Source organism: Mobula birostris, chromosome 11, assembly GCF_030028105.1.
Source record: "Mobula birostris isolate sMobBir1 chromosome 11, sMobBir1.hap1, whole genome shotgun sequence".
Taxonomy (NCBI): Eukaryota; Metazoa; Chordata; class Chondrichthyes; order Myliobatiformes; family Myliobatidae; genus Mobula; species Mobula birostris.
This window is the reverse complement of record NC_092380.1, coordinates 2,280,903-2,412,864: the sequence shown is the minus strand read 5'-3', so window position 1 is coordinate 2,412,864 and position 131,962 is coordinate 2,280,903. Positions and strand designations below refer to the sequence as shown.

Sequence of the window (131,962 nt, the reverse complement as noted above, 5' to 3'; positions counted from 1 at the left end):
GAAACGGATGGGAGTTACATGGGCCAGCAGAATGCAAGGGACAAGCTGATCCATGGAAGAATTACAGGATTCAATATGAGAAAAATTAAAGTTTTAACTTTACTTTCAATATAACTGGAACATAAAGTAAAGACTTACAAGTAAAAACTTTATACAGTGCTGGACAGCCCACATTTGGAATATTGTGCACAATCCAAAGAAGGATGTGCTGACTCAGAGACTGTCACTAATTACATCCCTAACACCCCTAACACTGTCACTGACCGTATCCCCACTGACGTTAATCTAGCTCTCACACACTGTTCCTCAGTGTCTCCTCAACCCCAGCACCATGTCACTGACTGTATCCCCAACACCCCTAACACCGTCACTGACTGTATCCCCACTGATGTTAATCCAGCTCCCTCACACCGTCCCTCAGTGACCCCTCTCCCCCAGCGTCCTGCGTCACTGACCGTATCCCCACTGACGTTAATCCAGCTCTCACACACTATTCCTCAGTGTCTCCTCACCCCCAGCACCGTGTCACTGACTGTATCCCAAACACCCCTAACACTGTCACTGACTGTATCCCCAACACCCCTAACACTGTCACTGACTGTATCCCCACTGACATTAATCCAGTTCCTTTACAACACCTCTAGGTGACCCCTCTCCTCCTGCGCCCTGTCACTGACTGTATCTCCACTGACGTTAATCCAGCTCCCTCTCACCGTCCCTAGGTGACCCCACTCCCCAGAACCCTGTCACTGACTGTATCCCCACTGACGATAATCCAGCTCCCTCTCACCGTCCCTAAGTGACCCCTCTCCCCCAGCACCGTATCACTGACTGTATCCCCACTGACGTTAATCCAGCTCCCCCACACCCATCCCTGTGACCCCTCTCTCCCAGCACCGTCACTGACTGTATCCCCACTGATGTTAATCCAGCTCCCCCACACCATCCCTCAGTGACCCCTCTCCCCCAGCACCGTCACTGACTGTATCCCCCACTGACGTTAACCCAGCTCCCCCACACCATCCCTGTGACCCCTCTCCCCCCAGCACCGTCACTGACTGTATCCCCACTGACGTTAATCCAGCTCCCCCACACCATCCCTGTGACCCCTCTCCCCCAGCACCGTCACTGACTGTATCCCCACTGACGTTAATCCAGCTCCCCCACACCATCCCTCAGTGACCCCTCTCCCCCAGCACACTGTCACTGACTGTATCCCCACTGACGTTAATCCAGCTCCCCCACACCATCCCTCAGTGACCCCTCTCCCCCAGCACCGTCACTGACTGTATCCCCACTGACGTTAATCCAGCTCCCCCACACCATCCCTCAGTGACCCCCTCTCCCCCAGCACCATCACTGACTGTATCCCCACTGACATTAATCCAGCTCCCCCACACCGTCCCTCAGTGACCCCTCTCCCCCAGCACCGTCACTGACTGTATCCCCACTGACGTTAATCCAGCTCCCCCCACACCATCACTCAGTGACCCCTCTCCCCCAGCACACTGTCACTGACTGTATCCCCCACTGACGTTAATCCAGCTCCCCCACACCATCCCTCAGTGACCCCTCTCCCCCCAGCACAGTCACTGAGTGTATCCCCACTGACGTTAATCCAGCTCTCACACACCCATCCCTCAGTGACCCCTCTCCCCCAGCACCGTCACTGACTATATCCCCACTGACGTTAATCCAGCTCCCCCACACCATCCCTGTGACCCCTCTCCCCCAGCACACTGTCACTAACTGTATCCCCACTGACGTTAATCCTGCTCCCCCCACACCATCCCTCAGTGACCCCTCTCCCCCCAGCACCGTCACTGACTGTATCCCCACTGACGTTAATCCAGCTCCCCCACACCATACCTCAGTGACCCCCTCTCCCCCCAGCACCCTGTCACTGACTGTATCCCCACTGACGTTAATCCAGCTCCCCCACACCATCCCTCAGTGACCCCTCTCCCCCAGCACACTGTCACTGACTGTATCCCCACTGACGTTAATCCAGCTCCCCCACAACCAGCCCTCAGTGACCCCTCTCCCCCAGCACCCTGTCACTGACTGTATCCCCACTGACGTTAATCCAGCTCCCCACACCATCCCTCAGTGACCCCTCTCCCCCAGCACACTGTCACTGACTGTATCCCCACTGACGTTAATCCAGCTCCCCCACACCAGCCCTCAGTGACCCCCTCTCCCCACCTAGCCCTGTCACTGACTGTATCCCCACTGACATTAATCCAGCTCCCTTTTCACTATCCGTCAGTGACCCCTCTCCCCCAGCACCGTCACTGACTGTATCCCCACTGACGTTAATCCAGCTCCCTCACACCGTCCCTCAGTGACCCCTCTCCCCCAGCACACTGTCACTGACTGTATCCCCACTGACGTTAATCCAGCTCCCCACACTGTTCCTCAGTGACCCGTCTCCCCCAGCACCGTCACTGACTGTATCCCCACTGACGTTAATCCAGCTCCCCCACACCATCCCTCAGTGACCCCTCTCCCCCCAGCGCCGTCACTGACTGTATCCCCACTGACGTTAATCCAGCTCCCTCTCACACCGTCCCTCAGTGACCCCTCCCTCCCCAGCACCCTGTCACTGACTGTATCCCCACTGACATTAATCCAGCTCCCCCACACCATCCCTGTGACCCCTCTCCCCCAGCACCGTCACTGACTGTATCCCCACTGACGTTAATCCAGCTCCCCCACACCATCCCTGTGACCCCTCTCCCCCAGCACCGTCACTGACTGTATCCCCACTGACGTTAATCCAGCTCCCCCACACCATCCCTCAGTGACCCCTCTCCCCAGCACACTGTCACTGACTGTATCCCCACTGACGTTAATCCAGCTCCCTCTCACTATCCGTCAGTGACCCCCTCTCCCCAAATGCCCCATGTCACCATCTGTATCGCCACTGACAGTAATGCCCCTCCCTCACACCATCTGTCTGTAACTCTTCGCCCCCCCCCCGCCCGTGTTACTGAGCAGCTAGCAGAGTCCCACACGCTCACTCACGTACAGTGGAGGAGATCCCTCCCCAGGCGAATGGGCTCAATCAGGGTGGTGGTGGGTTTCTCCTCCGTGTTTGTCTTCTTCTCTGGGGGGTCCGGAACCCGCATCGGACGCGGCTCGTTTACTCCCCGCGGCGGACATCACTCTGGGTGGGTGGGGGGAGAACAGCAGCTCAGTCTAACCCTGTGTCAGAAAATGGAGTGAGGGAGAAGGTGGATGCAAAGGAGGGATGTATAGGGGGAGAAACAGTAGAAAAGGGGACAGGGAGGAGAGGGAGATGTGGGGGTAAAGTGATGTGAGAATGGTGGGGGGGAGGAAGGAGTATGCGCGAATGGGATAGGGTGAGAAAGGGAACGAGGGAATGTGGGAGAAAAGGGGTTTGAGGAGGGGTGTAGGAGGGAGTTATAGGGAGGGGGAAGTGGAGTGGGTTAGAGGGGAAGGGGATGGTTGGTAAAAGGGGGAGAAGAGGTGGGAAAGAATATATCAATGGTGTTGACATGTTTTCTACTCCAGTTCCCTCCTTTCCCCATCCACCCCCCTCCAAATGTACTCAGCAAACCCTGTATCTGCCTCCATCCCAACTGCCATCCCTTCATTCCCCTTCATCCATTGTCTTTCTTCTCATTTCCCCCCCAATCCTCTACTACATCCAGCATCCCTCAAACCTTGCCTCTCACCCTCCTTCTTTTGCCATTTTCTCCCTCTCTTTCACTAATCCCCGCCCTCATTCTGTCCCCCTCCATCGCTCATCATTCAGTTCTTGCTTGCCATTCCCTCACTCCCTCTCCCCCTCATTCTCTCACCCTTGTTCCTTACCCCCATTGCTCACCACTCATTTCCTCCCTGTCCCCTCACTCCCCCCTTCTCCATTCCCTCCTGGTCTCCTCTCTTCCTCAATCTCTCCGGCAAATTTGTGAATGACATCAAGATTGGGGGCATAGCGGAGAGTGAAGGCGACCATCAAAGCAGGATGTGAAGCAGCTGGAAATTAAAGGAGACAAGTGTGAGGTGCTTCACTTTGGGAGGACAAACCAGCGTAGGACTTACAAAAGGTTTAAATAAGAGCACGAGTGAATGAATATACGGATGGCGGTTGACTGAGGGGGCAAGGGGAATAGGGAATGAGGGGCACTGAGAAAGGGACCTGGGAAAACAGATCCATAAACTAGAGTTGCATGGAGGTGGGAACCAGAGTGGAGTGGTTGTGGAGAAAGATGTTAAGCCTACATACAAAGTCAGGAATTGAAAGGTTGAGCGTGGTGGGACTAATGTTCAGAGCTGTGTATATTTCAATGCAGAGCATTGTAGGAAAGGCAAATGAGCTTTAGGCATGGATCAGCATGTGAAATTATGGCATTGTCGCCTTAGTTACAGGAGGGGCAGGACAGGCAGCTCATTGTTCCAGGGTTCTGTTGCTTTAGCCACGAGAAAGCAGGAGGGGTGGTGTTACTAGTCAGGGAAAATGTCGCGGCAGTACTCAGACAGGACAGGATGGAGAACACGTCCAATGAGAAATGAGGAATAAGAAATGTACGACCATGTTATTGGGCTTATATCAGAGACCACCCCACAGTCAGCGGGGTTTAGTGGAGCAAATTTGTCAGGAGATTGCACACTGCTGTAAGAAACATAGGGCTGCGATAGTACATGGTTTTAAATGTGTTCAGGAAAATTTCTTAATCAGTACCTAGAAATCGCAACCAGTGAGAGTGCCATACTCAATCTATTAGGGAATGAGACAGGGCAGGTGATAAAATTTGTATAGGAGAACACTTTGCATCTAGTGATCATAATGCCATTAGATCAAGGTAGATATGGAAAAGGATAGGCCTGGTCCTTGGGTTAAGATTATAAATTGGAGAAAGGATAATTTTGATGTTATCAGAAAGGATCTGGCAAGTGTGAATTGGGGCAGGTTGTTTTCTGGCAAAGGTGTACTTGGTAAGTGGGAGACCTTCAAAAGTGAAATTTTGAGAGAACAGAGTTTGTACATTCCTGTCAGAAAAAAAGGCAAGAATAACAGGTTGAGAGAACCTTGATTTTTGACAGATACTGAGCCCCTAGTTAAGAAAGAGGAGGAAGTACATAGCAGGTATAAGCATGTTGGAATAAATGAGGTACTTGAGGAGTGTGAGAAATGCAAGAGAACACTTAAGGAAATCAGGAGGACCAAGACAACTTGCTAGAGGTTGCTCTAGCAAACTATGTAAAGGAGAATCCGAAGGGCTTCCACAGAAATATTAAGAGCAAGAGGACAAAATTGGTCCTCTGGAAGATCAGAGTGGTAACCTATGCATGGACCCAAAAGAGATGGGGAGATCACAAAAGGATTTTTTCTGCATCTGTGTTTACTCGGGAGATATGAGGCAATGCAGCAGCGAGAACATGGATCCTATAGTTTACAGAGGTGATGTTTATTGTCTTGAGGTAAACCAGGGTGGATAAATCCCCAGAGCACGACAACGGGTTCCCTTGGACCCTGGGGAAGGCTAGTGCAGAAATTGCAGGGGCCTTAGTAGTGATATTTAAAACATTTTTAGCTGCTGATGGGATGCCGATGAATTGTAGGATAGCTGGTATGGTTCCATTATTTAAGAAAGGCTCTGAGAATGAGCCCGACATCAGTAGTAGGAAAGTTATTGTAAAGTATTCTAAGGAACTGGATTTGTAAGTACTTGGATAGACATGGACTGATTAGGGATAGTCAACCTGACTTGGTGCGTAGTAAGTCGTGTCTAACAAATCTTGTGGGGTTTTTCAAGAAAGTTACCAGGAAAATTGATGAAGGGAAGGCAGCTGACTACATAGACAGTAGCAATGCCTTTGACATGGGAGGTTGGTCAGAAAGGCAATCGCTTGGCATTCAAGATGAGATAGTAAAATGAGTTAAAGATTGGCTTCGCGGAAGAAGTCAGAGGGTGGTCGTAGATGGTTGCCTCTCCAACTGGATGCCTGTGATTAGTAGAGTGCTGCAGGGATCAGTGCTGGGTTCATCATTGTTTGTCATGAGGAAGACTATCAAAGCTTGCAGTGGGACCTGGACCAGCTGGTGAAACGGGCTGAAAAATGGAAGATGGAATTTAATGCAGGCAAGTGTGAGGTGTTGCACTTTGGGAGGACCAGCCAGGGTCGGTGAGCAGTACAGCACTGAGAAGTGTGGTAGAACAAAGGGATCTCGGAATATGGATTGATAATTCCTTGAAAGTGGAGCACAGGTAGAAGAGCTCATGAAGCAAGCTTTTGGCACACTGGCCTTCTAAATCAAAGTACTGAGTACAGGAGATGGCATCTAATGTTGAACTTGTATAAGATATTGGTGAAGCCTAACTTGAAGTCTGCAGTTCTGGTCACCTACATACAGGAAAGACATCAATAAGATTGAAAGAGTGAGAAAATTTACAACCATAGGGTAAATGAAAGCAGACTTGTTCCACCGATGTTGGATGAAGCAAGGTGCCACACAAGGCTGCAGAAAAGATACTAGCATCGATAGAGCATTGGCTGATTGGCAGGAGGAAAACAGTGGCAATAAAGGGAGACTTTTCTGATTGGCTGCCTGTAACAAGTGTTGTTCTGTAGAGGTCGGTGTTGGGACAGCTTCTTTTTACGTTGTCATGCCAATAATTTGGATGATGGAATTGATGGCTTTCTACTAAAGTTTGCGGATTATATGAAGATAGGTGAAGGAGCAGGTAGTTTTGAGGAAGCAGGGAGGCTGCAGGGCTTAGACAGATTAGGAGAATAAGCAAAGAAGTGGCAGATGGAATACAGTGTCAGGAATTGTACCGTCGTGTACTTTGGTAGAAGAGATAAAACTTAAAACTGTTTTCTAAAAGGGAAGAAAATTCAACAATCTTTGGTGCAAAGGGACATGGAAGTCCTCATACAGGATTCCCTAAAGCATAATTTGCAGGTTGAGTCACTGGTGAGAAAGGCAATGCAATTTTAGCATTCATTTCAAGAGGACTAGAATATAAAAGCAAGAATGTAATGCTGAGGCTTTATAAGACACTGGTGAGACCTCACATGAGAGTACTGTGAGCAATTTTAGCCCCCTCATTTAAAAAGGGATGTACTAACATTGTACCCCCATCCCTCCTGACCAATCTCCCTCCTGGCACTTATCCTTGTAAGCGAAACAAGTGCTACACATGCCCTTACGCTTCCTCCCTTACCACCATTCAGGGCCCCAGACAGTCCTTCCAGGTGAGGCGACACTTCACCTGTGAGTTGGCTGGGGTGATATACTGCATCCGGTGCTCCCGATGTGGCCTTCTATATATTGGCGAGACCCGACGCAGACTGGGAGATTGTTTTGCTGAACACCTATGCTCTGTCCGCCAGAGAAAGCAGGATCTCCCAGTGGCCACACATTTTAATTCCACGTCCCATTCCCATTCTGATATATCTATCCACGGCCTCCTCTACTGTAAAGATGAAGCTACACTCAGGTTGGAGGAACACCACCTTATATTCTGTCTGGGTAGCCTCCAACCTGATGGCATGAACATTGACTTCTCTAACTTCTGCTAATGCCCCACCTCCCCCTCGTACCCCATCTGTTATTTATTTTTATATACACTTTCTTTCTCTCACTCTCCTTTTTCTCCCTCTGACTATACCCCTTGCCCATCCTCTGGGTTTTCCCCCCCTCCCCCTTTCCTTCTCCCCGGACCTCCTGTCCCATGATCCTCTCGTATCCCCTTTTGCCAATCACCTGTCCAGCTCTTGGCTCCATCCCTCCCCCTCCTGTCTTCTCCTATCATTTTGGATCTCCCCCTCCCCCTCCCACTCCCACTTTCAAATCTCTTACTAGCTCTTCCTTCAGTTAGTCCTGACGAAGGGTCTGGGCCCGAAACGTCGACTGTACCTCTTCCTAGAGATGCTGCCTTGGCTGCTGCGTTCACCAGCAACTTTGATGTGTGTTGCTTGAATTTCTAGCATCTGCAGATTTCCTTGTGTTTGCGTTATAGGAAAGTTGAGAAGGTTAGAACTTCAGTCCCTGGAGCGAGGGAGAATGAGGGGAGATTTGATGGAGGTACACAAAATTATTACTGGTATAGATAGGGTAAATGCAAGAAGGCTTTTTCCATTTGAGTACGACCAAAACTACAGGTTCTGGTAAGAGTGAAAGGTGAAATAGTTAATGGGAACCTGAGGGGAACTTTTTCACTCAGGTGGCGACATGTACTATTGCAACGTTAAGAGAGGAGTACAGAGGTTTATGGTCCAGGTGCGGGTCGATGGGACAAGGCAGACTAACAGATTGGCGTGGCAGCCTCTGTTTCTATGCTGGAGTGTTCTACCACTCACTAATTCTCGACCCCTCCCTCATTCAATGTCCCCATCCCAAGGCCTCTCTCCCCTTATCCTCATTTAACGTCCCCATTCCATACCCTCCCTTCCTCAATACCCCCTCCCCTCATTTAACATCACCATCCCATGCCCGCCCTCCCTCCCTCAATACCCTCTCCCAGTCCACTCATTCAATATCATAGCTTCACCAGAACTTCCCCCTACCTCATTCCCCCGGTATCTCATCCTCTTCCACATTAAATGTCCCAAGACCATCTTCCCTCCCTCATTCCCCCACCCTCCCTGTCCCCTCATTCAATGTTCCCATCCTGTCCTCCTCCCTCATTTCCTTCACCCTCCCTGTCCCCTCATTTCCCCTACCCTTACTGTCCCCTCATTTCCCATACCCTTACTGTCCCCTCATTCCCTCCCCCTCTCATTCATCTCCCTGTGCCCTCCCGGCCTTATTTAAAACCGCTCCCTCCCTCACTCACCTCTCTGCCCACTCACCGCTCCCTCAGTGCCAACTGCGCTCCCTCCGCCGCTCCCTCCTCCTCCTCCCGCCCGCCGCCATGTCGCAAGCAGCAGCGGGCGGACAGCGGCGACAGGCACCCGGATGCTGAACCCTGACCCCCCACCGCCCACGGCAACTGCCCGGTATCCCTGGTAACCGCCTTGTCCCTACGCCCCCCCCCGACAAACTGCAGCTCACGCTTTCCGGTCCTCTGTTTGTTCGCATTATTTCTGACTTTAATTGCGAAGTAAAATAATTTTGTTAGCATCAATTCTGAAGCAGGAGAGGACGACCGGAAGTGACCTGCCGCCTCGCCCTTTTATCACTTAATGTTCTCCCGCAAGCACGTCCTCTAAAATCCCGCTGCGGTGTTTATGCCTCAGCATTCAGGTCTGTGAATTATATTCTGTTATGTTAAGTATATATATATTTAAAAAATAAAGGTAACGTCAATCCACCTCCTGATCTGATTGGTCCAGTAGCCCAAGAGCCGGAAATGGATCCAGCGTGGTCTCTCCCGTTGTCATGGTGATGGAAGAGTCAGACTCCGGCCCTTCCGAGCAAATATCCGATCAGTTTTCATATACACGGTTATCAACAAGCAGCGCCGGCGTGCAGATGGATTACAAGCGGCTGGAGAAGGTAAGGGCAGCGATGTTCGGTACGAGGATACTACATATAAAGGTGGGAGGTGGAATACCACTCCAGTGTTGATAAACTCTCCACTGTGAGTGTGTCAGTGTAAGGAGTAGATACACCCTGCACTGTGAGTGTGTCAGTGTAAGTAGATACACCCTGCACTGTGAGTGTGTCAGTGTAAGTAGATACACCCTGCACTGTGAGTGTGTCAGCGTAAGTAGATACACCCTGCACTGTGAGTGTGTCGGTGTAAGGAGTAGATACACTCTGCACTGTGAGTGTGTCTGTGTAAGTAGATACACCCTGCACCGTGAGTGTGTCAGTGTAAGGAGTAGATACACCCTGCACTGTGAGTGTGTCAGTGTAAGGAGTAGATACACCCTGCACTGTGAGTGTGTCAGCGTAAGTAGATACACCCTGCACTGTGAGTGTGTCAGTGTAAGTAGATACACCCTGCACTGTGAGTGTGTCAGTGTAAGTAGATACACCCTGCACTGTGAGTGTGTCAGTGTAAGTAGATACACCCTGCACTGTGAGTGTGTCAGCGTAAGTAGATACACCCTGCACTGTGAGTGTGTCAGTGTAAGGAGTAGATACACCCTGCACTGTGGGTGTGTCAGCGTAAGTAGATACACCCTGCACTGTGAGTGTGTCAGTGTAAGGAGTAGATACACCCTGCACTGTGAGTGTGTCAGTGTAAGTAGATACACCCTGCACTGTGAGTGTGTCAGTGTAAGTAGATACACCCTGCACTGTGAGTGTGTCAGTGTACGTAGATACACCCTGCACTGTGAGTGTGTCAGCGTAAGTAGATACACCCTGCACTGTGAGTGTGTCAGTGTAAGTAGATACACCCTGCACTGTGAGTGTGTCAGCGTAAGTAGATACACCCTGCACTGTGAGTGTGTCAGTGTAAGTAGATACACCCTGCACTGTGAGTGTGTCAGCGTAAGTAGATACACCCTGCACTGTGAGTGTGTCAGTGTAAGGAGTAGATACACCCTGCACTGTGGGTGTGTCAGCGTAAGTAGATACACCCTGCACTGTGAGTGTGTCAGTGTAAGGAGTAGATACACCCTGCACTGTGAGTGTGTCAGTGTAAGTAGATACACCCTGCACTGTGAGTGTGTCAGTGTAAGGAGTAGATACACCCTGCACTGTGAGTGTGTCAGTGTAAGGAGTAGACACACCCTGCACTGTGAGTGTGTCAGTGTAAAGAGTAGACACACCCTGCACTGTGAGTGTGTCAGTGTAAGGAGTAGATACACCCTGCACTGTGAGTGTGTCAGTGTAAGGAGTAGACACACCCTGCACTGTGAGTGTGTCAGTGCAAGGAGTAGATACACCCTGCACTGTGAGTGTGTCAGTGCAAAGAGTAGACACACCCTGCACTGTGAGTGTGTCAGTGTAAGGAGTAGATACACCCTGCACTGTGAGTGTGTCAGTGCAAGGAGTAGATACACCCTGCACTGTGAGTGTGTCAGTGCAAGGAGTAGATACACCCTGCACTGTGAGTGTGTCAGTGCAAGGAGTAGATACACCCTGCACTGTGAGTGTGTCAGTGTAAGGAGTAGATACACCCTGCACTGTGAGTGTGTCAGTGTAAGGAGTAGATACACCCTGCACTGTGAGTGTGTCAGTGTAAGGAGTAGATACACCCTGCACTGTGAGTGTGTCAGCGTAAGTAGATACACCCTGCACTGTGAGTGTGTCAGTGTAAGGAGTAGATACACCCTGCACTGTGAGTGTGTCCCAGTGTAAGGAGTAGATACACCCTGCACTGTGAGTGTGTCAGTGTAAGGAGTAGATACACCCTGCACTGTGAGTGTGTCAGTGTAAGGAGTAGATACACCCTGCACTGTGAGTGTGTCAGTGTAAGTAGATACACCCTGCACTGTGAGTGTGTCAGTGTAAGGAGTAGATACACCCTGCACTGTGAGTGTGTCAGTGTAAGGAGTAGATACACCCTGCACTGTGAGTGTGTCAGTGTAAGGAGTAGATACACCCTGCACTGTGAGTGTGTCAGTGTAAGGAGTAGATACACCCTGCACTGTGAGTGTGTCAGTGTAAGGAGTAGATACACCCTGCACTGTGAGTGTGTCAGTGTAAGTAGATACACCCTGCACTGTGAGTGTGTCAGTGTAAGGAGCAGATACACCCTGCAATGTGAGTGTGTCAGTGTAAGGAGTAGATACACCCTGCACTGTGAGTGTGTCAGTGTAAGTAGATACACCCTGCACTGTGAGTGTGTCAGTGTAAGGAGTAGATACACCCTGCACTGTGAGTGTGTCAGTGTAAGTAGATACACCCTGCACTGTGAGTGTGTCAGTGTAAGTAGATACACCCTGCACTGTGAGTGTGTCAGTGTAAGGAGTAGGTACACCCTGCACTGTGAGTGTGTCATTGTAAGTAGATACACCCTGCACTGTGAGTGTGTCAGCATAAGTAGATACACCCTGCACTGTGAGTGTGTCAGTGTAAGGAGTAGATACACCCTGCACTGTGAGTGTGTCAGTGTAAGGAGTAGATACACCCTGCACTGTGAGTGTGTCAGTGTAAGGAGTAGATACACCCTGCACTGTGAGTGTGTCAGTGTAAGGAGTAGATATACCCTGCACTGTGAGTGTGTCAGTGTAAGTAGATACACCCTGCACCGTGAGTGTGTCAGTGTAAGGAGTAGATACACCCTGCACTGTGAGTGTGTCAGTGTAAGGAGTAGATACACCCTGCACTGTGAGTGTGTCAGTGTAAGTAGATACACCCTGCACTGTGAGTGTGTCAGTGTAAGGAGTAGATACACCCTACACTGTGAGTGTGTCAGTGTAAGGAGTAGATACACCCTGCACTGTGAGTGTGTCAGTGTAAGGAGTAGATACACCCTGCACTGTGAGTGTGTCAGTGTAAGGAGTAGATACACCCTGCACTGTGAGTGTGTCAGTGTAAGGAGAAGATACACCCTGCACTGTGAGTGTGTCAGTGTAAGTAGATACACCCTGCACTGTGAGTGTGTCAGTGTAAGGAGTAGATACACCCTGCACTGTGAGTGTGTCAGTGTAAGGAGTAGATACACCCTGCACCGTGAGTGTGTCAGTGTAAGGAGTAGATACACCCTGCACCATGAGTGTGTCAGTGTAAGGAGTAGATACACCCTGCACTGTGAGTGTGTCAGTGTAAGGAGTAGTTACACCCTGCACTGTGAGTGTGTCAGTGTAAGGAGTAGATACACCCTGCACTGTGAGTGTGTCAGTGTAAGTAGATACACCCTGCACTGTGAGTGTGTCAGTGTAAGGAGTAGATACACCCTGCACTGTGAGTGTGTCAGTGTAAGTAGATACACCCTGCACTGTGAGTGTGTCAGTGTAAGGAGTAGGTACACCCTGCACTGTGAGTGTGTCAGTGTAAGTAGATACACCCTACACTGTGAGTGTGTCAGTGTAAATAGATACACCCTGCACTGTGAGTGTGTCAGTGTAAGGAGTAGATACACCCTACACTGTGAGTGTGTCAGTGTAAGTAGATACACCCTGCACTGTGAGTGTGTCAGTGTAAGGAGTAGATACACCCTGCACTGTGAGTGTGTCAGTGTAAGTAAATACACCCTGCACTGTGAGTGTGTCGGTGTAAGGAGTAGATACACCCTGCACTGTGAGTGTGTCAGTGTAAGGAGTAGATACACCCTGCACTGTGAGTGTGTCGGTGTAAGGAGTAGATACACCCTGCACTGTGAGTGTGTCAGTGTAAGGAGTAGATACACCCTGCACTGTGAGTGTGTCAGTGTAAGGAGTAGATACACCCTGCACTGTGAGTGTGTCAGTGTAAGGAGTAGATACACCCTGCACTGTGAGTGTGTCAGTGTAAGTAGATACACCCTGCACTGTGAGTGTGTCAGTGTAAGTAGATACACCCTCAGCGTAAGGAGTAGATTCTTACTCCTACATTGTGTGTGTGCAAATACACTCCAGTGTATTACCATCCTGAGTGTAGCACTGTGCAGTTATTACTGTTGAATCGGGTAGTTTGTCGGGAGACAGCGAATCATGGACTGCAGCCATAATCTAGTGTCCCATAATGAGCAATGTTACATTTTATATATGGAGGATGATATACAGAGCAATGATATACATGGAGCATGATGTTATAAATATTGTGGCTAATATTACACGTTTCCAACATTATACATGGAGAATAACATAAAAAGTGGCCGATACAGTGCAGTGCATCTGAGGCAAATCCCTCCCCACTATTGAGCGCATTTACACAGAGCGCTGCCGCAAGGAAGCAGCAAAAATCAAACACTGTTCCCTCCCCTTCCACCACTATTGAGGCCATGCTCTCTTCTCATTACTGCCAGCGGCAAGAAATATAGAATCATTAGGTCCCACACTACCAGGTTCAGGAACAGTTGTTACCCTACAGCCATCGGACTCCCATGGAAAACTTAATTCACCACTCCTCTCAACTGGTTCTATCACCTACAGCTTCATTTTCAATTACTGCTCATGTTCTCGGTCATAATTGTTCTATTGGCACAATTTGTCTTCGTTTGCACCATGGTTGTTTATTAATCTTTGTTTATGTAGTTTTTAAAAATAAATTCTATTGTATTTCCTTTCCTATAAATGCCTGCAAGAAAATGAATCTCAAGGTAAATTCAGTATAGATAGATATACTTTATTAATCCCGAGGGAAATTTGGTTTCGTTACAGTCGCACCAACCAAGAATAGAGCATAAATATAGCAATACAAAAACCACAAACAATCAAACAACAAAATGCAAACTATGCCAGATGGAAAGTAAGTCCAGGACCAGTACTTGGATAAGAAATTTGCTTTGAACTTTATTACACGGGGAATGTAGAGAGTGTAATCAAAGTTTAAAAAGTACATTTGTTAGCAAAGTATGTATACATTATACAACCTTCAGATTCGTCTCCTTATAGGCAGCCGCAAAACAAAGAAACCCAGAAGAACCCAACGTGCAGAGGAGGTAAAATAATCATGCAGACACTAAAAGTAAACAAAAAGCATTCAGAACAAAAGTCAGAGCTCAGGCATGAAGTCCGGAGCAGGCCACAGCCTAGTGTATAGCGGTGTAAACGTCGCAGAACCCACAGATGCTAAGCCCAAAGCCGGAGCCTATGTCTGGAGCATACTGCTATACATAAAGAACTAATATTATGCAAATACAATCAGAATCAGGTTTATTATCACTGACATGTACCATGAAATATGTTGTTTTGTGGCAGCAGTACAGTGCAAGACATAAAAAATCATTGTAAGTTACAATAATAAATAATACCGCAAAAGTGGAAGAGTGCCGTTGTGTTCAGAGGTTCATGGATCGTTCAGACATCTGATGGCAGAGGAGAAAGTTGAAAGTAAATTTTATTATCAGAGTACATAATGTCACCATATACAACCCAGAGATTCATTTTCCTGCACAGTCAACAAATCTATAGAATAGTAACTGTAACAGGATCATTGACAAATCAACCAAAGTGCAGAAGACAACAAATTGTGCAAATGTAAATAATTAGCAATAAATAACAGAACTTGAGATAAAGAGTCCTTAAAGTGAGATCACTGGTTGTGGCAATATCTCAGTAGGTGAGTATCATTATCCTCTTTTGTTCAAGAGCCTTATGGTTTAGGGGTAGCTACTGATCTTGAACCTGGTGGTGCGAGTACTGAGGCTCTTGTATCTTTTACCTGATGGTAGCAACGAGAAGAGAGCATGGCCTGGGTGGTGATGGATGCTGCTTTCCCACAACAATGTTTCATGTGGATGTGCTCAATGGTTGGGAGGGCTTTACCCATGATGTACTCGGCCAAATCCACTACCTTTTGCAGGATTTTCCATTCAAAGGCTTTGATGTTCCCATACTGGCCGTGATGAAGTATTGCACAATTTGTTGTCTTCTGCACTTTGGTTGATCTGTCAATGATCCTGTTACAGCTACTATTCTATAGATTTGCTGACTGTGCAGGAAAATGAATCTCTGGGTTGTATGTAGTGACATATATGTACTCTGGTAATAAAATTTACTTTCCACCACACATCTATAGAAGTTTTTCATGCCAAATCTCTGCAGCTCCTAAAGAAGTGGAGGAGGTAGGAAGAAGCTGTTCCTAGAACATTTTGTACTGATATTATATATGAAATTTATTATAATGGATTTAATTTGGCTTTCTTTTTTGCACTGATCAACAGAAAATACTCTTACATGTCAAAGAGAAAACAAATTTCTACAAATTGGTGTAAGTTTACTACAACTATTAAACACAAAATAATTGATTGCATAAGTATTCACCCCCTTCAAGTCAGTATTTAGTAGATGCACCTTTGGCAGCAATTACAGCCTTGAGTCTGGTTGATAGGTCTCTATGAGCTTTGCACATCTGGACTGCAATTTTCCCCCTATTCTTCTTTACAAAACTGCTCAAGCTCTGTCAGATTGCATGGGGATCATGAGTGAACAGCCCTTTTCAAGTTCAGTCACAAATTCTCAATTGAAATGAGGTCTGGACTCTGACTTGGCCACTCCAGGATATTAACTTTGTTGTTTTTAAGTTTTGGCTTTATGCTTGGGGTTATTATCTTGCTGGAAAATGAATCTTCTCCAAAGTTGCAGTTCTCCTGCAGACTGCATCAATCAGACTGCTCCAGGATCTCCCTGCATTTTGCTACAGTCATTTTACCCTCTACCTTCACAAACTTTCCAGGGCCTGCCGCAGTGAAGCATCCCCACAGCATTATGCAGCCACCACCATGCTTCACAGTAGGGATGGTGTGTTTTTGATGATGTGAGGTGTTTGGCTTAAGCTAAACATAGCGTTTAGTCTGATGGCCAAAAGGCACAATTTTGGTTTCATCAGACCATAGAACTTTCTTCCAGCTGACTTCAGAGTCTCCCATATGCCTTCTGGCAAACTCTAGCTGAGATTTCATGTGAGCTTTTCTCAACAGCTGCTTTCTCTTTGCCACTCTCCCATAAAGCTGTGACTGGTGAAGCACCCGGGCAACTGTTGTTGTGTGTGCAGTCTCTCCCATCTCAGCCACTGAAGCTTGTAACTCCTCCAGAGTTGTCACAAGTCTCTCGGTGACCTCCCTCACTAGTCCCTTTCTTGCATGGTCACCCAGTTTTTGAGGACGGCCTGTTCTAGGCAGATTTACAGCTGTGCCATATTCTTTCCAGTTCTTGATGATTGACTTAACTGTACTCCAGGGGATATTCAGTGACCTGGAAATGTTCTTGTATCCGTCTCCTGACTTGTGCCTTTCAATAACCTTTTCTCAAAGTTGCTTGTAGTATTCTTTTGTCTAATGGTGTAGTTTTTGCCAGGATACTGACTCACCAGTAGTTGGACCTTCTAGGCACAGGTGTATTTTTACTACAATCCATTGGATCGACTTGACTGCACACAGATCTCCAAAAACAGTCTTCATTTAACTAATTATGTGACTTCTAAAACCAATTGGCTGCACCAGTGATGATTTGGTGTGTCATATTAAAAGGGGGTGAATAGTTATGCAATCAATTATTTTGTGCTTTTATATTTGTAATTAATTTAGATCACTTTGTGGAGATCTGTTTTCACTTTGACAGGGAAGAGTCTTTTTCTGTTGATATGTGTCAAAAAAGTCAAATTAAATAACCATATAACAATTACAGCATGGAAACAGGCCATCTCGGCCCTTCTAGTCCTTGCGGAACACTTCCTCTCACCTCGTCCCACCGACCTGCACTCAGCCCATAGCCCTCCATTCCTTTCCTGTCCATATACCTATCCAATTTTTCTTTAAATGAGAATATCGAACCTGCCTCTACCACTTCTACTGGAAGCTCGTTCCACACAGCCACCACTCTCTGAGCGAAGAAGTTCCCCCTCATTTTACCCATGGGATCGTAGCTGTTAGTGCCATTGTTTTATGGAACCAGTGATCACCAATTAGGATTCAATTCCCACCATTGCCTAAAGGATTTTGTACATTCGCCCCATTACCACATTGGTTTCTTCCAGGTGTTCCAGTTTCCTCCCATATTCAAAAAATACGCAGGATAGTAAGTTGTGGGCATGCTATGATGGTGCCAGAAGTGTGGCAACCATTGTGGGCTGCCCACCATAATCCTCACTGATTTGATCTGATGCAAACAACACATTTCACTCTATGTTTTGTTAATATATGTGACAAATAATGCTAATCTTAAAATCTCTTTATCGTTATAACAGTGGCTAGAATCCACTGTGATTTAAGGTTGTAGAACAATAAAACATGAAAACTTCCAAGGAGAGGGTGAATATTTTGTATAGGCACTGTAGTAGATTATATTGCTCGCAATTCACATTGTATGCATCACTTAATGTACCAATGTAATGCATTCTATGCAATACATACATCCCGTAATAAATGGATATGGAGGAACATAAGGTAATACACATTTCTGACCAGGTAAATCTGCTTTCTGTGCTTTGCTGTTGAAAAATGGACACTGCCCTAGAGGTCAAGGGGAGGGTTGGAAGAGAGTTGAAAGTCTCTTGTTCCTGTCCCACCAATGCAACAGGGATTTCCTATGTAAACGTCACACTGCAGGGCTGCTGTGTGGCCAGTGGGTGGCACATTGGTGTAGAAATTCACAGGAGAGCACAGCAACATCATAACAGATTAAATTAAATCTCTTCTTCCTGCACACAGTCCTTATCTGTTTGTGTATAACAGCCTTTTATACATCTTTATCTTATCTGCCTTCTCCACCATTACCCCTGGCAGCTCATTCCAGGCACCCATTGTTCTGTGTTTTTTAAAACAAAACAATTTACCACACGTAACTCCTTTATACTTTACCCCCCTCACCTGAAATATGTCCCCTCTGGTATTAAACATTTCTACCCATGAGAAGTGATTCTGACTGTCTGTCTCAGCTTGTTAACCTTCTAAACCTCTATCAGGTCACCCCTTGGCCTCTGCCACGCCACATAAAACAACCCAAGTTTGTCAAACCTCTCCATATACCTCAGTTCTGTAATAGAGACAGCTTCGTGGTGAACCCATTCTGCACCCTCTCCAAAGCCCCCACATCCTTCTTCCAATGGGGGCAACCAGGATTGCACACAACATCCAAGTGTGGCCTGACCAGATTTTCTCCCGGGCTTTCCTGGCCCCCTCCCGTGTCCCAATGACGTGCGAGGGTAATTAGCCCCACAGTGTGTGTAGGTGAGGACGTATAGAATCTGAGAGTTGTTGGGATTGCGGCTGGGGAGGAGGTTAGTTATATTGCAATGAAAATTTTCAAATTATTTGTTCTTTGCCTTCCAGCCCCCACTACCAGAAGCCAGGATCTGTATATGGTGAGCTCCTTCCTCACTAGCCTCTGCCCGCCACCCATCTCAGTCCCTGATATTTCAAGTAAACTTGACCCTATCCATCCCCATTTCCTCTCCCTTTCCTTCCACGTCAGTTTCCCTTCTCCTCTGAGACCACTCTGGCTTTGTCTGACCTGCTTCCTTCTCCCCTTCGTCCTGTCTGTCCACTGTGAGACAGTCCTGGCCTCCTCTGTCCCTACTTTCCCCTCCCCAAAAGGATCTCCCCTCCGCCAATCACCTCTGATGATGATCTTCACCTCACCCCAGGGAGGACCTGACCTACAGTGGGATGGACGTCATCGAACAGGCAGCCAGCATGGAGGAACTGAAGCTGTGAGTGGAGAAGGGAGGGGTGAAGGCGAGTGGGAGGCAGAGGCAGGAAAGAGGAGAGTGCAAAAATAAAGGGAGGAGGAGTGCAAAGGAGAGGGGGAGGAGTGGAAAAGAGGTGTGAGGGGGCAAAGGCATGGAGAGGAAGGGAGGGTTGGAGGGGAAGAGAAGGTGGAAAGTCAGATGGAAAGAGGGAGGCAGTGGAAAAGAGGGGTGGAGGAGGAGAGGGAGGTGCAGGTGATGGGGAAGAGTGGGTTCAAGGGGGTGGATAGGTAAAGAAGGAGCCGGTGGAAAAGAGAGAGGTGAAGGAGGAGGAAGGGCAAGGCAGTGAGCTGTGCGAAGGTAGGACCCAATGATTATTTATTTCTGGGAGGTAGTTGTGGGGAGGTCAGAGGTTGCTCTCAAACTTGTCTTCCTCTCTCTCTCTCTCTCTCTCACCCTGTTTGTCCCTCCCTCTGTTTTCTGCCCCGTTTCTCTCCCTCGACCCCCATCACAGAGCCCTGGCTCAGCTGCTGTGTGAGCCCCTGCAGACCTGTGATCCTCGGGGTTCCATTCTGCTCGACCTGTACGCCTATGCTGTGCAGTTCAGCCGGACTCACAGCTTCAGCAAGGAACAGACTTCGGCCTTCTTCTCCATTGTCCGCAGGCTGCACAGGGCGGCTACAGGCAAGAACAGGGTGTGCGGGCCAGCTACAGGCAAGAGGGACGTACAGGGCCAGCTATGGGCAAGGGCTGGGCTATGCATGGGGCAAGCCACAAATGGGGAGAATGTAGGAGACGAGCTACACCATGGTAGGGTGTATTAGGTAGCTCCCATAGGCATCCACGTCCCTCTTACCCAGTGCCTTCTCCTCTCTCTCTCCCCCTGCCAGGAACTCCTCTGGGGAACGTGAACGAGTGCTGCCAGTACTTCAAGGAGCTGCTTCTCTGCCACGCTGTGCAGGTGAGGGCAACGTACTCCTTAATCTTGGAAGAAGCATGGGTAGAGAGAGTGTAGACGAGGGGGAGGTGGGACTTTGGAGGAGGAAGGGTAGGGGTGGTCAAAGGAGGAAGTGGACGACAGAGGTAAGGGGTGTGTGGGGTGAGGTGGGGTTAGAAAGAGGGGGGATTGGTGGGTCTAACATTGGGAGAGAATGTCCCAAATCATTTACTTTTCCATGTTGCACATTATTGTGAATATTCCTAAAATCCCCGCAGCAGAACGGGGCCCTGGCGGGCTGAAAGGGAGTGGCAATTGAAAGGGAACCATTAGGACCCTGTTTCCCAGCCTCACTTTTTGCAAATGGAAAGAAGACCATCATGTTCCCTTTTACCCTCGACTGCCCCCTTACACTGACCCCATTTTATTCCCCCTCATCAGACATTGACCTGCTGACCCCACACATTGCTGGGACATGGGTGGGAACTGGGGTAAGCCCATGGGGGTTACAGGAGGCAGCAGATTTTTCCATCTGGGATTGATCCCTGAAAGGCGGAGAGCAAAGTGTCCTCAGAAGTTCGATGTTCATCCCAGATCACAGCTCATCTTCTCTTTCTCAACCTCTCCAACAGCGACCTCCGTTCAGCATCGATCTATTCAGTGCCGAGCAGGTGAAGCTTATCACAGAGTACGTCATCGACACCTACTTCAGACACTTCAAACTCTACAAGTACGTCTTCACCCCTCAGGTGAGTTACAGGCACGGACTAACCAAATGGTGATGCTGAGATCATCGGCTATGGGAAGTCTGCTTTGCCTCTATCCCCTGATCAGATAGAGAGGACGGGAGGTGGGGGGAGAGAAGTATATTAGAGAAGGTGATGGCCGGGGAGGGAGTATGGAGAGACCGCAATAGGCCCAGTGTCTGACCTCTTCATTTCCCTATCAGATTCGGATGGACCTCAGCGTTACATACTTGGGAATGCCCGAAACACCTCCAGGTGAGTAGCCGTGATCAAGAAATGGAGACCAGGGGAAAGGATGGAATTCACACCTACACTTGGCCAAGAGTGTGTGACAGGCCTGTATGGAGTGGACTTCATCCTGTGTCTGACCACAAGAATATGTGACAGGACGGTGTGGGGGGAGCTTCACCCTGTGTCTGACAGGACGATGTGAAGGGAGTTCCACTCTGTGCCCAACCTCAGGAGTGTGTGATGGAACTATAAAGAGTGAATTTCACTCTGTGTCTGACCCCAGGAGTGTGTGATGGGATGATGTGCGGGGAGCATCACCCTGTGTTTGACCCCTGGATGTGATGAGATGGTGTAGAGGGAACTTTGCTCTGAGACTGAACCCAAGAGTGTGTGATGGGACGGTGTGGGGGGAACCTCACTGTGTCTGACGCCAGGAATGTGTGATGGGTCATCCCACTTTCTAACATAGTTTGTGCTTCCTGTCACGGGCCGCAGCTGCTGAAGAGGAGGAACTGGTGCTGGAGGAGCAGCAGGAGAAGGATCGGGAGGAGCTGGAAGTCCATGCCCAAGAGGAAGACCCACAGGGTGAGGATCTAGGCTGCACGTGGGAACCACTGGGGTTGGGGGAAGAAACCCTCATGATACAAGCGCCGGGGCTGGGCACTGGCTTCCTGCAGGAACAGAGAGGGGCTGGGCCATGTGCTCCACCGATCCTGTCTACCCCTCCTCTCCGCCCGCCCCCCATTCAGCAGTCCCCGGATGTGTCCATACACACATTCCTGAGCTCGTTCTGTTCCTAGGCCCCCTCTCCCCACCCCCACCGTGACCCGTGACCTGTGACCTCAGCATGCTGACCTACAATCTCTCTCCCCTCCAACCCCGTCTCCCTACCCGACAGCGACTGGGATCCGTGGAGACGACTTGCGGGAGTACATCGAGGCGCGAGTAGCAGAGCGGGTGTCCGAGCTGAGGGTCTCGCTGGAGGGGCAGCTGAAGGCAAGCGAGCGGCAGCTTGGAGCACAACTCTCAGCTTTGGAGAGGCCAGGCTTTAGGGAGGGGCAGAAAGCCTCCCGGGGCAAGAGGTAGGATGTGCCCCCTGCTTCCCACACATTCCTGGGACAAGGGAAATCACAGACACCGAATGCTTCCAGAATAAAGTTTATTTGTGAAATATTATGCGAGTTGGTGAAGTGGGGGCGGGACTGGAAACTTGTGTGGGTGTGGAGAAAATAAAGAGGGACACCATCGGGGTCACAAGGAGAGGGGTGAGAGATGGGGAGCGATGGGGGGAGATGGGATTGAGCAGAGGGTGAGGAAGAGTTGGAAGGAGAGGAAAGGGTGAGGAAGGAATTGAGGGAGAGGGAGTGTAATGAGGGGAGGAGTTGTGGGAGGGGGTGAGGTGATGGGAAGTTGGATGTGCACATTCACCCAGGTTCATGCTCCCATCCCCTGGACCCAGCAACCATTGCCAGGCGCAGACCCCTGACTGAGGGACAATCCCTCCATCCGGCCACAGTATCAGCCCAGCCATCCAGCCACCCTGCCACATCCCCGCCCCACCCGACATCTGACATGCGGGTCTGTGACTGGAGATTCTCAGGGCAGAACACGTCCGAACGAGGCCCAGCACCTGGAGCAGTCAATCGTGGTCAGTGATCTGTAGGGGAGAGAGATGATGGGGAGAGAGGGAGTTCACATACTCCTGGTCAGAAACAGAGTGAACCTTCCCATAACCCCCCCCCCCAACCACCACCACCATCCCTTCACACTCCTGAGTCAGACACAGAGTGAAGCTCCCTCCACACCGTCCCATCACACACTCCCGGGGTCAGACACAGAGTGAATCTCCCTCCATACCATCCCATCACACACTCCCGGGGTCAGACACAGAGTGAATCTCCCTCTGCACCGTCCTATCACACACTCCCAGGGTCAGACACAGAGTGAATCTCCCTCCACACCATCCCATCACACACTCCCGGGGTCAGACACAGAGTGAATCTCCCTCTGCACCGTCCTATCACACACTCCCAGGGTCAGACACAGAGTGAAGCCATCTCATCACACACTCCTGGGGTCAGACACCGTTTGAACTTCCCTCGGGGGTGCAGGGATCTGACTCACCCTGGGGTCAGTGCAGGGAAGAGTCGTGATTGAGGTGGACCTCCTCAGCCAGGGCGCGAGGAGTGTTCTGGAAGAGAGCGGCCCGGTTCTGAACCAGGCCTCGCTTCACCCAGTGACTGTAGAGGCGGAAGGCGTGGCCGTCGATGAGGCGGCGGCCCAGTCTCATCCGGTAGGCGTCCTGTATGAGGTCGTTCTGGCTCACAGGCCGGCGGTGTCGCTGGTTCGCCCACAGCCGGGCACAGAGCACGATCACCCACACCACCACCTGGGGGTTTGGGGGGCAAGGGGAGAGGTGGGTGGAGTGCAGAGGCAGGAGATGGGTGGGGCGAAGGGGGTTTGGGGCAATAGATGTATGGGAGGGGGAAAGGATGTGGGATGCAGGAAGGAAAAGGTGGGAGGGGAGAGGGGAGTGAAGGATGGAAGAGGAGCGGTGGATGGGGAGAGAGAGGAGAGGGAGAGAAGTGAGTGAAGAAACAGCTGATGTTCTGGGCGTGGAAGGGAAGTTGGCAACATCGCCTCGTCTCTGAGGCCCCTGACCCAGATCAGAGACCACAGTGAATACAGGCTCTCTCTGCCAGGTTCGAAGGTGAGGATGGGACCCTGCGTTGTGGGGTTTGACAACGGCCCTTTCTCATTACCCTCTGTCCATTCTTCTCCCCTCTGCCCCCCCGTCCCTCCCAAGTAACCATCCTTCCTCACTCCTTCCCCATCTCCACCATTCATCATCCCTGAACCAACCCTAATGTTGACCTCAGGACCCCAGACCCTGACCCCAAATACCCAGGTAGACCACTTGCCCCAGTTCTTCACCTACCCGGAACTTCTGCAGGGAGGTGAAAGGCTGTTCTTCTAGTTTGTGGCTGTAGAAGAAGGGATGGGATAGGGCTTGTTCTGCTGTGATCCGCAGGCTGGGATCCACTGTCAGCATCCGGAAGATCTGTCCAGGACAGTGAGCAGAAAATGAGGCTCCCTCCACACCGTTCAATCACACACACCCGGGGTCAGACACAGAGTGAATCTCCCTCCACACCGTCCCAACACACACTGCCGGGGTCAGACACAGAGTGAAACTCCCTCCACACCGTCCCATCACACACTCCCGGGGTCAGACACAGAGTGAATCTCCCTCCACACCGTCCCATCACACACTCCCGGGGTCAGACACAGAGTGAAACTCCCTCCACACCGTCCCATCACACACTCCCGGGGTCAGACACAGAGTGAAGCTCCCTCCACACCGTCCCATCAAACACTCCCGGGGTCAGACACAGAGTGAATCTCCCTCCACACCGTCCCATCACACACTCCCGGGGTCAGACACAGAGTGAAGCTCCCTCCACACCGTCCCATCACACACTCCCGGGGTCAGACACAGAGTGAAACTCCCTCCACACCGTCCCATCACACACTCCCGGGGTCAGACACAGAGTGAATCTCCCTCCACACCGTCCCATCACACACTCCCGGGGTCAGACACAGAGTGAATCTCCCTCCACACCGTCCCAACACACACTCCCGGGGTCAGACACAGAGTGAATCTCCCTCCACACTGTCCCATCACACACTCCCGGGGTCAGACACAGAGTGAATCTCCCTCCACACCGTCCCATCACACACTCCCGGGGTCAGGCATGATGAAGCACCCACTGCACTGTGCTATCAGACACTAGCTGACACATACCAGATCCTTGATGGTGTGGGACCGGTCTTGCCACTCGCTGGAGTTCATCTGGTACTTGCCCTCCATGATGTTGTGCATCATGGTGAGCTGTTTCCGGTGCCAGAACGGGGGGAAGCCGGAGACAACGGTGTACATCACGACTCCACATGCCCACCTGCAGTGGGGAGAGAGGGGCTGGCAGGGTCAGCAGATTCAGTTTAAGGGAGAGCCACAGGAGGAGGGAGAGGGAGGGGACGTGGCTGTGGAAAGGTATTGAAGGAGAGAGAGGAGACGAGGAAGGTGGGGGTGGATATCAGTGAGGGAAAGGACAGCGAGGATGGCGGGGCCATGCCAGGAGGGGATGGGGAACAGTGAGCGAGGGAGGGGTAAGAGGGGTAAGGGGCGGGATTGGCAGAGCCAGGCAGTCAGAGGGAGAGGAGCTCTACATGGAGGAGAGGGAGCAGCTGAGGCGGCGAAGGATAACTGTGCATCACTGTACAGGAGGAGAGGGAGGTTGCTCAATACATGAGGTGCAGGACACTCCAGGCAGTACTCACATGTCAACCTCCATGCCGTACCCTGGATGTGTTTCATCCATCGAACATTTCAGCAGCTCTGGTGCCAAGTAGCTCGGGGTCCCACAGAGCTCTGGCGTGGGGAGTAGGGGGAGGAGAATGAGAAGGATGAGAAGGCCAGCCACATTTGTGTCTCCTACCACCAATCCCCCCATGAGTCTCTCTGCTGTACCAACCTCCAGTCTGGGATCCATGTGCCAAGATACAGAGCCTGCCATCCAGACAGATATAACGACAGCAAAGTCGTAGTACAGATGGAGACAGTGCAGGATAGATCATAGAACATGACATTACAGGACCTTCAGCAGCCCATGATGCTGTGCTGACCTATATAAACCCTCTCCACCATCAATCCCCACCAAATTCCAAACAATATACATCCCAGCATATGTCGGTGATAATAAGCCTGATTCTGACCTCCTGGGAAACACTCCTTTTGTTTGTCCGTGGGCCAGTCTAAGAGTCTATTATTGTACCTGCCTGTATCACCACCCGAGGCAGTGAGTACCCAGGCACCCACTACTCTGTGTATAATTTTAAAAAAATCTACCCCTGGCCCACAGCCTAAAGGAATGTCTTCTGGTATTGGTCAATGCCACCCTGGTAAAAAAAAAAGTCTCTGTCCACTCTATCCATTCCTCTTATCATCGTGTACACCTCTGTCGAGTTACCTCTTCTCCTCCTTCACTCCAAAGAGAAAAGCCCGAGCTTGCTCAACCTTTCCTCATCAGACATACCCGCTAGTCCAAGCAGCATCCTGGTAAATCTCTGCATCCTCTCGGAAGCTTCCACATCCTTCCTATAATGAGGTGATCAGAACTGAAGTGTGGTCTAACTAAGGTTTTATGGAGCTGCAACATTACCTCACAGCTCCAGAATTCAATCCCCCCGACTAATGATGGCCAACTCGCTGTACACCTTCTTAACCACCCTATCAACTTGTGCGGCAACTTTGAGTGGACCCAAAGATCTGTCTGTCCCTCCACACTGACAATGATCCTGCCACTACGGATGTTTTGGAGTCATCAGAATCAGGTTTATTATTACTGACGTATGTATGTTGTGAAATTTGTTGTTTTGTGCCCAGAATGCTGCAGGGTACAGTAATATAAACATAAATGATATGAAAAGAGCACAAGATAGTGAGGCAGTGTTCATAGGTGTAACCAGACGGGGATGGAGTGCTGGGATGTTGTGGTAGACACCCTCCCCTCTCACCTCTCAGTCGCTGGCCGGGACGCAGGAGGCAGGAGAATCCAAAGTCAGAGAGACGGATGTGAAGCCCATCATCCAGCAGGATGTTTTCTGCCTTCACGTCGCGGTGAACCACGTGTCGGCTGTGCAGGTACTCCACCGCCTGGAGCAGCTCCTGCATCATCACCCTGGTGGGGGAAAGTGGTCAGTCCCTTACAAACCGCCCGATCTCCTCCCTTCACTTTCCCTTGTGTTCCTACACTGCCTCCACCACTGGCGACTGATGCCAAAGATATTCCCAAGGACAAACGTTATCTGTCCTGATCCTCTCTGACTCGAACTCCTCTTCCAATCCTATAAAATCCCTCTGGGATTGAGCCCCCCTCCTAACTCTCTAGAATCCCTCCTGCCCTCCTCCCATGTTCCCCAGCCCTCCCTGACTCCTCTGGGATCAGGGCCATCTAAAATCCCTTGTTTGGAGCCTCTGTCCTGCCTCTCTTTATTGTCCTGATTCCTCTGGGATCCCTTTCCCCTCTGAGCCCCTCTCCCACCTTTAAGAACATTTAAGAAATAGGAACAGGAGTCAGCCATCTTGCCTGTTGAGCCTGTTCCACCATTCAGTAAGATTATGGCTGATCTGGCCTTTTCCCATAACCTTTAATTCCCCTGCTATGCGAAAATCCATCTAACAGTGCCTTAGCCACATTTGATGAGGTACCCTTGACTGCTTCCCGGGGTTGAGAATTCAACAGATTCACACATCCCTGCAAAAGGCAGTTGCTCCTCACTTCTGTCCTAAATCTGCTTCTTTGAATCTTGAGGCTATGTGCCCTAGTTGTAGTCCTACTTATCAGTGGAATATACTTTCCTGCCACTATCCTATCTATCTCTTTCGTAATTTTATGTTTCTATAAGATCCACTCTCATTGTTCTAAATTTCATTATCTGTCATCATCGGTTAACAGCCTCAGCTCCGGAATCAACCTGGTGAACCTCCTCCGCTCAACTCACAAAGCCAGTGTAGCCTTCCTCAAGTAAGGAGACCAGAACTGCATGCAGTACTCCAGGTGCGGCCTCACCAATACTCTGTACAGTTACAGCAAAACTTCCTTGCTCTTAAATTCAATCCCTCTAGCAATGAAGGCCAACCTTCCATTCACCTTCTTGATAATCTGTTGAATCTGCAAACGAACTTTTTGTGATTCATGCACAAGCACTCCCAAGTCTCTCTGCACAACAGCATGTTGCCTTTCCTGGTTCTCCAGAATCCTATTGGGATTAAGTCCCTTATCCCAATTGAGGTTTTCCAGATCGCTAGAATCCCTCCTGGATGAGCTCCACTCCAAGTCTTCTGGAATCCCACCAGGATTGAGCCCTTTTCCTGCTTTAACCAACCCTCTCCCACCTTTTGCAATTCTTCAGGATCAAGCCCCTCTCCTGATCATCCAGAATCCCACCAGAATCAATCCCATCTTCCACCTTTCCCATTTTCAGTCCCTCTCTTTAAGGGGGAGATCTGTACACTGACCGGTGCCTCTCAGTCCCTCTCTCTCAGGGGGAGATCTGTACACTGCCCGGTGTCTCTCAGTCCCTCTCCCTCGGGGAGATCTGTACACTGACCGGTGTCTCTCAGTCCCTCTGTCTCAGGGGGAGATCTGTACATTGACCGGTGTCTCTCAGTCCCTCTCCCTCAGGGGGAGATCTGTACACTGACCGGTGTTTTTCAGTCCCTCTCTCTCAGGGGGAGATCTGTACCCTGACCGGTGTTTCTCAGTCCCTCTCTCTCAGGGAGAGATCTGTACACCGACCGGTGTCTCTCAGTCCCTCTCTCTCAGGGGGAGATCTGTACACTGACCGGTGTCTCTCAGTCCCTCTCTCTCAGGGGGAGATCTGTACACTGCCCGGTGTCTCTCAGTCCCTCTCTCTCAGGGGAGATCTGTACACTGACCGGTGTTTCTCAGTCCCTCTCCCTCGGAGAGATCTGTACACTGACCGGTGTCTCTCAGTCCCTCTGTCTCAGGGGGAGATCTGTACATTGACCGGTGTCTCTCAGTCCCTCTCCCTCAGGGGGAGATCTGTACACTGACCGGTGTTTTTCAGTCCCTCTCTCTCAGGGGGAGATCTGTACCCTGACCGGTGTTTCTCAGTCCCTCTCTCTCAGGGGGAGATCTGTTCCCTGACCGGTGTCTCTCAGTCCCTCTTCCTCAGGGGGAGATCTGTACGCTGACCAGTGTCTCTCAGTCCCTCTCCCTCAGGGGGAGATCTGTACACTGACCGGTGTCTCTCAGTCCCTCTCCCTCAGGGGGAGATCTGTACGCTGACTGCTGTTTCTTGGGATTGTGCTTTCTCACCTGGTCTCCCTCTCCTTTAGAGTAACTTTCTTGGTGAGGTAGTCAAACAGCTCCCCTTGTTTCATCCTATTGGGAGCAAGAGGCAGGTTTAAAGTCAATGTCCCCTTTCCCTATATTGTACCCCCCTTCCCAAACTCCATCCCCTCCAGCACTTGAAAGAATTCCCCAGGCCACAGACGCAGTGGCCAAGGCTGCACGCTGCTTAAACTCTCCTCTGGCTGATACAGCTTGGAACCCGGCCCTTTGGCCCACTGTCCCTGCCATCCCAGTTCTGCTTCTGAGAATGTCCCATTTGCCTGTGTCTGACCCATATCCCTCCACCTTTCCTGTCCGTGTGATTGTCTCAGTGTTGTTAATGTTTCATTTCTGTCTTCTGGGACTGCAACACCCCATGCTTGACCATGTTGATTCCCACCTTGGCCCATGTTCCTGCTGACCTTTCTACTGCCCTGAGGGAGGCAAGGGAGAGGAGCAGCCGTTAGTGAAGAGCGGGTACTCACAGGTCAAACACCAGGAAGGCGACGGTGGCCGAGCTGAAGAAGTCGATGAGTGTGACTGAAGTGGGGGGGGGGGGAGAGACAGAGATGGGAGTCAGTACACAGTGGAAAGCTGCAGGAAGTTCAGATACCTGGGGGAGTAGATCCACTGCACAGGCTGCAGCACCAACAGCCTGTCCTGGTCCAACCACGTAAACATCACAGCCAAGAAATCTTAACTGCATGTCTGCTTCCTCAGGAGTCTTAAGAAACTCAGCATGACTCCATCGACCTTTGGCAATTTTTATCAGTGCATCCTATCCACATACATCACAGCTTGCTACAGCGACTGATCACAGACCACAAGAAACCAGAGAATTAGGGACACAGCTCAGCACATTACAGGAAACAACCTCCCCTCCATGGACTGTCTACATTTCTGGTTGCCTTAGTAAAGCAGCTGCAATAATCGAAGATTCCCACATACCCAGCCAATCTCTCTTCTGTCCTCTCCCATCGGGTAGAAGATTTAAAACAAAAAGTCTGAAAGCACGTCCCACCAGTTCAGGGAAAGCTTTTACCCTGCTCTTATAAGACGTGACCATTCCCCTAGTTCAATAAGATGGACTCCTGACCTCATAATCTACCTTGTTGTGACCCTTGCTCCTTATTCTCTGCTTGCACTACACTTTATCTGTAACTAGCACTTCATCCTGCATGCTGTTACTGTTTTACCTCGTGCTTCCTCAATCTACTGATGTGGTGGGATCTGTGAAGGGGAATAAACTGTTGATATTTTGAGTTGAAACCTTTCATCAGGACACATAGCCGATGTTTTTTCCTTTCCACAGCTCCTTCCTTATACAAATAAGGTCCTGTCTTATACAAATGAAGTCAGCCTTTCCCCAAATTATTGTAATTAGTTTATAATTATCATACATACTGAGGTGCAGTGATAAACTTGTCCTGCATACTGTTCATATGAATCAGATCGTTACACCCCTGTGCTTGGGTAGAACATGTTAAAAAACTCAATAACAATGCAGGATGAAGTGTTACAACTGAGGAGAAAGTGTAGGTAAACAGCTAACAAGGGCGACTGAGCTCAAAAGTTCATCTTATTGTATGAGGACAGACATACCCGAGCAGAGTTTAGACATGTGAGATGGAGTTTAATCCAAGTACGTGTGAGGTGTTGTACTTTGGCAGATCTAATATATCAGGTAAGTACAGCTCTTTCTGCAGCCCCCTTCTGCTCTCTCTAGAGATGCAGCATGACCCTGTTGACCCCTACCAATTTTTATTGATGCACCACCCAATGTATCACAGCGTGGTAGGTAGTGCAATTGCTGTCCATGACCACAGTAAACCACAGAGCTGTGGACACAGCTCAGCACATCTCAGAAACCAGCCTCCCCTCTGTGGCTTTCGTACATATTTCTGAGTGCTTCCGTTAAGCAGCCAACATAATTCCCATCCCAGACATTCGCTCTTCTCCCCCCTCCCATCAGGCGAAAGATACAGAAGCCTGAATGCAAAGACGGTTTCTACCATGCTGTCATAAGGCCGCTAAGTAGTTGCCCAGTGAGATAGATTGGACCCTCGACCTCACAATCGAACTCATTATGATCTTGTACTTTGTTGTTTGCCTGCACTGCATTTTATCTGTAGTTGTTACACTTTATCCTGCATTCTGTTACTGTTTAACTCTGCACTCAGTAATGATTTGATCTGGATGAACAGTGTGCAAGACAGGTTTTTTACTGTATTTCAGTACATGTGACAAAAATAAACCAATTCCAATTGACAGGATAGACTGTGTGGACAGTCAGAATTTTCCCCAGACCCAAATACATTTGACCATAAGATATAGGTGCAGAATTAGATCATTTGGCCCATTGAGTCTGCTCTGCCATTTCATCATGGCTGATCCAATTTTCCTCTCGGCTCCAATCTCCTGCCTTCTCCCCATATCCCTTCGTGCCCTGAACAATCAAGTATCTATCAACCTCTGCCTTAAATGTACATAAAGACTTGGCCTCAACAGCTGCCTGTGGCAATGAATTCCAAAGATTCACTACTCTCTGGCTAAGGAAATTCCTGCTCATCTCCATTCCAAAAGGACACCCCTCTATTCTGAGTCTGGGTCTGCTGGTCTTAGGCTCTGCTATCATAGGAAACATCCTCTCCACATCCACTCGGTGAAGGCCTTTCACCATTCAATAGGTTTCAATGAGGTCCCCTTCATTGTTCTGAATTCCAGAGCCCTCACATGCTCTTCAAATGACAACCCTTTGAACCCTCTTGAGTTTCAGTACACCCTTTCTTAGATAAGGAGCCCAGACCTGCTCACAATACTCCAAGTGAGGCCTCACCAGTGCCTTATAAAGTTTCAACATTACATCAACACACATCAAAGTTGCTGGTGAACGCAGCAGGCCAGGCAGCATCTCTAGGAAGAGGTACAGTCGACGTTTCAGGCCGAGACCCTTCGTCAGGACTAACTCTCGTTGTTGTTTGTTCAACATTACATCCTCGCTTTTATATTTTAGTCCTCTTGAAATGAATGCTAACATTGCATTTGCCTTCCTCACCACAAACTCAACCTGCAAATTAACCTTTAGGGAATCCTGCACAAGGACTCCCAAATCCCTTTGTGCCTCAGTTTTTTTTTGTATTTTCCCTCCATTTAGAAAATAGTCAACCCTTTCATTTCTCCTACCAAAGTGCATGATCATACACTTCCCAATGCTGTATTGCATCTGCCATTTCTTTGCCCATTCTCCTAACCTGTCAAGGTCTCTCTGGAGCCCCTCGACTTCCTCAAAACTACCTGCCCCCTACCTATCTTCATATCGTCTGCAAACTTTGCAACAACGCCATCAATTTCATCATCCAAATCATTGACATATAAAATAAAAAGCTTCAGTTCCAACACAGACCCTGTGGAACACCACTAGTCACAGGCAGCCAGTCAGAAAAGGCTCCCTTTATTCCCACTCTGCCTCCTGCCTATCAGCCGCTGCTTTATCCATGCTAGAATCTTTCCTGTAGTACCACGGGCTTGTAGCTTGTTCAGCAGCCTTAAATGTGGTACTTTGTCAAAAGCCTTCTGAAAATCTAAGTACACAACATCAACCAATTCTCCTTTGTCTGCCCTGTTGGTTATTTCTCCAAAAAATTCCAACAGATTTGTCAGGTAAGATTGTCCAGAAGAGGACAGAGGTTTAGGCAAATAATCTGGATGAACAGTGTGGAAGACAAGCTGTTCACTATATCTTGGTGACAACGATAGACCAATCCCAATACAGTACTGCCAAAGGATTCCTCCTTGGACATTTCCACCTCTTACCCATCCTCATTCCCCAAAGTTGAGTCCCAATTCCTTCCCCCTTAGAACTCTCTCTGGGCTGCTTTATGCATCTTTCTCGGACGGTTACCGAGTGCCTTACTGTCAGCAGGGCCCTGACCCCCTTTTTATACATACCTTTTTTTCAAATAACATGGTCTATGATACTACAACTGGTGACTAGACGAACTAAGTTAAACTACAATATTCCCATCTCTATCAATGATGGTGGTGCCCATCTGTCCTGGACAACATGTGTTCCCCCTCAATGGCTACCTCCTGAAACTTTGCCAGGCAGTCTGCCAGGGCAGACTCCTCCGCCACCGCTTCCAGGGCCCACGGATAGCTGTTTTAGCCAAGCAAATTAATGAGGTGATCCTCATCCCTCCATGCCCCCTCCTTACTGGATGACCAAATATAAATAGGGTGGGGCTGAACGGCAACCAGAAGGGGAGGAGCAGCTCTCACCGATATGCGAAAAGGGGCAGCAGCCTCGCACACTCCATGTACACGTGGTAGACGGTCTCCTCCAACCCGCAGAGATGATCTGCGCTGGGAGATCCGTGTACTTGTTGCAGAGCAACGCTCCATGCAGCGGCCTTCCCAAGGTGCATGGGAAGAACTCCCTCGTAAAAAGGACTTCCATTGGGGTCTCCCGTCTCTCCCAAGTGGAAGACAGCCCGCCATGGCGTGTCGGGTTAGTGGACAAGGGCTAGGAAGTGGAGGGTGTGGCGCAGCAGCCCAAACAGGTACCTCCTACCTGCATCCCTGAATGACATTGCGGTCTTTAATGAAAGACGGCTCAAGTTGTGTGGGGCCGGCTCCCGGATAAGATTCCGGGTGAGGCCAGCCAAGTCACTTCACACAAAGTAGCCGCACCGACATCCGTTCAGGAAGGGCAGGGGTACCCGCCCTTAGCTAGCGGAGAAGATCCCCGGCCTGAAGCAACCATGTTCCAGACTTAGCAGGTCCTGACAGAAGCCGGGCAGCCTCCGCAGAGCAGGAGCCCCACACCCCGGGAGTAGATAGGCGAGGGAAGCTGCCCACTCACTGATGCTCCGGTGGCCCGACACCGTCTGCAGGATCTCGACCTCGTTCAGGGTGGACCGGCGAACCTCGTCGAGTTGAGCGTCAGTCATACTGTCGTCCGCCAGCTCGATCACCTTCACCGCGTACTCCTTGCCCGTCGTCCGGTGAATGCAGCGTTGCACCACGCTGCTCAGTCCTCTGGGAGGAAAGGGAGAGGCCATTAGCGAGCGCGCATGACAAACAGATTTCTACTGCAAGGAGCAGTCACCCCATATCACCCACTCTCTCACACATTGGGGAAGATGGGACGTACATCTGCCACATGCGGACACACCAGCGACATGGGAGACATGCTTCAGTCAACGAGAACGCGCCTTACGGTGTCCACAAATGAGCAAACGCAGGAACACCAGCAGCGAGGGCACGCGTGAAACAAGATTAGGCATAGATAGAGTGGACAGGGAGTATCTGTTTCCCAGGGTTAAAATGTCTCATACCAGAGGGCATGCATTAAAGGTGAGGGGGGTAGATTCAAGGGGGATGTGAGGGGTAAGTTTTTTACTCAGACTGGAGTGTGCTGCCTGGCATGGTGGTAGAGGCAAATATATTAGAGGTTTTTAAGAGACGTTTGGATGGATACATAAGGAAGACGGAGCGATATGGACATGATGTTGGTAGGAGGGATTAGTGTTTGGGTGCTTTTGATTTGCTTTTTAACTGGTTTGGCACTACATTGTGGGCCGAACGGCCTGTCCCTGTGCTGTACTGTGATCGAACTGCGGCACACTCTGTGTTTATGGGGAGGGTTTTGTGGGTTTGGGTGGGGGGAGGGGGGAGTCCAAGCTCACCTTCCAATCACCTCCTTGGTTTTGTACTTTTCGTGAAATCCCCCCGAGGCGGTCAACAGCTCCTGGCGGAAGTTCCGAGTCATGGCTGGTGCGGTCGGTGTCGAGGGAGTCTCTGAGAGAGAGAGAGGGGGGCAGTGTTCAAATCCTGTGCACCACCCTGCTTGGGATTAGGGAGGGCTGTTAGGTTTGAACAGAGGTTTGTTCGGGAGAGGAGGGTGGGATGGAGCGTGAGTGATGGGTCAAAGACACGGGGCAACATTTCCAACACCCAACACGTTGGTGCAGTCACAAAAAAGGCACACCGGCCGCCATACTTCGCTCGGAGCAGATTTGGTCGCATCCCCGGCTCCAGTGCGCAGGATCACAAGAGGCTGCGGAGGGTTGTAGGTTCAGCCCGCTCCTTCAGCGCGCAATCCTCCCCGACACCGAGGGCATTTCCAACAGGCACTGCCCCAAGAAGGCGGCAGCAATCACCAAGGTCCCTCACCATACCCTCTTCTCATTACTACCTGAAATCCTACGGTCAACTATACCCAGTTTCTTCCCCTGCTGAACGGTCCATGAACATTGTCTCATCAAACCTCTTTTTGCATTGGGTATTTATTTTATACCTTATAAGGATTTTTATGCCTTGCACTATACCGCTACCGCAAAAAAAGATTTCACATCATATATCAGTAATAGAAAACTTGCTTCTGTTGTGGGCAAACGATGCCTCACATTAAATGTGTACTCAATAGCCAGAGCGTTGATGTACTGATGGATCTTGGGGTGCAGGTCCGAGGCTCCCTGGAACTGGCTACTCAAGTAGACAGGGCGGCACAGAAGGCGTGCGTTCATCAGTCGGAGCGTTAAGTATAAGGGTGGATGAAGTACACAAAATTATGAGGGATATCGATAGGGTAAATGCAAGCAGGCCTTTTCCACTGTTGGGTGATCGATTAAGGGTGAAAGGTGAAAAGTTTAAGGGGAATATGAGGGAAACTTCTTCACTCGGAGGTTCATGAGAGTGTGGAATGAGCTGCCAGCACAAGTGGTGGACGCGAGTTCGATTTCAATGTTTAAGAGAGGTTTGGATAGGTACACGGATGGTAGGGGTGTGGAGGGCGATGGTCCCGGTGCAGGTCGATGGGGGTAGGCAGTTTAAATGGTTCAGCACGGACCAGATGGGTCAAATAGCCTGTTTCTGTGCTGTACTTCGAAGTCACATTGCAGCTGTATAATACTGGTCAGGCGACACTTGGAGTATTGTGTGAAGTTCTGGTCGCCCATGACAGGAAGGCTGTCGCGCTTTGAAGAGGGTGCAGAAAAGGATCTTGTGGTTTCCAGGCGTAAATGTCGAATAAAGTCTTCTCGGACTTCCTGTACCTCATTTTCACACAGAGACCGGCGGGTGCCAGTGAGGGTGGGGGTAGATATGGCTGAGGCATTTAGAAAACTGGCTAAACCTGTGCAGCGACCTGGTGTCGCCTGGATTAGAGGACATGAACTGGCCGGATTTAGCCTATTTTCTCTGGAGAGTCGGAGGCTGAGGTTTATAAAGTTAGGGGAGGCATAGACAGCATGAACAGAATCGACTATATCTTCCCCCGGTTTGAAATTTCTGATGCCAGAGGAAATCTATAGAAGGGGAGGGGGGTAAGTTTAATGGAGAGTGCAGAGCAAGCTTTTTTTAAACACAGAGACTGGCGCTGCCAGTGGTGATGGGGGTAGATACGTCTAAGACTGGGATACGGATTACGTGCAAGCAGAATGGATTTAGATTGATCTGGCATCATGCTCAGCACAGACAATGGGTCGAAGGGCCTGATCCTGTGCCGAACCGTTCTGCCTCATTCACAAATATCAATCAGCTTTGACATGCAACGCTCCTACAGCACGAATCCCCCACCCGTCAACTCTCCCTCCATGCATTCACTGCCCTTTCCCTCCTCCCTGCCCCTCCTCAGGTGCTGCCTCCCTCATACCAGTATCCATAGCCCGTGTGCGGTGGAGCGGAGCAGGAGAGGCAGCTGCCGGAGCGCGGTCACTGTGCCTGCGAGGGGGTTTTGGACAATGGACACACAATGCCTGGCACATGGATTGGGGTCGGAGAGTGAAGATAAAGCCGGTCCAATGGCAGCCTGGGAACACTGATCACATTAACACTCACGATGGTGCAGGGGAAGGAGGGAGGGATAGAGGAGGGGGAGGGAGAGAGCGAGAAGGAAGGAGGGAGCCAGGGAGAGTGTGGGTGTGGGGGAAGGGAGAGAACAGTGAGGAAGGAGTTTGGAGGCAGAGGGAGCTTGGAAAGAGGACTAATTCGAGGAGAGGGAGAATGGGAACAGCGGGGTGTTGAGGGGAGGGGTGCGAGGGTGGGAAGAAGAAGTCAAGGGTTAGGGTTAGCGGGAAAGGGGAGGGGTGCGACGAGAAGAAGGCGGGGCACTTTTGGTAGGAAACTGGCGTATCCATAATTGTGGTCCAAGGGAGAATGTGCATACTCCACACAGACAGAGCCAGCGCCCGAGATGGGAATCGAACTGGGGCCTTGGGGAATGAGGCAGCGGTCTTGCCGCTGTGCTCACCCCGACATGGACACTCCTCACGTTGACCACGATACATCTCCCTCTGCTACGTCACCCCCACTATGTCACACCTCTCTCCAATTCCCTCTGCCCTCCTCCACTCCCTCTGTCACTGTCCAGCCCACTACCCCTCCAAACGCTCTGCATTCCCTCCCCCGATGCGTCCCTCTTTCATCTCCAACCCTGCTTTCCATCGGACCACCCACCCTCCCCCCCAATCCCTCCCTCTCCAACCTTGCTCTTTATGCCCACCTTCCCTCTGCCCCTCCCACCCCCCCTTCTCTGGATCCATCCCTTCTCCCTCCTCCCTTCTGGCCCTCCCACTCCTTCCTCTTCCTCTCTCACTGTCCCCTACTTCCCTCCTCTGTCATGTTCCCTGTCCCCTCTTCCTTTCCCCCCAGGCCCTGTCCTTCTCTCTACCCTCTCCGTGTGCCCCATCCCCCCTCTTTGCCTTTCTCTCCCTTCCTCTAACTCCTCTCTCCCTCCCTCCTTTCTCCTGCTCCCTCCTCATCTCCATCCACACGAGGTCACATTTCTCTCTCTGTCCCTTCCTTTCTCCCTGCTCATCGTCTCCCTCACCATAGCCCTCCCTCCCCCGACTCTCTCTGCCTCCTTTGCCCTTCTCTCTTCCCCTACCCATGTTTTGTCCTCACCCCCTCCCTCCCCACCTCCACCCCTATCTCCCCACTGCACCCAGTGGACCCTCCCCTTCTCCACGGTCAATCTAGCCTCTCTCGCTCAAGCTCCTTAGCAGGGAAACAGGAGTAGAATGGGTCTCCATAGCTGGAGACATTACCCTGGTCCTCTGCTGATGTGTGTGTACCTCCTGCAGCGAGGAAGCTCGGACGAGGTGAGCCAACTGGTGTGACTCTGGGTCTGTTAGGATTGGGAGTGGGTCCCAGTTGGCAGAGAATATAACCCTGTCCCCCCCCACCCCCATTGACCTTAGGAAAGACAGTGCACACTGTTGGTCCAAAGATCCTGGTGTCCTTGCTTTGACATGGGCAGTAGGCTATTGGAGCCTGGGATGGCTGCCATAGCCTCCTGGTTCATCACCAGTCCAGTCTGATTGGGATGGAGAGGGATCATGGCTGATTCCAGTATGGCTTGGACTTAGGATCTAATGAATGGATGTTCATGTGGGTTCAAACCCCACTCCTGGTAATTCATTATCGATTTCACTTTGAACTTTTAGGCACAAATGCTCAGCTGGTCTTTGTCGAGTGTACATTTTGAAAGAGTGGATATTGGACTACTGGAAAATAATGCTGGACAGGTAATAGTGGGGGACAAAGAAATGGTAGAGAAATTCAAAAAATCTCTTGCATAAGTCTTCACTGTGGAGGACAGCAGCAATATGCAGAAATTTGAGTGTTAAGGAGCAAAAGTGAGTATATTTGCTATTACCAAGGAGAAACACAGCATCTTGTCAGCAAATTTGCAATCATCGGAGAACAAAATTGAGGACCTGAGGTAAGATTACTGTATCAAGAGGGAAATGAGAGATTGTTGTGTTCTATGTCTGAGTGAGACATGGCTTTCTCCCAGCACATCAGATACAGTGATCAGACCAGAAGGCTTCTCAGTTCACAGAAGGGATTGAACTGCTGATTCAGAAAAGACAAAAGATGGCGGTGGGTGTTTCATGACAAACTTTTGGTGGTGCTCTGATGTGGCAGTTTTGTTGAACTCACATTCCTCTCACCTTGAACACCTAACAGTCAAATGCCATCCATTCTATTTACCTAAGAAGTTCTCCTCCATAATCCTGACCGCAGTTTTCATACCACCAGTGGCCAACGATAATCAAGTACTTGAGATATGGCATGATGCCATCTCCAAACAAGAAGCAGTTCAACCCAACACATTTCAACTCATAGTCAGGGACTTCAACCAGGCGTACCTGAAGAAAACCCTGCCCAATTACCATTAGCACCAGAGGTCCCAACACATAGTTATACTAAGATAAGGAATGTCTACCATTCCACGACTGGACCGCATTTCGGTAAATCGGATTACTTGGCTATTGTTCTCCTACCTGCATACAGGCAACGGCTAAAGAGCAAAACTCCAGAGATGAGAACAACAAAGAGATGTTGTGGGAGGCAGGGGAGTGGCTTTGGAATTGGTTCAAGTCAGTAGACTGGACCGTGTTCAAGGGCTTATCTGTGGGTTTGGATGAATGCACCATGGTGATTCATCTGTAGATTTAATCCTTACTTTCATAAGTTATTGTGTGTTATGTTTACTACTGTGCTTTACACCCTGGTTCGGAGAAATGTTGTCTTGTTTCTATATACATTATATACATAGCTTAGAGATGTGCCCCAAGTCGAGGCACAAAATCCAATTACAGTACATGTACGGCTTATACATATACCCTGAAGGTAGTTTTATATAATATTAAAATAATTTTGTGCATGAAACAATACTGTGTAGATTAAACCATCAGAAAGGTAAGCTATCACTCCCTTGGACTCCCAGGTGGAGAGACAATGGCTGCTTGGCATCGCCATCATCCCTGACTCAGAATTTATGTGCTACTGGTCTTACACTTGTCCATCACGCATTATTACATATCATAAATATAATGTGCGCAGGGTGAATGAAACATTGGGAGAACACCCAAATCAGCTGTTGAACAACAAACAACAGCAGGTTTTCAGTCTTCACCTGCGATGACGTGTTTTGATTAAAAGGTTACCGTACACTGTGTTTGTATTTTACTTATCTTTAGCTCTTCACGTGAGGTATAAAAAGATTGGATTTAATTACAGGTAAATGTAATGAAAATGGTGAAAAACCACGATGTTTTATTTTTACATAATAATGACGCTGGTCATGTTGCACTCAAACAACAATCTCTCAGTGAATGTCAGCAAGGCCAAGGAGCTGATTGTACACTTCAGGAGAGGGAATCAGAGAGGGCCTGTGTAAGAAAGCACGGCAGCACTTCTACTTCCTCAGGAGTTTGTGAAGATTCTGCGTGACACCCAAAACATCGGAAAACTCCGATAGATTGACACTTCAGTAGTGGAGAGCGTAATGACTTGCTGCATCACAGCCTGGTATGGGAACACCAATACCTTTGGATGGAAAATCCCACAAAAGTGCATCACAGGCAAAGACCTTCCAACCACTGAGTACATCTACATGAAATGCTGTCATAGGAAAGCAGCATCCATCATCAGAGATCCTCACCACCCAGGCCATCCTCTCTTCTCGCTGCTGCCATCAGGTAGACGGTACAGGAGCCTCAGGACCCGCACCAGCAGGTTCAAGAACAGTTACTACCCCTCAACCATCAAGCTCTTGGAACAAAGGGAGTAACTACTCACAACATGCTGGAGGAACTCAGCAGGTCAGGCAGCATCCGTGGAAACGATGAGTTGACGTTTCAGGCTGGAACCCTTCATCAGGACTGAAGAGGGAAGGGGCAGAGGCCCTATAAAGAAGGTGGGGGAGGGTGTGAAGGAGAAGGCTGGTAGGTCCAGTTGAAAAACCAGCAATTTGAAGTGGAGTAACTATACTGATTTGCTCATCCATTGAGATGTTCCCACAACCTATAAGCTCACTTTAAGGACTCTTTATTCCATGTTCTTGTTATTTATTGCTATATATATTTGAACTTGCACATTGTGTTGTCTTGTGCACTCTGGTTGATCTTTCATTGATCCTGTTATATTTACTATACAATCGATTTGCTGAGTATGCCCACAGGAAAACGAATCTCAGGGTTGTATTTGGTGACATGTAAGTACTCTGATAATAAATTTTACTTTACTTTGACCTTTGGGATTTTAAGTGGAGATGAAATTCAAATTTCATGCAAAAATAATATTTTGTAATTACCAAAAAATGTGATGGTCTTTGCTCACAAAAGAAGATAAATGCAGCATCAAACACTACAACTGCATCAGGTTTCAGAAACTTGAGGATGAGTGTAGATCAACATTGACATTAGCACATCCCACCAGTTATTCTGCCCGAGGCATCCTTAATTCCAGTAGGAGCTTTCTCATCAGCTGTCATCAGTGTCTTCCTGGAACAATAACACAAGAACGATGATGTGACATCGACACTATAGACTTATTCTGGAGTTAGATTCTCATCAGTGCATTTCTCCGCTGCTTCGTGATTAGCAGACGCTTTATCACGCGAACCTTCAAATATTTATTGCCATGTCTTTTCTTAAAATTTCTGTAACCAGCCTGCTGAATGTTCACAATTGAAGTTTTAGTTCATCGTGATAGATCTCTGCTTGTTTCACGATCAGCATACTGTTAAGTGGCAAATGTTCACTCCGATGCTGATGAATCCACTCTTTCAATACACAATCCAGATCTTCATTTTTTGCTTCATGCAGCGTTTTTCTATTTCCATTCAACTTCTGTTCATTACTTTCAGCATAGAACAATAACAGTTTGCCCTTCTGTTTCTTCAAGTCATAGTTGGTGGACGTTCCAACACCATACTCTGTCAGATGCCTTGCAATTACACCTGCTGTCAAGTTTTTCCGACAACTTGACTTTCTGTGTTATAGATAAACAAATGCTTCTTTTCCTTTCGACTATTACCTATAGAGGGTAACTGAAGGCCTTTTTAACGTTTTCAGCAATATCATTACAGCACAGAGCAGGGAAGAAGCACAAAACACATGGTAATCACTGTGAGTAATGCACAAAGATCTGCTGGAAACCAACTGGCTCCAACGGGTCCCACTCAGAGGATCACCTGGGAATTTTCTATTTGTGGTGTCATGTCAGTGCTCAGATTTCAGAGGTTTTCAGACAAGGGGTGCTCAAACTGTACCTGTGTCAGTCTGCTGTTTATTGATTTCAACTCAGCGTTCAACCCCATCATACCCTCAGTACTAATCAGCAAACTCCAAAACCTGGGCCTCTGTACCTACCTCTGCAACTGGATCCTTGAAATAAAATCTCCTCCTCATTGACACTCAATACTGGTGCACCTCGAGGAAGCTTACTTAGCCCACTGCTCTACTCTCCCTATATCCATGACTGTGTGGCTGGGCACTGCTCAAATGCCATCTGTAAATTTTCCGATGGCACAAGTACTGCAGGCAGAATCTCAGATGGTGTCGAGCAGTGAGATCGATCAGCTAGATGAGTGGTGTTGCAACAACAATCTTGGTGTCAGTCAGACCAAGGAATTGATTGTGGACTCCTTGAAGGATAAGTCGAGGGAGCACACACCAGTCCTCATTGAGGGATCAGCAGTAGAAAGGGTGAGCAGTCTCAAATTACTGGGTGTCAACATCTCTGAAGATCTATCCTGGGCCCAACACATTAATGCGATTATAAAGAAGGGACAACAGCAGCTATATTTCATTAGGAATTTGACAAGATTTAGTATGCCACCAAAGACTCCAGTAAATTTTTACAGATAAACCTTGGAGAGCATTCGAACTGGTTGGATCACTGTCTGGTATGGAGGCACAGGATCAGAAAGAGCTGCAGAGAGTTGTAAACTCAGCCAGCTCCATCATGGGCACTGGACTCCCTAGCGAGGAGATCTTCAAAAAGCAATGCCTCAAAAAGGCGGCCCCTATCATTAGGACCCCCATCAGCTAGGAAAAATTCTCTTCTCATTACTACTATCAGGGAAGAGGTACAAGAGTCTGATGACAGACACTCAACATTTTAACAACAGCCTTTTCCCCTCTGGCATTAGATTTCTGAACAGACAATGAGCCCATGTACACTACCACATTCTTTATACACTACTTATTCCAGTAGTGCATAAAGAGTGGATTCATTGTGTGTATTGATTGTAATTTATAGTATTTTAAATAAGTATTGCACTGAACTGCTACCACAAAACAACAAATTTCAGGACATGTGCCAGTGGTATGCCTGATTTGAGTACTGTGAGCAGTTTTGGGCCCCATACCACAGAAAGGATGTGCTGGTGTTGGAGAGGGCCCGGAGCAGGTTCACGGGAATGATACTGGGAATAAAAGCATTGATGTATGAAGAGCATATGATGGCTCTGGGCCTGTACTCGCTGGAGATTAGAAGAACTGAAAGCTATCAAATATTGAAAAGCTTAGATAGAGTGGACATGAGGGGAGGGCAGAAGGCATAGCCTCAGAATAGAAGGACTGACCTTTCGAACAGAGACGAGGGGGAATTTCTTTAGCCAGAGGATGGTGAATCTATGGAATGCATTGCCACAGATGGCTGTGGAGGCCAAGTCATTCAGTTTATTGAAAGCAGAAGTTAATATGTTCTTAATTGGTAAGGGCGTCAAAAGTTATGGCAAGGAGGAGAATGGGGTTGATGGAGCAAACTCGATGGGCCAAACTCTGCACAATAAATTCCAGTCCTAGCTTGGCCAACCTTTGGCTATAATTTAGGGACTCGACATTAAATTCCATCTGCCATTTTTCAGCCCATTTTCTCAGCTGATCTGGATCACAATCTTTGATAGTCTTCCTCACTGTCCACTACATACCCAATTTTGGTGTCATCCGCAAACCTTCTGATCCAGTGTACCACATTCTCATCCAGATTGTAGATATAGATGACATATATCAATGGCACCAGCATCAATCCCTGGGGCACACCACTAGTCACAGACCTCTGGTCAGAAAGGCTACCATTCACTGTAAAGCCAATGTCTAATCTACTCCTGAATGCCAAGTGACTAAACCTACTTGACCAACGTCCCAACAGGGACCTTGTCAAAGGCCTTGTTGTCCATGTGGACAACATCCACAGCATTTCCCTCATCAACTTTCCTAGTTACCTCTGGAAACACAGGACAGTTTCCTCACACACACACTGTAGGCATTCACCCACCGATCATCGAGTGACTGCGCCTCCACGCCTGAGTGAATGGGCACCCTACCTGCTGGGAGGGCACCCCTGGAGCGCTTAACCCTCAGACCATGGAACAAGGGAAATGGCGCTGTGGCCGAATTTGACCTCGCTCCGGGTCACAACGGCCAGCGGACTGGGATCGGAGGACCGAACGGGGGGGGGGGGGGCCAGCAGACGGATCGGAGGACCGAACGGGGGGGGCGGGGCCAGCACACAGGGATCGGAGAACCGAACGGGGGGGCGGGGCCAGCAGACGGATCGGAGGTCCGAACGGGGGGGGGCGGGGCCAGCACACAGGGATCGGAGAACCGAACGGGGGGGCGGGGCCAGCAGACGGATCGGAGGACCGAATGGGGGCAGGGACAGAGGGCCGAGAGGGGCGGGGCCAGCGGACCGGGATCGGAGGACCAGACGGGAGGCGGGGCCAGCGGATCGGGATCGGAGGACCGAACGGGGGGCGGGGCCAGCAGACGGATCGGAGGTCCGAACGGGGGGGGCAGGGCCAGCACACAGGGATCGGAGAACCGAACGGGGGGGGCGGGGCCAGCAGACGGATCGGAGGACCGAATGGGGGCAGGGACAGAGGGCCGAGAGGGGCGGGGCCAGCGGACCGGGATCGGAGGAACAGACGGGAGGCGGGGCCAGCGGATCGGGATCGGCGGACCAGACCGAGGGGGGGCAGGGCCAGCCGACGGGGATTGGAGGACCGAACGGGGGCGCGGGGCCGGGAACAGAGGACCGAGATCGCAGGTGTAGGGCTCGAAGAATGTGCGGTGTGTGTGTGTGTGTGTGTGTGTATGGATCGCGCAAGAGCGATGGGCGGGCGGGATCAGACGACCGAGTTGGGCAGCAGGGCTCATGGTGCCGATGGGTCTGGAGGACCAAGGGTAGAGGACGGGAAGGAGCGTCCAGTGTGGGACGTCAGTTTAAAGCCATCGATGACAGACGCGAACTCGGGCCAATCACCATTGTGACGTCGATGTTTCAGGTAGGCGGGATTAAGCCTTGTGACGTCACATAACACTCGTCAATTAAAGCAGAGGGATAGATCGTGACTATTGCAGCTCAATTTAAATATCCTCCCTTCACCACCCTAACGTCATCACGCCCGTAGCTCCACCTCCACGCCTTCTCGTTAACGTCCAAAGCCAGTTTGCCAGTCACCTTCTCCTCTCGAACGTCATCACGCCCAAAGGCACCGGAAGCTCTCGCCCCCGTTCAGACGTCATCCAGCCCAGAGCCACCAGTAGCCACACCTTCCCCCTCTTGAACGTCATCACGCCCCGAGCCAACCCACCAATCACCTATTCAGCCCTTTCTTGTGTCATGACGCCGGGAGCCAGTCGGCCAATCACTACTTCCCATGACGTCATTGCGCCGGGCCCGCTGCCCTCCAGAAGAGGCGGGAGGAGGGAAGGAACTGGTCTCCAGTGAAGAAAGGAAAAGGCGGAGCGAGATCGGGACGTGGGGAGAGGAAGTCGGAGCCGAGCGCGGCGACAGGGAAGCGGCAGCTGGCCCCCGTGACACCGGTTGGTCGGCCTTTCTCCCCGTCGGGGGCACCGTGTGGGACGAAGGCGGAGAAGGAGGGCGGCGGGCGCGAGCGGAGCCGCCATCTCGGTGATGGCACCAGAGGCGGCGGGCGGGCCCGCTGGCCTGACGGAGAGCGGCCGGGCGGAGACGGGGACGGCGGCCACCACCAGCGGCAACACCACACGGAAGGCCGAGGACCGGGGCCAGCGAGCCGGTGAATGAAGCGGAGCGGCCTCTATTAAAGGCGCCGGCGCCACCAAACACACACACACACTTTTCTGTCGGCGGACACTTATTTATTTCCCAGCGAGATCCTTCCTCCCCCCACCCCAGGACTTTTTTTTCTTCTTCGCCTCTTCCCAGAAGTTTCCGGACGTTTAATTCTGCCCATGGCAGTAGGAGGGGCGAAGGAGCGAGAGTGTGTGTGAAGGATTTGAACTGAGTTTTCTCCCTCCCAACAGCATTTTTTAGTTTGTTTTATTTTTTATTGAGGGGGAAGAAGTTTCCTGGTATCCTAACGTGACATACTTACCGGTCAGGCAAGGAAGAGGAAGGGGGGCTTAGATATCTGCAACTTCGCTGTTGGCCAGGAAGAGGAGGAGGAATAGAGAGATTTCAACTCATTTTCTATCGTACACGGGGAAAAAGAGGAATAAAAAAAGACTGAACTCATTACCTCCCTTCCCATTCAACGTGACAGAAGTGATAGAGGAGAAGGGAGAGCATAAAACATTTAACTCATCGCTGCCTTCCCCATCAAAAGTAACTGGGTGAGGAGGAGGAAATAGCTTTCATTTGCTGCTTCTGCATCCAAAGTAACAGTGGAAGCAACGGCGAAGTAGGATCAAAAAGGAATTAACGCATTTTCTTCCCACTTCCCCACCCATTGAACGTGACAGAGGGGGACAGAATAAGGCATCAACTCATTCCTTCCTGCCCTATCCTCGTTCATCTTTAGAGGGGAGAGTAAACGAAAGACAGACTTTAACTCAACCTCACCCCTTGGTCTTCAAAGTGGCAAAGGTTGGCAAGAGAAGTGTGTGACTTTGGATCATTTCCATCCTTCCCTATTCAGAGTTAGAAAAGGAGGAGGACTAAAGGCTTCACTTCATTTCTCCCCCCTCCCCTGGGAAAGGCAAGGAGCATCCCAGCCTTCTGGTATCTTGCTCAAGACGTCTCTGGGGTGTTTGTATCATTCGAAGTTGGCGGAGGTGTAACCTCACTTGTCACACTAATCATCTGCATTGTAAGGATACTCAAATTCTCATCTGCCGAGCCTGGAGGAGACTGACTGCAACAGAGAGTGTGGGTGTGTGCATGTGATTTGTGTTCTCAGTTTTGAGGAGGTCTCATCGTAAGTCCTGGAGGATACAATTTCCTGGAACGGGGAATCGTACATTTTCTTTTTTGAAGAGGTCTTGTCTTCCCTGCCTTCTATTTAAATTAATTCCTTCACAGGAACTTTTATTCCAGGTCCTGTTATTTCGCAACTTGATTTCTTTATCGCAATAAGTCTTAAAGCTGGATTGCACTCTCTGCTAAGACTTTGGCCTAAGTTAATAGACAGGTGGGGGGGATAGTAATACAGCCCCCACCTCTATTTTTTTGAATATTTATATCAGGAGCAGTATTTTAGAGGAACTTTTTTTTTAAAAGAAGAAATTCTTTTGTTACCAAATAAAACTATCCGTAACCATGGACGGGGCACAAAGATTGGGTAGAAACCGGCGCAGCAGGCGGTCAAGGTCACAGAGGGACCGGGAGAGGAAGCTGGCCGGCGTTGCCGGCAGGGACCCCAGGCCCTACACCCCATCCTCTGGCTCAGACCAGGAGCGAGCCGAGGGCCCCTGCTCGTCCCGGCCCCGGCCCCCCAGGCGTAGGAGGAGGGAGTCGACTTCCTGCGAGGAGGACATCATCGACGGGTTTGCCATTGCCAGCTTTGTCTCGCTGGAGACCTTAGAGGTGAGAGGGTGCCGGAGTTGGTTTGGGGGGCAAGGAGGGAGAGGGACATCTATCATGCTCAGGCCATTGTCGTTCACCATCCATCAAGATTTGCAGGTGAGAAGGAAAGGCTTACAGGGTCCCAAGGGGAACTTTTCCACACTGAGTGGTCCGTATGTGGAATAAGCTGCCAGAGGAAGATCTTTATTTCTCTCCCATGGATTGGAGAGTACAGTGGGATGCCTTGTTTTGCATCAGTGACCAACACGGTCGGAGAATCTGCTGGCGGCAGCCCACGAGTATCGCCGTGCTTCCGGCGCAGACGTACAGTGGCCACAATTTACCCACCCGTACGTGTCTGGAATTTGGGATGAAACTGAATGTTGTGGTCGTGGGGAGAAGGTACAGTGGTGGGAATTGGAGCCTGATTTTCGGTGCTAATCGTTGCGCTAGTGTAAAGTGGTTATCACAAGTCCAAGTGCCTTTTAAAATGTTATTCTTATACAGGTTCATGAATAGGAATGGTTTAGGTCAGAGGTTCCCATGGACCTCTTGCTTAATGATGTTGGTCCGTGGCATAAACAAGGTGGGGAGCCCCTGGTTTATTTTACCGTGGCGGTGAGTGTACGGTACGCCCTGTCAGGGGTGGTGGTACAAACAGGTACACTGGGGACAATTAAGAGACCCTTGGGCGCGTAGATGAAAGAAGAATGGAGGGTTATGTGGGAGGGAAGGGTTAGATTGATAATGGAGCTGAAAGGGCAGTGTAGCATCGTGGGACGAGGGGTCTGCACTGTTCGGAGATATGTGGGGCAGGCTCTTTTTGTACGTTAAACAGATGGGCTGTCAGCGGTGGTGGTGGAGGCAGATGCGTTGGAGATGTTCAAAGGGCCCTTGGGCGCGTGAGCGGGCAGGCAGTGGGGGGTTAGGGACTGTGTGTGCAGGGAGACGGGATTAGATCAGTACCATGGTCGGCACACACTCTGAAGGGTCACTCTACTGGTTTTGAAGGCAGTGCAGAGGAGGCTCACCAGACTGATTCCAGAGATGAGGGTGTTATCCTACAAAGTGACATTGTTGCCTGAGACTATACTGTTCAGAATTCAGAAGAATGAAAGGGGATTTTATAGAAACTTAAAATTATAGAACATAGAACAGTTCAACACAGGAACCGGCCATTCAGCCTACAGTGTTGTGCTGAACCAGCTAAAAAGCCAATCAAAAACACTCAAGCACTAATCCCTCCTTATGAAAGGGACAGATAAATAGTGACAGGAACTTTCTTTCAACAGGTGAGATTAGAACCAGGGCATGCAGCCTCAAGCTTCAGGGGAATGGATATATTTTTTTGTTTAGAGATACAGCACGGTACCAGATTCTTCTGCCCTAACGAATCCTCTCCACCCAGTTACGCCCACATGACCAATTACCCTACTAACCTGCAGGTCTTTGCAACGTGGGAGGAAACCAGGGCATTTCAGATGCGGATGAGGAGAAACTGCTTTTCCCAGAGAATGGTGAATCTGTGGAATTCTCTGCCCAGGGGAGTAGCAGGTTACCGAATTAAATATGACAATTACAGCATGGAAACAGGTCATCTTGGCCCTTCTAGTCCATGCCGAACGGTTACTCTCACCTAGTCCCACCGACCTGCACTCAGCCCATAACCCTCCATTCCTTTCCTGTCCATATATCTATCCAATTTAACTTTAAATGACAACATCGAACCTGCCTCAACCACTTCTGCTGGAAGCTCGTTCCACACAGCTACCCCTCTCTGAGTAAAGAAGTTCCCCCTCATGTTACCCCTAAACTTTTGCCCTTTAACTCTCAACTCAGGTCCTCTTGTTTGAATCTCCCTCACTCTCAATGGAAAAAGCCTGTCCACGTCAACTCTATCTATCACCCTCATAATTTTAAATATCTCTGTCAACTCTCCCCTCAACCTTCTACGCTCCAAAGAATAAGACCAGGACTGAGATAGATTTTTGCTCAGTAGGGGAATTCGAGTATTATATGGAAAAGGCAGGTAGGTTGAGTGGAATCCATGGCTGATCTTATTGAATGCTGAAGGAGATTCAACAGGCCAGATGGCTGACTTGTGTTCCAAGTTATTACGTTTGCTGCTCCCAGAGTATTCTTCCCCATCTTTTTGTCCTGGGACAGAGTTGCACTATCAGACCAACTGGTTTGTGCTAAACCAGATCTCCTTGTAAGTCAGTTCCATTTGCCCATGTTTGGCTCGTATCCCTCGAAACCTGGGGTCCGCATATCCCTCAGTTAATGGTAAGGGTCCGTTGGGAAACCCCTGCTGTAAACCTTTCCTACAGAATGTAAAACAGCACAGGAACAGTCCCTTCAACTCACAACGCTGTATAAGGTAATTCAATTAGTAACTAATGCCCAAATGCATTTGCTCCCGGTGGTAGATATGCAGAAGATGTACAGTCCAGCTGACCTCTTAACCTACTGCACAATCAAATCTAATTGTCTTTCCTACACAGCCCACAACCCTCCATTTTTCTTTCAACTTTGGGTGTCCCTAAAGTATCTGTCCACCACCCCTGGCATTGCATTCTATGCACTCATCAAGCAAAAACCTACCTCTGACCTTCCTCCTAAACAGACCTTCACTCACCTTAAGGATATGATCCCTCATCGACCACTGGTGTGCTGGGAAAAAGGTGTTGGTTGTCCACTCTGTTTATGCTGCTTACGTTATACACCTCTCTCAAATCGTGTCTCGTTCTCCTTCACTGCAAGAGAAAAGCTGTAGCTTGCCCTACCTTTCTTCTTAAAACATGCTCTCTAATCCGCGCAGTATCCTGGTAGACCTCCTCTGTACCCTCTCTGAAGCTTCTGCATCCTCTTTACAATGAGGTAACCGGAGCTGAATAGACAATAGGTGCAGGAGTATGCCATTTGGCCCTTCGAGCCAGCACCGCCATTCACTGTGATCATGGCTGATCATCCACAATCAGTATCCAGTTCCTGCCCATCCCCATAACCCTTGATTCCGCTATCTTTAAGAGCTCTATCCATCTCTTTTTTGAATGCATCCAGAGACTTGGCCTCCACAGCCTTCTGGGGCAGAGCATTCCACAAATCCACCACTCTCTGGGTAAAGAAGTTTGTTCTAAATGGCCTACCCCTAATTCTTAAACTGTGGCCTCTGGTTCTGGACTCACCCATCAGCCGGAACATGCTTCCTGCCTCCAGCGTGTCCAATCCCTTAATAATCTTATATGTTTCAATAAGATCCCCTCTCAGCCTTCTAAATTCCAGAGTATACAAGCTCATGTCTCCCCCATCACGTCTTCCCTTGAATGTATACTCCCCATTCTTCTGGTATGAGTCAACTGCTCCTCACTGATCAAGATCCCTCATCTGAACCAGTCTGACTTGTCCTTGTTTGACCCGTATCCCTCTAACCAGTTTTATATCACCTCATGGCTCCTGGACTCTCTCTGTCCCCTGACTAATGAAGGCCAGCGCACTGTAGGCCTTCTTAACCACCCTGTCAGATCGCACGGCAATTTTGAGGCATCTGTGAATGTGAACCCTGGATCCCTCTGCTCCTGCACACTGACTAGAATCCTGTCATTTGTTTTGTACACTGCCTTCAGACTTCTCTGTAAGTTTCCCCACCCCAGCTTAAATGCATGCTCTTGTGACATTAGGCACTTGTACCCTGAGCAGTAAGATTGAGGAGAAATTACCTCATAATCGTTTCAACCTCCCCCTCAGCATTGCTTTTGTGCCCCAACTCGTTTGTCATGCTGCAGCTTCACTGCTGTGTGGAGCACAGCACAGGAACAGAGGCCCTTCAGCCATTGTGCTGGTCTCATTAAACATCCAACTCATCCCTTCTGCCTACACACAGTTCTGATCCCTCTGCACACTCACGTCCCCGTCCTAGGGTAGTGCTCCTGTGTGAAATTCAGTAGCATCTGATATTTGACATTTTTACTCTTTGAGGATTCAGACCCCGGCTGTCTACCCTATCTGTGCTTCTGTCAATTTTGTAAACCTTTTACACACACAGAAGTGGATTTTGGGATTCATAGTAGATCTGGTATTTCCATTCTGAAGAATCAGATTGCACATCCTGTCTGTGCCCCTCATAATTATGTATATGTATATCGGGTCTTCCCTTAGTCTTAGTTGTTCCAAAGAAATCAACCTGAGTTTGTCCGACTGTCTCCTTAAAGCTCATGCTCTCCAATCAAGGCAGCGTCCTGGTGAAGCTCTTCTGTACCCTTTTCAAAGCCTCCACGTCCTCCCTGTAAGGGGATGACTAGAATTCCAACTGCACCTGATGAAATATCTTTACAGCCGCAGTGTGACTTCCTAACTCTCGTCTTCACTCACCACGCTGCCAACTGATGGAGACCAGCATGCCGCACGTCTTTACTGCCCTGTTGTGCAGCCTCTTTCAGGGAGCTGGCACCAGGACCCCAAGGTCCCTCTGCACCTCAGCAGGTAAAGAGGCAGTTGATGTTCAGGTTGGAGCATAGAACATGGTGTCCTTCGGCACACCACGTTGTGCTGACTTTTTGTCCTACTGCACGATCAGTCTACATTTCCCTCCCACATAGCCCTGTTTTTCTTTCTTTCACACACTTATCTAGGAGTTTCTTAATGGTCCCTAACATATCTTCCTCACTATCACCCCGGCAATAAGTTCCATTTCACTTAGCGCTCTGTAAAAGGAAAATTACCCATACTTAACTCCGAGCACCTTAAAACAGTCCATGTTCCAGTGCCTTCCTGTGATGAGGCGACCAGAATGTCTCCAGACGTCCTGTTTGTTCATAGTCATACTTTATTGATCCCGGGGGAAATTGGTTTTTGTTACAGTTGCACCATAAATAAATAATAATAAACCCATAAATAGTTAAATAGTAATATGTAAATTATACCAGGAAATAATCCCAGGACCAGCCTATTGGCTCAGGGTGTCTGACCCTCCAAGGGAGGAGCTGTAAAGTTTGAATGGCCACAGGCAGGAATGACTTCCTATGACACTCTGTGCTGCATCTCGGAGGAATGAGTCTCTGGCTGAATGTACTCCTGTGCCCACCCAGTACATTATGTAGTGGATGGGAGACATTGTCCAAGATGACATGCAACTTGGACAGCATCCTCTTTTCAGACACCACCGTCAGAGTCCAGTTCCATCCCCACAACATCACTGGTCTTACGAATGAGTTTGTTGATTCTGTTGGTGTCTGCTACCCTCAGCCTGCTGCCCCAGCACACAACAGCAAACATGATAGCACTGGCCACCACAGACTCATAGAACATCCTCAGCATCGTCCGGCAGTTGTTAAAGGACCTCAGTCTCCTCAGGAAATAGAGTCGGCTCTGACCCTTCTTGTAGACTGCCTCAGTGTTCTGTTTTTTTCTGCTTTGAACTTGCCCCCTCACCTGAAATGTATACCCTTTAGCATTGAGACATTTCCACCCTGGGGGGGGGGGGGTGGGAGATAGCAGATGTTTGCTCTAACTATGCCTCCCAATGTTGTAAACCTTTATCAGGTCTGTCGTCAGCTTCTGAAAGCAACCCCAGTCTGTCTAGCTCATGCTCTCAAGTCCAGGCAGCATCCTGCTGATCCTCTTCTGCGTCCTTTCCAAAGTCATTGGAGTTGCTGAGTCCACAGCGCCAGGATGTGTTCATGGTGGGGAGATCACCGTAGAGTGGACAACCACTGAGCAGGAAGAGGCACAGGTTGGGTTTGGAACCAAGGCACCACTACAACGTATCCAATAAGGAGAGGAGAGGCCACAGACATAGCAGAGTGTGGAACAACGCACTAACTGCTGGAGGAGCTCGGTGTGTCAGACAGCTCGGTGGGGCAGTGGGGGCAGAAAATGGGCTTGTCTCTGGAGCAAAGCAGGTTGTTGATGTAACTTGATAGACATGTATAAAGTGATAAGAGGCATAGATAGTGTGGTTAGCCAGAGACTTTTCTCCCAGGGTTGTAATGGCTAATATGGGAGGACTTGATTTTAAAGTGATTGAAGGCAAGTACAGGGAGGATGTCCGAGTTAACTTTATTGGGATGATGGGTGTCTGGGGTGTGCTGCCAAGGGTGGTGGAGACAGATACCTCAGAAACATTTAAGAGATTCTTAGGCACACGTGAGCTGGATTTCAACATTTAAGAGAAGTTTGCATAGGTACATGGGTGGCAGAGCTAAGGTCTAGGTGCTGATCGATGGGGATAGGCAGTTGAAATCGTTTGGCATGGACTAGATGGGCTGAAGTACCTAATTCTGTGCTGTATTCCATTAAGAATTTGCAGACATGGATGAAAGAAAAATGGAAGCATTAGGTTCTGGAGTTTGCATATTCACCCTGTGACTGAATGGGCTTCTCCCTCAGTGATACTGTTCCTTCTCAATGACATGGAGGATTGGTGGGGTAATTGGCTGCTGTGAATGGAGGCACTCACCACCACCCCCCCATACGGGTGAGGGGCGTAATCTCAGGATCGGGTGGAAGTGTGCTGAGTGAAGTGAGGATCAGTGTAAACAGATGTTTGATGCTCAGGGAGGTGCAGTGAAAATCGACCAGGTCTCCTTCCCCCAGGGTAGGGAACTCTAACGCTAGGTGAGGGGGAGAAATTTAAAGGGGGTGTGAGGGGTAAGGCCGGTGGAACTATTCAGGAGGTGCCAGAGGAACGGTCTGAGGCAGGTGAAGTAACAACAGTTGGAAGAGCCGGTTCAGAAGTATATGGACAAAATGCAGGCAGTTGGGGCAGCTCAGATGGGAATCTGGGGAGGCACTGGTGAGTTGGGCCAATAGGCGCATGGATGTAAAAAAAAATGGAAGCGTTAGATTGATCACGGAGAACCAGCTGGAGGTGGATCTGCCTTCAGCAATGCAAATTGCCCTGCAGCAGAGCAGTCCTGCCCTCTGCAGCGAAACCTGGATCACACCCCTTCGGGTTATGTCATGTCACTGATGCTCTCCCAGGTTTAGGAAGTTGGGCACGGGTCAGCCGAGCCCCTGCAACTCAGCCAAGTTTTAATGTGTTCCTGGATGATAGAATCCTGTGGCCCATATTGTCTATTCTGACCCTGGAGGCATTTTATGCTGACCCCAACTGCCCGCTTTGTTCTGTACCACTCTCTGCATTTTCTGTCAGTGGTACCTGTCCCGGTGCCCTTCAAACTAACCCTTCCTGCCTCTTCTGATTGTACATGCCCTCTTGATCTGAATTCCTCAGCCATTCTCCCCCCCCCCACTAATTCTCACCTTCCCAGCCTCTATTGCTGCTCCCACTCTCCCGTTCTGCCTGTGAACCTACCTTACCTGGTCCCTCCACCCTTTCCCTCACCTTTTCATAGAATCAGTCTTTTTTTGTAAACGTCTTACATCGTGAATTTTGTTTTGTGACAGTAGAGCAGTACGAAGACGTGAAATTATTGTGTGTTAGAAAATAGAGCAAATGAAAAGAATGAAGAAAATGGTTCATTTAGGAATCTGCTGGCAGAGGGGAAGAAGCTGTTCCAGAATCTGTTGATGCCCAGGAACTTGTAGTTGCTCATTCTTTCCACTGCTGGCACCCCAGCAAGCACTGGTGTGTGTTCTCTCAACTTCCCTTTCCTCACGTCTGCAGTCATTTCCCTGGTCTTGCTGACGGAAAGTGCAAGAAGTAGAAGGTTGCTAGACCACTCAACTGGGGAAGAGAGCAGGTTGAGGTTCTGTGAGGAGGGTGGTCCTAATCCCATTTTATTTCTGAGTGGATTAGAAACACTATCTCATTACAGGGTACTGCAATTTTTTTCGAAGTGTTCCTTGCTTAGAATCTTTTTGTTTATGATACTGTTTGAAGCTGAACACAAGTAATTTCAGACTAGTTGTATCATGTAGGGATTCAGATCCTGCTTCGCAGGATATCCCAGTGGCAACCCATTTTAATTCCACTTCCCACCCCCATTTTGATATGTCCATCCATGGCCTCCTCCACTGCTGGAACAAGGCCACATTCAGGTTTGAGGAACAACACCTTATGTTCCTCACCTTTGTCCCCCTTCGCCCACACCTCAGCGAGTTCCGCGTACGCCATGACGCGGAACTCTTCTTCCGCCGACTCTGTCTCCGAGCCTACTTCTTCGGCAAGGACTCTTCCACCCCCACCGATGACCCCTTCTCCCGTCTTCAACCCTCCTCCTCTTCATGGACACCCCACTCTGGTCTTCTGCCTGCTCTGGATCTCTTTATTGCTAACTGCCGACGGGACATCAACCGTCTCGACTTCACCGCACCTTGTCCCCATTCCAACCTCACTCCTTCCGAACGCTCTGTTCTCCACTCCCTCCACACTAAATCTAACCTTACTATAAAACCCACCAATAAGAGGGGTGCTGTTGTAGTCTGGCGTACTGACCTCTACCTTGCTGAGGCACAGCGACAACTCGTGGATACCTCCTCTTATTTACCCCTCAATCGTGACCCCACTAAGGAGCACCGGGCCATTGTCTCCCACACCATCACCGACTTTATCCGCTCAGGGGATCTCCCATTCACTGTTACCAACCTTATAGTTCCCACACCCCGCACTTCCCGTTTCTACCTGCTACCCAAGTTCCACAAACCTGCCTGTCCTGGCAGACCCATTGTCTCAGCTTGCTCCTGCCCCACCGAACTTGTTTCTGCATACCTCGACACGGTTTTATCCCCCCTTGTTCAATCCCTTCCGACCTATGTTCGTGACACTTCTCACGCTCTTAAACTTCTTGATGATTTTATGTTCCCTGGCCCCCACCGCTTTATTTTCACCACGGATGTCCAGTCCTTATATACTTCCATCCCCCATCAGGAAGGTCTCAAAGCTCTCCGCTTCTTTTTGGATTCCAGACCTAACCAGTTCCCCTCTACCACCACTCTGCTCCGTCTAGTGGAATTAGTCCTTACTCTTAATAATTTCTCCTTTGGCTCCTCCCACCTCCAATCTAAAGGTGTAGCTATGGGCACCCGTATTAGTCCTAGCTATGCCTGCCTTTTTGTTGGCTTTGTGGAACAATCTATGTTCCAAACCTATTCTGGTATCTGTCCCCCACTTTTCCTTCGCTACATCAACGACTGCATTGGTGCTGCTTCCTGCACGCATACTGAGCTCGTTGACTTCATTAACTTTGCCTCCAACTTTCACCCTGCCCTCAAGTTTACCTGGTCTATTTCCGACACCTCCCTCCCCTTTCTAGATCTTTCTGTCTCTATCTCTGGAGACAGCTTATCTACTGATGTCTACTATAAACCAACTGACTCTCACAGCTATCTAGGCTATTCCTCTTCTCACCCTGTCTCTTGCAAAAATGCCATCCCCTTCTCGCGATTCCTCCGTTTCCGCTGCATCTGCTCTCAGGATGAGGCTTTTCATTCCAGCGCGAGGGAGATGTCCTTTTTTAAAGAAAGGGGCTTCCCTTCCATCATCAACTCTGCTCTCAAACGCATCTCCCCCATTTCATGCACATCTGCTCTCACTCCATCCTCCCACCACCCCACTAGGACTAGGGTTCCCCTTGTCCTTACCTACCACCCCACCAGCCTTCGGGTCCAACATATTTTCCGTAACTTCCGCCACCTCCAACAGGATCCCACCACTAAGCACATCTTTCCCTCCCCCCCACCCCCTGCTTCCCGCAGGGATTGCTCCTTATGCGACTCCCTTGTCCATTCGTTCCCCCCATCCCTCCCCACCGATCTCCCTCCTGGCACTTATCCTTGTAAGCGGAACAAGTGCTACACATGCCCTTACACTTCCTCCCTTACCACCATTCAGGGCCCCAGACAGTCCTTCCAGGTGAGGCGACACTTCGCCTGTGAGTCAGCTGGGGTAATATACTGCGTCCGGTGCTCCCGATGTGGCCTTCTATATATTGGCGAGACCCGACGCAGACTGGGAGACCGCTTTGCTGAACAACTATGCTCTGTCCGCTAGAGAAAGCAGGATCTCCCAGTGGCCACACATTTTAATTCCAGGTCCCATTCCCATTCTGATATGTCTATCCACGGCCTCTACTGTGAAGATGAAGCCACACTCAGGTTGGAGGAACAACACCTTATGTTCCGTCTGGGTAGCCTCCAACCTGATGGTGTGAACATTGACTTCTCTAACTTCCGCTAATGCCCCACCTCCCCCTTGTACCCCATCTGTTATTTATTTATATACACACATTCTTTCTCTCTCCTTTTTCTCTCTCTGTCCCTCTCACTATACCCATTGCCCATCCTCTGGGTTTTCCCCCCCTCTCCCTTTTCCTTCTCCCTGGGCCTTCTGTCCCATGATCCTCTCATATCCCTTTTACCAATCACCTGTCCAGCTCTTGGCTCCATCTCTCCCCCTCCTGTCTTCTCCTATCATTTTGGATCTCCCCCTCCCCCTCCCACTTTCAAATCTCTTACTAACTCTTCCTTCAGTTAGTCCTGACGAAGGGTCTCGGCCCGAAACGTCGACTGTACCTTTTCCTGGAGATGCTGCCTGGCCTGCTGTGTTCACCAGCAACTTTGATGTGTGTTGCCGATCTTCCGTTTGGGTAACCTCCAACCTGATGGAATGAACATTGATTTCTCAAATCTCCAGTAATGTCTTTACACCCCACTTCACCATTTCCCACCCCCTTGTCTCTCTCTCATGTTATCTCCTTGCCTGCCCATCACCCCCTTGCTCCTCCCCCCCTTTTTTCTTCCATGGCCTACTGTCTCTTTCACCAATTCACTTCTTAGCTCTTTGCTTCATTTCTTCCCCTCCGAGTTTCACCTATCACCTGGTGTTTCTCTCCCCTCACCCCCACCTTTTCAATCTACTCGTTAGCTTTCTTTTCTCCAGCCCTGCTGAAGGGTCTCGGCCTGACATGTCAACTAATTTTTTTCTCTATATGCTGCCTGGCCTGCCGAGTTCCTCCAGCATTTTGTGGATGTTTTGTTGATATTTGTTTGTACTCGTTGTCTGAGGCTTCTCGCCTCAATAATCAGCAGCATTGGTGGATTCCAGTTGCTTTGATACTGTTTCTCCATGACTGCAATGTCCAGGAGAAACCTTTCAATATGCTCGTCGCTGACAGCACCAAGATTTGCAGGGAAGAACCAGCTGCATGTAGTTTTGTGCTCTGTAGTTACTAGAAAAATTTCAACAACATCCTTGAATACCTTCCATGTAATTTTCTCCTGTTCCATAGGAGCTCTTCAAAATGTCTGTCATTGATTAAATTGTTTGGTTCATGGACCAACAAAGCTGCCTTCCTTAATCTTGGCATCGGTTATTTGAGAAACATCCATCTCAAATATCAAAATCCTTTACTGAAATTTTTGTGCCTGGTGAAACCAGATTCCATCCTTGTAGTTCTGTGCTCAGTAATTCTGCTTTTGCCTTTGACAAAACCCAAATTTCTGACCAGGTCATTTAACTCAGTTTGAGTTATCAGATGAGGCTCACTTGACATAAAGAGTTCAAAATATGCGTCAGTATCAGTGTTGTTTTACATTCACACAAACTAATCTGCAGATGCTGGAGTCAAAGCAACACTCACAACACGCTGGAGGAACTCAGCAGGTCAGGCAGCATCCGTGGAAAAGACCGGTCGACGTTTCGGGCCGGAACCCTTCGTCAGGACTGTAGAGGGAAGTTATCTTTCCCCTTACTGGTTTTTCACCTGGAACCTACCAGCCTTCTCCTTCCCACCCTCCCCCCACCTTCTTTATAGGGCCTCTGCCCCTTCCCTCTGCAGCCCTGACAAAGGGTTCCGGCCCGAAACGTCGACCGATCGTTTCCACGGATGCTGCCCGACCTGCTGAGTTCCCCCAGCGTGTTGAGAGTGTTGTTTTACGTTCCTCGGTTGTGTACCGTGGCACCTTCGTCTACTTCATTTGAACTCCATGTTCTGAAAACTTTTCAGCTTGCATTGTGGGCAACATTTTAATTGACCTGAGTTGTGAATTGAAATAAATATTACAGATTTTTGAAAAAATGGAGTGTGATAGTGAAACTTCATGATTGACGGCCCAAAATCCATAAGGTACACGCGAGTATTCAGGAATCAAAACTTCGTGTTCATTGCTGCACTCTTTTATTTCTCTGTGCTGCTACTATAAAACAACAGATTTCATGTCAGAAGGTATTGTTGATAAACCGGATTCTGGGATTCAGGTCCTCTGGCCCAACCAGCTTAGTACCCATCCAGCAAAATCTAGTTTTCTGTTTGACCCAGCTATGTCCCTCATGTACCTATCCAAGTAATTCTTAAATATTGTCCCCACCTCAGCTCATTCCATCCTCCCCACCCTCTGCGGAAAAGTTGCTTATCATGTCCCTTTTAAATTGTTCCCCCCTGCGCTTGAAATCTGTGCCTTTCAGTTTTGGGCTTTCCTACCTTGGGGTTGGGGGACGGGGAGAGAGATTGTTGCCACCTACCTAATCTAAAATTTTAAAATATCTATAAGGTTGCCCCTCATTCTCTTTTGTTCCAAGGAATATAGACCCAGCCTCACCGACTTCTCTCTGTAACTCAAGCCCTCTAGTCCTGGCAACATCCTCGTAAATCTTCTCTGCATTCTTTCCAGTTTCACTGTGACTTTCTTATAGCAGGGTTTTCTAAAACTGTACATAGTGTGGCCTATGACATAAAACTGCAAGATAATGTCCCATTTATAGATGTGTATAAAACCGATGGGCGTTGATAGATGAATGCGGTCTTTTTCCTCTGGGTTATGGAGTCAAGAACCTGAAGCACAGGGTTAAGATAGAGGGGAGGAATTTAGGGATCGAAAGGGTGGTCTGTACTTGTCAGAGTGGTTGAGGCAGGTACATTAATAGCTTTTAAAAGACTCTTGGGCAAGTTGGAAATGTAGATCAGGAGTTCCCACTTTTTTTAATGCCATGGACTCCTATCATTAACCTAAGTGTCCACATCCATAGACCCCAGGTTGGGCAGCCTTTGTTTAGAGGGATGACTGACCACCTTTCCACAAAGGAAATGGAAGGGTTGGTTAGTAAGTTTACAGATGCCTCAAAGGGTGGTGTGGATAGTGTCAAAGGTTGTCATAGGATTCAATGGGGCATTAATAGGATTCAGAACAGGGCAGAGATGTGGAAGATGGATTTCAGTCAGGAAAAGTGTAAAGTAATACACTTTGGAAGGTCAAGTTTGAAAAGTGCATGTTTAGCGGCCGAATACTTAGCAGTGTGGACGCTCGGAGGGATCTTGGGGTCCTCTCGCGCAAGTGGACAGGGTGGATAAGAAGGCGTATTGTGTGCTAGCCTTCCTTAGACGGGGGATTGAGTTCAAGAGCCGCGTGGTGAAACGCTGGTTAGTCCACACTGGAAATTCTGTGTTCACTTCTGGTTGCTTCATTATAGGAAGGATGTGGAAGCATGAGGGTGTTCAGCACGGACCATTTGGGCCGAAGGGCCTCTCCTTTGCTGCACATCTGCTGTCTCCACCCCAGTTCTTACATTACACCTTAAACACGTGCAGTACTGTGGCTGAGCATTCAGGGTGCTGCATTAAGACTCAGGTTCAGAAGGAAGCTGGGATTTGAATACCACCACTGCCGTCTGGTCTACTCCTGTTCCTGGAGTGTCACAGTCACGCAGCTACTACAGTTCAGGGCATTTTGGAGTTCAGAGTTCAATTCCAGTGCTGTCTGTGAGGAGTTTGTACCTTCTCTCCATGGCCGTGGGCTTCCTCGGGATGCTCTGGTTTTTCCTGCAGTCCAAAGACGTACCAGTTAGTAGCTTAATTGGTCATTGTAAATTGTCCTGGGGTTATGCTGTGGTTGAATAGATGGGTTGCTGGGCGGCGTGATTAACTGGGCAAAAAAGGTCTGTTCCACTCTTAACCTCTAAATAAATAACATCCTACTCTTGTGCTTAATGCCCTGATTTATGAAGACCAGTAGCTGCATTAACCTGTGACTCCACTTTCAAGGAATTACACATCTGCATTTCTAGGTCTCTTTGTTTTGCTGTACGCCTCAGTGTTACTGTGTAAGATCTTCCCTGAAGAACTACACTGGTCTGCAATAAAATCCAGTTGCCATTTTAGCCTCCAACCTGATGGCATGAAATCAATTTCAAGTTTAATTGTCATTCAACCATACACATGAATGCAGCCAAACAAAATGGCGATCCTCTGGGTCAGGGTGCGAAGTATCAAAAGTCACGTATAGCACATGTAATTATTATCACAGAAAAACAGTCACAGAATTGTCATATAGCCCAAGTCTGTGAGTGTCGTGGTTGATGATGCAGTTTGGGCCATGCATCAACTACACATTAACACTGAACCTGTTCCCTTCTCCCCCTCCCACTACTGTCAATCCCACCCGCCACTGGTGGACATTAATCCACCCACCCAGCATGTTGCTGGAACGTGGGAAGAAACTGGAACATTCAGTGGGAAACCCACAGGGTCAAGGGGAGAACATGCAAGTTCTGCACTCAACAGTGCATGCGAATCAAACCCAGGTCTGTGTCCCTCCCTGAGGTGACACCATGAAGAAGTGGTAGAAGCAGATGGTGTAGTGATGATATCATTGGACATGTGTTGGGTTATGTTCAGCAGACTGCAAATTGCTCAAGGACAAATTGAGACAGGCCTCTGAAAACTCTTCAGCCTGTGCAGGAAGCCAACATCCATGGCATAAATACAATAAAACTGGGAAATGGGTTTATTGTTGTCACATGTACGATGATACTATGCTGTTCATACAGATAAGCTCATTTCACACTGCACTGAGGTAAAACAGTAACAGGATGCAGAATAAAGTGCAGAAGCTGCCGAGAACGTTCAAGGACACCAACTAGGTCCATTGTGAGGTCAAGCATTGTTGTTGTTGTATGGAGGGACTGTTCAATCGTCTTACAGCAGCAGGGTAGAAGCCGTCCTTGTCGTACGTGCTGTTAGGCTTTTGAATCTTCTGCCTGATGGGAGAGCGGAGAAGAGAGATTGTCCGGGGTTGGTGAGGTCTTTACAGAGGCGGCAGGAAGTGTTGTCAGGGTTCAGACTCGGGTTTAGTATTACTGGATTAGGGTGTGAAATGTGTTGACTTTACAGCAGGAGTACATAGTAACAGAAAGAAAAAAAAACATGAATTACAGTAAGTATATATATTTACTGTAAATCATGGCTCCTTGAAAATATCCTGGATATTACAGGGGCAAGTGCGCATGATGGAGCTGACTGCGTTTACAACTCTCTGCAGCTTATTTTGATCTTTTGCAGTAGTGCCCCTCCCTCCCTCCAATACCAGACAGTGATGCAGCCAGTTAGAATGCTCTTCATCGTACATCTGTAGAAATTTACAAGTGTCTTTAGTGACATACCAAATCTCCTCAAGCTCCAAATGAAATATAGCTGCCTTTGTAGCTGCGTCGATATGTTGTGTCCAGGATAGATCGTCAGAGATTGTGACACCCTGGATCTTCAATTTGCTCACTCTTTCCACTTCTGATCCCTCTATGAGGACTGATGTGTGTGTTCCCTCCTCTGACCCTTTCTGATGTTGCAGTTCGAGAGACCATGGAGGGGAGGCTAGTTTTTATGATATGCTGAGTTGTATTCACAATTCTTACGGTCACGAACAGTGTAGTTGTGGTGCCAAGCACCACAGGATGTATTGATAAAAGAATCAGTGACGTGACGAATTTCTTTAGCTTCCTGATGGAGTAGGCTGTGGTGTCCACATGGTCCGACCAGGACGGGCTGTTGGTGATGATCATTTGTAGGAACGAAGCTCTCGACCTCCACCACTGAAGTGAACGGAATGTGCACTGCCATGCCTTCCTGAAGTCAACAACCAGCTCTTTTGTTTTTCACTGTGCCTCAGGGGACGACCAATTTGCGTACACCCCTCCTGGTTTTATACACAGATTACCTGTCAATCTCCTCACTCCGGGGAGAACAGTCCACGCCTGTCCAGTCTCTGCTTATACCTTGAGAGAGAGGCTGCTGTCATTGCATCATGCCACTGGGCACTTTATCTCCTTGCTCCTTGCTTTATTCTGGCTCCTTGTTACCTGAGGTGCTGGGACCTCTGCTGAAAGAATGCAGGATAATGAAATGGCTTGGGGGGGGGGTGTTTGGGCTGATCGCTATTGTGAGGAGAGACCAGCGGGAGTTTGAGAACAGTGCCGATGGTTTGGCAAGGGCGGGGAGGGTCAGATAGAGGAACACCAGTTCCATTTCCTCCACTCTCAGAGGCTGGTTACACTTTGGCAGATAGACCAAGGAAAGGCTTGCACTGCAAGCAATAGGGCTCTGAGGCGTGCAGTAGAACAAAGGATCCATAATTCCTTGAAAGTGGCATCACAGGTAGATAGGATGATAAAGAGAGCTTTTGGCGCATTGGCTTTCATATGTATCAGGGCACTGAGTGCAGCAGTTGGGATGCTGATGAGGCCAAATTTGGAGTTTTGTGTGCACCTTGAAGTAAAATTTATTATCAGAGTACATGCATGTCACCACATACAACCCTGAGGTTCTTTTTTCTGCAGGCATACTTAGCAAATCTATAGAACAGTAACTGTAAACAGGATCAATAAATAACACTCTGCAAATGCAAATATAAATCATTAGCAACAGAGAACGAGAGCATGAAATAAGATAAAAGAGTCCATGAAGTGAATCATTAGTTGTGGGAACACCAGGAATACGATATGTAGTTATCCTCATTTATTCAGGAGCCTGATGGCTGGGGACTAGTAATTGTTCTTGAACCTGGTGGTGCAAGTCATAGTCATACTTTATTGATCCCGGGGGAAATTGGTTTTCGTTACAGTTGCACCATAAATAATTAGATAGTAATAAAACCATAAATAGTTAAATAGTAATATGTAAATTATACCAGGAAATAAGTCCAGGACCAGCCTATTGGCTCAGGGTGTCTGACCCTCCAAGGGAGGAGTTGTAAAGTTTGATGGCCACAGGCAGGAATGACTTCCTATGACGCTCTGTGTTGCATCTCGGTGGAATGAGTCTCTGGCTGAATGTACTCCTGTGCCCACCCAGTACATTATGTAGTGGATGGCAGACATTGACCAAGATGGCATGCAACTTGGACAGCATCCTCTTTTCAGACACCACCGTCAGAGAGTCCAGTTCCATCCCCACAACATCACTGGCCTTACGAATGAGTTTGTTGATTTCTGTTGGTGTCTGCTACCCTCAGCCTGCTGCCCCAGCACACAACAGCAAACATGATCACACTGGCCACCACAGACTCGTAGAACATCCTCAGCATCGTCCGGCAGATGTTAAAGGATGTCCTGAGCTACCTGTTCCTTCTACCCGATGGCAGCAGCAAGAAGAGACCATGGTCTGGGGTGGTGAGGATCTTTGACGATGGATGCTGCTTTTCTATGGCAACATTTATGTGGATGTTCTCAGTGGTTGGGAGGGTTTTACCGGTGATGTACTGGGCTGAATGCACTATATTTTGTAGGATTTTCTGCTCAAAGGCATTGGTGTTTTCATACCAGGCCGTGATGCAGCCAGTCAATTCACTTTTCACCAGACATCTATAGAAGTTTGTCAAGGGTTTTGATGACGTGCCAAATCTCCACAGACTCCTCGGGAGTGTTTGCAATTACATTTATATGATATGTCCAGGACAGGCCCTCTGAGATGGCGATACCTTGGAATTTAATGTTACTGATCCTCCGATGAGTACTGGCTCAAGGACCTCTGGTTTCCCTCTCCTGAAGTCTATAATCGGTCTTGCTGACGTTGAGAGCTTGTTGTTATGACATCACTCAGCCAAATTTTCAATCCTCCTCCTGTATACTGATTCATCACCAGCTTTGGTACAGCCCACAACAGTGGTGTCATCAGCAAACCTGTATACGATGTCGGAGCTGTACTAAAGGTTTGTCCATCGTCATTAGTGAAGACCTCGACACCATTAGTCCTTTTTACGAGGTCGAGTTGCCAGCTTGACACTCAACGTGGCAGAGATGGAAAGTGTGCCCGGGAGTAGCCCGACTGGATTCGAACTCAGGACCCTTTGCTAAGGAGTCCGGCTCTGATGTCACTGCACCACCAGCCGGCCAGATGGTGTCGAGACTAGCGCGTGATTTGGATTTAAGTGAGGGAGAGTTGTGCAGCGTCAGCCTCACTCTCTCTTCCCAATTCCCATCTGGATCCAGTGGCACGACAAGAGTCTAGACGGCTGGAGATGGGACTAGGCGCAGTGGATGACCAGGACGTCTTCTGTGTCTTGTCGTGCTCTACACGTTCAGGACGCTTTCAGAGACCACCACCTTGACCGTTGCACTGGAGGTCATATATTAAGGGTGAAGGGTGAAAGGTGAAACGGAGCATTGTGAGGGGGAACTTCTTAACTCCGGGTGATCGAACCTGGAACGAGCTGCCTTTGGAGATGTGGGTTCATTGTAAAATTTAAGAGAAGTTTGGATAAGAACATGGAATGCAGCGCTCTGGTCTGGGTGCAGGTAGATGCAAGTAAGCAGATGACCAGGCCGGCTTGGACTAATTGGGCTAAAGGGCCTTTTCTGAAGTCTAGGGGCTCTGATTAGCTCGGAGGATCTCCGAACGATACCCATCTTTCTGTTTCGCACTGTTCTTCCTCCCTTTCTCGTCTTCGGTAAAGCCAACATTCACTTGCACAGCCAAATCCAGACTGACTGGGGACAAGGGCCAAGCACTGGCAGGTTTAATTTAATTGAGATAGGTGTGAGGTGTTGTATTTTGCCAAGTCTAACTAAGGCAGGGCTTGCACAGTGAATGGCAGGGCCATTTAGGGAACTGTGTAGTGTACCTGCGCCTGAGGTTCCTCTGTTGAAAGGCAGGACCATTCACTGCAGAGCAGAGGGACCTCAGGGTGCAGGTACACTACAAGGTTCCCTAAAAAAAAGACGCAGGCAGACCTGGTGGTGAAGAAGGTACTGAGGTGGAGTAAAGACTTTGTTTTGCGTGCCGTTCGTACAGATTATTTCATTGAGTGAGGAAAAGATTAGCAGAATGTTGTACAACAGAGAAGCAGGCCCTTTGGACCATCTTGTCCATGCCAGCCCGGTCTTATCGAAGCCCCGTGTACCTGCCTAGAGTGTGGCCCTTGAAACCCTTCCCATCTATGTAGCTATCCAAATTTATCTTGAATGTTACCACTGAACCCCTGTATACCACTTTGGCCATCGGCTTAATCCAAATTAGCACCACCCTCTGAGTGAAGAAGTTCCCTCACAGATTTCCCTTAAATATTTCACCTTTCACCCTTCACCTATGACATCTGGTTTTTGCCACACCCAACCTGAGGGGAGGAGACCTGCATGCATTCACCCTATCTATATGCCTCGTCATTTTGTACACCTCGACAAGATCTCCCCTCATTCTCCTGCACTCCAGATAAAGCCCTACAACTTTTTCCTATATCTCAGGTCCTCAAGTCCTGGCAACATCCTTGTAAATTGTCTCTGTGGTCTTTCTTCTGCAGGGTGAGGAATGCAAAGCGAAAGAGCATGGGGTGAGAGATGAGATTTAAATAGGACCTGAGGGGCAATGTTTTCACTCACAGGGTGTTGAGTATGTGGAACGAACAGCCGGAGGAAGTGGTAGAGGCGTGCACAATTACAGCGTTAAAACTAAACTTGGATGGGTGTGTGGACAGGAAAGGATTAAGCATTTTGGAGCTATGGGCCATATATGGCGGATGGGACTGTCGCTTGGAATATTGTGTTCAGCACTGGTCACCTCATTATAGGAAGGATATGGAAGCTTTAGAGAGGACGCAGAGATTTACCAGGAGGCTGCCTGGGCTAGAGAGCGTGTCTTATCAGGCTAGGTTGAGCAAGCGTAGGGCTTTTCTCTTTGGAGCAAGGGAGGATGAGAGGTGACTTGATAGAGGTGCACAAAATGATGAGGCATAGATCGATTGGATAGCCTGAGAGTTTTTCCCAAACCAGAAATGATTGATATGAAGGGGCACAATTTTAAGGTGATTGGAGGAAAGTGTAGGGGGGAGATGTTAGAGGTAGGGTTTTTTAAACACAGAGTGGTAGGTGCATGGAATGCACTGCCTGGGTGGTGGTAGAGGCGGATACATTAGGGAGATCTAAGAGACTCTTAGATTGGCACATGGATGAAAAGAATGGAGGGCTGTGTAGAAGGGAAGTGTTCGATTGCTCTTGGAATAGGTTAAAGTGTCAGCGTAGCATTATTGAGTGAAGAACAGCCCAGTACAGGTACTGTTGTATGTTTTGTGTTCTATTAAGGCCAGCGTGGACAACTAGGGGCCGTTTCTGACAGTCTTCTTTTGAAGCTATATTCCCCTTATCTGTTCTCACCTTACCTGAGATATTCCCCTTGTTCAATCAATTCTTCCGTACCTTTTCTGCTGGTGATCCCAACTTGTTATGTTTCTTCATCACTCTTACGAAGGTTTAACTCTTTACAATATTCATTCATTGAAAATGGGCTTCACAGGTTGAGCTGGCATTTAATGGCCCCCGCACTCTTTGTCCCCGAGAAAGTAGTGAGTGAATTACCTTATTGAGTCTCTGCTGGGCTTGCTGTGGGTGATTCACACTGCTGCGAGGGAAGGAGTTCCAGGAATGAGAGCGATGTCTTTCTAATTCAGGATGGTATGAGGCTTGGAGGGCAGATTCCAGGGTGGGAGTTGTTCCCAGTCCTTTCATCGTCCTTGTCCTTTTGGGAGGGAGTGGTGGTGGGTTGGAAGGTGCTGAGCAAGGTGTCTCAGTGAGTTGCTGCGTCCACCTACATCAGCTGTTCCCAACCACTGGGCCACAAGGAAACAGTATGATTTGGCGATATGAGTCAGCTGCACCTTTCCTCATTCCCTGTCACACCCACTGTTGAGCTTGAACACACGCGAGGTCATTACGCAGGCATCATCTGTGTCAGCGCGGGAAGGAGATCAACTCCTCGAGCTTGCAAATGATGGCGGGCTGAAAAGTATGTTTGACATAACATCTCTGCCGGCATTCCGGATCAAAGTCAAGGCTAAATATCCTGCACTAAAGCACGAAAGCACTAAAAATGTTGCTTCCATTTCCAACATATCTCTGCAATGAATGCAACGAAAACTAAGTTGCGGAATAGACTGGACATAAGGAACCAGCGAGTATCGGTGTCTCCCATCACCCCTCGATGGGACTGTCTTGTTGCAGGGAACAAGTATTCAGCCCAGGGCTCCCACTGATTCAGCGATATTGGTGTGTTACAATGATTTTATATGTTCATACAGGGAAAATAAGTGCTGTGTGTTTAATATCCAAACGTTACTTAAAATGTTATGATGCTATTGACTTACAAGTGACTTATATAACCACATAACAATTACAGCACAGAAATAGGCGATCTCTGCCCTTCTGTCCGTGCTGAACGCTACTCTCACCTAGTCCCACCGACCTGCACTCAGCCCATAACCCTCCATTCCTTTCCTGTCCATATACCTATCCAATTTTTCTTTAAATGATAATATCGAACCTGCCTCTACCACTCCTACTGGAAGTTTGTTCAACACTTCAAGCTCCCCCGTCCTCCCCTGATAATTATCTTATCACTATATTCATGCCAGGAAAATGTGCACTGTGTATTTAATATTAAATTCATTAGATAAACCCTTTAAGAAACGAAATTGAGTGTATTAGCCACTTATCACCTATATTCCGGTCGTGATTAACCCCCCACCCCGAACAGAAACGCTGAAAAGGATTTGTAGAGAAAAATCGGCAGGTACACGCATGCGCACTGGTGCCCGTGCAAGGCTTCATGGTCATTGTAGTCTTTCTCAGGGTAAACACAATGTACGTGACTGTTACTCTTGTCTGTTGGCAACCCTACCCCCCCCCCCCCCCCCACCGGGTCGGCCGGTCCACAAGAATATTGTCAATAATAAACCAGTCCGCAGTGCAAAAAAGGTTGGGGACCTCTGACCTACATCCAGGAAAGTGGGGAGTGCCCTATCACGTTCTTGACCTTATAGATACAGACCAGGGCAATGTGGCGGATGTTGTGTGTACGGACTAACCCCACGCAAGAGGTGGAGAGTGTCCAGTGACACCCCGACCTGTGGATGGGGGCAGGTAATACAATGGATGCTGTGTGCATTGACTAATCCCTCTCCCCCTCTGACACAGAGAGAGGCTGTGTTAAAGCCACCCGAGAGGACGGAAGCACAGCAGAAGAGGCCGGAAAAGCGAAGACCCGAGGAGCAGGGGAGCAGCTCTCCAGGCGAGGGTCCACGGAGGAATGAGTGCCCAGACCCTGAGCAAACGAGGCAAAACGGGGAGCAAGATGGCAGGAGGGCACCGCCCGCCAAAAAGGTACCAGGTCACAGAGCCAAGAGCAGTCGGCAGCTTTCTACCAGGAATAACACATCCCTGGAACCGAATCCAGGGTATCGGTGTTTATATCAATCCCTGGGAGTGTGTTTCAGGCTGGGATCTAATTGAACGATCGTTTTTTTAGAAAGTAAATTGACAGGTGATGTGGAAGAGAAAAGCGAAAGATTTTCAGACCAAGCATTTGGCTCCATCTTGTGGCCACTTGTAGTTCTGCAGGGTAACAGTGAACACTGGAACCAGAGACCGATTGGAGCCACTGACTCTTCCCATTGCCCCGCTCTCTGGCCATGTCTCTCGATTGGTCCCAACTTATTCCCACTGCACTGAGATTCCCCACAGCCCAATATCCCATGGCCCCCTCTCTCCCCAGAGCCCTGTGCCAGTCCCCAAACTAACCCCAGTGACACTCTACCCCTACAGCCCTGTGTCAGTCCTTGAACTAACCCCACTGCCCTGCTCCCTCCCACAGCTCTAGCTTACTTGCAGTGGGTCAGTTCTCTCTGTCTTTGCGGGGTGCGTGGATGTGGGACGGGAGTGCAGCTTAGAGCTGTCACCTGCAGTTCCTGTCTTACTGTTCCCCTCCCTCTCTCCCCCGAAGGTGAAGACAAAGGCGCAGAGTCGAGGCAATGAGAGCACTGGGGGCGAGAACGGGAGCTCGTATCGCAGTAGCTCACGGGGGCCGGGTAGTGATGTGAGTATTGCCGGGCACTGACCCCCCACCCCCACCACTCAACCTTATCCTGCCCCCCATACTACCACTGCTCTTCCCTGTCCCTTCCTCCACCCTCCCACTACCCACCCCATTTCCTCACACCATCTCTCCCCCGTTCACTCCCAGTTCACCTTCCCCCTCTCCTCCCCACTTCTCCTGCCTCCTCCTCACTGTCCGTTAATTCTGTGTTCCCTCAGCCCCTCCCTACCTCATCTGATCTTGGACCAACCTCCTCACAGAGCCACCGCCTTCATGGAGCGATATCGAGTGCAACAGGCCCTTCAGCCCATCTTTCTGCGAACACAATTCCCACCTGGCCTAGACCCGTTTGCTCACATGTGATACATTTCCCTCTAAATCAGCAGTTCCCAACCTTTTTCATGCCATGAACCCCTACCCTCATCCAGGTTTGGGAGCCCCTGCTCTAATTCTGTTTGAGCCACAGACCTGTCCAAGTGTTTAAATGTTATTAATGTACCTGCCTCACCTCAGCCATGTCCTCCTGCAGCTCGTTACGTGTACGGATCACCCTCTGTGTGAAAAAGTTGTCCTTCAGATATCTGTTTAAACTGTCTCCCTCTTATCTTAGACTGTGGTACCTTCTGGTTTTAAACTCTCTGACTCTCTGACCCTGTGGGAGAAAAGGACTTTGACCATCCATCTTATTTGAGCCGCCCCCCCCCCCCCCCGCCCCGATGATGTTATAAATCTCTATCAGGTCACCACACGGCCTCCTTTGTTTCAGTGAAAACAGTCCCAGCCTGCCCAGTTTCTCCTTATAATTCAAGCCCCCCCCCCCCACAGTCCTGGCAACATTCCCTGAATCTGCACCCTCTCCAGCCCCATCAATCTACCCGAACCCTCTCACACCCTTACTGTACTGTGTCGACCAGAATTGAACATGGTACTCCTCATCAAAACTCCCTCTGTCTGTCTATTGTCACTGGTTCCCGATTCTGTTAGTGGCAGGCTTGATTAGAGTGCAGTGAGATCCCATTTCTGTCACCCGACTCTGTTTAATTTTCTTATTCCCCTTTCTTTAGGAATCTGTGCACTCAAGTTTGGGAACAGGATACTTTGTAAGTACCGTCTGTTCAGCTGTGAGATGTAAAACTGCTTCAATGTCAAACAAGGAGACTGTTCTTCCCACATCCCCCTCTCCCACAGCACTCCCTCCTCACCCCCTCCCACAGCGCTACCTCCTCACCCTCCACAGCGATCCCTCCTCACCCCTCCCACAGCGTTCCCTCCTCACCCCTCCCACAGCGTTCCCTCCTCACCCCTCCCACAGCGTTCCCTCCTCACCCCCTCCCACAGTGTTCCCTCCTCACCCCCCCAGCGATCCCTCCTCACCCCCTCCCACAGCGTTCCCTCCTCACCCCCTCCCACAGCGCTCCCTCCTCACCCCCCCACAGCGCTTCCTCCTCACTCCTGCACCCCCCACAGCGTTCCCTCCTTACCCACCCCACAGCGTTCCCTCCTTACCCCCCCACAGCATTCCCTCCTCACCCCCTCCCACAACGTTCCCACCTCACCCCCTCCCCCAGCATCCCCCCTCCCACAGCCCACCGGTGTTGCATTCCCCCCTCCCTGCAGCCCCTCCCACAGCACTCCCTCCCCCTGAAAACAGTTTGTAAATCTCTCTCTCCTTCCCTCCCCCACTCTATACGTGTGTGTATATAAAATATATACCCTCCCTCTCTCGCTGTCTCACCTTCTCACCCTCTCTCTCTCTCCATGCGCGCGTGCACACACACACACACACACATCTGCGCACTCTACTGTGTGTACACTCCCCTCCCTCATACTGAGCTGCTGTTGAGCTGCTTCCCTGTCCCCCTCACTGTCTCTCCTGTCTTGCCTTTCAGTGTGACATCGACAGTGACCCAGATGATAAGGTGAGCAGTTTCAGTTGCCCCCCCCCACTCTTCCTCTAAACCTCACTCTTCTGACCTCTTCCCATCCCTCTTCCTCCACTCCCTTTCCCCAGAAAGTCAAGTGTTAGGGGATCTAGGGAAACTGGGCAGCTTGCCCGCGGAAGGCAGGGGGTGGTAGAGCATACTCTTTGTGGAACTTCGTTCCACAGGAATCAGTTCTGGGTCTCTGGCTCTTTGTGATCTTTATAAATGGCTTAGATGAGGAAATGGAAGTGTGGGTAAGTAAAGCTGCAGATGACACAATGGTTGGTGATGGTGTGGATACTGTGGGATGTTGTTGTAGGTTACAATGGAACATCGACAGGTTACAGAGCAGGGCAGACAAGTGGCAGATGGAGTTCAAACTGAAAAGTGTGCAGTGATTCACTTTGGAGGGATGAATTTGAAGACAAATACAGGATCAATGGCAGGATTCTTAGGTTTGTGGAGGAACTGAAGGATCTTGGGGGCCACATCCATTGATCTCTCACAGTTTCCGTGCAAATTGATAGGATGGTGTATTGTCTTTTATTAGTTAGGGGATTGAGTTGCAGCTCTATAAAACCCTAGTTAGAACACACTTGGAGTATTGCGTTCAGTTCTCATTGCCTCATTATAGGAAGAATTTGGAAGCTTTAGAGAGGGTGCAAAGGAGATTTACCAGGATGCTGCCTGGATTAGAGAGCATCTCTTTGTGGGCAAGTTGTACGAGCTAGGGTTTTTCACTTTGAGCGAAGGAGGATGAACGATCACTTGATAAGATGCGTACAAGATGTTAAGAGGCATTGATAGAGTGGATAGCCAGTTCTTTTTTCCCAGGGTGGTAATTATTAATACAAGAGGACATAATTTTATTGCGATTGATGGAAAGTATAGGGGAATGTCAGAGGTAGATATTTTATACAGAGTAGTGAGCGCATGGAAGCTGCTGCCAGGTGTGGTGGTAGAGGCAAATACATTTAAAGGCATTTAACAGTGTCTGAGATAGGCACTTGTTTGGAAGAAGAATGGGGGGAAGAGCTAGATTGATCTAGGTTAAGAGGTCGGCACAAGATTGTGGGCTGCAGGGCCTGTGCTGTGCTGTACTGTTTCATGTTGTAGAGTGGCTCTGGTCGATTGTCTGTTGTCTGGGGGTCGGTAGGCGCTGACAAAGTGGCACAGCGGCTAGAATCACTTCCTCCCTGCTCTGCAGACCCGCATTCAATCCTGACCTCTGTCAGCGTTTGTGTTTGCCTACCACATCCCAGTGACGTAGGGGGTGAGGGGGTTAATCAGCCCCTCTGTGTGTGGCTGACAGGGAGGATCTGGTGGGGGTCAGTGGGGAGGATGGAACAGGATGGGTGCAGGTAGGTGGTCTTCACGGAATCTGTGGGTCAAAGGGCCTTTTTTTTTAATTAATTCAGATGAGACACGGAAAGATGTAAACAGAGAGTCCAGCGAGAATGGAAATGTTTAGCAGTAAAACATAATGAAATTCTGTAATCGTGTGTAGATTGAACTTAGTCAAATGTAAAGTGCAGTTAGACACAGTGTTGATGTACAGCTCCCTGAAACAAGGTGACAGTTGAAGGAGTAAGACGTGCTTACCTTTATCGGTCTTGGCAATGTGTGTACAAGTCAGGAAGTCACGTCACAGCTGTATAAAACTGGCCAGGCCAGCCTTGGAGTATTGTGTGCAGTTTTGGTCACCCGGTTACAGGAAGGTGTGGGCACTTTGGAGAGGGTGCAAAAGAGGTTCACTGGGTTACTGTGTGGATGAGAGGCCTGAGCTGGAAGGAGAGGTTGGACAGACTTGAGCAGCTTCCTCTGGGACAGCGAAGGCTGAGGGGACACCTGACAGAGATAATGAGAGACACGAATACAGTAGACATCCAGTATCTTTGTCCCAGGGTTGAAATGCCTAAGACCAGAGAGCATGCATTTAAGGTGCGAGGGTGTAAGTTCAAAAGAGATCTTCTACATAGAAGAGTACAGACCAGGAACAGGGCCTTCGGCCCACAGTGTTGTGCCAACCAGCTAAAAAATAAATTTAAAAAAAACCAAAAACGAATCCCTCCTACTTACATAATGTCCCTATCCCTCCATTTTCCTCACGTTCATAAGCCCCTCTCTAAACGTCTCTTAAAAGCCTCTAATGTATTTGCCTCTACTACCATATCAGGTAGCACATTCCAGGCACACACCACTCTGCAAGTAAAAAACTTAGCCCTCACATCCCCCTTGAACCTACCCCCTTGCACCTCCAATGCATGCCCTCTGGTATTAGACATTTCTACCCTGGGAAACAGATACTCCCTGTCTACTCTATCTCTGCCTCTCATAATCTTATAAACCTCTATCAGATCTCCCCTCAGCCTCCGCTGCTCCAGAGAAAACAACCCAAGTTTGTCCAGCCTCTCATGATCACACTTGCCCTCTGAACCAGGCAGCGTGTGTATAGCAGGTCTTTTTCAGAAGTCTGGGAAGTTATTAAACTTGTTATGTTATGTGAGGGTATGGAGGGAAGGCAGGTACAGGGTCCTGAGTCGGATGATCAGCCATGATCATACTGAATGGCGGTGCAGGCTCGAAGGGCCGAATGGCCTACTCCTGCACCTATTTTCTATGTTTCTATGTTAGGCCACGTCTGGACATTTGCATTCCATTCTGGCCGCCCAAAGGAGTGTCTGAGGGCTTTGGAGAGGGTGCAGAAGAGGTTCTTCGGGGTGCCGCCTGGGTTAAAGGGCACGTGAGAGGCTGGACAGATGTGGCTGTAAAGAGGGGTTGGACAGACATGGATTAGTTTTGAAGAGGCGGAGGCTGAGATGGGATCTGTTAGAGTTATGAGAAACAGATCGAATAGACAACCTCTTTCTCCAGTGTGGAAATGTCAAGTGGCCGATGGTCAGATTTGGATTCCTCAAGTTTAAGGTGGGAGGGGGAAGGACTTAAGGAGAAGTGTGGGGCAAGTTTGGTTTACAGAGAGTGGTCCTTAAAGCCAAGCACCTGCCGACGGCAGTTCGCCAGAGTCCTCTGAGGAGGAATTTCTTTAGCCAGAGGGTGTTGAATCTGTGGAATTCACTTGTGTCTTGTGGGTTGTGTCTTCATGTCCATATAAGGCAGAGGTTGATAGATTATTGATTGGTCAGGGTATGGAGGGATACGAGGAGAAGGCAGGAGATCGGGGCTGAGAGGGAAATGGATGAGCCATGATGAAATGGTGGAGCAGAATCGATGGGCCAAATGGCCCTAATTCTGCTCCTGCATCTTATCTCACAGGCATGAAAAACATCTGAGAGTTGGAAATGCCAGTGTCAGAGTCAGGCTGTGTAGGGCGCAGGGCAAGGCACTTCAGGGGAGTGGAGCTCCCCCACTCTGAGCAGCTGATTAAAGCCTATTCCCCTTCTTCCTACCCCCACCCTCCCAGTCCGTCAGCGAAGATCCAGTCCGATGCCCAAAGCGGGAAGTCCCCTCTGCCTCACCACACAGCCTCTCAACCAGGTGGAAAAGCACTTTGTTCGTGAGTACTTCATCTCATCAGTTTCCTTGCGTCTCCCAGCCAGCTCCTAGACTTCCACACATCTTCATAAAAGGGTTACCACTCACTCTCGCATCACTTCCGGTGAACTCAGGGAGCTTTATATGGAATAACAGCTCCCTGGGAATGGGTTACAGGCTGGGATCTAATGCAGGAGTTCAGTGGGTTTATCTCTAGAAAAACAGATCCCCGGGAGTGGAATACAGGCTGGAATCTAATCCAGGGGTTCGGGGGTTTATATATAGAATAACAGATCCCTGGGTGTGGGTTACAGGCTGGGATCCAATCCAGACCTCAGTGTTGAGCAGTCTTCTATTAATTACCCCTCCTTATCCGACCTGCAGGGGGCCAGTGACGAAGGTCTGTCAAAGTTATTCAGCACGGCCTCCAAAATAGGTATGTGAATGGTTTCTTCTTTCTGTGTGGTGGGATGGGGAGGGGGTGGGTGGTGGGGAAGGGAAGGTGAGGAGGGAGGGATAAGGGAGTGGCAGTGAGGAGGGAAAGAGTGCTGTGGGAGGCACAGAGAGGAGGGAGGGAACAGGAAGGCCACTGAGGAGGGAGGGGTGGTACAGAGGGAGGGGTGGGGAGGGGGGGGTGTTCTGAGAGTGCTGCCTTTAACCCTGTTCCCCCCCTCCCCCAGCCCCTAGTGTGAGGGGCAGTGCGGACCCCCGACCGGAGACCCAGGTGTCGGGCCTGGAGCGCAGTCAGGAGAGGAACCAGGAATCGGAGCAGGCCGCCCTGCCAGCAGGCCCCCCCAATCCCAATCCCCATCCCCATCCCCACCCCCACCCCCCACCCCCTCCCCCGCTCCAGCCCCCAACCCCTCCACAGTCTGCGGCCCAGCCTGGACACGACCTGTCTCCCCCGAAGCCTTCCCAGGGGCAGGGGCAGTCGCAGCCCGTGCCCCCACCCACTCAGCCTGGCCCCCAGGCTCTTGTCCCACCTCAGCATCAGACACAGACTCGGCTGCAGCCCTTCCCACAGAACTGCGGCGGGGTGAGGTGAGTGACGGGGACGGGCGGGAGGGGAGCGAGGGGAGACGGAAGCAGAGGGCCCATCTGCAGCCCTTTGCACAGAACTGCGGGGGTGGAAGGAGGCGAGGCACAGTGGCAGGGAGAGTGAGAAGGAGGGGGTGGAGGAACAGTGAGGGGGGCAGGGTGTAAGGAAGGATGGGGCGTAATAGGAGTGAAGATGGGAGGGGAGGGATGTGGAGGAGAGAAGAGTGGGAACGGATGGGAGGATGCAGAGGGAAACGAAGAAGAGAGGGGTGGGGTCAGATAGGAAGAACGGGGAGAGAGAGTTGGGCGATCGTGGAGAAGGGAGAGTGAGGGAAAGATGGGTGGGTAACATCATGGTCGTGTAATCATTAACATGACACTGTTACAGCTCAGGATGACGGGGTGGAGTTCAATTCAGGCGTCCTGTATAAGGAGTCCGTGCACTCGTGGAATGTGTAGGTCCAAAGACACATTGTGAATTGTCCCGTGATTAGGTCAGGGTTAAATCAGGGCAATGTGGCTGGAAGGGCCTTTACCTCGGAATAAAAATGAAAAGTAATGATGAGAAACTTGGGGGGGGGGGTGGTGGTTTGGTGTGGGAGGTGGCGATTGACAGGAATGAGGGAGGGGCAGGAGGGAAGGAAATGGGGAGAGAAGTGAGTGGAAGGTGGATGGGGAAGGGGAGTGGAGAAATAGAGAATGATTGAAAGCGCATTGATTGTGTATTTGATCAATCTCTCCCTTCCCCCTTTCCCCCCACCCCCTCTCCCTCCCCCCCACCCTCTCTCCCCCGTTTCTGCCCTCCTTTTCCTCTCCCTCTCACTCCCTCTACTTACCCCCCTCTCTCTGCCCCTCCTCTTTCTGCCTTTCATTCCTCCAGCCGGAGCAGCACGCCCTCCAAGCCGCTAGCCCTCTCTTCCCAGTTGCCACACCGAGCCTCGACTCCCTCCTCGCTCCCACTGGGACTGAGCAACCACCTCAGCACCCACGGCTTTGCCCCTGGCCTACGGACGCCCGCACATCCCCACCACCCTGGGGTGTTTGCCCCTTCTCCTGGCCTTCCACCACCTCCTCCCCTCACCTCCACCATGCTCCAGGTGGCTGGGCACCCCTCACCGGCTGCTGCTGCTACGTTTTCAGGTGAGTTTTACCCTTGTTTCGGGAGCAGATACTCTTTCACTCCCCTTTTTCCTCACCACGCATCCAGCAGCGCTCCTTCCCTCTCTCCTCACCGTGCCTCTCGCAATACTCCCTCTCTCCTCACCGTGCCTCTCGCAATACTCCCTCTCTCTCCTCACCGTGCCTCTCGCAATACTCCCTCTCTCTCCTCACCGTGCCTCTCGCAATATTCCCTCTCTCCTCACCGTGCCTCTCGCAATACTCCCTCTCTCTCCTCACCGTGCCTCTCGCAATACTCCCTCTCTCCTCACCGTGCCTCTCGCAATACTCCCTCTCTCTCCTCACCGTGCCTCTCGCAATACTCCCTCTCTCTCCTCACCGTGCCTCTCGCAATATTCCCTCTCTCCTCACCGTGCCTCTCGCAATACTCCCTCTCTCTCCTCACCGTGCCTCTCGCAATACTCCCTCTCTCCTCACCGTGCCTCTCGCAATACTCCCTCTCTCTCCTCACCGTGCCTCTCGCAATACTCCCTCTCTCTCCTCACCGTGCCTCTCGCAATATTCCCTCTCTCCTCACCGTGCCTCTCGCAATATTCCCTCTCTTTCCTCACCGTGCCTCTTGCAATATTCCCTCTCTCCTCACCGTGCCTCTCGCAATATTCCCTCTCCTCACCGTGCCTCTTGCAATATTCCCTCTCCTCACCGTGCCTCTTGCAATACTCCCTCTCCTCACCTTGCCTCTTGCAATACTCCCTCTCCTCACCGTGCCTCTTGCAATACTCCCTCTCTCTCCTCACAGTGCCTCTCGCAATACTCCCTCTGTCTCCTCACCTTGCCTCTCGCAATACTCCCTCTCTCTCCTCACCGTGCCTCTCGCAATACTCCCTCTCCCCTCACCGTGCCTCTCGCAATACTCCCTCTCCCCTCACCGTGCCTCTCGCAATACTCCCTCTCTCTCCTCACTGTGCCTCTCGCAATACTCCCTCTCTCTCCTCACCGTGCCTCTCGCAATACTCCCTCTCCCCTCACCGTGCCTCTCGCAATACTCTCTCTCCCCTCACTGGCCTTCCTGCAGCCCTTCATCAGTCCCACAGTTCCACCTTCCCATCACACACTTTCTCTCTCTCTCTCTCTGCCTCTCTCTCTCTCTCTTTCTCTCTCACTCCCTCCCTCCCATCACTATCTCTTTTTCTCTCCCTCCTTTCTGTCACCATGTCTCTCTCCCCCTTCATCCCCCCCACCGTCCCATCTTCCTGTCACTGTATCTCCTTCCCTCTATCTATCTCTATCATCTCTCTCTCTCTTACCCCTCCCACCTTCCCATCACCATCAGTCTCTCTGTCTCTCCCTCCCTCCAGAGCAAGAGCTGATTCGCCAGGAGTTGAACTCGCGTTACCTGAGCTCACAGGGTCCGGAGCGGGGGCCCTCCCTCGGCCCGCCCTCTTTCCAGTTCCACCAGCACCAGCACAGCCACCAGCACACCCACCAGCACACCCACCAGCACTTCGCTCCATATCCTCCCATGGCCCAGGCAGGTCTGGTCCCTGCCCCCACTGCACCCATGGTGAGTACAGGGTGGGGTTGTTGGGAAAGAGGGGAGATGATGGGTACAGAAATGTCTGGTCCAACCCAGGCCACTTCCTCCCACTTCTTTCATCTCTGGAACTCACCCCACAGGTGCCCTTCAAAACCTCCTTCTGCTTAACTTAAGCTGGTAATCCTACCACTGAGCAAAAGGTTCCAGCTGTCTACCAATCTGGTAATCTTAGAAACCTGCGTCGTCTTGTTTTACATTCTCCTATCCTGGGGGTGGGGTGGGGGGGGACTTCACCTGCACCCTCATGATTTTAGTAAACCTTCATCAAGTCACCTTCTCAGCCTCCTTCGCTTCAGGAAAAACTGTCCGAGCCTCTATTTAAGCTCTTGGCCACTTTGAGGTCCATCTGCTCCTTCATGCACATTTTTAATCAGCCAATTATATGGCAGCAATTCAGTGCATAAAAGCATGCAGGCATGGTCAAGAGCTTCTTGTTCACACCAAATATCAGAATGGGGGAAGAAATATGATGTCAGTGACTCTCGAGTGTGGAGTGTTGGGGCCAGACTGAGTGGTTTGAGTGTCTCGGAAACTGCTGGGAGCCTGCGATTTTCACGCACAGCAGTCTCCAGGCTTTGCAGAGACACAACGACAGAAAATGTCCAGTTCTGTGGGCGAAAGTGCCTTGTTAATGAGAGAGGTCAGAGGAGAATGGCCAGACTGGTTCAAGCTGACAGTAACTCAAATAACCACATGTTACAACAGTGGTGTGCGGAAGAGCACCTCCGAACGCACAACACGCTGAAGTGTAGGGGTTACAGCAAAAGAAGGCCACACCGGGTTTCCCTCCTGTATCTAATACAGTGGCCACTTAGTGTATAATGACACCCACTAATCTCTCCCTGCAATAACGCCTGTCCAGTCTCCCCTCGTGAGGACACTCTGTGATCTCCTCTCTTTGTGGCCGAGTTTGGAGTTGAACGAGATTGGGGAGGTGTGTGTATTATGTATGGGGAATAGGTTGATCCAGGGAGGAGGGTTAGAGGGTGGGGGGGGGGGGGACAGTTGAACTGCCTGGCTGTGCGCTGCAGGACGGCCTGGCCATGCTAACTACTGGCTTTGTGCTTTGCCCCACCGCAGTACTACCAGACGTACCACTGTCCGACTGTCCCTGCCGTCCTGTCCACAGCCGGTACTTTCAGCTCCCTGCAAGGTGCCTTCCAGCCCAAGGTGAGGTCCATCCCCTACCCACCCCTTAGGGAGGGGGAGGTTGGGTGGCTGGGCGTGGAGATTGTGGGGCTTCATTCCTGCTGTTTCCCCAATGCCATCTTCTGCCCCTCCCATCCCCTCCCCTCCCCTCACTGGTCCCATCTCTCCTTCCTATCACCTCTCCCTCTTCCAACCCTTTCCCTGCTTTTTCCATTCCACCCCTACCTGACGCTGGTCCACCCCTCTCCTTCCTATCACCCCTCCCCTCTTCCACCCCTTCCTCAGCATTCCCCAATCCATCGCCCCCTTCCTCCTCTCTGATCTTCCCTCCCTCACTTTCACAATCACACCATTTTCCACTCTTTCCTCCCCCATTCCACCTCCCACTCTCTCCCCTGCTGTCCCTCCCACAATGGCTTTACCCCAAACTTGGTTGTGAGATAGATATTGTGCACAGATATTTAACTTGTTTCCCTCTCGCGTCCATCCCTCCCCTACTCACCCCCACTCACCCTCCCCAACCCCTCCCCTTTTCCCCAACCCCTCCCCTTTCCCCACTACCCCTTCTCCCCCCCACTCCACTTCCTTCCCTCTTTTTGTCTCTACTGTTCTCCACCTCCAATTTATGCATTTCAGAACCCCAGTGCTGAGTTGGCATCACGACCTGGACCAGTTCCCCACACGCTCTTGCGGAAGGACCCCAGGGTAAGGGAATTTCCCCCCCCAACACCCCGTGTCTTTCTCATCCTCTGTCCATGCTCCTCTTTGCATCTCCTGCCCAGCAGTGGGTCGGATTTGTATGTGGAGAATGGGGGCAGTGGGCTTTGGAGTTCTGATATCATTAAGCAACGGTTCCTAGTTGTCCTATGCACATGGAGGTCCCTCCCTCTTCACCGCCCATCCCATGGAGCTCCCTTTCTACAGTGCCCCCCATCCTCACTGTGTCCTCCATGCTCGCCACCCCACCACCTCTCTCTCTGCCTCCGCCAGAAGGTCAGCAGCAGTTCGAAGAGGTGACTCACCCCCACCTCGTCAGTGAGGCAATTAAGGTGGGCCATGCTGCCGTACCCATATTCTGAGGGGGAGTGGTCTTCTTGACAAACATTTCGTGCTGTTGGAATGAGGAACTGAGGATGATCTCTGACGATGCCGGGGACTGGCGTTGAAATCAGCCTTAAATGAAAGTTTGATTCCTGTCTTTTGCCTCTCCCTTGCCCCACAGTTAACAGAAGTGTACCGACCTCCAGTGCGGGTGAGTTGAAACAATTTTTTCCTCTCTAGTATTAATGATTTCAAAGAAGGGGCCAAGTTGTAGCTTACCTAAATTTGCTGAGGACACTAAATTAAATGGGAAAAGAAAATTGTGCAGAGGATGTGGGGAGTCTTCAGAGAGATATTGATAGGTTAAATGAGTGGGCAGGGGTCTGGTAGATGGAGTACAATGTTAATGAAAGTGAGGTCATCCTCCTTTAAAGGAAAAATGAAGATCAGGTTATTATTGAAATTATAAAAGATTGCAGCATTTATTGTGCAGAGCAACTTGTGATGAATTGCTAAAGGTTGGTTTGCAGGTGCAATGGGTTATCAGGAAGGCAAATGGGACGATGACCATTGCTAGAGGGATTGAATTTAAGAGCAGGGAGGTTATGTTGCAACTATACAGGGGAGGCTGCACCTGAACCATTAGGTTCACAATTCAGTTCTGGAGATTGAGGGGAGCGGTTTAGCCTTTGAGGAGAGCTGACTGTGGACTTCAGGAAGCGTAAGACCGAGGAACACACACCAATCCTCACAGAGGGATGAGAAGTGGAGAGAGTGAGCAGCTTCAAGTTCCTGGGTATCAAGATCTCTGAGGATCTAAACTGGGCCCAACATATGGATGCAGTTATAAAGAAGGCAAGACAGTGACTATACTTCATTAGGAATTTGAAGAGATTTGGTATGTCAACAAAAACACTCAAAAGCATCTATAGATGTACCGTGGACAACATTCTGACAGGCTGCATCACTGTCTGGTATGGGAGGTGGGGGTGGCTACTGTACACTGAAAGAAGCTGCAGATGGTTGTAAATCTAGTCAGCTCCATCTTGGGCACTAGCCTACGAAGTACCCAGGACATCTTCAAGGAGCGGTGTCTCAGAAAGGCAGCGTCCATTATTAAGGAGCCCCAGCACCCGGGGCATGCCCTTTTCTCAATGTTACCATCAGGTAGGAGGTACAGAAGCCTGAAGGCACACACTCAGCAATTCAGGAACAGCTTCTTCCCCTCTGCCATCAAATTCCTAAATGGACATTGAACTCTTGGACACTACCTCACTTTTTAAATATATATTATTTGTTTTTGCACGGGTTTTAATCTATTCATTATATGTACACTGTAATTGATTTATTTATTATTTTCTTCCAAATTATGTATTGCATTGAACTGCTGCTGCTGAGGTGACAAATTTCCCGACACATGCCGGTGATAAACCCGATTCTGATTCTGAGAACAAGTCAGTCAGGCCTGTACTTGCTGGAATTCGGAAATGAGAGGGGATCTTGTATACAATTCTATGAGGGTTAGAGGCAGGAAAATTGCTTCTGCTGCTAGGTGACAGATCGGGGAACACCCAAAACTTCTCTCAGAGAGTAGTGAACCTGTGGCTTTATCGCCAACAATGGCAACGTAACATCCGATCTCCTGTACTCAGTGCCCTGACTAACGAAGGCCAGCCGGACGAATGCCCTGTCTACCTGTGATGTCACTTTCTCAGGACCATGTACCTCTGCTCTGCAACCTTCCCCAGGGCTCAGTTATTCACTGTATAAAGTCCTGTCCTGGTTTTGACTTTGAAAATCGCAACACCTCATACTTAACTGAATTGAACACTGCCCTGGAGTTGTGGGGTGGGGAGAATCATTTCCCTGTCCCACTCGGTCTGAGGGAAATCAGACCCTTCCGTGTGTTTTCTGTTCTGAGACCCCTGCTCTTTGTGGTTTTTATAAATGGCTTAGATGAAGTGGAAGGGTGGATTAGTAAGATTGAAGATGACACGAAAGTTGGTGGAGTTGTGGAACGTGTAGAAGGCTGTTGTAGATTACAACAGAATATTGCTGGGATGCTGAGCTGATCTGAGAAGTGGCAGATGGCGTGTAATCCAGAAGAGTGTGAAGTGATTCACTTTGGAAGGTCAAACTTAAGGGCAAGGTACAGGGTTAATGGCAAGATTCTTAGCCGTGAGGAAGAACAAGGGATAATGGGGTTCGTCCCTCCCTCCTCTGCCCCACCCTCACACCCTCCTCTGCCCCACCCTCACACCCTCCTCCGCCCCTCTCTCCCCCACTCCCCCCATCACACAGCAAGAGCTGAGGGATGGGGAGTGTGCACTCTGCCCCCCTGACCCCTCTGCTTTGGACTCCCTACAGAAACCGGGTAAGTGGTGCGCCATGCACGTCCGGATCGCCTGGATGATTCACCGGCACCAGGAGAAGAACAAGGTACACGCAGCCTAACACCCTCCACCCCTCCCAGGGTTGCCCTGCCCCGGCCCTCACAACTCATCACCTCCCATTGGCCTCTTTCTTTCCCTCTCTCCCCAACTCCTGCTGGATCTTCCTCTGTGGATTCTGACAGCAGTGGCTTCTTTGGATGGGGTTAGTCTGCACACACACACGCCACGTTTATCTGCCCACATCGACAAGTCAGGGGTGTGACAGCACACTGCCCACTCTCTCACTAACATGTGCCCTCTCTTCACCACTGGCGCAATGTGTACAAAAATTCCTCCCCCAGTCTCCCCCTCCCTCCGTGATTTGGAGCAACGTGGAGACTGAGAACCACCCCTTCTCCTGGCCCATGTGTGTGAGTGAGATTCCTGCTTTGTCTGTGTGTAAAACTGGAGGTTGGAGCCCAATCGTGCAGCAGTCATCAGGGTTATTAGAGGGGGAGGTTTAACACCATCACTGACATCTCTGCCCCCTGACTAACACCACTAGGGGGTGGGTTGTTTCTGTGTCTATAGAGTGCTCCATCACCCTTTCCTGTCTCCCACTTCCCTCCCCCAATTCTCTCTTTCACCCCCTCATCCTTCCTCTGCTCTCTCCACCCTCCTTGCCTCTCTCCCCTCACTCCTTCCCTTGTGCCCTCTCACCCTCTACTCTTTTTTCTACCCACCTCCCTCTCCCCAACCCCACCCATTCCCCTCCCTTCCTCCCCTTCTCCCTCCCTCCTCCCCCTCTCCCTCCCTCCTCCCCCTCTCCCTCCCTCCTCCCCCTCTCCCTCCCTCCTCCCCCTCTCCCTCCCTCCTCCCCCTCTCCCTCCCTCCTCCCCTCTCCCTGCCTCCACTCCCTCTTCCTCCCTCCTCTCCCCCTCTCCCTCCCTCCTCTCCCCCTCTCCCTCCCTCCTCTCCCCCTCTCCCTCCCTCCTCCCCCCTTCTCCCTCCCTCCTCTCCCCCCTCCTCTCCCCCCTCCTCTCCCCCCTCCTCTCCCCCCTCCTCTCCCCCCTCCTCACCCCCCCTCCTCACCCCCCCTCCTCACCCCCCCTCCTCTCCCCCCCTCCTCTCCCCCCCTCCTCTCCCCCCCTCCTCTCCCCCCTCCCCTCCCCCTCCCCTCCCCCTCCCCTCCCCCTCCCCTCCCCCCTCCCCTCCCCCCTCCCCTCCCCCCTCCCCTCCCCCCTCCTCTCCCCTCTCCCCTCCTCTCCCCTCTCCCTCCGTCCTCCCTGTGATGCAGGTAGAACACCAGAAGCTGGACCTGGCGAAGGCAGACCTGCTGTCGAGGGGTCCCAGTGTGTTCAGTCCCGTTGCCCCAACGCATGATCTGGCCCGTCCCATCACCCTGTTCACTGCCACAGGTAGGGGGGGTGTGTGCTGGGGTGGGAACGGGTGGATGGGGAGGGAGGGGTTGGCAGAGACCAGTGGGGGGGTGGAAGAATACGGAGGGATTGTCTCCTTGCTATGCTCACTGGTCTGTTACTCAGCCTGTATCCGTTCTCCGCCATCTCCCAGCTTCTTCAGTTGTGCTCTTGACCCTCTGTACCCCAGTCAGTCGGCCTGTTCCCCGTCCCTGCTCACCACTCCTACTTCCCCTCCTGAACCTTAAAGACGCTACCCGTTCCAGACCCACTCCTGATTCATTTTCCCTGTAAGCCAGTCCTTCTGCCTGTACCCAGTCCCAAACACTGCTCCTCCGCCTGTAACCCAGTGCCTGCTTCTAGCCCCTCTGCGTGGACCTGTAACTCGGGGCCCGGATCCCAGCCACCTGCACGTACCCTGGACCTCCTCTCCACGCCTGTACCCGGAACTCCCTCTCTGCCTGTTCCAGACGCAAGGGGCGCTCGTTTTGCGATTACCGTGGTGTGCGTCACTCCAGTTCGATGTCTGGGAGACAGACGCGCTGTTTTCTCTCCCCTCCACAGGAGCCGTGCACTCGGCCACGCCGCCCTTTGGGCCTCCGCCTGCACTGAGTCCCTTCCTGAGCACCTCGTCGCCACTCGGTGAGTCCACAGCCCATCAACGGCCTCTCTCGCATCCCTCTCCATCCCTCTTTCACCCTGCCCTCCACTGCCTCCACCTCTCCCTCCGCCTCCTCCCATTCTTCCCTCTCTCATCTCTCCTCATTCTACCCGCACCCCTTTCCTTATCCGGCCCTTCCTCCCTTCACTAATGGATGTGTCGCCCACAGATCCCTATACCCGCTCCCCCACCTACAGTACCATTGGACAACACCCCAATGCTGCCTTTGGAGGCCTTGGCAACGCTGCTGTCGGTAAGTACCGGGGGGGGGGGGGGGAATCTGGTGGGTAAAGGGGTGGTCTTGGGGTAGTTGTAGCTCCTTGAAACATCCGTCTCCATTCCCAAGAAACATCATCCTGTCTGATGGCACTCTCCTTCCTCACCTCCCTTCCCTTAACATTCCCTCTTCACCCTCCTGACACAGCCCCCTCTCCTCAGTCACCTCCCACAGAGCTCCCACCTCCCCATTCCCCCCCCACAGTGCTCCCACCTTACCGTCCCCCTCCCAGCTCACCGTCCCCTCCCACCTCACCGACCCCTCCCACCTCACCATCCCCCTCCCACCTCACCATCCCCACCCACAATGCTCCCACCTCACCATCCCTTTCCCACCTCACCGTCCCCCTCCCACGGTGCTCCCACCTCACTGTCCCCTCCCCACCTCACTGCCCCCCCCAGAGCTCCACCTCACCGTCCCCCTCCCACCTCACCGTCTCCTCCCACAGAGCTCCACCTCCCCCTCCCCCTCCCACCTCACCATCCCCCCTCCCACGCTGTTCCCACCTCACCCTCCCCTTCCCACCTCACTGTCCCCCTCCCACCTCACCATCTCCCCCCACAATGCTCCCACCTCACCATCCCCCTCCCACCTCACCGTCCCCTCCCATAGTGCTCCCACCTCACTATCCCCCTCCCATGGTGCTCCCACCTCACTGTCCCCCCCCACAGAGCTCCACCTCACCGTCCCTCTCCCACCTCACCCTCCTCCTCCCACCTCACCGTCTCCTCCCACAGAGCTCCACCTCCCCCTCCCCCTCCCACTGCGTTCCCACCTCACCATCCCCCTCCCACTGCGTTCCCACCTCACCGTCCCCCTCCCACTGCGTTCCCACCTCACCGTCCCCCTCCCACGGCGTTCTCACCTCACCGTCCCCCTCCCACAGCGTTCTCACCTCACCGTCCCCCTCCCACGGCGTTCCCACCTTGCAGCCCCTTCCCACGCAGCCACAGTCTACAAGTTGAAGTGTTGGTGTTTCTCCCTGTTTGATATGGACTGTATTTAACAGTATGTAACAGTCTGCATGTGACTTTAACCTCTTTTTTTTCTCTGCCCCCCCCACCCACATCTTTTCTACCCCCCCCCCACAGCCAGTACCATCTTCGTTCCCAAGGACTGCCCATCGTCCGCAGCTCCCCCACCCGCCTACAGCAGCCCTCGGGATCAGTGGAGCAACTTGCACCAGACTCCTCCCTCGTTCCCAACCCCACCGCCTTCATGGGCGCGGCTGGGGGAGGCGGAGAGGGAGAGGGGGCTCATCTCGGAGAAGGACAAACGCGAGGTCCTCCTGCTCAAGGAGGAACAGGAGAGGTGAGGGACATCGGGAGGGAGGTCGATGGTGGGGAAAGAGTTGGAGCAGTTGCAGGATGGTCACGTCCATAGCAGGAACCTCTGATCCCTCGGGTCCCTTCCACCTGCCCCAGCTAATCAACTCACTCCTCCACCCTAACGGTACTCTCTGCCGGTCCACCATCCAAGGGGCTGCTCCGCCTCTCCCCACCACCCCGTTCTGTATGATCCGGATTCTTAGGGTCGATCTTCCTCCACCTTGGAAACACCTGGAGATTCTGCTCCCATCTCCCCGCAAAGTAAGGGGAAGAATCCCAGCGACTGTGACTCAGATCTTGGAATTATAGTCGGAGAGTACTGCAGAACTGAAACCAGTCCCTGGCCATCTAGTCCCTTTAGTCCCTTTCAGAATCAGGTTTAGTATTACCGGCATACGTCCTGAAACTTGGTGTCTTTGTGGCTGCAGTACATTGCAATACATAATTATAGAGAAATACCGTGAATTACAGAAGTGTGTGTGTGTGTCTATATTTATTTGATGTAAAACATTAGTTAAATAAGTAGCACAAAAATAATTTTTAAAAAAAATTTTTAATTTTCATGGGTTTAATCTCCATTCAGAAATATGACGATAGAGGGGAAGAAGCTGTTCCTGAATCACTAAGTGTGTGTCTTCAGGCTTTTGTACCTCCTCTCTGATAGGAGCCATGTCCTGGGTGATAGGGGTCCGTAATGACAGACACCACATCTTTGAGACATCTTTTCTTGAAGATTTCTCATAGGAGCAAAAGAGGATGAGAGGTGACCTGATAGAGTATAAGATGATAAGAGGCATAGATAGAGTGGACAGCCAGTGAGGAAGGTTTATTTTTTACACAGTGTGGAACGTACTACCGAGAGACACTTGAAAGACTCTTGGGTGGGCACATTGAGGGCTACGTCCTGTGTTCTAGTCCGTGCTGTCTGTTCTCCCGGACTATATGCTGCCATCCCTTTCTCTTCCACGTACCTATCCAAACTTCTTGTAAATGTTACAGTTGAACCCACATCCACCAGTCCCTCTGGCAGCTTGATCCACACTCTCACCACGCCCTGAGTGAAAATGTTCCCCATCAGACTCTCCTTAAATATTTCACCTTTCACTCAGCCTGTGGCCGCTAGAACATAGAACAGGACAGGCAATTCAGCTGACCTTCTAACCTATTCCAAGATCAATCTAGTGCTTGCTTACTACATAGCCCTCCATTTTTCCTATTAGTCTCTGAGATGTCCCTAATGCATCTGCCTCTACCATTACCCCAAGCACACATTACACACACCCCCTACTTTGTGTAAAAAAAATACATCTCTCAAAATCTCCTTCAAAAGATGATTCACAGCTAGGCTCTGATGCTGTGGAATTCAGTACTAACACTATAAGGGATGCAGACTTGGTTGACGGCAGCTCAAAGCCTGTTTATTTAACCTTGCTTTAAAATGACATTTTTTTGTCTTTTTTTGTCATATTTGCACTTTGCCCCATTGTGAAGCACTTTGAACTGAACTATATCATTTGTATGAAAAGACCACAAGACAAAGGAGCAGAAGTCGGCCATTCGGCCCATCGAGTCTGCTCCGCCATTTTATCATGAGCTGATCCATTCTCCCATTTAGTCCCACTCCCCTGCCTTGATGCCCTGGCTACTCAGATACCTATCAATCTCTGCCTTAAATACACCCAATGACTTGGTCTCCACTGCCGCCTGTGGCAACAAATTCCGTAGATTCACCACCCTCTGACTAAAAAAATTTCTTCGCATTTCTGTTCTGAATGGGCGCCCTTCAATCCTTAAGTCATGCCCTCTCATACTAGACTCTCCCATCATGGGAAACAAGTTTGCCAGATCCACTCTGTCCATGCCTTTCAACATTCAAAATGTTTCTATAAGGTCTCCCCTCATTTTTCTAAACACCAAAGAATACAGTCCAAGAGCGGACAGACGTTCCTCATATGTTAACCCTCTCATTCCCTGAATCATTCTAGTGAATCTTCTCTGTACCCTCTCCAACATCAGCGCATCCTTTCTTAAATAAGGAGACCAAAACTGCCCACAGTACTCCAAGTGAGGTCTCACCAGCACCTTATAGAGCCTCAACATCACATCCCTGCTCCTTTACTCTTTACTCTATTCCTCTAGAAATGAATGCCAACATTGCATTCGCTTTCTTCACCACCGACTCAACCTGGAGGTTAACCTTAAGGGTATCCTGTAAAAGGACTCCCAAGTCCCGTTGCATCTCAGAACTTTGAATCTTTCCCCATTTAAATAATAGTCTGCCCGTTTATTACTTCTGCCAAAGTGCATAACCATACACTTTCTAACATTGTACTTCATTTGCCACTTCTTTGCCCATTCTTCCAATCTATCCAAGTCTCTCTGCAGACTCTCCGTTTCCTCAGCACTACTGGCCCCACCACCTATCTTTGTATCGTCAGCAAACTTAGCCACAAAGCCATCTATTCCATAATCCAAATCGTTGATGTACAACGTAAAAAGAAGCCGCCCCAACACGGACCCCTGTGCTCGATAGAATAGTCATTGTTTATTGTTTGATTGATTCAGGTACAGCATGGAATAGGCCGTTCTGACCCTCAAGCCAGGCTGCCCAGCAACCCCCCCCCCCGTTTAATCTCAACCTAATCGCAGGACAATTTACAACGAGCAGTTAACCTACCAAATGGTACCTCTTTGGACTGCGTGAGGAAACCAGAGCTCCTGGAGGAAACCCTTACAGTCACGGGAAGAATGTAGAAACTTATCACCTCTGACATTCCCCCCCTCTACCCCTCTACTTTCCTCCAATCACCCGTCGTATTACCCGTTCCCACCATGGGAAGATCTCTAGCTGACTACTTCACTTATGCCTCATGTTATACATCTCTATCATGTTCTCCTTTGCTCCAAGAAGCAAAACAATAGCTTGCTCAACCTATTCCCATTAGACATGTTCTCTAATCCAGGCAGCAACCAGGTCTTTCCCTTTAAATATTTCATCTTTCACCCATTGGCTATGACTTCTAGTGCTAGTCTCACCCAGCTTCAGGGGTAAAAGCCTGCAAACATTCACCCTATCTATGCCCCTCATAATTTACTATGAATGTACTATTGATAGGGCACTAGGAAGTATTACAAAACAGGGAGCTTGGAGTACGTGTGCAGTTTGTTGAAGGCAGCATCAAGGGTCGCTAGGGCAGAATCGGGTTTATTATCATTTGCAGATGTCATGCAGCTTGCTTTGTGGCAGCAGTACAGTGCAAGAAAATTGCTGTAGGTTAAAATAAGAAAAATGATACTGGAGCTGACTGTGGACTTCAGAAAGGATCAGGCAAAGGAACTCACACCAGTCCTCGAAGGGATCAGAAGTGGAAAGTGGGCAATTTCAAGTTCTTTGGTGTCGCCATCTCTGAGGGTCTATCCTGACCCAACATACTGATGCAGCCACAAAGAAGCTGCTGCTATATTTCGTTACGAGTTTGAGGAGATTTGGTATGTCACCAAAGACACTCGCAAATTTCTACAGAAGTATCGTGGAGAGCATTCTAACTGGCTGCATCAGCATCTGGTATGGTGGGGGGGTAGGGGGCTACTGCACAGATTTGAAATTAGCTGCAGAGAGTTGTAAACTCAAGTCACCTCCATGGGCACCAGCCTCTGTAGTGTCCAGGACGTCTTCAGGAGCGATGCCTCAAAAAGGCGGCACCCATTGTATAGGACCCTCATCACCCAGATCATGCCCTGTTCTCACCGCTACCATCAGGGAGGAGGTACAAGAGCCTGAAGACACACACTCAATGCTTCAGGAACAGCTTCTTCCCCTCTGCCGTCCGATTTCTGAATGGGCATTGAACCCATGAAAACTACCTCACTGCTTTATTTCTATTTTTGCACTACCTATTTAATTTAACTATTGTGTGTGTGTGTTATTTTTTATATATGCACACACACACACACACACACACACACGTTTTTCTATATCATTATATATTGCATTGTACTGCTGCTGCAAAGACAACAAATTTCACGGCATGCCAATGATGTTAATTCTGATTCTGAGAATGTAGAATAAAGCGTTATGGTTACAGAGAAAGTACAGTGGAGGTCAACAATGAGGTGTAAGACCATGAGCAGATAACTTATGAAGCTAAGAGTTCAAAGTTCAATCTAAATGTATTATCAAACGATATGTTGGTCACCATATACTACCCAAAGATTTTTTTTTGCTGGAATCACAGTAAATAGAAAGAACCACACAGGACAGAGATGGACAAACAACTGGTGTGCAGAAAACAACAAACTCTGCAAGCAAACACTAAAACAAAAGAAAAAATTAGACAAGAAATATGGAGAACCCGAGTTGTAGAGGCCTTGAAAGTGAGTCTATAGGTTGTGGAGTTAGTCCAGTGTTGGGTGAGTGAAGTTATCGCCTTTGGTTCAAGAGCCTGACGGTTGACGGGTTAAAACTGTTCGTGAACCTAGTAGTGTGGGTCTTGAGGCCCCTATACATCCTCCTTGTTGGCAGCAGTCTGTCTAGGGCACTTTTTAATAATCTGATAATAACAGTGTAGAAGCTGTCCAAAACTGGGGGGGTGTGGTGGGTTAGGGGTGAGAGAGGGAAGGTTCAAGAGCTGAGGGGCACCTTTATCATGCAGAGAGCATTGAATATAGGGAATGAATTGCTAGTGGAAGTGGTTGAGGCAAGTACAAGATTATCGTTTAAGAAGCGTTTAGGTATGTGGACAGACAGGGCTTGGATGGTTATGGGTCATATCCAGGAAATTGAGACTAGCTAGCTGAGAACCATGTGTTGACAGTACTGGTTGGGTCAAAGGGCATGTGTTTGTTCTGTACTGCTCCGTGACACCCAGAGAATAACATATTTACCCTGATCTCCATCGGAAATGCTCTAACCCTGATTGACCTCCCGACTTTTCTCCAAACCAGTTTGAGATTCACCCACGTGGAAAGTGGGGGGTAATTTTTCTCACCTTTACAGCCACCACCTCGCACCCCCTCGAAGGGGTAGCCAGTGTTGCTGTGATTTGCCCCACTTCCCCCAATTTCTCTGTGGTCTATCTATGCCTCAAATCCCCCTCCTCCCTGTCCTGAATTCTTCACTCCCCAGTGGGAAAAAGGGGTGATTGTGGAGTGGGGGGTGGAGGGGAGATCGTGGACAGGAGAGAGAGGGATTGGAATGACTGCTCTATTCACTAATGACTCTTTTTCTCTCCCCCTTTCCCTACTGTCATCCCACCTGTCCCCTCCGCCCTCCCTCCTCCTCTCTGTACCCCCTTCCCCTCTCTGTACCCCCTTCCCCTCTCTGTACCCCCCTCCCCTCTCTGTACCCCCCTTCCCCTCTCTTTACCCCCTTCCTCTCTCTTTACCCCTTCCCCTCTCTGTACCCCCTTCCCCTCTCTGTACCCCCTTCCCCTCTCTGTACCCCCTTCCCCCCTGTACACCCTTCCCCCCTGTACACCCTTCCCCCTGTACACCCTTCCCCTGTACACCCTTCCCCTGTACACTTCCCCTGTACCCCCTTCCCCCTGTACCCCCTTCCCCCTGTACCCCCTTCCCCCTGTACCCCCTTCCCCTCTCTGTACCCCCTCCCCCTCTCTGTACCCCCTCCCCCTCTCTGTACCCCCTCCTCCTCTCTGTACCCCCTCCTCCTCTCCGTACCCCCTCCCCCGTACCTCCCTCCCCCCGTACCCCCCTCCCCCCGTACCCCCTTCCCGCCTCTGTACCCCCTTCCCCCCTCTGTACCCCCTTCCCCCCTCTGTACCCCCTTCCCACCTCCGTACCCCCCTTCCCGCCTCCGTACCCCCTTCCCCCCTCCATACCCCCTTCCCCTCCCCCTCTCTAACCCCCCTCCCCTCGTTCTCCCCCTCCTCCTCTCTCCCCCTCCAGCAGGGAAGGACCCTACTCCCGCCACCCGTTCCGAACGCCTGTCGAGGAGCGTCTCCCCACACCCCTTGAGCGCCGGGCACCCCCACTTGCGCAGCGGGTGAAAGCGGAGCCGTCCCGGGGAGAGCAGCCCCGTCCGCGGGACAGGCCGGAGACGGGGGGAGTGGGAGTGGTAGGGAAGGAGGAGGTGGAGGGAGGGGGTTGTCCCTTCCCCGGACTGCGTGCAGTGCCCTTGCCACTCCTTGTGCCCCCGGGCTCCCCAGCCGAGCTGGGCCTGCTGCACTCTCCCCTTCTCCGGCTGGGGCAGCCTCACCCCCCTCCGTATCCCTGGGACCCCTGGGCCGAGGCGGTGCCCCTTCCAGCCCGACGCTGTCCCCCTCCACCTGCTGAGAGGGAGAGGGAAAGGGAGCCCACTGCCCAGCGTCACTCCCTCCTCCAGGAAGAGTACGAGCAGAGGGCCCGACTCCTCGCTGGTGGCTTCTTACCCACCCCTCCCCACCCTTACCCCCGCCTCAGCCCCTCCCTTCTCCGCCAGGGCACCCTCCTGCCCAAGACTCCTCCTCTCGGGGGTCCACCACCCCTCATCTCCTCTTCCTCCTCCTCATCAGCCACCTCTTCCTCTACTCGCACCCTCTCCCCCCGACAGCGAGGGGCCCCGCCCTCTGACCTACGTGACCTCCCACCCCCCTCCTCCACCTACCCTCACAGGGAACGGGATGCCAGATAATATCTGGCCTCCCCCCTCCTCCCACCCTCATGGAAGGAAGTGAGGGGGGATCAACCCCCCTTCATTCTGTAACCCCGCCCTCTCTTTGCCCCCCTTCCCGGATTATCCAGAAATAGAGGGGTAGCTCTCATCCCTTCCCTGGGGGTGGGGGGTGTTGAATGGCTCCCTTCTCTCTGTCCCCTCCCCCCACACTGAAAGTGGAATTAATAATGCTGTACATATTTATATTATATAATCAGTGTGTTACTGTGGTTTTTTGGGGGGGTGGGTGGGAAAGCATCTACAGAATATTTTGTACATTTTTTAAAAAAGAAAATAAGGTTTTGTTTTGCGTGGGGGAGGGGTTAATGTGATTTTAACCGAGGCAGATTTTTATCCCCATTTTCTCTCCCCATTTTCTCTCTCCCTGCTGCTGGAACTGTATACGGATTTTTTTTTAAAAAAGAGAAATTATGCTACCGAACTTATGTGAGGTGACATTTGATTGCTGGTGGGAGGAGGGGGGTGGGGAGGGTCAAGGCGAGTGTTGGGTGCGTCATTTCCTCAGTTTCCCCCCCATCTTGCTCGAGGGAGGGGATGGGGAGTTGGGAGGGTTGTGGAATAGACCAGAGCGTGATAAATCCCCCTCATCCCCTGTGATCCACACATCTCCATTTCCCTTTTCCCTGTCTCCCCACCCCGTCTCCATCCTGCTTATCCTGTAACTACATTCGAGACCCTCCCATTGGGGCAGACATCTCAACATCTCCCCAATCTCCTCATCATTTCTCTGCTTGAGACCTTAATCACTTCTGGTGACAGCTTTTTCATCAAACGACCCTCGGATCCTTTCTAAATCTCTCTTTCCCCACCTCAAATCTTTACCCTCCTGTTCCAGATTCCCCAGCCTGTGTACATCCATCTTGTCTGAGCCTTACAGCACAGAAGCAGGCTCTACACCAAACTTGTCCGTGCCAATCAAGATGCCTTCCTGAGCTAGTCCTGTTCGACCTTTTTCCTATCAACGTACTGACCAACTATCTTCAAGATGTTGTTATTGTGCCTGCCTCAACCATTTCTTCTGGCTGCACGTGGCCATCGATGAGCTGCCATCTCCATCGTCCTCTGGCCGATGGTGTGGTTGGAGTTCATCAATGTTTCTGTAGTCTGTTGTGCCCGCTGTCCAGGGGATTGGCCCACAGAGCTTCACCAGAGTCCCATTGACTGGGCTCACCTGTTTCCACCTCTCACGATGGGGACGTAGGGTTGCACTTTGAGAGCCTGAGATGGCCAAAATGCCTTTAAACCTTTCTTATCCACATAACAGTCCAAATGCCTTTATAAAATGTTGTAATTGTTAATGTCACATTGGAGTAAATCTTTAACTGCAGGTGAAAAAAGAGGTGTGATATGAAAGTGCTTTTTAAGGCACAGGGATATCTTGGCTCAGATGTACACAAAAAGAGGTTTAGTTTAAATTCAGCACCATGTTTGGCACCGATATGATGGGCCAAATGTTCCTTCTACGGCTGGCTGGTGGCGCACGCGGCCTCGTTAAAACTACAAGGGTCGAGTCAGGAACGTTCATAACGTGACCTGGTTAATCCTGACACCACGTGCCAGCCAAGAATAGCTGAATGTCTGGTACGACATGCTTAAAACAAACCCCTTCTGTGTCCTCTATAGTAAGTCTCCGCCTCTCTCGCTTGCCTCCTGACCTTCTCCAACCCCTTTAAACAATCGAGCTTTGGGCTCTGAGCGGTGCAGATCTATTCTGCGCCCTTATGTGAGACCAACCTGCACCGTTTTTTGGGTTTTTCATTTTTTGGCAACAGTTTACTGCCCTTCATCCTTCAAGACTCCAGCGCACACAGACCCCGACTAGTGCTGGTGGGACAAACTCTTGCCTATCACCACTGTAACCCCTTGCTCACGGAGCTGGGAGGGGGAGGGCGGGTAGGTGGGGGCAAGTGGGAAAGGTGGAGAACCAAGGTTGTCGACAGCTAAGTCCAACGGAGACATAGGGGGTGAGACAGACGGCCCCACCCTTTGCCTCCTTGCCAGCAGCCCTTCCTCGGGCCCGTGGAGAATATCCTGTCACACCCCTCAACTGTAGACAGTGGGCAGGTGAGATGGTGGATGCTGTGTGCATGGACTAGCTCCACCTGCTGAAGTGAGAAGTGTTCCGTCACACACCTGGCCCATAGGTGGTGGACAGGTAATGTGGCGGATTTTATCTGCATGGACAAAACCACCCAAACAAGTGGGAAGTGTTCCGTCACACACCTGACCCGCAGGTGGTGGACAGGTAATATGGCAGATGTTGTGTGCATGGATATCTAGCCGGAGAACCTTCTGATCATCCACCCTTTCCGCTTTAGCCAGGATGAGCAGGCCATGGGGTGGGTGTGGGATAACTACAATGGTGAGGGACTGAAGGACCGGTCAGGGTGGAGGGTTAGAGGTTGGAGTGCAGGCCGTGCATAAGGACAAACACTGGATTGTCATACAAGAACGGCGACTTATCCCTGATGCTATCAAATGCTGTCACTGCTCAGAGGCCAGCCATTTCAGTCCACTGATTTGCTGGCCCCCGGCCCTTGGCCTCAATGGTTCCTCCGTGTTTTTCATTGGTGTCCCAGGAATCTCCCACCCTGTTTGTCCTCATCAATTTGTGCAGCTCAACCAGGCTCCCACTGGGACCGGACATTAGATACAACATCCTCACCCCCCACCCCCACAATTCCAGGCATACTGTCCTCTCCCACCCTCAGGGACCAGCCATCAGCAACACCACCTTTCCTTCTGGAGCTGGGTGTCGGACATACCATCCTCTCCTGGCCTGTGGGACCGAGTATTCAACACACTGTTCTCCCACCACCCTCCAGGACTGAGCGTCAGACACACTGTCCGTTCTACACCCTCCTCCACCCACCAACTTTGGCCACCAGTCATTGGAAGCAGCATCCTCTCCTGCTGCCTTCTCTAATCCCATTTCCAACACTCACTAGCCTTGTCTGCTTCTGCAGTTCAAATGCTTGAGTGTTGCCTCCACAGTCTTGTCAGGATGTATGCTCCAAATTCTGGGGAGAAAACAATTGTCCTTCTCAGCCTCTGCCCAGGGGACAGGTTTCCAGATCTCTGCCCCTCAATGTATTGTACCCCTTCATTAGTTCCCCATTCTTCCTCGGGGAGAACAAGACCCCCCCCTCCATTGTACATTGCACATCACAGTACAGGCCCTTCAGCCCACAAGGTTGTGCTGACCTTTTGACCTATTGCATGATCGATCTAATCGTTCCTCCGACACAGCCCTCCATCCATGTGCCTATTGCAGAATCTCTTAAATGTCCCTAATGTATCGTCCTCTACCACCACTTCTGTCTTGGCAGTGCAGAAGTGGTGGTAGAGGACGATACATTAGGGACATTTTTTAAATAAACCTACCTCTGAAATCCCCATTTATTTTCCTCCAAAACGACACCCTCTCCTATGAGCCATTTTTACCTTATGCCTCTTAATCATCTTGTACGCCTCTGGCGTTTAGGGCAGCAATGAAGGTCCTCCATCTCTGGCAGCATTCACGGCTTCCTTCATCGTGTCTGTAGCTCCCTCTTGGTTTTCGCTATTGTTAGTAATGCAAGTCCCGGGTGGAGACTCAGGAACACTGTTGCACTCGGATGTGGAATGACTCTTCGTTGCTTTTTGCATAAGTCTTGTTTGACGAGTCACGTTTGTTAGCCCTCAGCTGAACCCCCGAACCTGGAGGCCCGGTGGACCACTTGTAGTCTGGCCTCTACCCTTTGACCTGCTTGGCATGGAATAACCCTACCAAGAGCCAAAGCATAAAGCCCTGACTCCAGACCACATCGCTGTCCAGGTCATTGAGGCAGACAAACCTCCAAACCCTATGACAAGGTTGCGGTTCTCTTCGATGTGCACCCTCTTTAAAGCTTACTTTAATGAGATGACCACAACTGAACACAATACTGCAAGATTGGCCTTCTATAGAGCAGCAACGTTACATTGTAACTGAGACACTCCATCCACAGGGAGATCTAGTCCTACTCCTGTATGTTATAGTTTCGTGGTGTAAAATATAAGTATCATGGGAGAGTTGTGTGAGAGAGTCCTTGACTACTGATGTTCCGCAGGGATCAGTTCTCGAGCCTCTGCTTTCAGTGATAGAGAGGACTTAAGTGAAAATGTAGATGTATGGCTTAGTAAGTTTGCAGCTGACACAAGGATTGGTGGTGTGGGTAGTGTAGAAGGTTCTCAAAAGAAACAGCGGGATATAGATCCATTTGCAGATATGGACAGAGAAAGGCAGCTGGAGTTTAATTCAGGCAAAGTACAAGAAATGTGTTGCAGGTAGACAGGGTGGTGGAGAATGTATTTGGTATACTGGTCATCTTCACCCAGGGCATTGAGTACAGGAGGTGGGATGTTACCTTGTAGTGGTACAAGACCACGCTTAAAGTACCGTGTACAAGTCAGACCGCACTTAAAGTACCGTGTACAATTTTAGGAAAGATGCCATCTAGTGTGGTTTGCGAAGATGGTGCTCGAGGGACTGAGTTATTGAGAGAGTTTGGGCATGTTGGGACTTTATTCCCTGGAGCATTTGAAACTGAGGGGTGCAAATGGGTAAATGCACGTTTTTTTTTCCAGTGTTGGGAAAATCAACACTGGGTTTATTTTTAGAGTGGAGGGTGCACAAAATGCACTGCCAAGACAGAAGTGGTGGTAGAGGACGATACATTAGGGACATTTAAGAGATTCTGCGATAGGCACATGGATGGAGGGCTGTGTCGGAGGAAGGATTAGATCATGTAATAGGTTAAAAGGTCAAAAATTGGATGGCACAGGTTTATGGCAAGAGGATGAAAAGATTTAATACGGACCTGCGGGGCAACTTGTTTCCCCAGAGGGTTACCTGGATGGGGAATTTTAACAATATTCAAAAGGCACTTGGTCAGGTATGTGATGGGAAAGGAATGGAGGGAGATGCACCAAATGCCGACAAACGGGATTGGCTTAGATGGGAATCTGGGCTGGCCTTACCCAGTTGGACCACAGGATCTGTTTCCATGATGTAGAATGGGAGGAACATCCTGGGGATTCTCCTCCCTATCATGTAGTGACCAGACCTACTGCACATCGTGCTCCCGCTGTGGTCAGTGCCATTTTCTGCAAAGTTGGATCGTAACCTCCCTGCTCGTGTGTTCTGTCCCTCCCCCCCACGGCTAATGACAGCAGGCATTCTGGCATTCTTCGTCAGATCTTCAGGCAGCAGTACAGTGCATGGCAGGACGTAAAAATTACTGAAGTAAATAGTGTGAAAGAGAAATAGCGAGTTTGGGTTCATGACAGTTAAAAATCCTCTAATATAACTATTATTCTTAGAATTCTGCACAATCGGAATTGGGTTTATAGTCAATGGGAACAAACAGGCTAATGGATCAAAGATGTAAAATGTCTTAAGTCACTAAATTAAAAAAAAAACTAGCCATAGAGCCCAGTAACAGGCCCTTCAACCCATTTAGACTATGCCAACCTATTCTGCCTAGACCCATCGACCTGCACTTGGAACATCCCCCTCCCATCCATGTACTTATCTAAGCTTTTCTTAAATGTTGAAAATCGAACCAGCATTCACCACTTCTGCTAGCAGCTCGTTCTACACTGTCACCATGAAATTCCTCCTCCATGTTCCCCGTAAAACATTTCATCTACCTCTATTAAATCCGTCCTCATCCTCCTGAACTCTCGGGAATAAAGTCCTAAACCTTATAGCTCAGTTCCTCAAGTCCTGGCAATGCACTCTTTCAATCTTATATCTTTCCTGTAGATAGGTTACAAGAAGTGTGCCTCACCAGCATCTTATACAACTTAAACATGACACCCCAACTCCTGTACCCAGTACTTAGATTTGTGAAGGCCAAGAGTTCTCTTTACGACCCTATCTGGATGTGAATGATGGATCTGTATTCCCAGATCTCTTTGTTCTACCACACTCAGTGCCCTACTATTCCCTGTGCAAGTCATACACTGGCTTATCCTCCCAAACTGCAACACCTCACACTTGTCTGCATTATATTCTCTCTGCCATTTTTCAGTGCAAGGAAGAGAAGTAACAAGGGAGTGTTCATGGACCATTGAATCTGGTGGCAGAGGGCAGGAAGCTGTTCCTAAATGTGAATGGGTCTTCAGACTCCTGTACCACCTCCTTCATGGTAGAAATGAAAAGAGGGCATGTCCCAGATCCTGGGGATCCTTAATAGTGGATGCCACCTACTGTAGGCATCTCCTCGTGAAGATGGCCTCGATGGTGGGGAGGTTTATGCCCATGATGGAACTGGCTGAATCTACAACTCTGTAGCCTCTTGCGATCATGTACATTGGACCCTCCATGTTCTTACAGTGAGGCAACCAGTCAGAATGCTCTCCACTGAACCTCAATAGAAATTTGCTAACGTCTTTGGTGACATACCAAATCTCCTCAAACTCCCACTGAAGTAGAGCTGCTGACGAGTCTTTGTGATTGTGTCAACGCGTTGGACTGCTTCTCCCTGTGATCACCTCTAAACCACTTCATCCTCACCTTGAACCTCTGGTTGGAGTCACCTCCATGAAGTGAGGAATAGGGGAGGGAAGGCTCGGGTACAGAATGAAAGCCTGGTTGGGCAGGCACCATTTAATCCATAGAAGCAGCTTTCAGATCTTGCCGTTGCACCTGGACAGTTGGAAAAATGGGCTGAAAATGGTAGATTGGATTTAATGCAGACAAGTGTGGCACTTTGGTAGGACCTGTGCAGAGAATGGTAGGGCTGAGAATTGCAGTAGAAGAGAGGGATCTGGGAATTGAGGTCCACAATTCCATGAAAGTGGTGCCACAGAGTGGTAGAGAGAGCTTTTGGCACATTGGCCCTTCATAAATTACAGAGAACGGATCTTATGTTGAAATTGTGTAAGAAGTTGGAGAGACCTAATATTGTGGGCAGGAAAGATGTAAATAAAATTGAAAATAGACATTTTACAAAATTGTTGTCGGGACTTGAGGACATGAGTTATAGGGAAAAGTTGAATAGGTTATGATTTTATTGCATTGAGTGTAGGAGAAAGAAGGGTGATTTCACAGAGGTATACAAAATTATGAGTAAGGGTAAATGCAACATGCTTTTTCTCCACTGAGGTCAGAGAGTAGAATTAGAGGTCATAATTGAGGGTGAAAGGTGAAAATTTAAGGGAAATCTGAGGAGGAACAACTTCATTCAGACGGTGGTGTGAGTGTGGAATGAATTACCAGCAGAAGTGGCGTTTATCGGTTCGATTTCAACGTTTAAGAGAAGTTTGGATAAGTACTGTGTGGATGGGAGGTGTATGGAGGATGGGGCCAGGTTCAGATAGATTGGATTAGACAAAATAACAGTTCAGCACGGAGAAGATGGACTGAAGGGCCTGTTTCTGTGCTGTGACTCCATGAGAGTATTTTACAGAGGAAGGGGTGGGGGCGGGGGCAAAATGCAAGGAACGAGATTCTTCCCAGTGCATATGTTGGAGAGAGATCAGAAACCCAGCCATCAGCCTCAGACATTCTAGTGTTCTCAGTATTATTTATTCATTGCAATTATTACTTGTTTCCTTTGGTACTTGCTCAGGACTGGTAAGGAAGGGGATAACGAGGGGATGGGTCCGGGTGAGGAGGTAGGTTGACTGTGAGAGAGGAGAGGGGTAGTGTAGTATGAACTGGTGGTGATAGGTCCGAAAGGTAAATGACCGAGGAAGGAGAACGCTCAAAGCTCCTTGACATTGATATTTCAGCGTTTTTGAACGGTACTCTTAACCTGTGGAGTTCAATACCTAAAACTACAAGGGATGCAGACTCAGTTGACACTTAAACCACGGCTCAAAACCGATTTATTTAACCTTCCTAAAGGAGTTCAGTTTCCGTGTGTGGCCAGCGATGAGGCTTGCTGTTGGAGAGGCTCTGTACTGACGGGGAGAGACTTGCACACTCAGCTCTCCTTTTCGCCAGACTACCAGCCAGTGGTGGAAGCTGAAAATGAGAGCGACAAGCACTACCCACTACACACCACAGTAACCATTTTGCCACGAAGATAAACAATACAATAATAAAAAAAAACAATAAATATAAATCCTCTACTGTAAAAATGAAGCCACACTCAGGTCGGAGGAACAACACCTTATATTCTGTCTGGGTAGCCTCCAACCAGATGGCATGAACATTGACTTCTCTAACTTCCGCTAATGCCCCACCTCCCCCTCGTACCCCATCCGTTATTTATTTATTTAATATATTTTAAATATATATTTCCCCCCTTTTTTCTCTCTTTTTTTTCCATCTGTCCCTCTCACTATAACTCCTTGCCTGCTCTCCACCCGCTGAGCTCCCCTCCCCCCTTCTCTTTCTCCCCAGGCTTCCCGTCCCAAGACCCTCTCCCTTCTCCAACTCTTGGCTCCATCCCTCCCCCTCCTGTCTCCTATCATTTCGGATCTCCCTCTCCCCCCTTCCACTTTCAAATCTCTTTATCTCTTCTTTCAATTCGTCCTGACGAAGGGTTCCGGCCTGAAACGTCCACTGTACCTCTTCCTATAGATGCTGCCTGGCCTGCTGCGTCCACCAGAATTTTTTGTGTGTTGCTTAAATTTCCAGCATCTGCAGATTTCCTCGTGTCTGCGAATATAAATACATCATTCGTTCGTTATGTGCTGTGTCCGTGCCCGTGATTGTTCTTGGCAAACTTTTCTACAGAACTGGTTTACCTTCTGGGCAGTGTCTTTACAAGACTGGTGACCCCAGCTATTATCGATACTCTTCAGGGATTGTCTGCCTGCCGTCAGTGGTCACATAACCAGGACTGGTGATATGCACCAGCTGCTCACATGACCATCCACCACCGGCTCCCACGGCTTCACATGACCCGATCAGGGGGCTAAGCAGGTGCTACACCTTGCCCAAGGGTGACCTGCAGGCTAGTGGAGGGAAGGAGCACCTAACACCTCCTTTGGTAGGGCCGTATCTCTACTCCGCCACCCAAATAAATACATACGATGGCTTATATGGATAGATTGATTGTGCGTCCATGAGGTGGCGCTAGACTCCGGAGTGACTGTACATAAAGGTGACTGACAGAAAATGATGAATTAGTGCTGGTGGGGTGTGGAGGGGTGGGTAATAGGTGGAGGTGTTGATCAGCCTTACTGCTTGGGGAAAGTAACTGTTTTTGGTGTGGATGCTACGTGGCCGCCTTCCTCATGGGAGTGGGACAAACGGTCCACGTGCAGGGTGGGTGAGATCCTTCATGATGTTACTCGCCCTTTTTGTTTAATATGTACTTGCTGGTGCCAGTGACGCGTGAGCATAACAAACTTACTATAGGTTACAACAAAAAAAGAACAAAGCATGTAGATAGTGTAACAATCAAATATTGAGACAGTGCTCAAGAACCATTCAGCCTCCATACCAGACGGGGATGCGACCAGTCACAATAATTTCCAGGACAAGCAAGGACTCCAGTGCCTACAAACAGAAGAGATTCTGCAGACACTCCAACTCCAGAGCGACACAAGAAGTGCCGGGGGATCTCAGCAGGTCAGGCAGCATTAAGAGTCGATCTTTCGGTTGAGACCCTTTAACAGGACTGGAAAGGAAGGGGACAGAAGCTGATGGGAGGGCAAGGAGTATTAGCTGGCAGATGATAGGTGAGCCCAGGTAGGGGGAAAGTTGGTGGGTATGGGAGGGGAGGATGAAGTGAGAAGCTGGAAAGTGATAGGTGGAAGCGTTAAAGGGTTGAAGGAGAAGGAATATGATAGGAGAGGACAGTGGACCATGGAAGAAAAAGAAGGAAAGAGGGGAACCAGAAGGAGGTGAGGGGAGGAATCAAAATGAGAAATGGAAAAAGAGAAAGGGGAAGGAGGATAAATTCCAGGAAGTTAGAGAGATTGATGTCTGTACCACCAGGTTGGAGACCATGCAGGTTGGAAGTTAGAGAGATTGATGTCTGTACCACCAGGTTGGAGACCATGCAGGTTGGAAGTTAGAGAGATTGATGTCTGTACCATCAGGTTGGAGGCTATGCAGACGGAATATGAGGGGTTGCTCCTGCAGTCTGCGTGTGGCATCGTCATGGCAGTAGAGAAGGGCAATGTGTGGACATGTCACTGTGGGAATGGGCAGTGGCTTTGAAGTGAGTAGCCACCAGGAGATTCTTGCTGATTTGGTGGACGGAGTAAAGTTGCTCAGGCCCACCCTTCTGCCTCTCCCCCCCCCCCACCTCGCATAACCGTTAATTCTCCTACTACGCGTAATAGACGGTTTAACCCAGTGCGTAAGGGACTAACACGCTGAGAGACTGAGGACATTGCTGGGACATTCACTTAGGAAGAAACAAAAGTTGAGGTTATTATTGGAATGGTGAAAGATGGCAGCATGCGGTTTTGCAGAAGGCTCGGGAGTATTGGTTCTGCTGCAGCTTTACAGGGTGCTGGAGAGGCACCCAAGATGCTGCATGCAGTTCTGGTCTCCTTCAGGAAAGGTATACCGGCTTTGGAGACTGGCCAGAGGAGGTTCACCAGATTGATTCTGGAGATGAGGGGTTAAACCAATGTGGAGAGATTGAGATGTCTGGGTCTATACTCTGGAATTCAGAAGAATGAGCCAGGAATGTGCGACGGGATAGTGCGAAGTGAGTTACTCTGTGTCTGACCCCGGGGGTGTGTGATGGGACGGTGTGGAGGGAGTGTCATTCTGTGTCTGACCCCGGGAGTGTGTGATGGGACGGTGTGGAGGGAGATTCACTCTGTGTCTGACCCCGGGAGTGTGTGATGGGACGGTGTGGAGGGAGCTTCACTGTGTCTGACCCCGGGAGTGTGTGAAGGGACGGTGTGGAGGGAGATTCACTCTGTGTCTGACCCCGGGAGTGTGTGTTGGGACGGTGTGGAGGGAGATTCACTCTGTGTCTGACCCCGGGAGTGTGTGATGGGACGGTGTGGAGGGAGTTTCACTCTGTGTCTGACCCCGGGAGTGTGTGATGGGACGGTGTGGAGGGAGATTCACTCTGTGTCTGACCCCGGGAGTGTGTGATGGGACGGTGTGGAGGGAGATTCGCTCTGTGTCTGACCCCGGGAGTGTGTGATGGGACGGTGTGGAGGGAGCTTCACTCTGTGTCTGACCCCGGGAGTGTGTGATGGGACGGTGTGGAGGGAGCTTCACTCCGTGTCTGACCCCAGGAGTGTGTGATGGGACGGCGTGGAGGGAGTTTCACCCTGTGTCTGACCCAGGAGTGTGTGATGGAACGGTGTGGAGGGAGCTTCACTCTGTGTCTGACCCAGTCAAGGCAGCAATCTCTCCCTCGCTGTCAGAGAAAAACAGGAAGGGGGCGATGTACATACTCCTGTCCACAGCAATGGTGCTGAGGTTAAGAGCTTCAGGTTATTCGGAGTGAACCTCACCAGTAGCCTCTCCGCTACAACTACACAAGCTCCACGGCCAAGAAAGTTCACCAGCGCCTCTACCTCCTCAGAAGGCTAAGGAAATTCGTCATGTCCCCCTGCTCACCCTCACCAATGTATTATCGATGCACCATGGAAAGCATCCTACCCGTCTGCATAGCCTCCAACCTGATGGCGTCACGGCGTGGTTCCTCAAATCCTCTACCTAGGACGGCATAAAAACCGCAGAGAGTCCTGCAGACGTCTCAGCACATCACGGAAACCGGCCTCCCCTCCACGGGCTCTGTCTAGTCTTCCCGCTGCCTCGGTAAAGCGACCAGCATCATAAAATTCCCCCCCCCCCCGGACTTTCTCACTTCTGTCCAAGGACAGCTTCTACCCCTCTGTCGTGTGAATGACTATCGATCTCTTTGTCTCATCGCGGCCCTTGCACACTCACTGTAACTGTAACACACACAGAACGCTGGAGGAACTCAGCAGGCCAGGCAGATTCCATGGAAAAGAGTAAACAGTCGCCGTTTCGGGCCGGGACCGTTCATCGCAACCGAAGGGTCCCGGCCCGAAACGTCGACTGTTTACCATTTTCCACAGATGCTGTCTGGCCGGCCTGCTAGTGTGTTTCGCTTGGATTTCCAGAATCTGCTTAATTTCTCTTGTTTGTGACTGCACTTTAGTCTGCATTCAGTTTTGCACAGTACGACCTTGCTGTGCCCATGTATGAAATGATCTGCCTGGAGGTACACAAAATCTGTTTGCTCGATCTCTACGTCTGACCTAATGCGCCATAATCAAAATCCTCTATCTGTCCCACACCAGCTCACCCCCCTCCCCTTCACACTCCCCCTTCCCTACCTCTCTCCCCCACCCACTCTCTCCCTTCCTCGCCTACCCTCTCCCTCTCTCACTCCTTCCCCTGCCGCGGCGAGGAGAGGAAGCCCTCGCTCCCCGGGAACTCACACCAAGGGACGGGAGGCAGCGGCGGGATGTTCCCCCCACCCTCACTGATCCTGTTCTGTGCCTCCGGTGAGTGTACAGCCAAGGTACCCGGAGCACGGACCCGCACGGGGAGGGAATAGAGAGGGGAGAGGGGAGGGAGGAGAGACAGGAAGAAGAGTTGGGAGGAAGGTATCAGGGAGGGTATGGGGTTATAGATTGGAAGGCTGGATAGGAGGGACAGAATGGGTCAGGGAGAGAGAGAGGGAGATGAGGGGATGGAGGAAGAGAGGGGTAATAGGGAGAGGTAAGGAGGCTTTGAAAGAATGGTGGGGCAGAGAGAGAGACAAGGGTCAGTGAGTAAAGCTGGGGGTGGGTGAGGGAGTGTGAGAGAGGTTGGGGAGGGGAAGAGGGGCATTGAAGGAGTCATGTCCTGCACCTTCTCCCTCCTTCCCCTCCTTACCCTCCCACGCCTTCCTCCCCGCCGCACCGCCCTGCAACAGCGTTCTCAGCCAGCGGCCAGGCCACCGCCATTGCTCCTCCCAGAACATCCCAGCTCCGATCCGGGGATACCTTTGGACTAGGGCCGTCACAGGAGCGGATGGGCAGATTTCCCCGGTGAGTATTTCTTCCAGGCTGCTGGGTGCTGGGTCTCAAATTCTCAGCACCGTTGCTGTCATCAGCCAGATACAAGCGTAGGCAGACTGTAGCACGCAGGTTACAGGCATCATATGCACCACAAACCCCCTCAGCATCAAGGGCATCTGTCATGAAGGACCCTCACCATTCAGGACATCAGGGAAGACCCACACTCTATGCTTCAGGGCAAACATCTTTCCCTCTACCATCAGATATCTGAGCGGTTCGCGATCGCTATCCCGTTGTTCCTGTTTTGCTCTATTTATTTGTCTGTTGTAACGAATGGTAGTTTTTTTTACATCCAACACTGCAACCCAAGGCATATGCCAGCGATTATAAACCTGGTTCTCATTCTGAATTTGATGGTTGAAGGGAAGTCATGCCAGGCGGCGTGGGACTTCAGGCTTGCGTGCCTCCTACCGGATAGGAGCGGAGGCAAAGTGGCATGGCCCCGGACGGCGGGAATCTTTGATGAGAGATGTGTTGGATAAGTACGTCGAGGTAGTCAAAAAGGAAACGGGAATAAAGTGCCACAGTTACAGAGAAAGTGCAGTGCAGGCCAACAATAAAGTGTAAGACTCACAACAAGCTGTACTGTGAGGTCCAGAGTACATTTTACTTTACTAGGGGACGGTATTACAACAGTGGAGTAGAAACTGTCCCGGAGAGCCCGTTTCCAGGTTTTTGTATCTTCTGCCTGATGGGAGAGGGAAGAGGAGAATGTCCAGGATGGGAGAGGGGAGAAGAGAGAATGTCTGGGGCGGTTGGGGTGTTTAATGATCCTGGCTGCTTTACCGAGGCAGCGGGACGTGCAGACAGAATCCGTGGAGGGGAGGCTGGTTTCCGAGATGTGCTGAGCTGTGTCCACAACCCTCTGCGGTTTCTTGGAATTGCTTTATCATGCCGTGAAAGGACTTGTCTTGCCTACTGTTAACACAGATCGATTCATTACAGTGCATTAAGGTGGAAGAAGGGAACACGATAACAGAATGCAGAATAAATTGTTAGTTACAGGGAAAGTGCAGTGCGGGCAGGCAATAAGGTGCAAGATGCACGGCGAGGTAGGTGCGAGGAGGAGAGTCCGTTCTGTCACACGAGGGGACACTTCCGTGGTTTTCTAACAGTGGGGTAGAAACTGACCTTGAGCTTGGTGGGACATACTTTCAGGATTTTGCATCTTCTACCCAATGGTGGGGGCGGGGGCGGGGTGTAGGAGATTAGAGCACAGGATCAGGCCTTTCATGATTTCGGTCATGAACTGATTAACCGAATGACGCTTCATCCCTCCTGCCGACACAATGCCCACGTCTCTCGATTCGCTCCACACCATGTGCCTCCCGAAGAGTCTCGTAAACGCCTTCACCCTCACCCCCGGCAGAAGCATTCCGTGCCACCAATCTCCGTGTTGTAAAAAAAAAACCGACCCGCACCTTTCCTTTGTACTTACTCCCCCTCACCCTAAACGCATTGCCTTTGGCATTAAATATTTCCACTCTAGGGGGTTATTTGTGCCTCTCATAACCTCACAAACCTCTCAATTCAAACCAGAGCCTCCACCGCCCCAGAGAAAACAACCTACGTTTGTCTGAACTTTGACCAAATCCAATATTAGCTTGGTTACAGAAAACAGAGACTGTTTAGCTGACTTGTCGGTTGATGACCTCGGATGCTTGACAGTAATCAATGCCGGGAAATCTGTTTCTAGACCACAAAACCGTAAGAGTATAAGACATAGGAGCAGAATTAGGCCATTCGGCTGATTTATTACCCCTCTCAACCCCATTCTCCTGGCTTCTCTCAGTAACCTTTGATATCCTTACTAATCAAGAACCTATCAACCTTTGCTCTAAATACGCCCACTGACTTGTCCTCCACAGCTGCCTGTGGTAATGAATTCCACAGAGTCACCACCCTCTGGCTAAAAAAATTCCTCTTCATCTCTGTTCTAAAGGGACGTCCTTTTATTCTGAGGCTGTGGCCTCTGGTCCTAGACTCCCCCACTGTTGGAAACATCCTCTCCATATATATCTAGACTATTTGATAGGTTTCAATGAGGAACCCCCCCCCCCCCCCCGTTGTTCTAAACTCCCGTGAGTACAGACCAGAGCCATCAAACGCTTCTCATACATTAACCCTTTCAATCCCGGGACCATTCTCATGAACCTCTTCTGGATCCTCGCCAATGTCAACACATCCTTTCTTTGATAAAGGGCCCAAAACTGCTCTCAGTACTCCAAGTGCGGAGTGTTATAAAGCCGTAGCATTACATCCTTGCTTTTCTGTTCCAGTCGGCACTAATCACCAGCAGCCAACCAGGAGAGACCCCATTTAATGCACTGACCGGAGCGGGCAGGACATCCCTTCCTGTTTTGGGTAGCTCACAAGAACCTCTCCTACACTCAGGACGCGTAGGGACCCAGCTCCCGGCAGCAAGAGTACCAAGGTCGACGCTCTCTCCCGGCAGTTCGACGGGGCTGAGGGCGACGCCATTCAGAGCCCATCCTTCCTCGCTCATGCATTTCTGCTCCGGTGGAATGGAGAATGGAGGCGGAGATGAGGGCCGCCCGACAGTCAGATCCAGGTCCAGCTGATGAACCTCCCTGCCGTCTATCTGTCCCCGCTAGGTGCGTTCCAAAGTGTTGGAACAGGGTCTCTCCTCCGTCTGCTTGATCATCCGGGAGTTGATGCAGAGGCGATTTTGCTGGCCATCTATGTCCCAGGACGTCCACGACTTCGTCTCTCCCTGTCCCACCTGCGCTCAGAACACGACGTCACGCCGGCGCCCTGCGGGTCTACGTCGGCCCACCATCCCCGTCACGTCTCTCGAAGGATTTAATCACTGGGCTGCTCCCGTCTAAATGAACCACTTCTGCTCTGGTCTTCGTGGATCGGTTTTCCAAGGCTGCCCACTTCAATGCCCCTCCCTGAGCTCCCGCCGGCTCGTGAGATTGTCACCCTCATGGTTCAGCTTGTGTTCAGGCTGCAGGGACGTAGAGTCCTCACTGACCCCCCACCCACTCAGAGCAAACATTCCTCCTTGCTGCTGCTCCCTCGGTGTGACGTTCTCTCCTGGTTGTCTCTCCCTCTCTCGCCCTGTGCTGCTCGACCGCCCCCCACCCCCGCCCTTTGGCAGAGCACGTTCCTGAGATGGTAGATGTGGTCTTCCTCTTCGATGGGTCCAACAGTGTCTCCAGACGAGACCTGGAGCAGATCAAAAAGTTCATGTTGAGGACGATGGAGGAAGCGGATGCCGGAATGCAGGTGGGTGACGGGGTGGGGGTGGGATCCGTGGACGTTCAGCTCCCAATGGCAGCCATCCTTTGGCCAAGTTTCAGAGATGGCCACAACATCATACGTGCCAATCTCTAGCTGAATTCCAAGAATTTATACGATGGAATATACTGCACTTAGTTTTGTAACCCTCAGTTTCAGCTGGCAGCGTTAGTCTAGGGGAAGACAGTCACCAGCTCGGCCAAACTTGTGAAATCTCATTTCTGTGGATGAACGTGATGTGTTCCCCTGTTACAAATCAGCACCGTGAACTAGCGGACAGTACAACATATGTAATTAAACGACTGAGCTTTATAGTTCTTAAATTGACTGTAGGGTTAGTAAAGAAAACAAGTAGAAAAAGGGCCCATTTTAATTAAACAGTCTAACGTGCATGTTGGAGCTCACGGTTTCTGTCCATTAGTCTCCAATCGATTTCCTCTGAACGTCGTCGAATCCTGGACCCCAACTTCGAGTCCACTCCATCCTGCAGTCTACGATCTCTCTCCTCTCGCGTCTTCTCTTTCCATCACTCACCGACAAAAGACTGCGAATACCTCCTCTCAGAAACGCAAGAAAGAAAAAAACACTCCCCTCATTGGATGGTGCGCATTCCAGAGCCCCTATTATCGCTAGTCATAACCCAAACACTGCTGCTACAGAGAAGCCATTATATTCACAGTGAAACATTTCCCAAGGCGTTACACTTTAATAATAGATTAACTTTTGTCATTTTTGCTTTAATTTTGAATAGCGGAAACATGGTCACAATGGTGTTGTCAGTATGGGGGAAGAGAGCGAGCAGGGCAGTGGGATTAGTTTGGGGACTGACACAGGGCTGTGGAGAGAGAGCGGGGCAGTGGGATTAGTTTGGGGACTGACACAGGGCTGTGGAGAGAGAGCAGGGCAGTGGGATTAGTTTGGGGACTGACGCAGGGCTGTGGAGAGAGAGCGGGGCAGTGGGATTAGTTTGGGGACTGACACAGGGCTGTGGAGAGAGAGCGGGGCAGTGGGATTAGTTTGGGGACTGACACGGGGCTGTGGAGAGAGAGCAGGGCAGTGGGATTAGTTTGGGGACTGACACGGGGCTGTGGAGAGAGAGCAGGGCAGTGGGATTAGTTTGGGGACTGACATAGAGCTGTGGAGAGAGAGTAGGGCAGTGGGATTATTTTGGGGACTGACACAGGGCTGTGGAGAGAGAGAGGGGCAGTGGGATTAGTTTGGGGACTGACACAGGGCTGTGGAGAGAGAGCAGGGCAGTGGGATTAGTTTGGGGACTGACACAGGGCTGTGGAGAGACAGCGGGGCAGTGGGATTAGTTTGGGGACCAACGCAGGTCTGTGGAGAGAGAGCGGGGCAGTGGGATTAGTTTGGGGACTGACACAGGGCTGTGGAGAGAGAGCGGGGCAGTGGGATTAGTTTGGGGACTGACACGGGGCTGTGGAGAGAGAGCGGGGCAGTGGGATTAGTTTGGGGACTGACACGGCTGTGAAGAGAGAGCAGGGCAGTGGGATTAGTTTGGGGACTGACACAGAGCTGTGGAGAGAGAGCAGGGCAGTGGGATTAGTTTGGGGACTGACACAGAGCTGTGGAGAGAGAGTAGGGCAGTGGGATTAGTTTGGGGACTGATACAGGGGTCAGGAGAGAGAGACGGGCAGTGGGATTAGTTTGGGGACTGACACAGGGCTGTGGAGAGAGAGCGGGGCAGTGGGATTAGTTTGGGGACTGACACAGAGCTGTGGAGAGAGAGTAGGGCAGTGGGATTAGTTTGGGGACTGACACAGGGCTCAGGAGAGAGAGACGGGCAGTGGGATTAGTTTGGGGACTGACACGGGGCTGTGGAGAGAGAGCGGGGCAGTGGGATTAGTTTGGGGACTGACACGGCTGTGAAGAGAGAGCAGGGCAGTGGGATTAGTTTGGGGACTGACACAGGGCTGTGGAGAGAGAGCGGGGCAGTGGGATTAGTTTGGGGATTGACACAGAGCTGTGGAGAGAGTGTAGGGCAGTGGGATTAGTTTGGGGACTGACACAGGGCTCAGGAGAGAGAGACGGGCAGTGGGATTAGTTTGGGGACTGACACAGGGCTGTGGAGAGACAGCGGGGCAGTGGGATTAGTTTGGGGACTGACACGGGGCTGTGGAGAGAGAGCAGGGCAGTGGGATTAGTTTGGGGACTGACACAGGGCTGTGGAGAGAGAGCGGGGCAGTGGGATTAGTTTGGGGACTGACACAGGGCTGTGGAGAGAGAGCAGGGCAGTAGGATTAGTTTGGGGACTCACATGGGCCTGTGGTAAAAGGCCGGGCGGTGATATGAGTCGAGAAGATATAAAGGACTGGGTGTCTCTTTCTCTCTCCACCGGCCTTCTTCTCGCTCCAGTTTGCCATCGTACAATACTCCGCGCTTGTCAGGACAGAAATGAGCTTTAAAATGTTCCAGGCTCAACGAGAGAATCTGCGTGAGATCGTGAATGACATCCAGCTGATGGAGAGCTCAACATTTACCGCAACTGGGATCAATTTTACCATGTAACTAAAACGTGGCCAGGGGTGTGTGATGGGACGGTATAAATGGAGCTGCAAACTGTGTCTGACACTGGGTGTGTGTAATAGAAACATAGAAAATAGGTGCAGGAGTAGGCCATTCGGCCCCTCGAGCCTGCACCGCCATTCAGTACGATCATGGCTGATCATCCAACTCAGAACCCCGTACCTGCCTTCTCTCCATACCCCCTTGATTCCTTTAGCCACAAGGGCCATATCTAACTCCCTCTTAAATATAGCCAATGAACTGGCCTCAACTGTTTCCTGTGGCAGAGAATTCCACAGATTCACCACTCTCTGTGTGAAGAAGTTTTTCCTCATCTCGGTCCTAAAAGGCTTCCCCTTTATCCTCAAACTGTGACCCCTCGTTCTGGACTTCCCCAACATCGGGAACAATCTTCCTGCATCTAGCCTGTCCAATCCCTTTAGGATTTTATACGTTTCGATAAGATCCCCCCTCAATCTTCTAAATTCCAATGAGTATAAGCCTAGTCGATCCAGTCTTTCATCATATGAAAGTCCTGCCATCCCAGGAATCAATCTGGTGAACCTTATTTGTACTCCCTCTATGGCAGGGATGTCTTTTCTCAGATTAGGGGACCTAAACTGCACACAATACTCCAGGTGTGGTCTCACCAAGGCCTTGTACAACTGCAGTAGTACCTCCCTGCTCCTGTACTCAAATCCTCTCGCTATAAATGCCAGCATACCATTCGCCTTTTTCACCGTCTGCTGTACCTGCATGCCTACTTTCAATGACTGGTGTATAATGACACCCAGGTCTTGTTGCACCTCCCCTTTTCCTAATAGGCCACCATTCAGATAATAATCTGTTTTCCTGTTCTTGCCACCAAAGTGGATAACCTCACATTTATCCACATTAAATTGCATCTGCCATGAATTTGCCCACTCACCTAACCTATCCAAGTTACCCTGCATCCTCCTCACAGCTAACACTGCCGCCCAGCTTCGTGTCATCCGCAAACTTGGAGATGCTGCATTTAATTCCCTCATCCAAGTCATTAATATATATTGTAAACAACTGGGGTCCCAGCACTGAGCCTTGCAGTACCCCACTAGTCACTGCCTGCCATTCTGAAAAGGTCCCGTTTATTCCCACTCTTTGCTTCCTGTCTGCGAACCAATTCTCTATCCACATCAATACCATACCCCCAATACCATGTGCTTTAAGTTTGCACACTAATCTCCTGTGTGGGACCTTGTCAAAAGCCTTTTGAAAATCCAAATATACCACATCCACTTGTTCCCCCCTATCCACTCTACTAGTTAAATCCTCAAAAAATTCTATGAGATTCGTCAGACATGATTTTCCTTTCACAAATCCATGCTGACTTTGTCCAATGATTTCACCGCTTTCCAAATGCTCTGTTATCGCATCTTTGATAACTGACTCTAGCATTTTCCCCACCACCGATGTCAGGCTAACCGGTCTAGAACCCCCGGTTTCTCTCTCCCTCCTTTTTTAAAAAGCGGAGTTACATTAGCCACCCTCCAATCCTCAGGAACTAACCCAGAATCTAAAGAGTTTTGAAAAATTATCGCTAATGCATCCACTATTTCTTGGCCGACTTTCTTAAGCACTCTGGGATGCAGACCATCTGGCCCTGGGGATTTATCTGCCTTTAATCCCTTCAATTTACCTAACACCACTTTCCTACTAACATGTATTTCCCTCAGTTCCTCCATCTCACTAGACCCTAGGTCCCCTACTATTTCCGGAAGTTTATTTATGTCCTCCTTAGTGAAGAAAGAACCAAAGTAGTTATTTAATTGGTTTGCCATGTTCTTGTTCCCCATGATCAGTGCACTGTTTCTGTCTGTAGGGGACCTACATTTGTCTTAACCAATCTTTTTCTTTTCACATACCTATAAAAGCTTTTACAGTCAGTTTTTATGTTCCCTGCCAGCTTTCTCTCATAATCTTTTTTCCCTTTCCTAATTAAGCTCTTTGTCCTCCTCTGCTGGACTCTGAATTTCTCCCAGTCCTCAGGTGAGCCGCTTTTTCTGGCTAATTTGTATGTTTTTTCTTTGGAATTGATACCCTAATTTCCCTCATCAGCCATGGGTGCACTACCTTCCCTGGTTTATTCTTTTGCCAAACTGGGATGAACAATTGTTGCAGTTCATCCATGCGATCGTTAAATGCTTGCCATTGCATATCCACAGCCAACCCTTTAAGTATCATTTGCCAGTCTATCTTAGCTAATTCACGTCTCATACCTTCAAAGTTACCCTTCTTTAAGTTCAGAACCTTTGTTATTGAATTAACTATATCACTCTCCATCTTAATGAAGAATTCCACCATATTATGGTCACTCTTATCCAAGGGGCCTCACACGACAAGATTGCTAACTAACCCTTCCTCATTGCTCAATACCCAGTCTAGAATGGCCTGCTCTCTAGTTGGTTCCTCGACATGTTGCTTCAGAAAACCATCCCGCATACGTTCCAAGAAATCCTCTTCCTCAGCACCCTTACCAATTTGGTTCACCCAATCTATACATAGATTGAAGTCACCCATTATAGTTGCTGTTCCTTTATTGCACACATTTCTAATTTCCTGTTTAATGCCATCCCCAACCTCACTACTACTGTTAGGTGGCCTGTACACAACTCCCACCAGCGTTTTCTGCCCCTTAGTGTTATGCAGCTCTAACCATATCGATTCCACATCCTCCCGGCTAATGTCCTTCCTTTCTATTGCATTAATCTCCTCTCTAACCAGCAACGCCACCCCACCTCCTTTTCTTTCATGTCTATCCCTCCTGAATATTGAATATCCCTGAATGTTGATCTCCCATCCTTGGTCACCTTAGAGCCATGTCTCTGTGATCCCAACTATATGATATTCATTAATAACTATCTGCACATTCAATTCATCCACCTTGTTACGAATGCTCCTTGCATTGACGCACAAAGACTTCAGGCTTGCTTTTACAACACTCTTCGCCCTTATACAATTATGTTGAAAAGTGGCCCCTTTTTGATTCTTGCCCTGGATTTGCTGGCCTGCCACTTTTACTTTTCACTTTACTACTTTTTGCTTCTACCCTCATTTTACACCCTCTGACTCTCTGCACTTGTTCCCATCACCCTGCCACATTAGTTTAAATCCTCCTGAACAACAGTAGCAAACGCGCCCCCTAGGACATTGGTTCCAGTCCAGCCCAGGTGCAGACCGTCCTGTTTGTACCGGTCCCACCTCCTCCAGAACTGGTTCCAATGCCCCAGAAATTTGAATTCCTCCCCCTTACACCATTTTTCAAGCCACGTATTCATCTGAAGTATCCTCCTATTTCTACTCTGACTAGCACGAGGCACTGGTAGTAATCCAGAGATTATTACCTTTGTGGTCCTACTTTTTAGTTTATCTCCCAACTCCCTAAATTCACCTTGTAGGACCTCATCCCGTTTTTTATCCATATTGTTGGTACCTATGTGCACCACGACCACTGGCTGTTCACCCTCCCACTCCAGAATGTCCTGCAGCCGCTCAGAGACATCCTTGACCCTTGCCCCAGGGAGGCAACGTACCCTCCTGGAGTCTCGTTTGCGGCCGCAGAAACGCCTATCTATTCCCCTTTCAGTCGAATCCCCTATCACTATAGCTCTCCCGCTCATTTTCCTTCCCTCCTGTGCCACAGAGCCACCCATGGTGCCATGAACTCGGCTGCTGCTGCCTTCCCCTGATGAGACATCTCCCCCAACAGTATCCCAAACAGTATATCTGTTTAGGAGGGAGATGACCTCAGGGGACTCCTGCACTACCTGCCTACTGCTACGCTGTTTAGTGGCCACCCATTCCCTTTCTGCCTGTGTAGCCTTTACCTGCGGTATGGCCAACTCGCTGAACGTGCTAGTCACGACATTCTCAGCATCGCGGATGCTCCAGTATGAATCCAGTTGCAGCTCCAGCCGCTCAATGCGGTCTGCCAGAGGCTGCAGCTGGACACATTTCCTGCACACACACTGGAAGTACCCCTGATTTCCCACAAGCTGCAGCATGAACAAACTACGGGGCCGATCTCAGCTGCCATGACCCACCCAGTACGCTACAGCCTCGCCGCCTTACTTGCTTCAAATAAAATACCGCTGCAGACCGTTCTCCTTTTAAAGGAACTTACCCGGCCTTCCCTCACTTGGAGTGAAGCTCTTCCTCAACCTCTGCTCGTCGAAGCCTCTCGAGACAAAGCCTTCCTACTCTGTCTCCCTCTACTCCGTCGCCGACTACAACATCGCCCGCTCCGTCAAACTGCTCTCTTTTAAACTGCCTCACGGACCGACTAATAGGATGGTGTCGGGGAAGCTTCACTCTGTGTCTGACCCCAGGAGTGTGTGATGGGACGGTGTGGAGGGAGTTTCACTCTGTGTCTGACCCCGGGAGTGTGTGATGGGACGTTGTGGAGGGAGCTTCACTCTGTGGCTGACCCCGGGAGTGTGTGATGGGACGGTGTGGAGGGAGTTTCACTCTGTGTCTGACCCCGGGAGTGTGTGATGGGACGGTGTGGAGGGAGTTTCACTCAGCGTCTGACCCCGGGAGTGTGTGCTGGGACGGTGTGAAGGTTATTTCACTCAGTCTGACTTCAGGAGTGTGTTACGGGACATTGTAGAGGGATGTTTTCCAGTATTCTGGGAATAATTTAACACATTCCTGTCTTCTGACTGCGAATATTTGGATGGTGTGGTTACCATCGCACTGTGTGACGGCACTGGAAATGACAGGTCAATGTTTGTTTACGAGTGAGTTTTCTGAGGTGTGTGTGATGGGGAAGGGGACAATTGTGTGGTGTGTGGTCCCTACCAGAGGGGATCAGGGGAGGAGGGAGCGTGACCTCCTATTCCTGATGTGACCTTCCTCTCTCTGGTGCTGTGCAGAAACAGTGTGTTCACTGAGGAGGCGGGGGCGAGAGAAGGTGCGAAGAAGGTCGTGATCGTGATCACGGATGGAGCGACTACACCAGGGGATATCAGTCTGACCGAGGTCATCAAGAATGCTCAGGAGAAAGGGATCTTTCGCATTGCAATTGGGGTATGTACTCCTCGTTTGGGAGGGAGATCCGTGTGGATCGGTGATGGACATCCACGTGGGAGGAAGGAGAATCACTGCCATAAGTATACCCTTGGTCTCCACGGTCCTGTACAGCAACAAATCCCACCAATTCATCACCGTCTGGCTGTAGCAGTTGCTCCGTGTCTGAGTTCTAAATAGTCTCCCCTACTTTCTGAGGCTGTTCCCTGACACCACCCAGGTCTGATTGCTTACGAAGTGGAAGCAGTGTTATACTGCTGACCTTTTAACCCGTGTCGTAAATATATCTTATACTGAATGTCAAACTTCTGGAATATAGTTTATTATTTGTTAATTTATTTATGGTCATATTATTTCGTGTGTTGTGTGTGCTGCGTTCTGCTCCTTGGTCTGAAGGAAGGTTGTTTGATTTAGCGCTACACATACATAAGGTTGAATGACAATAAAATTGAACTTGAGATCCCTGACTCTCCCACTACTGGAAATACTCTCTCCATGTCAACTTTGTCCAGGCCATGGGAAGGTTCTGATGAGAACCCGTCCCACTCTAGTCAATCTAGTCCCAAACTTGTGTCTCTGCCAACTTACCCGCTCCGCAGTGTCTCTGTTGCTGTTGGATGCTCCCGATAGAGTGATTTCTCCTGTCTTGTTTCTGACCCACACTGACTCGGTAGATGATGCCATCATGACGTCCACCCTGTCTGCAGGGACAATATCCCTGATTAGCAATGCAGTGGCTCTCCCGTATAAAACTGAGACTGTGAGCCGGTTTCCAATTCTACTATGTTCACAGGTTGGAGATAGTTTCGAGAAGGGCAGCAGGGGTCTGAGTGAGCTGACCACCATCGCCTCATGCACCAGATGCCTGATCAAGATCAAGGATTATTCTGATCTACACTCTGTCCTCCAGGATTTCCAGTCCAAAATCGACACAATCGATGGTGGGGGTGGCAACCTGGAGTGTGGGGCTTTGCACGGGACACCTCTCGCTCCCTCCATCTCCATCTCTCATGTTTGTTTATCCTTCCGTCCAGTCCCCTCCATTCCACTCCAGTATTTCTGATCCTCACCCTCTATCTATCCCTCACTCATCTCCACCCTCCCTATCCTCTCCATCCCTTCAGCCACTCTACCTGTTCCTCACCTCTGTACAACTCCACTCCACCTGTCCCCCTCTGCTCCTGTTCCCTCCATTCCTCCCTCCTATCTAATCCTCTTCCCTCCATCCTTGCTCTCCTCCATCTCTCTGTCCTTCTGTTCCCTACTCTCCATCCCCAAACCCAATTTACAACAGGAAGTAGGAAAGCCCGAGTCAAAAAGGGAATGTTATCATAGTCATGGGAGATTATAACATGCAGGTCAATTGGGAAAATCAGGTTGGTAACGGATCTCAAGACAGTGAGTTTGTTGAATGCAGAAGAGATGGCTTTTTAGAGCAGTTGGTCATTGAACCAACTAGGGGATCAGATATACTGCATTGGGTGTTATGTAATGAACCAGAGGCATACAACCAAGTAAAAATTAATGGGAAGATAGAGATTGGGAAGTTTTAAAAAACCTACAGAGAGCAATTAATAAATCATTGGAAGGAAAAATATGAAATATGAAAACAAGCTAACAAATAATATCGAAGTGGATAGTAAACACGAGGAACTCTGCAGATGCTGGAATTTCAAGCAACGCACATAAAAGTTGCTGGTGAACGCAGCAGGCCAGGCAGCATCTATAGGAAGAGGTACAGTCGACGTTTCAGGCCGAGACCCTTCGTCAGGACTAACTGAAGGAAGAGTTAGTAAGAGATTTGAAAGTGGGAGGGGGAGAGGGAGATCCAAAATGATAGGAGAAGACAGGAGGGGGAGGGATGGAGCCAAGAGCTGGACAGGTGATTGGCAAAAGGGATATGAGAGGATCATGAGACAGGAGGCCCAGGGAGAAAGAAAAGGGGGACGGGGGTGGAAACCCAGAGGATGGGCAAGGGGTATAGTCAGAGGGACAGAGGGAGAAAAAGGAGAGAGTAAATAACGGATGGGGTACGGGGGGGAGGTTGGGCATTAGCAGAAGTTTGAGAAGTCAATGTTCATGCCATCAGGTTGGAGGCTACCCAGGCGGAATATAAGGTGTTGTTCCTCCAACCTGAGTGTGACTTCATCTTTACAGTAGAGGAGAACGTGGATAGACATATCAGAACGGGAATGGGACGGGGAATTAAAATATGTGGCCGCTGGGAGATCCTGCTTTCTCTGGCGGACAGAGTGTAGGTGTTCAGCGAAATGGTCTGAGCGGGACACCATTTTCTCTCACTCTCCTTTTTCTCCCTCTGTCCCTCTGACTATACCCCTTGCCCACCCTCTGGGTTTCCTCCCCCCTCCCCCTTTTCTTTCTCCCTGGGCCTCCTGTCCCATGATCCTCTCATATCCCTTTTGCCAATCACCTGTCCAGCTCTTGGCTCCATCCCTCCCCCTCCTGTCTTCTCCTATCATTTCGGATCTCCCCCTCCCCCTCCCACTTTCAAATCTCTTACTAGCTCTTCCTTTGGTTAGTCCTGATGAAAGGTCTCGGCCCGAAACGTCGACAGTACCTCTTCCTAGAGATGCTGCCTGGCCTGCTGCGTTCACCAGCAACTTCAAAGTGGATAGTAACAGTTTTTTCAAGTTTGTTAAAAATAAAAGAAATATAAATGTGGTTATAGGACCGTTAGAAAATGAGGCAGGAGAAATAATAGCAGGGACAAGGAGACGGCTGAGGAACTAAATGAGTATTTTGCAGCAGTCTTCACTGTGGAAGACACCAACAGTCTGCCTGATGTTGTAGAGTGTGAAGGAAGAGAAGTGGGTGCAGTTGCTGTTACAAGAGAGAAGATGCTCAAAAAACTGAAAGTCCTAAAGGTACCCAAGTCACTTGGACCAGAGGAACTGCACCCTAGGGTCATGAAAGAGGCAACATTAGAGATTGTGGTGGCAATAGAAATGTTCTTTCAAAAATCATGGTGCCAGAGGACTGAAAATTGCAAATGTCACATCTACTCTTTAAAAAAGGAGGAAGGCAGCAGAAAGTAAATTATAGACCAATTAGCCTGAACTCAGTGGTTGTGAAAACGTTGGAGTCAATTGTTAAGAACGAGGTGATGGGGTACTTGGTGACACAGGACAAGATAGGACAAGGTCAGCATGGTTTCCTTCAGGGAAAATCCTGCCTGATGAACCTGTTGGAATTCTTTGAGGGGATTACAAGTAGGATAGATAAAGGGGATGCAGTGGTTGTTGTATATTTGGACTTTCAGAAGGCCTTTAACAAGGTGCCACACATGAGGCTGCTTACCAAGTTAAGAGCCCATGGTATTATAGGAAAGTTACTAACATGGTTAGAGCATTGGCTGATTGGTAGGAGGCAGCGAGTGGGAATAAAAGGATCCTTTTCTGGTTGGCTGCCGGTGACTAGCGGTGTTCCACAGGGGTTGGTGTCTGGACCACTTCCTTTTAATGTTGTATATCAATGATGGAATTGATTATTTTGTTGCCAAATTTGCAGATGATATGAAGATTGGTGGAGGGGCAGGTAGTGCTGAGGGAACAGGTAGGATGTAGAAGGATTTAGACAGATTGGGAGAATGAGCAAGAAAGTGACAAATGAAATGCAATGTTGGAAAGTGCATGATCAAGCACTTTGGTAATAGAAATAAATGTGCAGACTATTTTCTAAACAGGGAGAAAATCCAGGAATCTGAGATGCAGAGGGACTTGGGAGTGCTTGTGCAGAACACCCTGAAGGGTAACTTGCAGGTTAAGTCGGTGGTGAGGAAGGCAAATGCCGTGTTAACATTCATTTTAACAGGTTTAGGATACAAGAGCAAGGATATTATGCTGAGGCTTTATAAGGCAGTGGTGAGGCTTCACCTTGAGTATTGGGAACAGCTTTGGGCCCCTCATCTTAGAAAAGATGTGCTGGCACTGGAGAGGGTCCAGAGATGATTTCAGGAATGAAAGGGTTATCATACGAGGGACGTTTGATGGCTCTGGGTCTGTTCTCGCTGGAATTCAGAAGGATGAGGGGGGACCTCACTGAAACCTTTTGAATATTGAAAGGCCTAGACAGAGTAGATGTGGAAAGGATGTTTCCCATGGTGGGGAGTCTAGGACAAGAGGGCACAGCCTCAGGATAGAGGGGTGCCCTTCCAAAACAGAGATGCAGAGAAATTTCTTTAGCCAGAGGATGGTGAATTTGTGGAATTTATTGCCATGTGCAGCTGTGGAGGCCAGGTGGTTGGGTGTATTTAAGGCAGAGATTGATAGGTTCTTGATTGGACATGGCATCAAAAGATACGGGGAGCCGGACAGCAACTGGGGTTGAGGAGGGGAAAAAAAAGGGTCAGCCGTGATTGAAAGGTGGAGCAGACTTGATGGGCCAGATGGCCTGATTCTGCTTCTAATCCTTATGGTCTTATAGTCTAACCCACTCCGTCCCACTACCCTCCATCACTCTCCCCTCTGTTCCATCCCTTCCCCCTTCCCGTCACTTCCCCCCACACGTCAGGGACCTCTTCATCATCTTTCCATCAGTGTAACACTCCCTCTTCATCACAACCTCCCTCGATGGGTTGCTCCCTCTTCACCGCCAGTCCCTCCTTCAGCGTGACAATCCCTTCTCGCTGCACCTCCATAGTCATGATGCTCCCTCTTCGTCGTTGGCCCCTCTCTCACCCTTTGCTGCTCTCCCCCTCTCTGCCAGAGTGTACCGCTGAGATGGTAGATGTGGTCTTCCTCTTCGATGGGTCCAACAGCCTCACCAAAAGAGACCTGGAGGCGAACAAAAAGTTCATGTTGAATATGATGCAGGCATCAGGTGCCAACACGCAGGTCAGTGATGGTCAGGGGTGGGAAGGAGCACGAAAGAAGGGGGCGGTTGGGTGTGAGAGGAGAGAGAGAGAAAGGAACCGTTAGATAGAATGGATAATGAAGATGCATACATCAGGATGCTCTTCATTGACTACAGCTCAGCATTCAATACCATCATCCCCTCAAATCTAATCAATAAGCTCCAAGACCTTGGCCTCAATACTTCCTTTTTCAATTGCATCCTCGATTTCCTCTCTTGCAGAGCCCAGTAGATCGCATTGGCATCATCTCCTCCACAGTCTCCATCAGCACAGAAGCACCAGAAGCTGTGTGCTCAGCCCCTGCTCTACTCACGTTACCCCTATCACTGTGCGGCTAAGCACAGCTCCAACACCGTAGACAAGTTTGCTGACGGCTCCACTGTTGTAGGTGGGAGACTGGAAACCTGGTTGAATGGTGCTACAACAACAACCCCTCAGTCAGCGCCACCAAACTGAAAGAGCTGATCATTGGCTGCAGGCGCAGGAGACTGGAGGTCCACGGACCAGTCCTCACTTGGGGATCGGAGGTTCAGTAAATTCCTTGGTGTTCTAATTCCAGAGGATTTTTAGGCAGAACAGCACCTCAATTTGGGTATATTTACAAGAGAGGTTGATAGGTTCTTGATTTGTCAGGGCATCAAATTCTGCAGGAAGACGAGAAGAGAATGTGGTTGAAACGGACAATGAACCAGCTGTGATGGGATGGCAGAGCAGATTCAATGGGCTGAATGGCCTAATTCTGCTCCTATGTCTTATATGATGGAATATTCTGTGCTTACTTTAGTAATAAATTAAGATTTGGCATTTTTACTTTAATTTTGAATAGTGGAAACATGGTCACAACAATGTTGTCAATGTGGGCGAAGAGAGAGAGCAGGGGCTGTGGGATTAGTTTGGAGACTGACACAGGACTCTGGGGAGTGAGCGGGGCATTAGGGTTAGTTTGTGGTCTGACACAGGGCTGTGGGGAGAGGGTGGAGCAGTGGATGAGTTTGGGGACTAACACCGCGCTATGGGCGAGTGCGGAGCAGTGTGATTAGTTTGGGGAGTGAGACTAGTCTGTGGGGAGAGTGCGGGCAGTAGTATTTATTTTGGGACTGACACAGTTCCCTGGGATTAATTTAGGACGGACACAGGGCTGTGAGGAGAGAACGTATCAGTGGGATTCGTCTGTGGATAAAGAACAGGTCGTGGGGGGGGGGGGGGTCAGCTTGTGGACTGACGCTGTGCTGTGGGGAGAGAGCTGGGCACCAGTTTCGTTTGGGGATCGACACGGGGCTTCGGGAAGGGTACAGGACAGTGGAATTCATTCGGGGATTACGACAGGGCTGTAGTGGGATTAATTAGGCGACTGACAGGTCTGTGGGGAGAGAGTGGGGCAGTGGGTTTAGTTTGCGATTGATACAGGCCTCTGGAGAGTGAGTGGGGTAGTGGAATTACTGTTGGACTGACGCAGTGCTGGGGGGAGAGAGCGTGTAAGTGGGATTCTTTTGCTAACTGACACAGGTCTGTCCGGAGAGAGTGGGACAGTGGGATTAGTTTGGGGACTGACACAGGGCTCTGGGGAGATGTTGGGCAGTGGGATTTGTACGGGGACTGACACGGGGCTGTGCGGAGAGAGTGGGGTATTCGGATTAGTCGAGCAGATGCACAGGACGAGATGGCACTCTCTTCACCAAAGCATTCATCTCTGTCTCAACAGTTTGCCATCGCACAATACTCCCTGTATTCCAGAACGGAGATGAACTTTACAACGTTCCGGACCCAACCAGGGAATCTGCGTGAGATCGTGAATAATATCCAATTGATGGAGAGTTTGACATTTACCGCAACTGGGATTAATTTTACTATGTAACTATTCCGTAAACGGGAGTGTGCGATGGGGTGTGGAGGGAGCTTCACTCTGTGTCTGACCCCGGGAGTGTGTGATGGGACGGTGTGGAGAAAGGATCGCTCTGTGACTCTAACACTCCTTCTGCTCAGAGAAAATGTGTTCACGGAGGAAGCTGGGGCAAGGGAGGGAGCAGCAAGGCTGCTGGTCCTAATCACAGACGGACAGCCCACACCAGGGGACATCGACCTCAACCAGGTTGTCGCCAGGGCTCAGGAAAAGCAGATTCTCCGCTTTGTCATTCGGGTAGGTTGGTGGGATTTATCACAGTGTGACTGTATGGTTCCCACAGTGTGAGAGTGTGATACGTCTGTGAGAGAGACATCTTTGAGTGTGTGTGTGTGTGTGTGTGTGTGTGTGTGTGTGTGTGTGTGTCTGCGTGTGTGTCTGAGAGAGAAAGAGAGGAAAAAAAGAGATAGAGGGAGAGAGACCGAGAGACAGAGAGAGAAGGATATGTATGTGAGTGTGTGTGTGTGAGTGTGTGTGAGTGTGTGTGAGTGTGTTTGTGTGTGAGTGTGTGTGTGTGAGTGTGTGTGTGAGTGAGTGTGTGTGTGTGTGTGTGTGTGTGTGTGTGTGTGTGTGTGTGTGTGTGTTGGAGTGAACATCTGTATTGTGAACGTGTGCGTATCTCCATGTGTGTGTGACAGAGAAAGAGACAGAAAGAGAAAGAGATAGAGAGACAGAGAAAGAGAAAAAAGAGATAGAGGGAGAGAGACAGTGAAAGAGAGAGAGAAAGATGTGTGTGTGTGAGAGAGAGAGGAGGAGAGGGGGAGAGGGGGAGGAGGGAGAGGGGGAGAGGGGGAAGAGGGGGAGGGGGAGGGGAAGAGGAGGAGAGGGAGGGGGAGTGGGGGAGGGGGAGGGGAGGGAGAGGGGGAGACGGGGAGAGTGGAGGGAGAGGGGGGAGGGGAGAGGGGAGGGGGTGAAAGGGGGGAGGGGGAGGGGGAGCTGTCCTGTTTGTGTGGACGTTACACAGACAGTTCTGAGGATTCTGAAGGTGGCTCTTGTCCAGATTGGATCCTCCATTGAGGCTGACGGTCGGGAGCAGCAACAACTGCGGACAATCGCTTCCTGCCCCGACACCCTCGCCATCCTGCGCAGATACGACGACCTCCCGTCTGTTTTAGAGAAGCTGAAGGAAACCATTGGAAGCTTTCAGGGTGAGACTATCCCGCCGTCCCGCCGTCCCGCCGCCCCTCTAGCCCATACATTCACTTATCCTTCCCCTCGGTATCATTTCCTCTCGCAGTTTGAGATTAAGATGGGCTGTGGGGAGAGCGCGGGTCAGCAGGATTAGTTAGGGGACGGGGGGTGGGGTGGGGAGAGCGAGGCAATGGGGTTGCTTTTGGGTTGACATGGGGCTGTGGGGAGAGAGTGGGGTAGTCGGACTAGTTGGAGAGATGCACAGGACTGTCCCTTTTTCCTCTCTCTCGTCTCCAGGTTGCGATTTTGGAAGGCGCCATATTTGTCGGACCTTTCCAACTGAGGAAGAGATTGACGTGCACCGTGCACCGAGGCGGTATTCTGGCAGCGTGCAGGTGGATACATTGGCCCATTGTTTTGTTTTTCTTTGCCACAAGAGGTTTATTTGGTGATTAAAATGTCACGGCATTACAAAGCTACGGTATTCAATGGATCTCTCGATTCGCAGACAACGGCGGTACTGGGGCTCCCAGAAACCCACCCCATGGTCGCCGGGTGCGCCTTCTGCAGGGACGCGCGCACAGTCAGGCGCAGCACCGGACGCGACACGACGCCCGGAGAATGGTGGGCAGCGAGCCCCGGAGAATCCCTGACTTTAAACCCAATGTTCTCTCCAATTTGTCATGACCAGTCTGCGCAAAAATCTTGCGCTGTGCAATTCCCCCCCCCCCCACCTTCCCCAGTTATCGCAAACTCCACGTTGTCCACACGGTCCGCATTACAAACCGGAAAAGGAAATCGTGAAATATACTTAACGTGCCAGCGAGATAGGGGGGAAACAACCTTATGTGCGCAGTTTACATTCCTTCATGCGCAAAAGGTGTGTACGCGCACATCTTAGAGGGAACACCACCCTCGGAGTCGCGAACATCTCGCTCCAGCAACTCCAGGAGCAGAGCTGGAATATGGAGTGAGTTTATCATTGTCACGCGTACCGAGACACAGTGAGAAACCTCTCGTGCACGCTGTTCACTCACATCAGGTCACTAGACGGTGCGTTGAGGTAGAAGAAGGGGTGTCATGCTGAAGGCGTACACAGTAATGCGGTGGTGAGGCCAAAGCTGGAGTGATGCGTGCAGTTCTCATCTCCTACCTACAGGAAAGATGGAGAGAGTCCAGATTCAATTTACAAGGAAGTTGCATGAGGAATTTACACGGGGGACCCGAGTTACACGGAAAGGTTAGGACTCTCTTTCCTTGAGCGTCGGAGAATGAGAAGAATTCTTACAAGGGTGTGCAAAATAATGAGGTGTGTACTGCAGACAGGGTGAATGCAAGCAGGCTTTCCCCATGTAGATTGGGTGAGGGTAGAGCTAAAGGTCAGCGGTTAAGTGTGAAAGGCGAACCAGGTCAGGGGAACCCAAGGGCGGAACGAGTTTCATTGCAGCATTCAGGAGAAGTCTGGATAGGTACACGGATGGGAGGGGCATGGATGGCTAGGGTCCAGGTGAGGGTCGATGGGACTCGGCAGAAGAACAGTTCAGCGGGGACTAGACGGGCCGAAGGGCCTCGAATAAAGTGTTACGGTTACAGAGAAAGTAAAATGTAGGCGGGCAATAAGCTGCAAGCACCGCAGCCACGTAGATTGTGAAGTTAAAATCCATATTCAGCAGCGGGGTAGAAGCTGCGCTTGAGCCCAGCGGTACGTCCGACTGGAGAGGGGAGAAGAGGGGCTATCCGAGATGGGTGCTGGCTGATCTCCCGAGGTAGCGGGAAGTGCAGACAGAGTTCCTGGAGGGAAGCTGGTTGCGCGATGTTCTGACCTGCGTTCACAACTCTCTGCAGTTTAAGCTCACGAGCAGAGCAAGTTGTCGCACGAAGCCGCGATCACTCGGGCAGTATGTGACATCGATCAAAACTGGTGAGGGGCGACAGAGGCGTGCCGAATTTCCCCAGCCTCCTGTGGAAGTAGAGGCGCCGCTGAGCTTTCCCGGCCCTGCCGTCCACGTGTTCGGACCAGGACAGATTACTGGTGAGGTCCGCACCCGGAATCTTGAAGCCCCCAACCTCCCGAGAGATCCCTGTACTTCCAACCACACCGACACGCCGACACCCGCCACCTTCTCTGCACGGGCTGAGCCAAGATCAGGAGCTCAGCAGGGCGGTGCAGCCAGACCCTGAGAGGCAGCCCCCGCCCCCGAGTCAGGGGCACCCACCTCGCACACTCCGTATGTACCCTGGGCGAGCAGGGTGCAGGGAAGCCGGTGAGCCGACTTGGGAAATCTCTTGCCCGTGACCGCCCTGTGCAACGCTCGCCACCTTTGGATCCCGGAAGCAAATGGGGTGGGGGGGGGGGAGTCTCCCGCCGATAAGGATGTCCCTCATCTTCAGAACAGAATTACGGTGTGGGCGGACAGCTGACGGGAGTGAGGAAGTGATCCGTAGGAACCCATACAAGCGCCCTCATGAAACTGGCGTCTCTGCAAGGCAGCTCACGCTGTGCCACGGGGCAAAATCAAACCAATTCAGGGTCCCGGCTGTTCAGAAAGGAAACTAAACCTATCCAAGGCCCGTCTTGTTCAAAAGTAGAAAACAGATTAAATCAAGGTCCTTAGTTTTTAAAAGAGAAAACAAGCAAAAATAGGTTCCGGTTGTTGAAAATGAGAAAAATAGCCCAAAGTCCCAATTGCTAAGAAAGTGGAAGTAACCCAAAGTTCTAGTTCTTAATAAACAAACCAATGCAAAGCTCGTAAATCTTTAAAAACAATATATAAATCAATTCAATGTCATAGTTGTTCAAGAACAGCGAATCAACTTTAGATTTTTTTCGTAATTAAAACGGCAGAGGCGTTTTAAATTTAAGAGAAGCCATAATATGGCTCATTTGTTGTCCTCCAAACGCAGAACATAAAACGTGGCAAAACAAAAAATCTCTTAATTGCGTCACACGTCACACCAACCTCTTAAAGTGAACCCAACTCAATGTCGGTTGTTGTGAATTATGCATGTTTCTACAAACTAATTTAAGTTCATAGAACTGTGCATCAGAGTGCGGCTTTATTTCTTTCATCCATGTACTTCCCTAAGATCCACCCCATAACTATCCCTAATACATCTGCCTCTACCATCACCCTGGCAGGGCGTTCCACAAATCCACCACTCTCTCTGGAGAAAAGCTTACCTCTGACATCCTCGATATACTTTCCGCCCATCACCTCAAAATTATGATCCTGGCAAATCACCTCTCATCCTACTTCAATCCAAAGAAAGAAACCTTAGCTTCCTCATACTCCCTCTTAAAGCTTCCAATTCCTTTCTATAATGAGGCGACTGGAACTCAACACAATACTCTTAAGTGTTGTCTAACCAGGGTTTTATAGAGCTGCAACATTACCTCGTGGCTCTTGAACTCAGACCCCAGACGAACGCGCACCACAGAGTCACAGGATACTACAGAACACAAACTGGCCCTTCAGCTCAGCTAGTCGTATTGATCTGTCTAGTCCCATCGGCCAGCACCCCGGCCATAACCCGCCATACTCCACCAGTTCATTTACCTACCCAACTTTCCCTTAAGTGTTGAAATTCAACTCACATCCACTGGCAGCTCGTTTCACACTCTTCTTAACCGCCCTGTCTACATACACGGTAACTTTGGGAGATCTATGGCCCCAAGACCCCACTATTCCTCAACACTACCAAGAATCCTACCATTAAACCTGTACTTTGCCTTCAAATTCGACCTTCCAAACTGAATCACTTCATACTTTCCGGGTTGAACTTCATCTGCCACTTGTCAGCCCAGCTCTGCATCCTGTCAATGTCCCGTTGTAACCTTCGACACTATCCACAACCCCAGCACCTTCGTGTCATCTGCAAACTTACTAATCCACCCTTCCACTTCCTCATTCAAGTCATTTATAAAAATCTCAAAAAGCAGGGATCTTACAGCAGATCCCCGTGAAACAACAACGATCCGTGACCTCCAGGCAGAATATGCTCCACCTATAACCCGCTTTGCCTTCAATGGATAAGCCAATTCTAAATCCCTTCAACAGAGTTCGCTGGGTCCCTTAGCAAACGCCTTATTAAATTTCATATACACCCCATCCACTGCTCTACCTTGATCAGGGTCCTGTGTTACAACCTCAAAGGATTCAATAAGCCCTAGGAGCCATGATCTATCTCTCACAGAGCCACGTTAACTATCCCGAATCAGACTATACCTCACCAAATGCCCATAAAACCTGCCTCTGAAAACTTTCTGCAATAATTTGCCCACCACTGAAGTTAGACTCACTGGTCTATAATTCCCAGGAATTATTCTAGGAATTACTACTCCAAGTAAGAAGGAGGAGTTAAGAGTACTACTGGGAGTAGGAAAGATAGTATTCCTATTCCTTTTCTTGAACAAAAGAATAGCCGTCTCCAATCATCTGGTACTACTCCTATGGTCAGTGAGGACGCCAAAGTTACTGTGATCTCTTCCCTCACTTCCCATACGAAGTTGTGGTATATCCCTTTTTTTTTGAAAGATTTTCAAAATTTCCAGCACATCCTCTTTCTTAATGTCGACATGTTCCAGCACATCAGCCTGTTTCACGCTGCCCTCACGAATGTCGAGGTCCCCCTCAGTGGTGAAGCAAAGTAATCGTCCCTCCTCCAACTCCAGGCACGCGTTTCCTCTTCCATCCCTAATCGGTCCTACTCTCACTCTAGCCATTCTTCTGTCCTTCACAGTTTTTCTTAATTCTACTCGCAAAGGCCTTCACATGCCGCCTTCTGGCTCTCCTAAATCCATTCTTCTGCTCCTTCCCGGTTCCTAGTTGTTCAACGAATAAACGAATACAAGGTCTTAACTGTACAAATAAGAGAATAAAACCCTAACTCAAGGTCCCAGGTTTTGTAAAACAGAAAATCCAAAAGGTGAAAATGGTTGAAATAGAGAAGGTTAAACCAGTTCAAGGTCCTAGTTGTTCAAAGAGAAAAAAGCTGAAATTAATTCAAGACCCCAGTAGATGAAGAAGCGAAATTTCAGGTACTAGTTGTTTAAAAAGTGTAAAGAAATCAGTTCAAGCTCCCAAACAAGAGAGAGTATTCAGAGGCTGGAAATAAATCGAAGCAACACACACAAAATGCTGGAGGAACTCAGCAGGTCAGGCAGCATCTATGGAAAAAAGAGCAGTTGCCGTTTCGGTCCGAGACCCTTTGGCAGGACCCTTCAAGCTCCTGGTTGTTAAAAAAATGTAAAAGAATCCAAAAAGTCCTTGTTGTTTAAAAAGTGAAATGGAACAAATTCAAGGTCCTGCTTAGAAACACAGAAAAACTACAGCACAATACAGGCCCTTCGGCCCACAATGCTGTGCTGAACGTGTACTTACTTTAGGAATTACCTAGGGTTACCCATAGCCCTCTATTTTCCAAGTTCCATGTACCTATCCAGGAGTCTCTTAAAAGACCCTAACGTATCCGCCTCCACCACCGTCGCCGGCAGCCCATTCCATGCACTCACCACTCTCTGCGTAAAAAACTTAAGCCTGACATCTCCTCTGGACCTGCTTC

The 131,962-nt window shown here is 50.0% G+C and overlaps 4 protein-coding genes across 12 annotated transcripts; 3 read left to right on the top strand and 1 right to left on the bottom strand.

Annotated features, from left to right (window-relative positions):
- Positions 1-8,951: 8,951 nt before the first annotated feature.
- cfap119 (cilia and flagella associated protein 119) lies at positions 8,952-22,234 on the top strand. 4 transcript variants are annotated; one of them, XM_072271478.1, is made up of 10 exons: positions 8,952-9,223; positions 9,313-9,475; positions 18,789-18,820; positions 19,103-19,168; positions 19,659-19,828; positions 20,035-20,105; positions 20,714-20,830; positions 21,031-21,082; positions 21,528-21,643; positions 21,957-22,090. In XM_072271478.1, exons 2-10 carry the CDS (start codon positions 9,359-9,361, stop codon positions 22,005-22,007), a joined length of 792 nt encoding a protein of 263 aa, XP_072127579.1. In that variant the 5' UTR covers positions 8,952-9,223; positions 9,313-9,358; the 3' UTR covers positions 22,008-22,090. The 4 variants fall into 4 exon arrangements, with proteins under 4 accessions (XP_072127579.1, XP_072127580.1, XP_072127578.1 ...); XM_072271477.1 differs by having other exon boundaries at positions 8,956-9,223; positions 9,316-9,475; positions 21,554-21,643; positions 21,957-22,234; XM_072271476.1 differs by having other exon boundaries at positions 8,956-9,223; positions 21,554-21,643; positions 21,957-22,234.
- LOC140204734 (phosphorylase b kinase gamma catalytic chain, liver/testis isoform-like) lies at positions 22,211-34,999 on the bottom strand. 2 transcript variants are annotated; one of them, XM_072271474.1, is made up of 10 exons: positions 34,665-34,999; positions 33,839-34,014; positions 29,463-29,517; positions 28,963-29,028; positions 26,636-26,799; positions 25,400-25,490; positions 24,864-25,017; positions 23,997-24,119; positions 23,183-23,447; positions 22,211-22,715 (listed from the first exon to the last, which is right to left on the bottom strand). In XM_072271474.1, the coding sequence occupies exons 1-9, from the start codon at positions 34,745-34,747 to the stop codon at positions 23,190-23,192; spliced, it is 1,170 nt and encodes a 389-aa protein (XP_072127575.1). In that variant the 5' UTR covers positions 34,748-34,999; the 3' UTR covers positions 22,211-22,715; positions 23,183-23,189. The 2 variants fall into 2 exon arrangements, with proteins under 2 accessions (XP_072127575.1, XP_072127576.1); XM_072271475.1 differs by lacking the exon at positions 28,963-29,028.
- Positions 35,000-44,817: 9,818 nt separating this feature from the next.
- On the top strand, positions 44,818-95,073 carry LOC140204732 (autism susceptibility gene 2 protein homolog). 5 transcript variants are annotated; one of them, XM_072271469.1, is made up of 19 exons: positions 44,818-45,061; positions 69,671-69,856; positions 70,476-70,568; positions 71,633-71,668; positions 72,458-72,487; positions 75,912-76,004; positions 76,367-76,418; positions 76,663-77,023; positions 77,901-78,160; positions 79,498-79,703; positions 80,817-80,906; positions 81,522-81,590; positions 82,108-82,137; positions 84,294-84,365; positions 85,596-85,716; positions 86,281-86,358; positions 86,547-86,630; positions 87,746-87,965; positions 93,887-95,073. In XM_072271469.1, exons 1-19 carry the CDS (start codon positions 44,840-44,842, stop codon positions 94,608-94,610), a joined length of 3,027 nt encoding a protein of 1,008 aa, XP_072127570.1. In that variant the 5' UTR covers positions 44,818-44,839; the 3' UTR covers positions 94,611-95,073. The 5 variants fall into 5 exon arrangements, with proteins under 5 accessions (XP_072127570.1, XP_072127571.1, XP_072127572.1 ...); XM_072271467.1 differs by lacking the exon at positions 44,818-45,061 and adding an exon at positions 45,130-47,565; XM_072271468.1 differs by lacking the exon at positions 44,818-45,061 and adding an exon at positions 45,131-47,565 and having other exon boundaries at positions 93,890-95,073.
- Positions 95,074-106,960: 11,887 nt separating this feature from the next.
- LOC140205375 (cartilage matrix protein-like) lies at positions 106,961-126,869 on the top strand. Its single transcript, XM_072272969.1, has 10 exons — positions 106,961-107,087; positions 110,770-110,897; positions 113,283-113,431; positions 118,343-118,496; positions 119,290-119,437; positions 123,222-123,349; positions 125,072-125,220; positions 125,353-125,506; positions 126,270-126,417; positions 126,698-126,869. Exons 1-10 carry the CDS (start codon positions 107,048-107,050, stop codon positions 126,850-126,852), a joined length of 1,353 nt encoding a protein of 450 aa, XP_072129070.1. The 5' UTR covers positions 106,961-107,047; the 3' UTR covers positions 126,853-126,869.
- The last annotated feature ends 5,093 nt before the right edge of the window (positions 126,870-131,962 follow it).

Coding starts and splice junctions, on each gene's coding strand:
- cfap119 (XM_072271477.1), top strand. CDS start 9,359: ATGGTGATGGAAGAGTCAGACTCCGGCCCTTCCGAGCAAATATCCGAT. Junction 19,169..19,658: donor AGCATGGAGGAACTGAAGCT/GTGAGTGGAGAA, acceptor CCCCCATCACAG/AGCCCTGGCTCAGCTGCTGT. Junction 21,644..21,956: donor CCAAGAGGAAGACCCACAGG/GTGAGGATCTAG, acceptor CCTACCCGACAG/CGACTGGGATCCGTGGAGAC.
- LOC140204734 (XM_072271474.1), bottom strand. CDS start 34,747: ATGACTCGGAACTTCCGCCAGGAGCTGTTGACCGCCTCGGGGGGATTT. Junction 34,015..34,664: donor ACCAAGGAGGTGATTGGAAG/GTGAGCTTGGAC, acceptor CTTTCCTCCCAG/AGGACTGAGCAGCGTGGTGC. Junction 29,029..29,462: donor GCCTTCCTGGTGTTTGACCT/GTGAGTACCCGC, acceptor TGCTCCCAATAG/GATGAAACAAGGGGAGCTGT.
- LOC140204732 (XM_072271467.1), top strand. CDS start 47,299: ATGGACGGGGCACAAAGATTGGGTAGAAACCGGCGCAGCAGGCGGTCA. Junction 81,591..82,107: donor TCTTGCGGAAGGACCCCAGG/GTAAGGGAATTT, acceptor CTTGCCCCACAG/TTAACAGAAGTGTACCGACC. Junction 86,359..86,546: donor GAGCACCTCGTCGCCACTCG/GTGAGTCCACAG, acceptor TGTCGCCCACAG/ATCCCTATACCCGCTCCCCC.
- LOC140205375 (XM_072272969.1), top strand. CDS start 107,048: ATGTTCCCCCCACCCTCACTGATCCTGTTCTGTGCCTCCG. Junction 123,350..125,071: donor CATCAGGTGCCAACACGCAG/GTCAGTGATGGT, acceptor CTGTCTCAACAG/TTTGCCATCGCACAATACTC. Junction 126,418..126,697: donor AACCATTGGAAGCTTTCAGG/GTGAGACTATCC, acceptor TCTCGTCTCCAG/GTTGCGATTTTGGAAGGCGC.